The sequence below is a fragment of the Bombina bombina genome, chromosome 2 (assembly GCF_027579735.1).
Source record: "Bombina bombina isolate aBomBom1 chromosome 2, aBomBom1.pri, whole genome shotgun sequence".
In the NCBI taxonomy this organism is placed as follows: domain Eukaryota; kingdom Metazoa; phylum Chordata; class Amphibia; order Anura; family Bombinatoridae; genus Bombina; species Bombina bombina.
This window is the reverse complement of record NC_069500.1, coordinates 1419290724-1419434902: the sequence shown is the minus strand read 5'-3', so window position 1 is coordinate 1419434902 and position 144179 is coordinate 1419290724. Positions and strand designations below refer to the sequence as shown.

At 39.5% G+C, this 144179-nt stretch overlaps 2 protein-coding genes across 2 annotated transcripts; both read left to right on the top strand.

Moving 5' to 3' along the window:
* Window positions 1–21584: 21584 nt before the first annotated feature.
* Window positions 21585–22253, top strand: LOC128648334 (N-acetyltransferase 8-like). The gene has a single exon (XM_053700939.1). The coding sequence runs from the start codon at window positions 21585–21587 to the stop codon at window positions 22251–22253; it is 669 nt and encodes a 222-aa protein (XP_053556914.1).
* Window positions 22254–64122: 41869 nt separating this feature from the next.
* On the top strand, window positions 64123–126189 carry LOC128648333 (probable N-acetyltransferase CML1). Its single transcript, XM_053700938.1, has 2 exons — window positions 64123–64238; window positions 124692–126189. The coding sequence occupies exon 2, from the start codon at window positions 124696–124698 to the stop codon at window positions 125365–125367; it is 672 nt and encodes a 223-aa protein (XP_053556913.1). The 5' UTR covers window positions 64123–64238; window positions 124692–124695; the 3' UTR covers window positions 125368–126189.
* Window positions 126190–144179: the final 17990 nt, after the last annotated feature.

The following is a 144179-nucleotide window of genomic DNA, read 5'->3' as shown; positions in this document are numbered from 1 at the left end:
TTAACTGATATCAAAATGTAACATCTAAGTATAAATACCACCTAGTGGTCAGTATATAAAATTACACACAATATAATTTTCCTAAACAAGTCTAACAGGGCTACATATATGCAATGAAGTGCATAAAAACACTTTTTTAACAAGAATTTTTCACATTTCACAGAATAGTTACAAATCTAGAGGACTGGGTTTCTTCTTCACAATGTTCATAATGAGGGGGAAAGTAGAATCTAGAAAAAATTAAAAGACAATTTAGAGAAAAACATTAAGATCTATTTCACGGTTCATACCCTTTGGAAAAATACAATCTAACCTATAGATCCACATAGATTCTCTTCTCTTTAAAATTAACTCTCTATTCCCTCCTCTCCGTGGGACAGGAACATGATCTATGATTTGAAATTTCAATTGTGCTATTGAGTGTCCTTTGGATACAAAATGATTAGAGACTGGGGCATTTAGATCTTTGCATCTTATATTGGATTTGTTTTGGATAATTCTATCCCTTACCCTCTGGGTAGTCTCACCAATGTAGATCCACCCACATGGGCACTTAATGAGGTAAATAACATATCAGGTGTTACATGTGAAAAAAACATTAATTTTATGAACTTTGCCCGTGTGTGGATGTACAAAGGTAGAACCCTTTATCATGTTATTGCAATTCACACAACCCAGGCAAGGGTAGCAACCCAGATTCTTCCCAGTAATAAAACTCTGTTTCAGTTTTTTACTGCCAATGTCAGCCCTCACCAATCTATCTTTAATACTGGAGCCTTTCCTATAAGCAGACATAGGGCCATTAGAAAATGATTGTACACCTGGATGGCATTCTTTCAACATAAACCAATACTTGTAGAAGGGGGAGTGCTGCTGCAGTGTGCTTCCGCCGGGTAGAAGGAAGAGGAGTAGAGCAGACCAACTCGTTAGAGAAGGGGTAGTGTGGAGCCAACCAAACAAAAGCGGTGGACTACCGCAAAAGCAAGTGAGAGAAAAACAGATGGCTACTGAGCAACAGTGAAAAGGTATATTTATTCCAATAAAAAAATACACATGTTAGTGAACAAAGTCACAACAAACAAAGGAAGGGAACAGCGATCTTACATGTTTCGCTTAATCATAGATGCTGAGGACAAGTATGGACAGCTGCTATATTTAAAGGGGCAACGCACCAATAGAAAATTTCAATCAGTTTGAATCATGCAATCAATGGGTGTCACATAGACATCCAATTAATAAAGTGTGTGTCCACAATAAATACAGCAGATCAGATAAAAAGAAAAACATATTCAATATACTTGTGAAGGAGAAACAATATCTGCCACATATTGAAAAAAATAACAATGCATATGTAATCATTTTTAAACACTGATACACAAAGAATATTTAGTAGAAAAAACACACAAAAAACAGAAAACAAAGTGTCAGGAAAATTTTGAAAATTTGAAAATTGCTGCAAATGCTTAAAAAACAGACAAAAGTGTCACAAAATGCAATCTTTGTATCCTAAACATCAACACAGATATTACACATCATTTGGCATAATGGATCTGAAAGAAAATAAATCAGATGCAGTGTCTACAATCAACATGAAACCACAGAAAGTGGTAAATGAATTATTCTTTTCCATGAAATCATACATAAGTATATATCCTAGATATAAAATTAATATAGAATTAATAAAAACCAATACACACATATTAGTATTTCTAACAATAAAGGCATACAGAAATTAGGGTTGAAAACCCAGTTAATTCAAACCATATTCATTGCTGTAAATGCCAAAAATTGGTAGATAATAGTATCAGTAAATAAATGGATAAATAGGAAGATGCTTATGAACTGCACATTGGTCCCAATAACAAAATGGTGTGAGATTAGATGTAAAATTTAGTATAGTTTGTATTGTATATCCAGATGTGTAAAGAAATATCTATAAATATAAATACATAGAAATATCATAATGAAATTATCAAGATATTCTTAAAACACAGATGGATAAATATGCTTAAAAAGCTATGAGGGGAAATTTCGATAATTGGACTAAAAAATATATACTAACATGAAGATATATGTATAACTTTCCATATAATAAATGAAATTTAATTAGCCAACAAAATATCTCATGTCCCACTCTAAGTTCATACCCAAGGGGACCTAGTTTTCAATTTATAAATCCAAAAAAGTTCTTTCCTATCCAGGACCTTGGATATATCTCCCCCTCTATATGGAGTTCTAGCTAGGTCAATGACCTTAATATTGATACTTGGTACATTGGTGAGGTGAAAAAGATTAAAATGTTTTGCTACAGCCGAGTCTTTATTAAAATTCTTAATATCTCTGAGATGCTCTCTAGCTCGATCCCTGAGGGTTCTAGTCGACTGTCCCACATATTGGGCTCCACAAAGTTTGCAATCTAATAAATACACTATATAGTTAGTGAGGCATGTGGCATAAAAATCCATCTCAAAAAATTCACCTGTAATCTTGCTACTAAACCTATTGGTATAATCCATGGTCTCACAGGTTAGGCAATTCGAAAGGTGTGCCCTAAAGTTTCCTATGCCCCTAAGCCAGTTATCATTGGATCTAGTCTTGGATTTAACTAAACTTGGAGAGAGCGTAGAAGCCAAAGTAGGTGGCTTTTTTGCAACAAATTTGCACTCTTTAACGTAAGGCTGCAGAGCCTCATCACCCTTCAGTATGTGTAAATGATTTCTGATAATACTACATATAGAGTTATATTGGGGAGAAAACTGAGTTGAAAAGACAATGCTTCGTTCATCTAGATAACTTTTATGACTAACCCTGTTGGTATTGGCATTATTAATTCCTATGCTAGCTTCAACTGGACCACTAATATTGTCTATAGTAGATGATTGTACCCTACATTGGGGTTTCCAATTCTTTATTTCCTTGAAGGTCTTATATAACTCTCTGTCATTATATCCTCTGGCTTTTAGTCTTGCAATAAGGTCATTGCCACCTTTAATATAGTTTTCTAAAGTGCTGGCATTGCGTCTTAGCCTAATGAATTGGCTTCTGGGGATGGATTTAATTAGATGCTGTGGATGGCATGATGTGGCATGAAGTATGGTGTTGTCTGCCATTTCCTTTCTGTATGTAGTGGAAATGATCTTATGTGTAAAGACGTCACCATGTAAGTGAAGATCTAAAAAGTTTACATCTTCGTGATGTACCTCTCCAGTAAATTTAAGATTGACATCATTGTTATTTAATAGTGTCAAAAAATCATCAAAGGAAAAGTCCTCTTTCACAATGAAAATAAGATCATCTATATACCTCATGTACAACAGGATGCCGGATCTGAAAGGTTCTTGTATATCATAAATATGTTGGAGCTCCCACCTACCCACAAATAAATTAGCATATGAGGGGGCAAATTTTTCCCCCATGGCTGTTCCTTGGCTCTGTAGATAAAAAACAGAATCAAACTGTCATGACTGCCTAAGTTCTTTGCTTTATCCTTTGTATAGCTGTGTCTTTTCACACTTACATAACTCCTCCCCATCAAGCAGTTTAAATTTCCCTCCTACTCATACCTAATTGCTTGATTGTTGAATCCAGCTTCTCACCCTCAACTTCCTTGCAACTTTTGAGACACACGCTGCTCAGCTCTCTACCACACACAGGACCGGAACCGGCAAGCGGTGACGTCACACGCCATCGCACACGCTGCAAATCTTCAGAGCCTGCAGGGGAACTACTCTGTATCCGGGACACCGCTCACCCATTACTTCTATAGAGAGCTCAAATAGCGCTTCCTTCATATCTATACCGCAGTAAGTTACCTTAATTCAGTATTTACTCCAGACATGTCTCAAACCTTAGTTTGGATGCCTTCGTATTCAAATGCTCAAATAATCACCTAATTTCGTTAGTTGTCAGTCACAATACCTTTACACTGCTCAAATTCCATTAGCTATATATTTGCCTAGTTTTTGTACTGTCATTCTGTGCTGCCAATTATTAACAGAAACTATAGTGCAATTGCATCTTTGTTATGTCGTGGGAACCAGTTTGTCAATACTGAGTGGGGCTATTCGCTCTGTGGTCTCAGCCATTGTCACACCTATCCTTATAATAAAAGTGAACTGTATCTCATGATTCTGATCTTTGCTGCCTCCATTCACCTTTACAGAATCATTGATACTTTCACAACACTCCTGAAACTGCAGTTGTGGTCCTAAAATTCCCTCTCTCCTTTACAGGGGTGAGATTACCTTCCACAGGCTGACAATAACAATCAAGCCTTATTATGGACCCAGCAGCCCTATTAACTCATGTAGAGAAATTAACACAAACTGTAGATAACCTCACAACAGGGTTAAGTACACTACAGTTAGAAAACTCTGCTCTAAAACAATACATAAATGATAAAATTGATACACTCACTACACGTATTGGTTCTAGTGAACCCCAACCTAATCCTCCACAAACATTTAGTGGTATTCATTCAGAATTTAGGGAATTCAAAAACTCATGTTCCTTATACTTCCAACTTAAACCTAAAACATATTTCAATGATCATTTGAAGGTTCTCACCACAATCTCCTATCTGCGTGGCGAACCACGTATATGGGCAAATTTGTTTTTTGAGACCAATGACCCATTGCTGTACTCATTTGATCAGTTTTTTAAAGCAATGGGACAGCTCTATGATGATCCCTACAAACAGCTGTCTGCTGAGACAGCAATGAGGTCTCTGAGACAACATAAAAGGCCTGTGGAGGACTACATTGCAGAGTTTAAGAAATGGTCCCCAGATACACAGTGGAATGACCTCTCTTTGCGCAATCAATTCCGCCTAGGCCTCTCTGATACTCTCAAGGATGAGCTAGCCAGACAACCCCTCCCAGATACTTTAGAACTCCTAATAGATGCAAGCATCACTTTAGATAGACGCATCAGAGAGAGACGCTCAGAAAGGTCACACTTAGAAACATCCACTAAACATACAACTACTACCTTACCCCCACCTAAAACACCTACAAAGGCTTCTGAAATTCCTATGGAACTCGGTTTCATCAGAGGTCCATTAACTCAACAGGAGAAACTAAGAAGAAAAGCTTTAGATCTCTGTATGTATTGTGGAGGGATTGATCACACTGTAAAGGACTGCTCTCAATTACAGCGTAGGAAGGGTAAGATGAACACCACAAATATATGTTTATCTGCTAAACAAACACAGTCTAATCACTGCTCCCTTCCTATCTTATTACAGTGGGATCAGCAAAGACTCAACTCGCAAGCAATCCTTGACTCTGGTGCGAGCCACAATTATATAGATCACCAATTCAATACTGTAAATAAAATTCCACTCGTTAAGAAATTGGTGCCTAGTGTACTTCGTTTTATTGATGGTAATGAAATAACTTCAGGACCCATCTTATACCATACCATACCATTAAGGCTCACCACACATGACCAACACACAGAGTATCTTACTTTTGATGTTATACCCTCTCCTCTATATCCCATTATACTTGGTATCACTTGGTTTAAACAACACGATCCCACTATACAATGGTCAACTTCACAAGTTCTCTTTAATTCTCCATATTGTAAAAATTTGTGTCTCCATCAGGAACAAATTTTACTAGATGTTCCATTACAAATCCCCAAGGAATACATTACATTTGCTGATGTCTTTGATAAAAAAGAATCAGAGAATCTACCCCCTCATAGGGTTTATGACTGCCCTATTGACCTCCTGCCAGGTGTTGATATACCTTACGGCCATGTATTTCCCCTCTCAGAACCTGAGTTACAACACCTTAAAACTTATTTGGCTGATAACTTAAAGAAAGGCTTTATACGTCCTTCCACCTCCCCAGCTGGGGCTGGTATATTTTTTGTTAAAAATAAAGATCAGTCCCTAAGACCCATTATTGATTACAGAGAACTAAACAAGCGTACAATAAAAAACCGCTATCCTTTGCCTTTAATTCCCCAACTCCTTGATAGATTACAAGATGCTACTATATACACTAAATTGGATCTCAGAGGGGCTTACAACTTAGTACGAATCAAGGAGGGTCATGAATGGCTTACAGCATTCCGTACACGTTACGGCTTATTCGAATATACTGTGATGCCATTTGGCCTCTGTAATGCCCCGGCTACTTTTCAATACTTCATAAATGACATTTTTAAGGATTTTTTGGATTTATTTATGGTAATATATTTGGATGATATACTCATATTCTCTACCTCACTTACAGAACACATCAAACATGTTACCCTAGTATTAACACGGTTGAGAGAGAATTCTCTATATGTCAAACTAGAAAAATGCTTATTTCACTCCAAAGAAATAAAATTTCTAGGTTATATTGTATCACCCCAAGGAATCCAGATGGATAATGATAAGATATCGGTAATCCAAAATTGGCCTTCCCCAAAAAGTATAAAGGATATACAAAGGTTCATGGGTTTCGCCAATTTCTACAGGAAGTTTATTAAAAATTTCGCTGAGTTGACAAGACCATTAACTAACTTGACCAAATCTGATACACACTTTCGATGGAACGATGACTTAGAACAAATTTTCAACTTCTTAAAAAAGGCTTTCACTACGGCTCCTATCCTGCAATTCCCCAATTCTAAGTTACAGTATATCCTGGAAGTGGATGCATCTAATTATGCTTTAGGAGCAATCCTCTCACAGAGGCTGACTCCTAAGGACCCTCTACACCCTGTCGCCTTCTATTCACGAATTCTTAATTCAGCTGAAATCAACTACCCAATTGGGGATAAAGAACTGTTAGCAATCAAGACTTCATTAGAACAATGGAGACACCTACTGGAAGGGACCATTCTTCCAATCTTGATCTACACTGACCACAAAAATCTAGAATACCTACAATCAAATAGGACTCTTAGTGCACGGCAGGTCCGATGGAACCTATTCTTGGCTAGGTTTAATTATCTTATCACCTACCGCCCTGCAAACAAGAACAAGAAGGCTGATGCCCTCTCAAGACACTTGGTGGACCAAGTGCCGCATCCAAACCTTTCACCCTTAATTCCTCTTGACAGGTTCTTAGCTTTAACTATAGAACAAAACAATCAGTTCAAATCGGCACAACAGGCTGACTCAAAAAAAACATTACAGGTCTTGGATTTACACACGGATGGGTTGTATTATCACCAACAACAAATTTATGTACCCAACAGTCTCAGACCAACAGTCTTAAAAACTTTACATGACTCCCCATCTGCTGGACATATGGGCATAAAGAAAACTCAAGAATTAGTCTCCAGATACTTTTGGTGGCCAACTTACCTCTCCGATATCGCGGATTACGTTAAGACCTGTATGATCTGCGAAACTACTAAAAAAGGGAGGACTCCCCCGTACGGAAAATTGATCCCTTTACCGACTCCTGACCGTCCTTGGAGGGACATAGCTATCGACTACATAGTCGACCTGCCTATCTCAGAAAGGAATAACACCATATTAGTAGTCGTGGACCTATTTAGTAAAATGGCACATTTTGTGCCCTACCATAAGCTTCCAACTTCTTCTGAAACCATTTCCTTAATGATCCACCATGTGTTCAAGTATCACGGACTCCCGAATAGTATCACCTCAGATAGGGGTACTCAATTCACCAGCCACTTCTGGAAACAACTTTGTCACTCACTGGGTATTTCTAGACGTCTCAGTACCTCTTTCCATCCCCAAACTAATGGCCGGACTGAAAGAACAAACCAGTGCATTGAACAATACTTAAGATGTTTCATCTCAGCTAAACAAGAGAACTGGACCCAACTTCTGCCATACGCAGAATTCGCCTTCAACAATTCCATTCATTCCTCTACTAACTCCACACCGTTCTTCATTAATTATGGTTTCCATCCCTCTTTTGAATGGGATTCTATGGTCAGCAACACTTGTCCTGTTGTGAATGACCTCATCAACACTATTAGTGAATCCTTTTCATTAACTGCTGAAAATATTCGCATCGCCAAGGATCGGTATAAATTTCATTTTGACAAGAAAAGGATTCCCTCGCCTAAATATGCTGTAGGTGACTACGTTTGGTTATCGACACGTAATCTACATTTACCCCTTCCTTCCAGGAAACTGTCTTCCAGCTTTATTGGACCATTCCCCATCCAAAAGATTGTGAATATGAATGCTGTTACCCTCGCTTTACCAGCAAATCTGAAATCCCATCCTACCTTTCATGTGTCTCTTCTCAAGCCTTATAGACAGCTTCGTCACCATGATCCTTCTATTCCTATACTTCCTCATCTGCAGGATGCCACCCTGGAGTATGAGGTGCAAGACGTGTTGGACTCCCGACGCTTTCGAGGGCAGCTTCAGTATCTGGTTCATTGGAAGGGCTATCCTGATTCTGAGGACTCCTGGGAACCGGCTTCTAATCTATCTGCCCCCCGGTTGGTGGCCAGGTTCCATGAACGTTGTCCTGATCGCCCTGGACTCGATCCCTGGAGTTGATCTTTGGGGGGGGGGGGTCCTGTCATGACTGCCTAAGTTCTTTGCTTTATCCTTTGTATAGCTGTGTCTTTTCACACTTACATAACTCCTCCCCATCAAGCAGTTTAAATTTCCCTCCTACTCATACCTAATTGCTTGATTGTTGAATCCAGCTTCTCACCCTCAACTTCCTTGCAACTTTTGAGACACACGCTGCTTAGCTCTCTACCACACACAGGACCGGAACCGGCAAGCGGTGACGTCACACGCCATCGCACACGCTGCAAATCTTCAGAGCCTGCAGGGGAACTACTCTGTATCCGGGACACCGCTCACCCATTACTTCTATAGAGAGCTCAAATAGCGCTTCCTTCATATCTATACCGCAGTAAGTTACCTTAATTCAGTATTTACTCCAGACATGTCCCAAACCTTAGTTTGGATGCCTTCGTATTCAAATGCTCAAATAATCACCTAATTTCGTTAGTTGTCAGTCACAATACCTTTACACTGCTCAAATTCCATTAGCTATATCTTTGCCTAGTTTTTGTACTGTCATTCTGTGCTGCCAATTATTAACAGAAACTATAGTGCAATTGCATCTTTGTTATGTCGTGGGAACCAGTTTGTCAATACTGAGTGGGGCTATTCGCTCTGTGGTCTCAGCCATTGTCACACCTATCCTTATAATAAAAGTGAACTGTATCTCATGATTCTGATCTTTGCTGCCTCCATTCACCTTTACAGAATCATTGATACTTTCACAACACTCCTGAAACTGCAGTTGTGGTCCTAAAATTCCCTCTCTCCTTTACAGGGGTGAGATTACCTTCCACAGGCTGACACAAACATAAAATAATTGTGGGTAAGTAGGAACTCCACAACCTCAACAATGAATTGTTTTATCTCAGATTGATAAGATGTATTTTTTTCCAAGAAAAATTCCAAAGCCCGGCATCCGTGTACATTAGGTATAGAAGAATATAAGGATGTGGCATCAACTATAACCCACTTGTAACCTGCCTGCCAAACAAAATTACTCAGTATATCCAATAAGTGTCCCGAATCCCTGGTATAACTATAAAGATTAGTGACCAGGGGTTGTATTATGCTGTCAATCCATTCAGACATAGGCTCCAAAAGGGAGCCTATGCCTGAAATGATTGGTCTACCAGGGGGGGACAAAAGGCTCTTGTGAGTTTTAGGGAGGTAATGGAAAATTGGTGTGATAGGATGCGTTGGTAAAAGACATTTTGATTGGTCTGCCGTAAAAATACCCAAGGCAACAGCTTCTTCAAGGAGTTTGTTTAATTGTTTAGAGAAAATATAAGTTGGATCAGACTCTAGTTTTCTGTAGGTAATCCTATCAGAAAGTTGCCTGTTTGCCTCTGACATATAGTCTGACTTATTGAGAACAACAACATTGCCACCCTTGTCTGAATTACGAATGACAATGTTGCTGTTCTCTGTGAGGTTTCTTATGGCAGATCGTTCTTGGGCAGTTAAATTTTGACTAGACCTGAAATTGGAAGAATAACACTTTTCCTCCAGTTTCAGCACATCCTCCTCCACCCGCTTGTGAAAGATATTAAGAAAGTTACCTCTAAAATGCCTTGGTTAAAAATTAGGCTTTTTTGGAATGGGTAAAATCTCTGATTTAGTGTTGATGATGTTGGTATCAAAATCATCAATGGTTTCAATTAAACAGATATCTGAGAAGGAAAACATTTTATTCCAATCTACTTTTTCATCAATGCTGTGAACCATAGGATTATAAACATCATAAGTGACTTTGTGTTCTGAGTCATGAAAGAATCTTTTAAGGGCCAACTTTCTAACAAATTTTTTGACATCAATGAGTGTCCTGAAGGCAGAAAATGTATGCGTGGGAGCGAATCCCAGGGCTTTTTTCAAGACTCTCTCATGGTCCAGAGTGAGTTGTGTGTCAGATAAGTTAATGACACTTAAAGTAATTTCTTTTTCTGTGACTTGTGTTGTTTCCCTGAGGTATTTTCCCTTCTTCCTTCTAGATCTTCTGGTCCGTTTCCTAAAGGGATGCTTGGTTGGTTACGGGTCTTTGGGTGAACCGCCATCTCATTCTTGCTTTTATCTTTCTTGGACGGAACCTGTATAGACAAGGGAAGAGAAGAGGGATGGGGAGACACAGGAACTGCTACATCTTCACTGGATCCTGAGGAGTCTGAGTCACGATCAGTGGACTCTGGTTCGGTGGATGAGAAAACCACTCTGCGTTCTTTATCCTTCTTAAGAATTGATTTGAGGGATTTGTTGTTTTCATCATCTGTTGTACGCTTTTTTGAGCGTTTTCTATGACGTTTACGGAACCTAAACCAGTCATATACTCTATTATTGTCATAGTCATCACAGTCACGCAGGAATTTGTTTTTCTTCCTTGCAGCAATCTCTGTATCTGCTTTCTTAATTTTTTCTTTCATTTGTGACTTTAATATTGCGTATTGTTCATCTGTTTTACGTTTCTTCAAATCTGCTTTAGTACTTAGAATTTTTTCTTTCAAACTGTTTCTTTTCTGTTCCTTACTTCTAATCAGAATCCCTAGTAATTTTAGAGAGCATACATTTAGGGCTGTATTCCATTCGTCCTGGAGTGCACTGTCCTCCAAATCGTAATTAGGGTATTTTTTCAATCTGAGACCCCTAGGTACCCGTTGAACGTCAATATAATGAGTTAGGGTCACAACATCCCACATAGAACGTAAATCTGATAGAAGTAACCTTTCCAAGGTATTAAACAGTTGTTTCAAATCCCCCTCAGAAACGGTATTTGCAGAGGTTGAAAAAACAGTGTCAAAAAATTGTTTCCTTTTTTCAATGTCAAAAAATGTGGCCAAATTGCCTCCTTCACCTTCCATGTTTGTGTGTATTATGTAAAAAATTGGAAATATAAGTTACTGTTGCTACTCACACCTTTAATAAAACCCCTAATTAACAATCAAATAATAAGAGTAGGTCTGCATCTACACTTGTTGAAAACCAACTGATATATGTCCCATATAATGGGTTAACTTCGTAGCCTGACGATAAATAAACCAGTACAAGATACCCCTGAAGAACGATATCAGGGAGAAAGCTTAATCACTCAAACGGCACAGGTAAAAAATTAGTATTCACCGGTGTTCACAAAGAGACAGAGCATGTACAATGGACGTGTATCGTAATTCATTTGCATAAGCGGTATAATCAGACAGATTGTTCAGTGGAGAGCAAGTGAATCAGATAGCGGTGAGCGGGGAGTAAACAAAATGAGGTTTTACACCAGTATGCTTTTAAAATGTACTCACTTTAGTAAACCGCAAAGAACCGCAAATCTGTGAATAAGTTCCTTTATGCTGATTCATTGAAATTAAATCATACCTGTCCGACGCCTTGACTGATCTCAATGTGACAAGCGAAGATTCTCCAGGTTTAGACCCCAGCGTCTGTAAACGAGCAAGCACCAAAGGTTTGTCCGGAAATCAATGTAGAAGGGGGAGTGCTGCTGCAGTGTGCTTCCGCCGGGTAGAAGGAAGAGGAGTAGAACAGACCAACTCGTTAGAGAAGGGGTAGTGTGGAGCCAACCAAACAAAAGCGGCGGACTACCGCAAAAGCAAGGAAATGGCAGGCAACACCATACTTCATGCCACATCATGCCATCTGTGATGATAGCAGGATGTGATGTCACTAGCATGTGGGCGGGGCTTAGGTCCGGTGTCTGTGTCGCAGTTAGTTTAGTACAATCAACCTGTCTGGATGTGTATTGCTATGCTCTGTAATAAAATAGAGTTGTACCATCATTGCTGTGTCCTGCATATGTCCTGCATCTCATGACATGGTGTCAGAAGTTCTGGACTACGCTTCTGTTTCTGATGATGACGATGTCAAAGTTTACCCCACCTGAGCCTTTTGACTTTTCTCAGCCTGCAGCTTGGCCCACATGGCGTCAGCGGTTTCAGCGCTTCAGGATTGCTTCCAAACTGAACAAGGAGAGTGGTGAAGTACAAGTTAATTCTCTTTTATACTCTATGGGGAAAGATGTAGAGCCAGTGTTCAATGCTTTTACTTTCCAAGAAGGGGAAGAAGTTAACTTTGATATAGTTATGGATAAACTCAGTGCCCACTTTGTGCCCAAAAGAAATGTGATTCATGAGAGAGCTTGTTTTCACAAACGTAATCAGCGTGTGGGAGAATCTGTGGAGTCATTTGTGCGCAGCCTGTATGAATTAGCTGAATTCTGTGAGTTTGGTGTTGCTAAAGAAGAGCAAATCAGAGACAGAATAGTTATTGGAATTGCAGATGCTGAAGTCTCCCTGAAGCTGCAGTTAGAGCCTGATTTAACATTAGACGGGGCTATTAGGATGGCCCGCCAGAGTGAACTGGTGAAAAAGCAAAGTGCTGATCTGAGGTTTGAGAGTATTGTGGATGAAGTGCAACAGTCTAGGAAAATTACTAGTGAAAGGCACAGTGTGAGCGGTAGATCTAAAGTACTGGAAAGGCCTAGAAGTGGATGGGCGCAACATGGCCGATGCACACGGTGCTACCGGGCTCATGATCAGAGTGCTATATGCCCGGCCAGAGATAAAAGATGCAGAAAATGTAACAGAATAGGCCATTTTGAAGTGGTGTGTAAAACTGAATACATTAAGGAGATGCAGGTGGACAGTGACCAGGAGGGTCAGGAAGTGTCTTTTGTGGGGTCTGTTGTGGAACGGACAAGCTCAGAGGAAGATTGGAAAGTTACCTTTACTGTAATGGGAGCCAATGTTGATTTTAAGATTGACACAGGAGCTGATATCACTGTAATGTCTTTTGCTGAATTTATGAAACTGCCTCGACAGCCCCAGCTGGCGAAGGTTACTACAAATGTTCATAGTCCTGGTGGCCGCATTGATTGTGTGGGGAAATTTCTGGCCAGCTGTGAGTACAAACAAAGGAAGTTCACCATGTGGGTGCATGTGATCCGAGGTCAGTGTGTTAACAGTTTATTGAGCAGAAAAGCAGCCTGTGACTTGGGCCTCGTGGCCAGAGTGAATGAGATCTCTGAAGATATGTTTGGCGAGTTGGGCCTACTGAGCTGCAAACCTGTCCGTATAGCACTTAAAAGTGACGCAGTCCCGTACAGTATTTCTACTCCTCGTAGAATTCCGTTCCCGCTCATGCCTCAAGTGGAGAAAGAGCTCATGCGCATGAAGTCTATGGGGGTTATTGAAGAGGTTGTTGAAGCAACTGATTGGTGTGCCCCCATTGTTTCAGTTGCAAAGAAAAACGGAAAGGTGCGCATCTGTGTGGACCTGAAAAGGTTGAATGAGGCAGTAAAGAGGGAGAGATTTGTGCTGCCGACACTGGAAGATATAGCCCCGAAGTTGGCTGGGGCGAAGTTCTTTTCCACATTAGACGCTTCTAGCGGCTTTTGGCAGATCCCCCTGGATCCAAAGTGCCGCAAACTGACTACCTTTATCACTCCGGTAGGTCGGTTCTGTTTCTGCAGACTTCCCTTTGGGATATCCTCCGCTCCTGAGATCTTTCAGAGGGAAATGAGTTCTCTCCTGAGTGGCCACGTGGGCACAGCAGTCGTCATGGACGACATTCTAGTGTATGGGTCTACAGTGGAGGAGCATGATCAGCGTTTGAGTTGTGTGCTGCAGGCTATCAAAGAGTCTGGGCTGAAGCTGAATAAAGAAAAATGTCATTTTAGGAAAACTGAATTATGCTACTTTGGGCATATCATCAACGGGGATGGCATCAAGCCGGACCCCGAGAAAATTCGGGCTATCGAACAGATGAAAAGCCCTTCTGATGTACATGAGCTGAGACAGATATTGGGCCTTGTAAATTACGTGGGCAAGTTTCTTCCAGATTTATCTACAGTTTTGCACCCTATCACAGAGTTGCTTAAGAAAGATGTTGCCTGGGTCTGGGGACCCTCACAAGAAAAAGCGTTCCTGCATGCTAAGTCCCTGCTGGGGTCTGCCCCAGTGCTGGGGTTCTACGACCCTTCAAAAAAGACTGTGGTTAGTGCTGATGCAAGCAGTTATGGGTTGGGGGCTGCACTCCTGCAACTGAATGACAACAAACTACAGCCCATCGCCTACTGTTCCCGCACACTGACGGCTGCGGAGTCAAAATACGCTCAAATTGAGAAAGAGTGCCTGGCTGCAGTTTGGGCCTGTGAGCGCTTTCAGCGCTATCTAGTGGGTTTGGAGAAATTTAGTCTGGAAACTGACCACAAACCGCTAGTCCCTCTTATCAATTCTTATGACATCGACAAAACACCCTTGAGATGCCAGAGACTTTTAATGAGACTACTCAGGTTCAATGTTCAGGCAGTGCATGTGCCGGGAAGCAGCTGGTTGTGGCAGATACACTGTCCAGGCTCCCGCTGGCTGCTGCTGAAGAATCCTCCACAGAGTCGGATGTAAAAGTGTATGTTGATTCAGTTCTGGCCTCTAAGTCCATTTCTTCAAGGAAACTGGAAGAGATAAAGAAAGAGACATATTTGGACACAGATCTGCAAGAAGTTATAAAGTACATAAGAGATGGCTGGCCCGAGAGCCGGGCAGCCTGGATGTCTTTAAATGCTTACCAGCCAGAGAGGTCACAGCTCACGGAGCTGGAGGGGTTGGTGCTGTTCCAAGACCGTATTGTAATTCCTGTCAGCATGAGGAAGGAGATGTTAAACAGGATTCATGATGGCCACTTAGGCATTACAAAGTGCAGAGAAAGAGCAGCTACAGCTGTGTGGTGGCCTGGGATCAGCTCCGACATTGCAAATCATGTGTCTAAATGTGCCTTTTGCCGGGAACGCCGGCCTACTCAGAGAAGGGAGCCCTTAATGTCTACTCCGCTGCCTGCGGGGCCGTGGCAGAAAATAGCTGCTGATTTGTGCGAACTGCACGGGAAAAAGTTTCTTGTTGTTATCGACTACTATTCCAGGTATTTGGAAATAGCACCCCTGAATGATATCACAAGTCAGGCCGTTATCATTCGCCTGAAGAGCTTGTTCGCCCGCTGGGGCATTCCAATGGAGCTGGTGAGTGATAATGGCATGCAGTTCGCTTCTACAGAGTTCAGTGCTTTCAGCAGGGAATATGATTTTGTACATTCCACGTCAAGTCCACATTATCCGCAGGCCAACGGAATGGCTGAAAGGGCAGTTCAAACAACAAAATTCATCCTAAAGCAATCTGAACCGTACCTAGCCCTCTTGTCATACAGGGCGACGCCCATTCAAGCCACCGGGTTTAGCCCGGCACAGCTGATGCTAGGACGCCAGATTCGCACCACTTTACCCTCAGTGGGTGTCTTCAAGCCGCCTGGCCCTGTTCCTCGGGACGAAGTCCTTAGGAGGGATGAAGAGGCCAAAAAGGGTTATCGTTTCTTCTACGACAGGAGACATTCTGTCAGGCCTTTACAGGAACTGAAAGCGGGCCAAAGTGTCAGAATTAAACTGGATGATGAGAAGAAATGGAAGACGCCTGCTACGGTAGTGGGCCGCTCTCCAGAACCAAGGTCTTACACAGTCCTTACAGAGGGAGGGACGGTTACACGCCGTAACCGAAGACATCTTCAGCCTGTACCTGAGAGTCTGGAACCGGATACCTCAGTACCACCGCCGGTGGGATCTCCTGTTCTAAGAGAGGTGCCTTCCCCTCAGCAAGATCATAGCGGGGATATATCTTTGCCTCCAGCAGACTCTTGTTCACCATCTTCTGTATCAGAGGACAGTTCATGCAAAGTTACATCAAGCGGAAGAGTGGTGAGGCTTCCGGCCCGATACAGGGACTGACTTTAGCTAGAACAGTGACCGGAAGTATGGGCAGAATAATCCCATGGTCACTGTGGACTAGGGTAGTCTACCCCGATGTCCAAGTCAGGATGTAATTTATTTGTTCATGTTTTCTAATCTATCTGTTTTTATAATGTTCTAAAACAAAATGTTGTTGTATACCCTGTTGGTGTACCTTGTTATTTAATATATGCAAATGTATGCTTTGCCTTTGAAAAAGGGGAATATGTGATGATAGCAGGATGTGATGTCACTAGCATGTGGGCGGGGCTTAGGTCCGGTGTCTGTGTCGCAGTTAGTTTAGTACAATCAACCTGTCTGGATGTGTATTGCTATGCTCTGTAATAAAATAGAGTTGTACCATCATTGCTGTGTCCTGCATATGTCCTGCATCTCATGACACCATCCACAGCATCTTTTTTGTCTACCGATAGGGTATGTCTGAAGCTCATTCTCAGGCCCCTAGGAATTCTTCTTACCCTATGGTACTCCGCAAGTGTTGTTGCATGTAGTTCAAAGCTCATCTGCTTTTTGGCCAATTTCTCATAATAACGTAGCCTCAGAGACTGGTGTTTTTAAAAACTCTCTGGATCCACAGACCAAGGTAGTTATTCTTGCAGCTTCAATGTCACTATATGTAAACACTTGTGCCTCCATATGAGGTACAGTTTCCTCCATTGTTTCCATTGATATACACACCGTGCACGGAGATTTAGCAGTATAGATAGGTACAAAACAAAGGTAAAGGGCTTTCTTTCTGCCCAAGCAGTGACTGTGATTTCTTTAATTTGCAACAGGACTTAAACAGACTGTTTAGGAACATTAAGCTTAAATCTTTTTTTGCCAATAACGAGTTTTGTGTAAGTACTAAAAAGAGTACTGAGTTAAATATCCGCAATTTTGGGCTAAAAAATAAGAGCAGCTTTGTCCTTAATAGTTATAACCACTGTATTGACACGTACATTGATTTAGTGCATAATGATATCAATAGGCTAAGAGATGGTATGTCTGGTGGTAAAAGTACTGTTGGTAATAAAGGTAACAGGACTGCTAATGTCAATAATCTTGGTAAGGCTGAAAGAGATTAAATTGTTGAAAAATAAGAAGAATGTGATTTACAAGCAGGCAGATAAGGGCGGTGCTTTGGTGGTACTAGACAAGGGGTACTATGTTGATGAAATAAAAATGCAATTGAGTGATACAAGTGTATATCGATTACTACATTTTAACCCTACATTGGTCATTCAAAAAGAAATAGCATTCTGTTAAGATAAGGCTTTTCAAAATGGTTTAATTGATGATGAGACTAAAAAATTTCTGTACAATGAGAATTGTGGCTAGCACAGATTCTATTTTTTCATATATATCAATCTATTTAGATAAAATCTTAAGGGGTTATGTAGAACAGTCAACCTCGTATGTAAAAGACACTGGAGATTTCCTTGATAAGATTAAGACCATGGAGACACCAGACAGATGTATTCTTTATAGTCTTGATGTGGTCAGTCTATACACCTCAATTGAGCACGAAAGTGGGATTGGTGCTATAATGAATATATTGACTACAAGTGGTGTATATACTGACTTTCAGCAAGACTTTTTGTTGAATTTATTGACTATAATTCTGTATTGTAATTACTTCTTGTTCGAGGATAATTATTACATGCAGGTGAAGGGTACGGCGATGGGGTCCAATGTCGCCCCTACCTATGCAAACTTATTTATGTCTGCATTTGAGGAAAAATTAGTTTACCAAAATGAGATGTTTCATCTATATGGCGCCACCTGGTGGCGCTATATAGATGACATCTTTGGTGTATGGTGGGGCGGCATTGGATCCCTTCTAAAATTTGTAGATGATTTAAACAGCGCTACTAGATACATTAAATTCACCCTTACCTGGGATGAACAATCCTTACATTTTCTTGACACTATGGTTTATAAGGAAGGTGGTATGTTAAAGACAGATATTTATAGAAAAAGCACTGATAAAAATAGTCTATTGCACTTTACAAGTGCTCATCCACCAGCTCTAATTAGATCTCTACCTAGGAGCCAATTGACAAGGGTTAAGAGGATTGTGTCTGATAAAAAACTTGTTAACAAAAGGCTTGAAGAAATGGGCAAGAAATTCAGTGCTAGGGGTTACCCAGCTGATCTTTTACAGAATGAAGTTGGAAGGGCTAGTGATGAGACATGAACCAATGCTATTAAAATAAAGGACAAGAAAGAGAGAATTATTTTTGTTTCTGAATATAACAACCAAAGTTCAAAGATAAAAAAGATTATTAATAAGTATTGGTTTATGTTGAAAGAATGCTATCCAGGTGTACAATCATTTTCTAATGGCCCTATGTCTGCTTATAGGAAAGGCTCCAGTATTAAAAATAGATTGGTTAGGGCTGACATCGGCAGTAAAAAACTGAAACAGAGTTTTATTACTGGGAAAAATCTGGGTTGCTACCCTTGCCTGGGTTGTGTGAATTGCAATAACATGATAAAGGGTTCTACCTTTCTACATCCACACACGGGTAAAGTTTATAAAATTAATGTTTTTTTCACATGTAACACCGGATATGTTATTTACCTCATTAAGTGCCTATGTGGGTGGATCTACATTGGTGAGACTACCCAGAGGGTAAGGGATAGAATTATCCAACACAAATCCAATATAAGATGCAAAGATCTAAATGCCCCAATCTCTAATCATTTTTTATCCAAAGGACACTCAATAGCACAATTGAAATATTAAATCATAGACCATGTTCCTGTCCCACGGAGAGGAGGGAATAGAGAGTTAATTTTAAAATGAAGAGAATCTATGTGGATCTATAGGTTAGATTGTATTTTTCCAAAGGGTATGAACCGTGAAATAGATCTTAATGTTTTTCTCTAAATTGTCTTTTAATTTTTTCTAGATTCTACTTTCCCCCATCATTATGAACATTGTGAAGAAGAAACCCAGTCCTCTAGATTTGTAACTATTCTGTGAAATGTGAAAAATTCTTGTAAAAAAAGGTGTTTTTAATTATGCACTTCATTGCATATATGTAGCACTGTTAGACTTGTTTAGGAAAATTATATTGTGTGTAATTTTATATACTGACCACTAGGTGGTATTTATACTTAGATGTTACATTTTGATATCAGTTAAGGATGTAATTAGTAACACCTGTGGTATAGGGTATTTAGGAGAGGTGTGTAGTATGGTAAAGTCATATGATTAAGGGCATTTGAGCCCGAAACGTCATGGATTTTTGTGTCTTGGTACAATAATAACGGATATTTGTGTATAAGTGGAGGTGCTGCTTGAATTTTTTGTATACAGTGATTGATCTGGAGCTTTGGCAGTAGCTCCCCAGGCTTGCACTCCCATCACCAGTGCTGGAGGACATTACCTTTGTTTTGTATATAGATTTTAACATCCTTATAAGACTTCATGAATTTACCTGACTTATAGATAATTCTATTTTAACTTTACTCACGCACATTTCAATAGCATTACTTAATAGTAATTTAAAATAACTGTTTCCCTATCTAGCACTAAATAGTATTTTTAAATGAGATGAGCAACTGTTCTGAATGTGAACGTCAGTGTACTATTTGTAATGTATTTTAAAAATGTTTAACCCATTACTAACTAAATTCTGACTTATATATATATTCTAATACTATCTTACCCTTTAATAATTATATTTTATAACTCCACATTTCATATTTTATAATTCTATATTCCATATTTTATAACTCTACAGGATCTAGAAGTTTTTCTGTAAAATAGTGCTGGATCCAGAAGTGTCTTGATGTGTTTCAGAGAAAAACACTTACATTTATATGTCTTTGTATAAATTAGACATGGATCCGACTGGATCAGTCATGTCAGTTCTGGTAGGGTCCACTCCTAATGTTTTTGTTTAAAATAACATTGGATCCTTTAACCTCTGGATGTGTTTGTGTGGAAAACGTTGTGTTTATGTGTTGAAATTATACATAGATCCGGCAGGATGCGGCTGTTTTTACGTAAAAAAAAAAGGTCAGTTCTTATGTGTGTGGATTTGTTTGTCTCTTTCTAAATTAGACATGGATCCATCAGAGACGATTCTGGAAGTATACGGATGTTTTGGAAAAAAATAGTATCAGATTCAGAAGTATCTGGATGTGTCTGTGTGGAAAATACTTATATTTCTGTGTATCTGTCTAAATTAGACGTGGATCTGGCAGGATACGGCTGTTTTTCTATAAAAAAAAGTGCTGGTTCTGGAAGGACTCAGACGATTTTTTGTAAAATATTGTTGGATCCAGAAGTGTCTGGTTGTGTTTGTGTGGAAAACACTTCAATCTGTGTGTGTCTGTCTAAATTAGACATGGATCCAGCAGGATTCAGCTTCTACCAACTTCTCTGAATTTGTGCAACTTGCATCTGTTCAGGGAAATCAAGGGAAGGTGCCAGTATTCATTAAAAAATGTAATGTAATTCAGTATTTATTTTATTTTATACATTTTTACTGCCGGATATAAAATTAAATTGTCTTTAAAATATTCAGCAATACATGGAAAAAAAAACAATATCTTAGCAATGTGTTTATTTATTTAGCCACCTTTACCTGTAATCGATCAGAGAGATTGGAAAGCATCCTGTAAGATCCAGAGGCTGACCCTGCAACATGTTATCATGGTTGCTTGACCCGTAAAGGAGTTTATTTACATCTTTCTCTAATTGACCACAGCAAAGAAGATAAGATAAACAACACAATCATTTCACTATTAGAACAACAGTTGTAAATGTTTTTTTTGCATTCAGACCTTTTGTAATAAAAGAAAATCCAGTTCCTCGCACACTTTGGACAGTCTACGTATCAATCAGGACGCCAGATTCATTGCCAAAAAAGGCTTTTATTAAATGTTCATGTTGATAAAATTAAGACACCAAAACGTTCTAAAAACCTTTTGTAAAGTAGTGATTATTGTCTGATTTGAATAAATCATTGTCTTTTCATACTTGCAGACGTGTGTCCATTTACACCAGTAAGGCTTGAGTTGTTGACCGTATCAGTAAGGACTATTAGGAAGTAGAAAACAACACTGCTCTTTTAGTTTCAATATAAACAGTTTAAGATCAACACTTTAGACAAAAACATATTTTTTACATGTGTGGTTCTTTCCTATGCATGATAGAAATATGTCAAGTCCAGTGACATAATAGCTTCCATATATGCAACTGCTTGAAACCATCATCGTACTGGTCCTTATAGATCAATGTACTATAATATAAAAGTACTATAATCTACTTTATTCTCTTTTACAGGAGGCACCATGTCTGATTACTGCATACGACTGTATAAGGATTCAGATTATCATGTTGTCATGGCCCTGTTTAGTCGAGGAATTAAGGAGCACACCCCAGGAGCTTTCTATCATCTGTTTCACCTTATACACTTCTGGATTACTGCCATACTTGTTTTCCTGCTAACTTTTCTCACCATGGGATCTATCACAGTCTCATTGTTGGCTGTTACCTTGTTAATAGTCATTCTCTATATATGTGTCAGACATATCTATCATTCCTATTTGAAAAACTGCCTTTCTGATGACATGTTGGACATCAGCAAATACTACCTGCAGAGGGATGGGTACTGCTTCTGGGTGGCTGAGTGTGCTGGGCAGGTAGTAGGTACTGTGGCAGTTGTCCCACCAGCCGACCCCAGAGAGAAGAAACATGTGGAGCTCAAGAGGTTGTCTGTGGCCCTGAGCCACAGAGGCAAAGGGATCGCTAAAGCCTTGTGTAGGGCAGTCATAGACTTTGCCAGGGACAGGGGCTGTGAAGCTGTGGTCCTACAAACATCCCTGGCTCAGTCAGATGCCCAGAGGCTCTATGAGAAGATGGGATTCAGGCTGATGCGTATATATCTTACAAATATGTTTACTAAGTTCATAGACTTCAGGATCCTGTTGTATCAATATAATTTGCCAAGGTCCAAATGAGTTTTGTATCCATCTGTATGAAAGGCTGTGTGCAACAACCTACAATAATGAAATAAACTATGACAAATGTTAACTGTGTTTGCTTTTATGTATTTATATTATATATAAAGAACTAAATACTACATCGCAAGAGATCTGCATACAAAATAAATGTTTTTTTAACCCCTTAACGGTGGTCTTCTGTTTCTTCAGGACTGCATGAGCGCAAGTCTCGCTGCCAGCAGTGAGACGGCACTGTTTCTGCCTTACTCAGGCAGCGGAGCATGGATAAATAGAGCAGTCTCACTGCTATCAGTGAGACCTGTGCTTTTACAGCCCTGGAAGTCCCTTGTGACAGGTGACAAACGGTATATACCTGTCATTAAGGGGTTAAAGCATTATAAAAATGTATTTTGCTAGAAAAATATATACTGTTTGCAATTCAGCAACATACACCTTGAAAATGCCTTTGTTGTGGCTAATTAGGGACAGGTATAAAAGAGTTCCTGCACTGATAAAGCTACTCATTTCTAAAATGTTGCAGGGTCACCATCCCAGAGCCTGCAGGTCACACTCCAGTCTCACTAAGTGCAATACAATTGATAGCAACTAAAGGATTAGATTACGAGTGAATAGATATCGGGTTTTTATCAACTTTTTGTGAGCGACGGAAATAGCACGTTTTATGAGTTGAAAGTGAACATCTTCTCTCGAGCGCAATTGCGATTTACGCTCATCGTGTTAGCATGATGAGAGCTCACGTAAAGGGTAGTGGAAGAAAAAAATGTTAGGTACAGTTACACTCATATAAACACTGATAAAAAAAAAAGTTATAAGGGGTTTAAAGATATTTGGTATAAGATGTTTGACACAAACAAAAAAACACGACAGAAATATTCAGCATAAAAGCATTCTGAGGCTGTAATGGAACAGCAGATGTAATGCCGGTGGTTTGCCACAAGATGGTGCAATCAAACTGGTTGGAGTCTTTAAAAGAAGTAGTAAATTAAACCTTAAAGTGAAGGTAAACTTTGGTGAATGAAAGTCTGTTTTTTTAAAAGTACTATTAAAAACAGGGGCACTTTCATTCATCAAAGTTTACAAAGCAGCCGTTTTGATTAAAAACTTACCTTTTCACAGCCAGGGCAGCTTCCCCCTCCTGGATTTCCTCTCTTCACACATCAGCAGTGACTAATCTGACTTCCTCCAATCACGGCTTTCCCCCCAGGGTAGTCATTGCCTGAGGCCATGCTGGGATTGGAGGAAGCTGGATTAGTCATTGATGATGTGTGAACAGAGGATTTCCAGGTGGGGGAAGCTGCTCTAGCTGTGCAAAGAAGAGAGGTAAGTTTTTTATCAAAACGGCTGCTTTGTAAACTTTGATGAATGAAAGTGCCCCTGTTTTTAATAGTATTTTAAAAAAACGGGCTTTCATTCATCAAAGTTTACCTTCACTTTAAGAAATCTCTCTAAGGAAAGCTAACCCAAATGCGTTTGTCCTAAATCATAAAACCTATTGCTGGTTACGCATATTTTACATTCCTATGTTCTTCACATAGAAACTAATGTACTTCTCAATATTGTTAATGTAAAAAACATATCTATACTAGGGATGGGCGAATGTGTAAATTTTCGAATTTCGAATGTAGAACGAATGTTATTACCGAAATTTGAATTCTAAATCCGAATGTGAATAAGAACGAATATTCTTAAAAATTGGAAAATCAAATGTTATTTACAGTTTTCGAATGTCACTTTCGAATTCGAATGTTTATAATTATATCGAATGTCCACATTCGAAATTTCGAATTTAACATTATATTTAACAAATACTATTCAGAAGTTCAATAGTTCATGTGGTAGGGAGGGAATCTAGTAAATTGATACATAAATAGATACAAATATATAATTTCGAATGTTTCCATATAGAATATTGCATAATTCGAATATTACATTTAAAGAAAGCATTAGAAATACTATTACAAAAATATAAATTCGAATTTTTCGAATTTGAATATTGCATAATTCAAATATTACATTTAAAGAAAAAGCATTAGAAATACTATTACAATCTAAATTCAAATATTTTGAATTCGAATACACGTATTGCATAATTCGAATATTACATTTAAAGAAAAAGCATTAGAAATACTATTACAATCTAAATTCAAATTTTTCGAATTCGAATATTGCATAATTTGAATATTACATTTGAAGAAAAAGCATTAGAAATACTAATACAATCTAAATTCGAATTTTTCGACAATAATATTTTCGAATGTAATAGTAAAATTCAAAACCGAACATTCGAAAATCGAATGTTAGAATGTTATGTAAACATTCGAAATTTGATTCGAATGAACGAATGTGTTAAAATTCGTGCCGTTTTTCGAATGTTGCGAAACATTCGCCCATCCCTAATCTATACCTAAATATCTATAGGAATAGATATACAGGTATAGGTTTATATAGATATGTATAGAAATATGTATTTACAATAAAAAGTACATTATTCTGTATGTGAAGAAAATTGTAATGTGACATGTTCATAACTCCTGTCGGCTTAGTGCGTGAGTATAGCTGTTTTTTTCAGTTTGCTTTCTCCATAGACTTTTATGAACAGAATATGTTAACAAGGTCACAATATTTAGTTAGCATGCATCAGGTTTTGCTGGTGTGCAAACTTTTTAATTTCAACTCATTACGTGTGTTACCAGGCGCGTTTAAAAAGCCTCCATCTATCGATGTTTACACTGGAGCGGGAGCGCTAAATATTGCTCCACTCGTAATCTGGCCCATATTGTTAAATACATGTGCAAGTTTTATATATATATATATATATATATATATATATATATATATATATATATATATATACACACACACACACACTCACCGGCCACTTTATTAGGTACACCTTGCTATTACCAGGTTGGACCCCCTTTTGCCTTCAGAACTGCCTTAATTGTTCGTGGCATAGATTCAACAAGGTGTTGGAAACATTCCTCAGAGACTTTGGTCCATATAGACATGATAGCATCATGCAGTTGCTGCAGATTAGTCGGCTGCACATCCATGACATGAATCTCCCCATTCCACCACATCCCAAAGGAGCTCTATTGGCTTGAGATCTGGGGACTGTGAAGGCCATTGGAGTACAGTTAACTCATTTTCATGTTCAAGAAACCAGTTTGAGATGATTTGAGCTTTGTGACATGGTGCATTATCTTGCTGGAAGTAGCAATCAGAAGATGGGTACACTGTAGTCATAAAGAAATGGACATGTCAGCAACAATACTTAGGTATGCCGTGGCATTTAAATGATGCTCAATTAGTACTAAGGGGCCAACAGTGTGCCAAGAAAATATCCCCCACACCATTACACCACCACCACTAGCCTGAACCGTTGATACAATGCAGGATGAATCCATGCTTTCATGCTTCGATTGTCTAATTTTGGTGAGCCTGTGTCTCACAAATATCTCAGGATTCAGCTGCTAAGGAGTTAACTTTGTGTAGCTTGCACTCAAAACAGTTATTTGTTTTCAAGAAGAATTGTGTTTGTATTTTCTTTGAAGTGCCAGAACCCCCTAAATAGCCACCAAATGTTAGTGTGTATGCATTGAGTCATAAAGTCACAGAGATACACAGGATAAAGTTTATGGCTCAAGCTGTCAATAGAATGCCTGATGCAAAACAGGCCCGTCATTACAAAAACTGACCAGGTCACTGACAGGACATTGGTATATTATGTACATATGTGGGTTAAAAGTGTTATAACCTTAACGGCAAGTAAATATGACAACCTATGGCATATTTGATATCAAAACGATTCTCCCAATAAAACTAAAAAGGTTCTAAATATGTAAATATAGAAATTTCTTACCTAGCAGGAATGATAATGGATTGTATAAATTCAGGCAAGAAATTAGTCTATTGAAGGTTGTAAAGACAGGGGGGTTTCTTAGCCCGCCCAGGAGGGTGTGGTTAAGCAACCTGATCTCTGAAAAGTAGGGTTTAAGAATCTTATTTTTTAACAATAAGATTGTCATTCTTACAAGGGGAGCTGCTGTACAGAGTAAGGGGCCATCTTTTCCATGCCAGCCCCTGGCGCATATCTTGAAGACTAGGAAAGTATTCAATTCTGTTTTTCTCCTTTTTATTTTAAAATACTGTTTGCGTGTGTAATTTTATTTGTAACAACTTTTTATTAATAATGCATTGTGCATAATATTTTTGGCATAATAAATAATTCCTTTATTAAGTTTGGCCTTTGTCTAATAATTGAACCACGTTACTGAAAGAGACTGGAATATTAGAACTGTATAATTTTAGGTTATTTTCTGCTAAATTGTATTTCTAGAGTTAATGTGTAAAGACTGGGGTTTTCCTTAAGATTTTCCCTTTAATAAATTTTAAGTGGTGGCAGCATTTGAGCTATAGGATTTATAGTTTATTGTGGGTGGCATTGGAAAGGGAGTGTTGGTCATTTCTCTTACGTCTAGTACAGATTAAGGGAGTGCGAATTAACTCTTGCACCCACTAAACTGAATCACAAGCTTGCCTGGTGTGGCTAGATTGTGACCTATAGGTGACAGAAAAGGGGGCTGAAAACCCTTTCTGTGCCAAATAAGTGACTGGCGCAGGGTTGGATAACCTTGGTTCGTCACACTGTGCGAATTGTAGCCTCAGTTTCCTGTTCTTAGCTGACAGGAGTGGCACCTGGTGTGGTCTTCTGCTGCTGTAGCCCATCTGCATCAAGGTTTAATTTGTTGTGTGTTCAGAGATGGAATTCTACATACCTTGGTTGTAACGTGTAGGTATTTGAGTTACTGTTGCCTTTCTATTATTATCATGAGCCAGTCTGCCCATTCTCCTCTGACCTCTGACATCAACAAAGCATTTACGTCCACACAACTGCTGCTCACTGGATACTTTCTCTTTTTCGGGCCATTCTCTGTAAACCCTAGAGATGGTTGTTTGTGAAAATCCCAGTAGATCAACAGTTTTTGAAATACACAGACTAGCTAGTCTGGCACCAACAACCATGTCACGTTCAAAGTCACTTAAATCCCCTTTCTTCCCCATTCTGATGCTCGGTTTGAACTTCAGCAAGTCGTCTTCTTCACCACATTTAGATGCCTAAATGCATTAAGTTGCTGCCATGTGATTGGCAGATTAGCAATTTGTGTTACAAAGCAATTGAACAGGTGTACCTAATAAAGTGGCCGGTGAGTGTATATATTTTATTTTAGCATGCTCAGTTCATCTCTAGTGTGCACCCTTGTATGAATAAGTGTTTTTCCAAGACAATCAGGATTACTTAAGAGACCATAATCATTAAACTACTTTTAGAGGTCATTTGCACATCATCAGGCTTGTAAAGTCATCAGCTAAGGTAACACATTCTGGGTAATGACTTCAGAATGATTAGCAGATTACTTACTGATTACGTCACAAACATAAAAACAGCCAGTGAATGCCTCTAGAGTCGTCTCATTTAAATATTTTGGCCTGTGGGCATACTTCAGGGTGGCTTCTATTGACTAGTCTGGATTCATCGATTTCTTCAGAATGACTCCAAGAAGATCATCCTTTTTGACTAGGGTTGTGTCTATAAACGTCATTTGATTTGCATTTTCATTAAAAGTGATTTATCATAGAAGTATTTGAATCCCTATTATTAATAGTACTAGTCAGTAAGCCTGCACAGAGGGCAGTCTAATTATTTTTTAAACTACAGATGTAGAAAAACGTATTTTGTACTACTGTCTTATTATATAGAAAATATTTTTGATATATTTAAACTACAGATATAGCAACACTCTAATTAGACAAACTACTGTCCTAAATAAATAAAAAGTTTCTTCTCTTTAAATTATATCTACTTTAAGTATATTTCTTTCTATACATAACCAAACCGCAAAACACCTATATTGCAATAAACCTATTTACCCTATTAACCCCTAAACCGCAAAACCCCTACATCGCAATAACCTATTTAACTTATTAACCCTTTAAACCGCAAAACCCCTACATCGCAATAAACCTATTTAACTTATTAACCCTTTAAACTGCCAAAACCCACAACTCAAATAACTATTTAAATAACTAAGTACAGTACACTAACCTAACACCCCCTAACCTAGCACCCACTAACCTAACAACCCACTAACCTAATAACCCCTAACCTAACACCCCCTAACCTAACACCCCCATTAAATAAACCCATATTACCTAAACTAATACATTCTAAAGTTACAAAAAAAAAATAAGTTTACAAAAAATAAAAAAATCTAATATTACAGAAAATAAAAAAAAAATCAAATTACCAAATTTATCAAAATGAAACCTAATCCCTATGAAAATAAAAAAGACCCCCCAAAATAAAAACATCCCCTACTCTAAGAATAAACTACCAAAAGCCCTTAAAAGGGCTTTTTGAAAGGGCATTGCCACAAGATAAACAGCTCTTTTTCAAGAAAATACACAAAGCCCCCCCTAACAGTAAAACACTCCCACCCACCAAACCACCCCAAATAAAATAACCTAACACTAAAAAAACCTAAACTACCCATTGCCCTGAAAAGGGCATTTGTTTGGGCATTGCCCTTAAAAGGGCATTTAGATCTTTTTCTGCCCATCCCTAATCTAAATAAAACAAATCAACCCAAAAAAGCCCTTAAAAAATCCTAAGTCTAACCCCCAGGTTGGTACTCACGGTTCCTGAAGTTCGGCGGAGAAGGTCCTGTTCCAGGCAGTGAAGTCTTCTTCCAAGCGCAACCTCTTCTTCTTCCAGGAACATCCTGCGCGGAGCAGAGCTGAAGACTGAAGACCGCGGAGCTGAAGACCGGCGACCCTGGAACTGAAGACCGGCGACCGCGGAGCCATGGAGCGTGGAGGATCCTCGTCATATGATCTCCGCTGTACACTGAATTCAAGGTACGCGATTTAAAGATGGCGTCCCTTGAATTCCTATTGCCTGATTTGATTCTTCCAATTCAAATCAGCCAATAGGATGAAAGCTACTCAAATCCTATTGGCCATTTAAATTAGCCAATAGCATGAAAGCAAGTGAAATTCTATTGGCTGATTTGAAAAGCCAATAAAATTTCACTTGCTCTCATCCTATTGGCTAATTTAAACAGCCAATAGGATTTGAGTAGCTTTCATCCTATTAGCTGATTTGAATTGGAAGAATCAAATCAGCCAATAGGAATTCAAGGGACGCCATCTTTAATCGCGTACCTTGAATTCACTATTCATTGTTCGGCGGAGATCGTACGAAGAGGATCATCCACGCTCCATGGCTCCGCGGTTGCCGGTCTTCAGTTCCAGAGTCGCCGGTCTTCAGCTCCACTCCGCGCAGGATGTTCCTGGAAGAAGAAGTTGCGCTTGGAAGAAGACTTCACCACCTGGAACAGGACCTTTTCTGCCGGACTTTAGGAATCGTGAGTACCAACCTGGGGGTTAGACTTTAAGGGTTTTTTGGGGGGATTTGTTTTAATTAGATTAGGGATGGGCAGAAAAAAGAGCTAAATGCCCTTTTAAGGGCAATGCCCAAAGAAATGCCCTTTTCAGAGCAATGGGTAGTTTAGGTTTCTTAGTGTTAGGTTATTTTTTTGGGGGGGTTTGGTGGGTGGGTGTGGTCTACTGTTTGGGGGGCTTTGTGTATTTTCTTGAAATAGAGCTGATTATCTTGGGGCAATGCCCTACAAAAAGCCCGTTTAAGGGCTACTGGTAGTTTATTCTTAGAGTAGGGGGTGTTTTTATTTGGTGGGGTCTTTTTTATTTTCATAGGCCTAGATTTAGAGTTTGGCGGTAGCCGTCAAAACCAGCGTTAGAGGCTCCTAACGCTGGTCTTAGGCTACCGCCGGTATTTGGAGTCAGTCAGGAAAGGGTCTAACGCTCACTTTGCAGCCGCGACTTTTCCATACAGCAGATTTCCTTATTTCAATTGCGTATCCTATCTTTTCAATGGGATCTTTCTAACTCCGGTATTTAGAGTCGTGGCTGAAGTGAGCGTTAGAAATCTAACGACAAAACTCCAGCCGCAGAAAAAAGTCAGTAGTTAAGAGCTTTCTGGGCTAACGCCGGTTTATAAAGCTCTTAACTACTGTGCTCTAAAGTACACTAACACCAATAAACTACCTATGTACCCCTAAACCGAGGCCCCCCCACATCGCCGCCACTCGAGTAAATTTTTTTAACCCCTAATCTGCCGACCGCCACCTATGTTATACTTATGTACCCCTAATCTGCTGACCCTAACACCGCCGACCCCTATATTATATTTATTAACCCCTAACCTGCCCCCCACAACGTCGCCGCCAGCTACCTACAATAATTAACCCCTAATCTGCCGACCGCAAAGCGCCGCCACCTACATTATAGCTATGTACCCCTAATCTGCTGCCCCTAACACCGCCGACCCCTATATTATATTTATTAACCCCTAATCTGCCCCCCTCAACGTCGCCTCCACCTGCCTACACTTATTAACCCCTAATCTGCCGAGCGGATCTCACTGCTACTATAATAAAGTTATTAACCCCTATTCCGCCTCACTCCCGTCTCAATAACCCTATAATAAATAGTATTAACCACTAATCTGCCCACCCTAAAATCGCCGACACCTAATTTCAATTATTAACCCCTAATCTGCCGACCGAATCTTGCCGCTACTGTAATAAATGGATTAACCCCTAAAGCTAAGTCTAACCCTAACACTAACACCCCCCTAAGTTAAATATAATTTAAATCTAACGAAATAAATTAACTCTTATTAAATAAATTATTCCTATTTAAAGCTAAATACTTACCTGTAAAATAAACCCTAATATAGCTACAATATAAATTATAATTATATTATAGCTATTTTAGGATTAATATTTATTTTACAGGCAACTTTGTAATTATTTTAACCAGGTACAATAGCTATTAAATAGTTAATAACTATTTAATAGTTACCTAGTTAAAATAATTACAAAATTACCTGTAAAATAAATCCTAACCTAAGTTACAATTAAACCTAACTCTACACTATCAATAAATAAATTAAATAAAATACCTACAATTACACCTAACACTACACTATCAATAAATTAATTAAATAAAATACCTATAATTACCTACAATTAAAACTAACACTACACTATCAATAAATTAATTAAATACAATTCCTACAAATAAATACAATGAAATAAACTAACTAAAGTACAAAAATAAAAAAGAACTAAGTTACAAAAAATAAAATAATATTTACAAACATTAGAAAAATATTACAACAATTTTAAACTAATTACACCTACTCTAACCCCCTAATAAAATAACAAAGCCCCCCAAAATAAAAAAATGCCCTACCCTATTCTAAATTAAAAAAGTTCAAAGCTCTTTTACCTTACCAGCCCTGAACAGGGCCCTTTGCGGGGCATGCCCCAAAGAATTCAGCTCTTTTGCTTGTAAAAAAACACATACAATACCCCCCCAACATTACAACCAACCACCCACATACCCCTAATCTAACCCAAACCCCCCTTAAATAAACCTAACACTAAGCCCCTGAAGATCTTCCTACCTTATTTTCACCATACCAGGTTCACTGATTGGTCCTCGGAAGTCTTGATCCAAGCCTCGGAAGTGTTGATCCAAGCCCAAGCGGGGGGCTGAAGAGTGACGTCCATCCTCGGGCTGAAGTCTGGATCCAAGCGGCGACTGAAGAACTCCATCATCGGGCTGAAGTCGGAAGTCCATCATCGGGATGAAGTCTTCTATCAAGCCGCATCTTCAATCTTCTTTCTTCCGGAGCCATCATCTTCCAGCCGACGCGGAACATCCTCTTCTCCCGACGCCTACTCGCCGAATGACGGTTCCTTTAAATGACGTCATCCAAGATGGCGTCCGTCGAATTCCGATTGGCTGATAGGATTCTATCAGCCAATCGGAATTAAGGTAGGAAAATTCTGATTGGCTGATGGAATCAGCTAATCAGATTGAAGTTCAATCTGATTGGCTGATTCCATCAGCCAATCAGAATTTTCCTACCTTAATTCCGATTGGCTGATAGAATCCTATCAGCCAATCGGAATTCGACGGACGCCATCTTGGATGACGTCATTTAAAGGAACCGTCATTCGGCGAGTAGGCGTCAGGAGAAGTGGATGTTCCGCGTCGGCTGGAAGATGATGGCTCCGGAAGAAAGAAGATTGAAGATGCTGCTTGATAGAAGACTTCATCCCGATGATGGACTTCCGACTTCAGCCCGATGATGGAGTTCTTCAGTCGCCACTTGGATCCAGACTTCAGCCCGAGGATGGATGTCACTCTTCAGCCCCCCGCTTGGGCTTGGATGAACACTTCCGAGGCTTGGATCAAGACTTCCGAGGACTGATCGGTGAACCTGGTATGGTGAAGATAAGGTAGGAAGATCTTCAGGGGCTTAGTGTTACGTTTATTTAAGGGGGGTTTGGGTTAGATTAGGGGTATGTGGGTGGTGGGTTGTAATGTTGGGGGGGGTATTGTATGTGTTTTTTTTACAGGCAAAAGAGCTGAATTCTTTGGGGCATGCCCCGCAAAGGGCCCTGTTCAGGGCTGGTAAGGTAAAAGAGCTTTGAACTTTTTTAATTTAGAATAGGGTAGGGCATTTTTTATTTTGGGGGGCTTTGTTATTTTATTAGGGGGCTTAGAATAGGTGTAATTAGTTTAAAATTGTTGTAATATTTTTCTGATGTTTGTAAATATTTTTTTATTTTTTGTAGCTTAGTTTTTTTTTATTTTTTGTACTTTAGTTAGTTTATTTCATTGTATTTATTTGTAGGAATTGTATTTAAATAATTTATTGATAGTGTAGTGCTAGGTTTAATTGTAGGTAATTATAGGTATTTTATTTAATTAATTTATTGATAGTGTAGTGTTGGGTTTAATTGTAACTTAGGTTAGGATTTATTTTACAGGTAATTTTGTAATTATTTTAAACTATTTTAGCTATTAAATAGTTCTTAACTATTTAATAGCTATTGTACCTGGTTAAAATAAATACAAAGTTGCCTGTAAAATAAATATTAATCCTAAAATAGCTATAATATAATTATAATTTATATTGTAGCTATATTAGGATTTATTTTACAGGTAAGTATTTAGCTTTAAATAGGAATAATTTATTTAATAAGAGTTAATTAATTTCGTTAGATTTAAATTATATTTAACTTAGGGGGGTGTTAGTGTTAGACTTAGCTTTAGGGGTTAATACATTTATTAGAATAGCGGTGAGCTCCAGTCGGCAGATTAGGGGTTAATGTTTGAAGTTAGGTGTCGGCGATGTTAGGGAGGGCAGATTAGGGGTTAATACTATTTATTATAGGGTTAGTGAGGGCGGATTAGGGGTTAATAACGTTATTATAATAGCGGTGCGGTCCGCTCGGCAGATTAGGGGTTAATAAGTGTAGGCAGGTGGAGGCGACGTTGTGGGGGGCAGATTAGGTGTTAATAAATATAATATAGGGGTCGGCGGTGTTAGGGGCAGCAGATTAGGGGTACATAGGGATAATGTAAGTAGCGGCGGTTTACGGAGCGGCAGATTAGGGGTTAATAATAATATGCAGGGGTCAGCGATAGCGGGGGCGGCAGAATAGGGGTTAATAAGTGTAAGGTTAGGGGTGTTTAGACTCGGGGTACATGTTAGAGTGTTAGGTGCAGACGTAGGAAGTGTTTCACCATAGCAAACAATGGGGCTGTGTTAGGAGCTGAACGCAGCTTTTTTGCAGGTGTTAGGTTTTTTTTCAGCTCAAACAGCCCCATTGTTTTCTATGGGGGAATCGTGCACGAGCACGTTTTTGAAGCTGGCCGCGTCCGTAAGCACTGTTGGTATCGAGAGTTGAAGTTGCGTTAAATATGCTCTACGCTCCTTTTTTGGAGCCTAACGCAGCCATTCTGTGAACTCTCAATACCAGAGTTATTTAAAAGGTGCGGCCAGAAAAAAAGCACGCGTAGCTAACGCACCCCTTTGGCCGCAGAACTCTAAATCTAGGCGTTTGGGATTAGGTTTAATTTTGTTAAATTTGGTAATTTGATTTTTTATTTTCTGTAATGTTAGCCTTATTTTTTTTATTTTTTGTAACTTTAGAATATATTAGTTTAGGTAATTTGGGTTTATTTAATGGGGTATTAGGTTAGTGTACTGTACTTAGGTATTTAAACAGTTATTTGCATTGTTGGTTTTGGCGGTTTAAAGGGTTAATAAGTTAAATAGGTTTATTGCAATGTGGGGGTTTTGCGGTTTAGGGGTTAATACTTTGTGTAGGATTTTTTTGTTATATTCCGTGCGGGCGGTGTTTTTTTTTTTTTAAAACTTGATGCGGGCGGTTAGTTTTTTAAAAAAAATACTTTAATGTGGGCGATTAGGTGTTGCTTTTGTAATGCTCCGTTTGCCTTCGCTGCATCCTGGTGGATTCCGAAAATGGCAGGGTGGTGAAAGAATTTGGTGAATTCTTTTGTCCTCGCACTGCCAACATTCCATTGAGGATGCGTGCGCAACTGCCGACGGCGACAGACATTACAAACACAATTATAGTATAGGTTATCATGTTTATTATTAGTCCACCAGCAGATTCTGCAGGTCTATGCAGAGAGCACAATACAGACGAGGGAAAGGATTACAAGACCCTCCCTAAAGAAGTCACTCTACAACTATTTTTCGGAGCCAGGCATTTGCGACATTACTTGTACGTATAAGTTTATAATAAAACATTTGCAAAGCAATAATCGCAGAGCTGTATTATATGTTATGCCACACTACACACAGCAAATCTGCTGCCACCAACCCCAACTATTATAGCTCAAATTTGACTCATATATTTCTGAAGACCAAATTATGGGTTTATGCACCCCCATAAATAATCTTATGTTATAATATAATTTATTAAGTTTTTGATATATCAATATACAAAATGTGCAAAAAATAGAAGTAACATACAAATTATTTTGACCATATGTAAATTCCTGTTCTTTGGAAATCAAATATTGTTTCTGATGTACGCTCAAAAGCATTAAAATAAAACACTTTGCAATAGCTGTACTGATAATACTAGTAGGGCAGATTACAAGTGGAACAATATCGTTAGCGCTAGGAGTGTAAGCGCAATCCTAAGATTGCAGTGTTCTTTACTCTCAAATCCATATTACAAGTGGTGCTCTGTTAAAATGTGTTTGCGCGAACATGCAAATCAGCCAATCGGAAAGCAAGGGTACCCCTATTTAAAAGGGGTACCTTACATTCAGAATTCAGTGTGCAGCTGGTGACCACGTGAAGAGGACCGCCATGTTCAAATCGCAAGATGAATACCACTGCCGTCACCACTGCAACCACCGAGATGAAGATAAGAAGGACGGCCCCCGGGATGAAGAAGGAACTCTTCCGGGATAAAGATGGAGCGCCGCCGGGATGAAGAGTGTCGCTGCCATAATTTTCCGTGAGTATCATTTTGGGGTTTAGTGGTAGTTTTTTTTAAATTTGTTTTGGCCCTTTAACGGCTAATCCCAACCAAATGCCCTTTTCAGAGCACTTTTTAGATTAGATTTTTAATTTTAAAAGTAATGGTAGTTTTTTTTAAAGGTAGTTTTTTTGGGTAAAATTTAGTATATATTGTGTTAGCTTAGGGGGTGTTAGGTTAGGGGGTTTAGATGTAAGTGGGTTATTCTGCAGTGGGGGGCTGGCAGTTAAGGGGTTTATAGGGTAGTGCTTTACTTTGCAGTGGGGGGCTGGTGGTTTGAAGGTTAATAGTGTAGTGGGGACTTCGCGGTGGACTATGTGGCAATTTAGGGGTTAATAGAGTAGGGGTCTTATGGCGATTCGGGTTAGCATGCGAGTAGGGTTGCACTTTTTTGCTCCATTGACTTCAATAGGGCAGTAGGTTATCGCGCAAGAGATATTGTAATTTTTTTTGCGAGTCCAGTTAGTGCTGGAGCGATACATTTTTACATTCAACTGTTTATACCAGCGCAACCTGTCTCACGTAAAAGGTTTACCACTATCCACTAGCCCAAGAAGATAAAAGCCATAAAGTGAATTGACCCTTCGTGCAGGAAAAATTAGTAGAGAAGAAAGTGAAAAAAAAGGGGAAGATGCCGCTACACCGGACAACTAGACCTGTATGTCAAGAGGTTCTGATTGTCCCAACATTAATGAAATGGTCTACCTCTTTCCAAGATTGTACAGAAACTTTTACGTAGAAGTAAGGAAGTTACGGGTGAATATTACCTTTCTAAAGGGCCATGTTTTTTATTTTGTATATAGACAATAACTATCTTGCATAATACAATAAAGCCAAACATTTTGAAAGTTCTCTGTATTGTTTTGAAGCCCTGCCACATGTCAAGACATATTGTAAAGAAAAGTCATTTTACTCAATATCTCATTTCACGTGGGAGCTCGCTCCTTCCAGTATCTCGCTATGTAGGGTCTTGTAGCAGTGCAAGCTATTTTAATAAACTAGTTAAAACAAATGTTAAACTTGTGAATGTGGTCATGTAGTAGAGCTTGCTGGGCTGTTAAGGTCAGAGCTTCAGTAAATATTCCACTTAGGAAAGTAGCTTAGTCCAGATAGCAGCTATCTCAGAATAGTCCCACCATATGTGTTTATAAGTACTCTCCAACCCACAACCTCTGTAACATCATTTGGAGCTGGCAATAAGTTAGCATAGAGCAAAATTAAGCTCCATACCGCACTCCAATACCAGCGCTGCTGTGAGCTGGTTTTACGTGCTTGTGCACGATTTCCCCATAGATATCAATGGGAAGAGCCGGCTAAAAAAAAGCCTAACGCCTGAAATGATGGAGCGTAAAGCTCCGTAACGCAGCCCCATTGTTTCCTATGGGGAAACAAAAGTTATATTTACACCTAACACCCTAACATAAACCCTGAGTCTAAACACCCCTAATCTGCCGCCCCCGACATCGCCGACACCTACATTACACTTATTAACCCTTAATCTGCCACCCCCGACATCGCCGCCACCTACCTACACTTATTAACCCCTAATCTGCCGCCCCCAACGTCGCCGCCACTATACTAAAGTTATAAACCCCTAAGTCTAACCCTAACCTTAACACCCACTAACTTTAACATAATTAAGATAAATCTAAATAAAAATTACTATCATTAACTAAATAATTTCTTTTTAAAACTAAATACTTACCTGTAAAATAAACCCTAAGCTAGCTACAATATAACTAAAAGTTACATTGTAGCCATCTTAGGTTTTATTTTTATTTCACAGGCAAGTTTGTATTTAATTTAACTAGGTAGAATAGTTACTAAATAGTTATTAACTATTTACTAACTACCTAGTTAAAATAATTCCAAATTTACCTGTAAAATTAAACCTAACCTGAGTTACATTAACACCTAACCTTACACTGCAATTAAATAAATTACATTAAAGGGGCAGTTCACCCAAAAATGTTCTCCCCTTTAAATTATTCCCAATGATCCTTTTAACCTGCTAGAGTGTATTAAATTGGTTACAAGTAGCGCCTTTACTCCTATTTCAGCATTCGAAATAGCTGATTTAGCCTGTGGTATCGCCACCTATACTGAACAAATTAATACTGGAGTATAGGCTATTGAATAGCCTAAGTATACACAGCCAGCAGAAGAGATTACACTCTCAATGGGATGCAGGATAGTTAAGTAATAAAATTATAATTTTCCATTGTTCTCTCTATGTATTAAGCTTTGGTGTTCCAGCGAAATAAAAGATAAGGAAGCAAGTCTGTTTTCACAAAGTTATAACATAATGAGATCTGATATCACCTTTAAGTTCAACCCATTGTAACAGGCTGTGGTTTCAAAGCACAAAATCAGCTACTTCATATATACAAATAAGCATGAAAATGCAATTTCTCAAATATTTTATACTCTGCAGTTGGTATAACAAGTCATTTAAAAAACATTAATGGAAAAACAATTTTACAGTGTACTGCCCCTTTAATAAAATACAATTAAAGGGACACTAAACCCAATTTTTTTTATTTCATGATTCAGGTAGAAAATACATTTTTAAGCAACATTCCAATTAACTTCTACTATCTAATTTGCTTAATTCTTTAGATATCCTTTGATGAAGACATAGCAATGCACATTTGTGAGCCAATCACACAAGGCATCTATGTGCCACAACTAATCAGCAATTACTGGGCCTAAGCTTTTCAGCAAAGGATATTGAGAGAATGAAGCAAATTAGATAATAGGAGTCAATTAGAAAGTTGTTTAAAATGACATGCTCTTTCTTAATCATGAAATAAAAAAAATGGGTTTCATGTCCCTTTAACTAAATTATAAAAAAAACCAACACTAAATTACTCAAAATAAAAAATAAATTATCAAATATTTAAACTAATTAAATCTAATAGCCCTATCAAAATAAAAAGTCCCCCCAAAATAAAAAAAACCCTAGCCTAAACTAAACTGCCAATAGCCCTTAAAAGGGCCTTTTGCTGGGCATTGCCCCAAAGAAATCAGCTATTTTACCTGTAAAAAAATACAAACAACCCCCCAACAGTAAAACCCACCACCCACACAACCAAACCCCCCAAATAAAATCCTATCTAAAAACCTAAGCTCCCCATTGCCCTGAAAAGGGCATTTAGATGGGCATTGTCCTTAAAAGGGCATTTAGCTCTTTTTCAGCCCAACCCTTAAGCTAACAATAAAACCCACCCAATAAACTCTTAAAAAAACCTAACACTAACCCCCGACGAGCCACTTACAGTCCTCATCGAAGTCAGCAGAAGTCTTCATCCAAGCGGGCCGAAGTCTTTATCCAAGCTTGCAGAAGTCTTCATCCAGACGGCGCGGAGCATCCTGTTCAATCGACGGCTCTTCCAGAATGGAGGTTCCTTTAAGGGACGTAATCCAAGATGGCGGCCCTTGAATTCTGATTGGCTGATAGAATTCTATCAGCCAATCGAAATTAAAGGGTAATAAATGCCCTTTTCAGGGCAATGGGGAGCTTAGGTTTTTTTAGTTAGGATTTTATTTGGGGGTTTGGTTGTGTGGGTGTCGGGTTTTACTGTTGGGGGTTGTTTGTATTATTGTTTTAAAGGTAAAAGAGCTGATTTCTTTGGGGCAATGCCCCGCAAAAGGCCCTTTTAAGGGCCATTGGTAGTTTATTGTAGGCTAGGGGTTTTTTTATTTTTTTTCGGGGGGGGGGGGGGCTTTTTATTTTGATAGGGCTATTAGATTAGGTGTAATTAGTTTAAATATTTGATCATTCCTTTTTTTATTTTGTGTAATTTAGTGGGGTTTTTTTTCTAATTTAGTTAATTGTATTTAATTAATGTAATTTATTTAATTGTAGTGTAAGGTTAGGTGTTAGTGTAACTCAGGTTAGGTTTTATTTTACAGGTACATTTTTATTTTTTTTAACTAGTTAAAATAAATACAAATAAATGTAAAATTAAAATAAAACCTAAGATAGATACAATGTAACTATTAGTTATATTGTAGCTAACTTACGGCTAGATTTAGAGTTCTGCGGCCAAAGGGGTGCGTTAGCTACGCATGCTTTTTTTCCCCCGCATCTTTTAAATACCGCTGGTATTTAGAGTTCACAGAATGGCTGCGTTAGGCTCCAAAAAAGGGAGCGTAGAGCATATTTACCGCCACCGCAACTCTAAATACCAGCGTTGCTTATGGACGCGGCCAGCTTCAAAAACGTGCTCGTGCACGACTCCCCCATAGAAAACAATGGGGCTGTTTGAGCTGAAAAAAAACCCAACACCTGCAAAAAAGCAGCGTTAAGCTCCTAACGCAGCCCCATAGTTTCCTATGGGGAAACACTTCCTAAGTCTGCACCTAACACCCTAACATGTACCCCGAGTCTAAACACCCCTAACCTTACACTTATTAACCCCTAATCTGCCGCCCCCGCTATCGCTGACCCCTGCATATTATTATTAACCCATAATCTGCCGCTCCGTACACCGCCGCAACCTACGTTATCCCTATGTACCCCTAAACTGCTGCCCCTTACACCGCTGACCCCTATGTTATATTTATTAACCCCTAATCTGCCGCCCCTGCTATCGCTGACTCCTGCATATTATTATTAACCCCTAATCTGCCGCTCCGTACACCGCCACAACCTACGGTATCCCTATGTACCCCTAATCTGCTGCCCCTAACACCGCCGACCCCTATATTATATTTATTAACCCCTAATCTGCCGCCCCCAACGTCGCCTCCACCTACCTACAATAATTAACCCCTAATCTGCCGACCGGATCTCACCTCTACTCTAATAAATGTATTAACCCCTAAAGCTAAGTCTAACCCTAACACTAACAACCCCCTAAATTAAATATAATTTAAATCTAACGAAATAAATTAACTCTTATTAAATAACTTATTCCTATTTAAAGCTAAATACTTATCTGTAAAATAAACCCCAATATAGCTACAATATAAATTATAATTATATTGTAGCTATTTTAGGATTAATATTTATTTTACAGGCAACTTTCTATTTATTTTAACCAGGTACAATAGCTATTAAATAGTTAATAACTATTTAATAGTTACCTAGTTAAAATAATTACAAAATTACCTGTAAAATAAATCCTAACCTAAGTTACAATTAAACCTAACACTACACTATCAATAAATAAATTAAATAAAATACCTACAATTATCTACAATTAAACCTAACACTACACTATCAATAAATTAATTAAATACAATACCTACAAATAAATACAATGGAATAAACTAACTAAAGTACAAAAAAATAAAAAAGGACTAAGTTACAAAAAATAAAAAAATATTTACAAACATTAGAAAAATATTACAACAATGTTAAACTAATTACACCTACTCTAAGCCCCCTAATAAAATAAGAAAGACCCCCAAAATAAAAAAATGCCCTACCCTATTCTAAAATGAAAATAGAAAAGCTCTTTTACCTTACCAGCCCTGAAAAGGGCCCTTTGCGGGGCATGCCCCAAAGAATTCAGCTCTTTTGCCTGTAAAAAAAACATACAATACCCCCCTCAACATTACAACCCACCACCCACATACCCCTAATCTAACCCAAACCCCCCTTAAATAAACCTAACACTAAGCCCCTGAAGATCTTCCTACCTTATCTTCACCACGCCGGGTTCACCGATCGATCCAGAAGAGCCTCCGATGTCTTGATCCAAGCCCAAGCGGGGGCTGAAGATGTCCATGATCCGGCTGAAGTCTTCATCCAAGCGGGAGCTGAAGAGGTCCATGATCCGGCTGAAGTCTTCTATCAAGCGGCATCTTCAATCTTCTTTCTTCCGGATCCATGTTCATCCCGCCGACGCGGAACATCCATCTTCACCGACGACTTCCCGACGAATGACGGTTCCTTTAAGGGACGTCATCCAAGATGGCGTCCCTCGAATTCCGATTGGCTGATAGGATTTTATCAGCCAATCGGAATTAAGGTAGGAAAATTCTGATTGGCTGATGGAATTAGCCAATCAGAATCAAGTTCAATCCGATTGGCTGATCCGATCAGCCAATCAGATTGAGCTCGCATTCTATTGGCTGTTCCGACCATGCCGCTTGATAGAAGACTTCAGCCCGATCATGGATCTCTTCAGCTCCCGCTTGGATGAAGACTTCAGCCCGATCATAGACCTCTTCAGCTCCCGCTTGGATGAAGACTTCAGTCGGATCATGGACATCTTCAGCCCCCGCTTGGGCTTGGATCAAGACATCGGAGGAGCTCTTCTGGATCGATCGGTGAACCCGGCGTGGTGAAGACAAGGAAGGGAGATCTTCAGGGGCTTAGTGTTACGTTTATTTAAGGGGGGTTTGGGTTAGATTAGGGGTATGTGGGTGGTGGGTTGTAATGTTGGGGGGGGTATTGTATTTTTTTTTTTACAGGCAAAAGAGCTGAATTCTTTGGGCATGCCCCGCAAAGGGCCCTTTTCAGGGCTGGTAAGGTAAAAGAGCTTTTCAATTTTAATTTTAGAATAGGGTAGGTCATTTTTTTTATTTTGGGGGTCTTTGTTATTTTATTAGTGGGCTTAGAGTAGGTGTAATTAGTTTAAAATTGTTGTAATATTTTTCTAATGTTTGTAAATATTTTTTTATTTTTTGTAACTTAGTTCTTTTTTATTTTTGTACTTTAGTTAGTTTATTTAATTGTATTTATTTGTAGGTATTGTATTTAAGTAATTTATTGATAGTGTAGTGTTAGGTTTAATTGTAACTTAGGTTAGGATTTATTTTACAATAATTTTGTAATTATTTTAACTAGGTAGCTATTAAATAGTTCTTAACTATTTAATAGCTATTGTACCTGGTTAAATAAATACAAAGTTGCCTGTAAAATAAATATTAATCCTAAAATAGCTACAATATAATTATAATTTATATTGTAGATATATTAGGGTTTATTTTACAGGAAAGTATTTAGCTTTAAATAGGAATAATTTATTTAATAAGAGTTAATTTATTTTGTTAGACAAAAATTATATTTAACTTAGGGGGGTGTTAGGGTTAGAATTAGCTTTAGGGGTTAAAAAATTTATTAGAGTAGCGGTGAGCTCCGGTCGGCAGATTAGGGGTTAATGCTTGAAGTTAGGTGTCGGCGATGTTAGGGAGGGCAGATTAGGGGTTAATACTATTTATTATAGGGTTATTGAGGCGGGAGTGAGGCGGATTAGGGGTTAATACATTTATTATAGTAGCGGTGCGGTCCGGTCGGCAGATTAGGGGTTAATAAGTGTAGGTAGGTGGCGGCGACGTTGGGGGCGGCAGATTAGGGGTTAATAAATATTATGTAGGTGTCGACGGTATTAGGGGCAGCAGATTAGGGGTACATAGGGATAACGTAGGTGGCGGCGGTGTACGGAGCGGCAGATTAGGGGTTAAAATATTTTAATAGAGTGGCGGCGATGTGGGGGGCCTCGGTTTAGGGGTACATAGGTAGTTTATGGGTGTTAGTGTACTTTAGAGCACAGTAGTTAAGAGCTTTATAAACCAGCGTTAGCCCTGAAAGCTCTTAACTACTGACTTTTTTCTGCGGCTGGAGTTTTGTCGTTAGATTTCTAACGCTCACTTCAGCCACGACTCTAAATACCGGCGTTAGAAAGATCCCATTGAAAAGATAGGATACGCAATTGACGTAAGGGGATCTGCGGTATGGAAAAGTCGTGACTGGAAAGTGAGCGTTAGACCTTTCCTGACTGACTCTAAATACCAGCGGTAGCCCAAAACCAGCGTTAGTAGCCTCTAACGCTGGTTTTCACGGCTACCGCCAAACTCTAAATCTAGGCCTTAGGGTTTATTTTATAGGTAAGTATTTAGTTTTAAATAGGAATTATTTAGGTATTAATTGTAATTTTTATTTAGATTTATTTTAATTATATTAAAGTTAGGGGATTTAGGGTTAGACTTAGGGTTAGGTTTAGGGGTTAATAACTTTAGTATAGTGGCGGCGATGTTAGGGACAGCAGATTAGGGGTTAATAACAGTAATGTAGGTTGAAGCAATGTTAGGTACAGCAGGTTAGGGGTTAATAATATTTAACTAGTGTTTACGATGCGGGAGTGCAGCGGTTTAGGGGTTAGTCTGTTTATTCTAGTGGTGGCGATGTCCGGAGCAGCAGATTAGGGGTTAATAATTTTATTTTAGTGTTTGCGATGCAGGAGGGCCTCAATTTAGGGGTTAATAGGTAGTTTATGGGTGTTTGTGTACTTTTTAGCACTTTAGTTATTATTTTTATGTGAAGGCGTTGTAGCATAAAACCCATAACTACTGACTTTCAGTTTACGGTATGGATCTTGACGGTATTGGCTGTACCGCTCACTTTTTGGCCTCCCAGGCAAACTCGTAATACCAGCGCAAAGGAAGTCCCATTGAAAAAGAACTTTTTGAAAGCTGTGGTAGTTACGCTGCGTTACGGCCAAAAAAAGTGTGTGGTGCGGTGCAGCTAAACCTGCAAGACTCGTAATACCAGTGGTAGTGAAAAAAGAGCCATAACGATGCTTTTTCACTCATACCGCAAAACTCGTAATCTAGCCGTAAGTTATTTAAGTTTATTTTAAGTTATTGTTTTAAATAAATACAACCCTTGTCCCCTGCTGGGGAAAGGGTTTTTTTCTCCGATAACTGGTGACTGTGCGTTATTATGTTGTTAAGGGTATTATTATTACATACAAAGAGAGAAGCGCTCTACCAGGAACGAACAACAGCTCAGTGGCTTGTTCTATGGCGATTTACCACCCGGAAGCAGCCTCTTTTAGACCAGTGTGCTTTTCACAGAAGAAAACTTTCCTGAAGTATCAGTCTGATCCTGCCAAGTAAGGTCAGTCCAGCTCCGAAATACCTGGCAATTCTCCTCTGAACAAGGAACATGACAACCCCAGACGATCGTTTCGGCCTCCTATGGGCCTCGTCAGTGAGGTGCAGCCACATTCCTCTAAGCACACTGGGCAAGGAGTCCACGTCTGGTTTCCCCCATCACCCATAGGGAGACTTCCCCAGGGTCATAATAATTTGCATACAAAGAGAGAAGCGCTCTACCAGGAACGAACAACAGCTCAGTGGCTTGTTCTATGGCGATTTACCACCCGGAAGCAGCCTCTTTTAGACCAGTGTGCTTTTCACAGAAGAAAACTTTCCTGAAGTATATCAGTCTGATCCTGCCAAGTAAGGTCAGTCCAGCCCCGAAATACCAGGCAATTCTCCTCTGAACAAGGAACATGACAACCCCAGACGATCGTTTCGGCCTCCTATGGGCCTCGTCAGTGAGGTGCAGCCACATTCCTCTAAGCACACTGGGCAAGGAGTCCACGTCTGGTTTCCCCCATCACCCATAGGGAGACTTCCCCAGGGTCATAATAATAATTTTACAGAAGAAAAAAAGTTTTCTTCTGTAAAAAGCACACTGGTCTAAAAGAGGCTGCCTCCGGGTGGTAAATCGCCATAGAACAAGCCACTGAGCTGTTGTTCGTTCCTGGTAGAGCGCTTCTCTCTTTGTATGCATATTTTTATTACATAGTAGGTAAGGTATAGAAAGTTTTACCCTTAGGAAAGTGGAGGACTGACTAAGCACGCAGCAACTTAAGGGTTAACTTATGTCTGAACTTCTAGATGTTTCTGTTTAAGTGTATTAGCTTATGTTGCAGCTATAGGGAGATGTTGCAGAGCCTATATTAGTGTCTGCAGGCAGGAAGTAGGGTCACTAACCTGTTTCTTGTCTTCCCTCCCAAGTAACAGGTGTTCCGGTTTCCAGTTATGGATGCAGGGTTGGATCATTCCAGTCAACAGTGGACTGCAGAGACGCCAGCAATAGTTTCACTTTGGCTGGGGACTGAATATTCATTCGGACCTTGGTAAGACCAAAGTGCTGTAGTTGTGCTCTTAGGGACCCTCCTTCGGAACTAACAGTCTTTTGGTTTTTAAGTTATTGTTTTAAATAAATACAACCCTTGTCCCTTGATGGGGAGAGGGTTCTTTCTCCCATAACTGGTGTCTGTGTGTTATTTGGGTTATTATGTTGTTAAGGGTATTGTTATCACATAGTAGGTAAGGTATAGAAAGTTTTACCCTTAAGGAGTGTGGGATAGAAGGTTGGTAGGTATACACACATACACACTAACACTCTACACTACACACATGCACTCACAGACACACACATATACACTAACACTCTACACAAAACACATGTACTCACAAACACACACACTAACACTCTACACAACACATGCACTCACAGACACACACACTAACACTCTACATAACACACATGCACTCACAGACAAACACTATCACTCTACACAACAAACATGCACTCACAAACACACACACTCTAACTCTCTAGACAACACACATGCACTCACAGACACACACAGATGCACTCATGAACACACACACACACACACACACACACTAACACTCTACACTTGCACTCACAGACACACACATATACACTAACACTCTACACAAAACAGATGCACTCACAGACACACACACTAACACTCTACAAAACACATGCACTCACAGACACACACACACTAACACTCTACACAACACACATGTACTCACAGACAAACACGCACACTAACACTCTACACAACACACATGCACTCATAGACACACATATACACTAACACTCTACACAACACCCATGCACTCACAGACACACACACACTAACACTCTACACAACACACATGCACTAACAGACACACACACACACACTAACACTCTACACAACACACATGCACTCACAGACAAACACACACACACTAACACTACACACTTGCACTCACAGACACACACATATACACTAACACTCTACACAACACAGATGCACTCACAGACACACACACACTAACACTCTACACAACACACATGCACTCACAGACAAACACACACACTAACACTCTACACAACACACATGTACTCACAGACAAACACGCACACACTAACACTCTACACAACACACATGCACTCACAGACACACTAACACTCTATACAACACACATGCACTCATAGACACACATATACACTAACACAACACACATGCACTCACAGACCCACCCACACACTAACACGCTACACAACACACATGAACTCAAAGACACACACACACTAACACACTACACAACACACATGCACTTACAGACACACACACACACTAATACTATACACAAGCACTCACAGACACACACACACTGATATTCTACACGACACACATGCACTCACACACACACACTAACACTCTACACAACACACACACACTAACACTCAATACAACACACCTGCACTCACAGACACACATACACACTAACTTTAGTGTTTCTACAATCATACCTTGGTCTCCTTAACTATTACCACCGTTTTCTTCCCCAGCTAGCCCATACGTTATACCCACTATGTCAGCTTCTTGAGACAAAACGACCCTGGTTGTGGAGCAGTGAATGCAATCAAGCCTTCCAGGAATCCAAGAACCTACTCCTATGTTCCCGCATGTTAATGCACTATGATCTTCAGAAACCACTCGTCATAGCATGTGATGCTTCGCCTTATGGTTTAGGGGCTGTCTTGTCACACACAATGCCAGATGGGACAGACCGACCAGTAGCCTTTGCTTCTCACTCTCTAACAACGGCAGAGAAGAACTATTCCCAATTAGACAAGGAAGCATTGGCCATTGTATGGGCTGTTAAGAAGTTCCATAACTATATTTATGGTAGACAATTTACTCTTTTAACAAGCCATAAGCCACTGCTGACCATCTTTAATCCAAGGAATTTACTCTTTTAACTGACCATAAGCCACTGCTGACCATCTTTAATCCAAGGAAAGGAATTTCAACCACTACAGCGGCTAGATTGCAAAGGTATGCTCTAACTTTGGTAGCATATCATTACTCCATCAAATACTGGGCCCATGATTCCCATGGCAATGCTGATGCCATGTCCAGGCTTCCACTAATGAATTACTCACCAGTTGTTCAAGAAAGCCTTCCAAGTGTGTGTTTTATGGGTATAGTACATGCCAAACAAATTGCAAAGGAGACAGCTTGTGATACTGAATTACAACTTCTGGCAAAGTATTTGAGAGATGGCTGGCCAAGAACTGGCTGTGATGTGCAGCGAGCATACATACTACGAGCAAAATAACTCACACTCAGAAATAGATGTATTTTATGGGGTGAGAGAGTTCTGGTTCCTAACGGGCTATGGCAAGCTACATTAAAACTCCTTCATGAAGGACACCCAGACATTGTCAGAATGAAACAGAAGGCTAGGGGTCATGTTTGGTGGCCGGCCATTGATAAGGACATTGAGAACTATGTTATGGCATGCAAAGGGTGTGTTCAAGCTCAAGGACAACTTCCATGAGGAGCTGTACAACCATGGGACTGGCCTACTACGCCTAGGGAGAGACTACATTTGGACTTTGCCGGTCCTATTGAAGGAATCTCAAACTTAATCATAATTGATGCACACTCTAAGTGACCATAAGTAATTCCAATGACAAGGACTTCAACTACTGAAGTCATATCAGCATTAGAAAGACTGTTTTCAGTATTTAGGTTGCCAAGAAAACTGGTCACAGACAATGGCTCCCAGTTTGTGTCACAAGACTTCCAGAATTTTTTACATACGAATGGCACCATATCACCCAGCCACTAACTGGCAAGCAGAGAGATTTGTCCAAACCTTTAAAAGGGCACTGAAAGTTCTAAAAGCAGAGAAGCTGGTTAATAGTAAAAACATTTTACAATTTTGCAACAATATAGGGTTACTCAACACCCCACCACGGGAGTTGCCCAAGCTCAACTATTGTTTGGCAGGAAGATCTGTACAAAGCTGGATTTAATCACACCCGATGTAGCAGAAACAGTCCGCATCATGCAAGAAAAAATGAGAGTGGGAAAACCTTCACGAACCTACACAGAAGGAGACTTTGTTTGGTATAGGGTGTACCATACAGACGAAAAATGGGCATCAGGTGTTGTTGCCCAGGTTGAGGGCCCAAAGATGTATGTGATAACCACTCAATCAGGTGTGTGTCGCCGCCATGTGAACCAACTATGACCACGGCTAGAAAGGAGAGAACAGGCTGGTGAGGACCATCACATACAAATGCAATCAGACAATGACTTTGATATCTGGGGTGGTGTTTCGCATGATCCAAACACAGGCTCTGACGCAACTACAGAAGATGACTCAGAAATACCAGCCTCAACAGAAGAACATTGTAATGATGAGTCAGGAAATTCTATCCAGGACCACAATAGTCATGCTCGTACTCCCAGGCAACGAACACCTGTTGTTTGTTTGTCTCCCGAAGTGAATCTCAGAGACACTCACCGGAGACAACATGCAGGAGAAACTTTCGTCAATGGAAGAAACAAGAAGCAGCTTTCACGTCACCAATACAAGAGGATGTTGGAGAAGACTGATTTATCTTTCGGTTGTTGTTGTGCAGTTAAGTTTATAAAAAAAATAAAAAAAGATAAGTAGGAAAGGAGATGTAGTGTTGTGCTTACTTCCTGGTTTGGTTAGATGGCACATTGAGGCTTCCATACAAAGATGATGCCATCAAGTGGGCTGTGTTTAGAATCAGAACAGTTCAGAGAAGCCATCTTGTGATGCAGTTATAAAGTACAAGTAACAAGGACTGAACCTCAAGATCTGACAAGTGCTAATAATAATAATAATAATAAGTGTAATGTCAGCTACAGATCACTGCAGAGGATACAGCATCAGCCAGTCAGGAAGAGTCAGAACTGACAGTTATAAGTTATATTGCAGTTATACAGTTAACAGTTATACAGTTTTAAGTTACCCTGGATTACTGCAGTGCTACATACACAGTGTACAGGACTGCTAATATAAGAAGTGCAGCAGCCATTCATTATAAAGGACTATATATGTGTATCTATCCATATTACTGTGTGCAAATCTACAGGAGCCACCTTGTTACATTTAGAAGTTGCAAGTGCAGCATTCATAAAGAGTTAATTTTTTCTATGTAAGGACATTACACTAACACTCTACACAACACACATGCACTCACATACACATACACACACACTAACACTCTACACAACACACATGCCCTCACAGACACACACACCCACACACACAAAACTCTACACAACACACATGCACTCACAGACACACATACAGACTAAAGCCTCTATTTATCAAGCCATCAACTGCAAATACGCTGGAATTCCGCAGCGTATTTGTGGAGAGGCTGATTCGCCATAGTTATCAAGCCCTACAGACCGACAAAAGTAGAATATAGTGACGTAACATACGATCCGCCAGACTCAGTCCGACACAGATCGATGCTTATGTCACTACAGATGTTCCGAATGCAAGTTCGGCACAATCTGACTACTTTTGCTAGTTATCAAAGAACAACCAGGTACTCTGGCCACTATTCCGGCCCAGCGTACTTGGTTTTCAATCCGCCGCCCTGGAGTCAGCGGATCCTATAGGAATCAATGGGAGTCTGAAGCAGCGAAAGCTTATGTTCGCTGCTGCCCGATATCCCATTGATTCCTATGGGAAGTGTCTGCACCTAACACCCTAACATGTACCCCAAGTCTAAACACCCCTTATCTGCCCCCCTACACCGCCGCCACCTACTTTATACTTATTAACCCCTAAACCGCCGCCCTGACACCGTCGCCACCTACATTATACGTATTAACCCCTAAACCGCCATTTACATTATACGTATTAACCCCTAAACTGCCGCCCTGACACCACCGCCACCTACATTATACGTATTAACCCCTAAACCGCCACCCCCGGACCCCGCCACAACTAAATAAAATGTTTAACCCCTAAACCGCCGTTCTCAGCCCCCGCCGCAACTAAATAAAATGTTTAACCCCTAAACCGCCGCTCCCGGAGCCCACCGCCCCCTACATTAAACTTATTACCCCTATCCTGCCCCCCTACACCGGGACAGTCTAGGCCAAAAAAAAACTTTAATGATTCAGATAGAGCATGTAATTTTAAACAATATTCCAATTTATTTTTATCACCATTTTTATCTTTGTTCTCTTGGTATTCTTAGTTGAAAGCTTAACCTAGGATGTTCATATGCTTATTTCTTAGACCTTGAAGGCCACCTCTTTTCAGAATGCATTTTAACAGTTTTTCACCACTAGAGGGTGTTAGTTCATGTATTTCATATAGATAATACTGTGCTCGTGCACGTGAAGTTATCTGGGAGCAGGCACTGATTGGCTAAACTGCAAGTCTGTCGAAAGAACTGAAATAAGGGGGCAGTTTGCAGAGGTTTAGATACAAGGTAATCACAGAGGTTAAAAGTATATTAATATAACTGTGTTGGTTATGCAAAACTGGGGAATGGGTAATAAAGGGATTATCTATCTTTTAAAACAATAAAAGTTCTGGTGTAGACTGTCCCTTAAAGTTATTAACCCCTAAACCTAAGTCTAACCCTAACCCTAACACCCCCCTAACTTAAATATTATTTAAATTAATCTAAATAAAACTACTATTATTAACTAAATTATTCCTATTTAAAACTAAATAGCTATAAAATAAACCCTAAGATAGCTACAATATAACTAATAATTACATTGTAGCTATTTTAGGGTTTATTTTTATTTTACAGACAACTTTGTATTTATTTTAACTAGGTACAATAGTTATTAAATAGTTATTAACTATTTAATAACTACCTAGCTAAAATAAATACACATTTACCTTTAAAATATATCCTAACCTAAGTTACAATTAACCTAAGTTACAATTACAACACTATACTACAATTAAATAAATTAAATTAATTAAATACAATTACCTACAATTAAATAAAATTAACTAAAATTAACTAAAGTACAAAAACCCCCCACTAAATTACATAAAATAAAAAAATTACAAGAATTTTAAACTAATTACACCTACTCTAAGCCCCCTGATAAAACTTAAAAAAAAAAACTAAAACTAACCTCCTGAAGATCACCCTACCTTGAGCTGTCTTCACCCAGCCGGGCCTAAGTCCTCAACGAATCCGGGCGAAGTGGTCCTCCAGATGGGCAGAAGTCTTCATCCGATCAGAAGAGGTCCTCCAGATGGGCAGAAGTCTTCATCCAGACGGCATCTTCTATCTTCTTGAATCCGACGAGGAGCGGCTCCATCTTGAAGACATCCGACGTGGAGCATCCCGACGACTAAACGATGAATGACGGTTCCTTTAAATGACGTCATCCAAGATGGCATCCCTTGAATTCCGATTGGCTCATAGAATTCTATCAGCCAATCGAAATTAAGGTAGGAAAAATCAGATTGGCTGATGCGAGATCAATCCTATTGGCTTATTGGATCAGCCAATCGGATTTTTCCTACCTTAATTTTGATTGGCTGATAGTATTCTATCAGCCAATCGGAATTCAAGGGACATCATCTTGGATGACGTCATTTAAAGGAACCGCCATTTGTCATTTAGTCATCGGGATCGATGGATGATCTGCATCGGATGTCTTCAAGATGGAGCCGCTCCTCGTCAGATGGAAGAAGATAGAAGATGCCGCCTGGATGCCCATCTGGAGGACCTCTTCTGGCCGGATTGGATGAAGACTTCTTCCCATCTGGAGGACCACTTCCCCCGGATTCGTTGAGGACTTAGGCCCGGCTGGGTGAAGACGGCTCAAGGTAGGGTGATCTTCAGGGGGTTAGTGTTAGGTTTTTTTAAGGGGGTTTTGGGTGGGTTTTAGAGTAGGGTTGGGTGTGTGGGTGGTGGGTTTTAATGTTGGGGGGGTGTATTTCTTTTTTTACAGGTAAACGAGCTGATTACTTTGGGGCAATGCCCCGCAAAAAGCCCTTTTAAGGGCTACTTATAATTTAGTAATTTAGTATAGGGTAGGGAATTTTATTATTTGGGGGGGATTTTTTATTTTATTAGGGGGCTTAGATTAGGTGTAATTAGTTTAAAATTCTTGTAATTTTTTATTTTCTGTAATTTAGTGAGGTTTTTTTTGTACTTTAGTTAATTTTATTTAATTGTAGGTAATAGTATATAATTAATTTAATTTATTTAATTGTAGTATAGTGTTAGGTGTAATTGTAACTTAGGTTAGGATTTATTTTACAGGTAAATTTGTCTTTATTTTAGCTAGGTAGTAATTAAATAGTTTATAACTATTTAATAACTAGTGTATCTAGTTAAAATAATACAAAGTTGCCTGTAAAAAAAAAAATAAACCCTAAAATAGCTACAATATAATTATTAGTTATATTGTAGCTATCTTAGGGTTTATTTTATAGGTAAGTATTTAGTTTTAAATAGGAATAATTGATTTAATTATATGAATATTTATTTAGATTAATTTAAATAATATTTAAGTTAGGGGGGGTGTTAGGGTTAAGGTTAGACTTAGGTTTAGGGGTTAATAGATATAATGTAGGTGGCGGTGGTGTAGGGGGGGGCAGATTAGGGGTTAATAAATGTAATGTAGGTGGCGGTGGGCTCCGGGGGTGGCAGTTTAGGGGTTAAACATTTTATTTAGTTGCGGCGGGGTCCGAGATCAGCAGGATAGGGGTTAATAACTTTATGTTGGTGGCTGCGGTGTAGGGGGGGGCAGAATAGGGGTTAATATGTATAATGTAGGTGGTGGCGGGGTCCAGGAGTTTAGGGGTTAATAACTTTATTAGAGTTGCGGCGGGTTCCGGGAGCGGCGGTTTTGGGGTTAACATATTTATTATAGTTGTGGGGGGCTCCGGGAGCGGTGGTATAGGGGGTAAACAGTATAGTATAGTGTGGGTGCTTAATGACAGGGTAGCAAGAAAGCTGTAAAAAAGCCAAAGAGCAGCGAGATCGATGACTGCACACATGCTGACATTCTACACAACACACATGCACTCACAGACACACACACGTTGACATTCTACATAACACACATGCACTCACAGACACGCTGACACTTTACACAACACACATGCACTCACAGACACACACAGTGACACACACAAACACACTGACACTCTATACAACACACATCACTCACAGACACACACACACACCCTGCCACTCTACTGAACACACATGCACTCACAGACACACACACCCTGCTACTCTACTCAACACACATGCACTCACACACACACTGACACTGACACTCTACACAACACACATGCACTCACAGACACCCACACTGACATTCTACATAACACACATGCACTCGCAAACATGCTGACAATTTACACAACACACATGCACTCACAGACACACACACACATACAAACACACTGACACTCTACACAACGCACATGCACTCACAGACACAAACACACTGACACTGTCCAGTACATGCACTCAGACACACACATGCTGACACTGTCCATCACATGCACTCACAGACACACATATGCTGACATTCTACACAATACACATGCACTTACAGACACACACATGCTGACACTGTCCAGTACATGCACTCACAGACACAAACACGATGACATTGTCCAGTACATGCACTCACAGACACACACATGCTGACACTGTCCAGTACATGCACTCACAGACACACACATGCTGACACTGTCCATCACATGCACTCACAGACACACATATGCTGACATTCTACACAATAAACATGCACTCACAGACACACACATGCTGACACTGTCCAGTACATGCACTCAGACACAAACACGCTGACACTGTCCAGTACATGCACTCACAGACACACACATGCCAACACTGTCCAGTACATGCACTCACAGACACACACATGCTGACACTGTCCATCACATGCACTAACACACACACATATGCTGACACTGTCCAGTACATGCACTCACAGACACAAACACGCTGACACTGTCCAGTACATGCACTCACAGACACACACATGCTGACACTGTCCAGTACATGCACTCACAGACACACACATGCTGACACTGTCCAGTACATGCACTCACAGACACACACATGCTGACACTGTCCAGTACATGCACTCACAGACACACACATGCTGACATTCTACACAATAAACATGCACTCACAGACACACACATGCTGACACTGTCCAGTACATGCACTCAGACACAAACACGCTGACACTGTCCAGTACATGCACTCACAGACACACACATGCCAACACTGTCCAGTACATGCACTCACAGACACACACATGCTTACACTGTCCAGTACATGCACTCACAGACAGACATATGCTGGCACTCTACACAACACATATGCACTCACAGACACACACATGCTGACACTGTCCAGTACATGCACTCACAGACAAAAACACGCTGACACTGTCCATCACATGCACTCACAGACACACACATGCTGACACTGTCCAGTACATGCACTCACAGACAAAAACACGCTGACACTGTCCATCACATGCACTCACAGACACACACATGCTGACACTCTATGCAACAGCAACACACATGCACTCACAGACACACACATGCTGACACCCCACGCAACACACATGCACTTTCAGGTGCAACCATGCTGACAATATTCACGACACATGCACTCACAGACACAAACACGCTGACACTGTCCAGCACATGCAGTCACAGACACACACATGCTGACACTCTACGCAACACACATGCACTCACAGATACACACATGCTGACACCCCACGCAACACACATGCACTCACAGATACACACACAAACACGATCATCTGAAACAATTTGTAGGAACGGAACAGATATTTCCTACATTTCCAACAAGGTCCCTGTGATGATAGCAGGATGTGATGTCACTAGCATGGGGGCGGGGCTTAGGTCCGGTGTCTGTGTCGCAGTTAGTTTAGTACAATCAACCTGTCTGGATGTGTATTGCTATGCTCTGTAATAAAATAGAGTTGTACCATCATTGCTGTGTCCTGCATATGTCCTGCATCTCATGACATGGTGTCAGAAGTTCTGGACTACGCTTCTGTTTCTGATGATAACGATGTCAAAGTTTACCCCACCTGAGCCTTTTGACTTTTCTCAGCCTGCAGCTTGGCCCACATGGCGTCAGCGGTTTCAGCGCTTCAGGATTGCATCCAAACTGAACAAGGAGAGTGGTGAAGTACAAGTTAATTCTCTTTTATACTCTATGGGGAAAGATGTAGAGCCAGTGTTCAATGCTTTTACTTTCCAAGAAGGGGAAGAAGTTAACTTTGATATAGTTATGGATAAACTCAGTGCCCACTTTGTGCCCAAAAGAAATGTGATTCATGAGAGAGCTTGTTTTCACAAACGTAATCAGCGTGTGGGAGAATCTGTGGAGTCATTTGTGCGCAGCCTGTATGAATTAGCTGAATTCTGTGAGTTTGGTGTTGCTAAAGAAGAGCAAATCAGAGACAGAATAGTTATTGGAATTGCAGATGCTGAAGTCTCCCTGAAGCTGCAGTTAGAGCCTGATTTAACATTAGACGGGGCTATTAGGATGGCCCGCCAGAGTGAACTGGTGAAAAAGCAAAGTGCTGATCTGAGGTCTGAGAGTATTGTGGATGAAGTGCAACAGTCTAGGAAAATTACTAGTGAAAGGCACAGTGTGAGCGGTAGATCTAAAGTACTGGAAAGGCCTAGAAGTGGATGGGGGCAACATGGCCGATGCACACGGTGTTACCGGGCTCATGATCAGAGTGCTATATGCCCGGCCAGAGATAAAAGATGCAGAAAATGTAACAGAATAGGCCATTTTGAAGTGGTGTGTAAAACTGAATACATTAAGGAGATGCAGGTGGACAGTGACCAGGAGGGTCAGGAAGTGTCTTTTGTGGGGTCTGTTGTGGAACGGACAAGCTCAGAGGAAGATTGGAAAGTTACCTTTACTGTAATGGGAGCCAATGTTGATTTTAAGATTGACACAGGAGCTGATATCACTGTAATGTCTTTTGCTGAATTTATGAAACTGCCTCGACAGCCCCAGCTGGCGAAGGTTACTACAAATGTTCATAGTCCTGGTGGCCGCATTGATTGTGTGGGGAAATTTCTTGCCAGCTGTGAGTACAAACAAAGGAAGTTCACCATGTGGGTGCATGTGATCCGAGGTCAGTGTGTTAACAGTTTATTGAGCAGAAAAGCAGCCTGTGACTTGGGCCTCGTGGCCAGAGTGAATGAGATCTCTGAAGATATGTTTGGCGAGTTGGGCCTACTGAGCTGCAAACCTGTCCGTATAGCACTTAAAAGTGACGCAGTCCCGTATAGTATTTCTACTCCTCGTAGAATTCCGTTCCCGCTCATGCCTCAAGTGGAGAAAGAGCTCATGCGCATGAAGTCTATGGGGGTTATTGAAGAGGTTGTTGAAGCAACTGATTGGTGTGCCCCCATTGTTCCAGTTGCAAAGAAAAACGGAAAGGTGCGCATCTGTGTGGACCTGAAAAGGTTGAATGAGGCAGTGAAGAGGGAGAGATTTGTGCTGCCGACATTGGAAGATATAGCCCCGAAGTTGGCTGGGGCGAAGTTCTTTTCCACATTAGACGCTTCTAGCGGCTTTTGGCAGATCCCCCTGGATCCAAAGTGCCGCAAACTGACTACCTTTATCACTCCGGTAGGTCGGTTCTGTTTCTGCAGACTTCCCTTTGGGATATCCTCCGCTCCTGAGATCTTTCAGAGGGAAATGAGTTCTCTCCTGAGTGGCCACGTGGGCACAGCAGTCGTCATGGACGACATTCTAGTGTATGGGTCTACAGTGGAGGAGCATGATCAGCGTTTGAGTTGTGTGCTGCAGGCTATCAAAGAGTCTGGGCTGAAGCTGAATAAAGAAAAATGTCATTTTAGGAAAACTGAATTATGCTACTTTGGGCATATCATCAACGGGGATGGCATCAAGCCGGACCCCGAGAAAATTCGGGCTATCGAACAGATGAAAAGCCCTTCTGATGTACATGAGCTGAGACAGATATTGGGCCTTGTAAATTACGTGGGCAAGTTTCTTCCGGATTTATCTACAGTTTTGCACCCTATCACAGAGTTGCTTAAGAAAGATGTTGCCTGGGTCTGGGGACCCTCACAAGAAAAAGCGTTCCTGCATGCTAAGTCCCTGCTGGGGTCTGCCCCAGTGCTGGGGTTCTACGACCCTTCAAAAAAGACTGTGGTTAGTGCCGATGCAAGCAGTTATGGGTTGGGGGCTGCACTCCTGCAGCTGAATGACAACAAACTACAGCCCATCGCCTACTGTTCCCGCACACTGACGGCTGCGGAGTCAAAATACGCTCAAATTGAGAAAGAGTGCCTGGCTGCAGTTTGGGCCTGTGAGCGCTTTCAGCGTTATCTAGTGGGTTTGGAGAATTTTAGTCTGGAAACTGACCACAAACCGCTAGTCCCTCTTATCAATTCTTATGACATCGACAAAACACCCTTGAGATGCCAGAGACTTTTAATGAGACTGCTCAGGTTCAATGTTCAGGCAGTGCATGTGCCGGGGAAGCAGCTGGTTGTGGCAGATACACTGTCCAGGCTCCCGCTGGCTGCTGCTGAAGAATCCTCCACAGAGTCGGATGTAAAAGTGTATGTTGATTCAGTTCTGGCCTCTAAGTCCATTTCTTCAAGGAAACTGGAAGAGATAAAGAAAGAGACATATTTGGACACAGATCTGCAAGAAGTTATAAGGTACATAAGAGATGGCTGGCCCGAGAGCCGGGCAGCCTGGATGTCTTTAAATGCTTACCAGCCAGAGAGGTCACAGCTCACGGAGCTGGAGGGGTTGGTGCTGTTCCAAGACCGTATTGTAATTCCTGTCAGCATGAGGAAGGAGATGTTGAACAGGATTCACGATGGCCACTTAGGCATTACAAAGTGCAGAGAAAGAGCAGCTACAGCTGTGTGGTGGCCTGGGATCAGCTCCGACATTGCAAATCACGTGTCTAAATGTGCCTTTTGCCGGGAACGCCGGCCTACTCAGAGAAGGGAGCCCTTAATGTCTACTCCGCTGCCTGCGGGGCCGTGGCAGAAAATAGCTGCTGATTTGTGCGAACTGCACGGGAAAAAGTTTCTTGTTGTTATCGACTACTATTCCAGGTATTTGGAAATAGCACCCCTGAATGATATCACAAGTCAGGCCGTTATCATTCGCCTGAAGAGCTTGTTCGCCCGCTGGGGCATTCCAATGGAGCTGGTGAGTGATAATGGCATGCAGTTCGCTTCTACAGAGTTCAGTGCTTTCAGCAGGGAATATGATTTTGTACATTCCACGTCAAGTCCACATTATCCGCAGGCCAACGGAATGGCTGAAAGGGCAGTTCAAACAACAAAATTCATCCTAAAGCAATCTGAACCGTACCTAGCCCTCTTGTCATACAGGGCGACGCCCATTCAAGCCACCGGGTTTAGCCCGGCACAGCTGATGCTAGGACGCCAGATTCGCACCACTTTACCCTCAGTGGGTGTCTTCAAGCCGCCTGGCCCTGTTCCTCGGGACGAAGTCCTTAGGAGGGATGAAGAGGCCAAAAAGGGTTATCGTTTCTTCTACGACAGGAGACATTCTGTCAGGCCTTTACAGGAACTGAAAGCGGGCCAAAGTGTCAGAATTAAACTGGATGATGAGAAGAAATGGAAGACGCCTGCTACGGTAGTGGGCCGCTCTCCAGAACCAAGGTCTTACACAGTCCTTACTGAGGGAGGGACGGTTACACGCCGTAACCGAAGACATCTTCAGCCTGTACCTGAGAGTCTGGAACCGGATACCTCAGTACCACCGCCGGTGGGATCTCCTGTTCTAAGAGAGGTGCCTTCCCCTCAGCAAGATCATAGCGGGGATATATCTTTGCCTCCAGCAGACTCTTGTTCACCATCTTCTGTATCAGAGGACAGTTCATGCAAAGTTACATCAAGCGGAAGAGTGGTGAGGCTTCCGGCCCGATACAGGGACTGACTTTAGCTAGAACAGTGACCGGAAGTATGGGCAGAATAATCCCATGGTCACTGTGGACTAGGGTAGTCTACCCCGATGTCCAAGTCAGGATGTAATTTATTTGTTCATGTTTTCTAATCTATCTGTTTTTATAATGTCTAAAACAAAATGTTGTTGTATACCCTGTTGGTGTACCTTGTTATTTAATATATGCAAATGTATGCTTTGCCTTTGAAAAAGGGGAAGATGTGATGATAGCAGGATGTGATGTCACTAGCATGGGGGCGGGGCTTAGGTCCGGTGTCTGTGTCGCAGTTAGTTTAGTACAATCAACCTGTCTGGATGTGTATTGCTATGCTCTGTAATAAAATAGAGTTGTACCATCATTGCTGTGTCCTGCATCTCATGACAGTCCCAAAACATAATAGCCTCCGATTGTGATGCCACACTTACTAGTGGGACTTGGCAAGAGGATCAATATGGCATGCCGCCTCAACAGAAGACTCTTCTTGGTTACAAATGGAATATATCTCTGATCTACTACCGATACAAAAATTCACCCCTCCAGAGTATACTGCTGCCTGCATGGCAGGGTCTGTGGATCTTGGCAATCGCACTTACATCACTCTTCCTGCACCACTTGTGGAGTGGCCTGGGAGATACGGATCTAGCGATGACACAAAAGATCATGGATGAAACTTTAGAAAAGTCATTCCTGGTTACAGCAACAGACTGTCCTGCATGGCTCTTAAAGGAAGTGCAGCTGAGTTTTCTTAAACCCTCAATTTGGTACACACATACTAAGGGACCCTCAGACGTACCAGCCCAAATGGCAGCCTTTCAGCAACCCCGCTGGGTTAAAAATGCAGGACACACTTCATCTCTTCATAGACAGGATAATAGCAACTCACAAAAGCCCACTAATATCTGTTGTAAGACAGTTTAAAGTAGAATTTATATACAATCTAGATCATAGTTAACGCATGATATTTGTATACATCCACGTAGACAAATGTTTCGCAGAGCGTGTTGGAGTTATAGTTTTAGTAGATGTTGGAGTTAACTCTCATTTAAATGCTTGTCTATGTTACAATTGTACCTTTAATCTGTGTTACACCTATGTGCACTCACTAATTCAATCTCAAAGTGGGGGAAACAAAAAAAAACAACTCACTATTCCCCTGAATTTCATATTATTTACACTAATGATGGAGGCTTGTGAGCTTAAGTTATACTTTGCTGCCCACCCTGGGACCAGCGGCCGAGGCTACGGGGTGAGATAGAACATCAGAATATCATACAGTTAGAACTATTTTTTGTTTAAGACTCCATTAGGAAAAGTGAACATAAAAAAATATATTAATTTATTAGTACCCTGTCTGACCACTAGATGGCAATTTTATAATGTCAGCAGTTTTTGCTACCTCTGCATATAGCAAAATGTACGAAACTTGTTCCTCTCCCAAATGTAAATTTCTTTATACCGTTGAGTTTAATGTTACTCTTTTCATACTGTTACCCCTCCTAATATAAAATGGATTCACTTACAATAACTAGGGTGACCATATTGCCGGTTTAAAAAGGGACACATATGAAAAATACATAGGTCAGGGCTGTTTAAAGAAATGTTTTGTATAAGAACCCTGACATATGTATTTTTCATATGTGTCCCTTCTTAAAGTGGCAATATAGTCAGCCTAACAGTAACCCACCTCTCATCCAGTATAAAGCATACTTTCCAGTAATTTATTTGGACAACATATGGAGTTACTACATTTTTGGTCATCTTTGCCACATAATCCATAAGTCTCCACTCCCTATATCACAGCACCGAATTGTACTGTGTATATCTCATTTCCATGCCTTCTTTAATCTTAAAACATTACCTTTCCAAATATGGGAAGGATTTATAATCATTTACCATCCATAATTTAATTGTATGAATAATGAGTTCTGTTACTGCCCTTGATATATTATTCTTTTTATTTTTCTGTCTATACCATCCCATCATTTTTATATTTTTATGTATATAAAGTATTAACAATGTTTTACTATCATTATAATTTCCCTGTACTAATTTCTATTTTGTTCATATTGAGGATCCAAAAGTGGTCCGACTTGGAGTTAATAGGGATAAAAATGAGGACAACTATGTTGTATGTAGGATTTCTGTTGTAAGATTTTGTTGTTACTACACAAGGATGGTATTTATTTCTCTAGATGTCCTCAATAAAAATTAATTAAAAGAAAAAAAGTTAAATACTGGAGAGTCGGTAAATATAATTATTTATTTGTAAATTGCACAGAAAGTTAATTACGTTTGCCTGCAGTAGATGCATTAAAATGCTTGTTACAGAGATCTCCTAAAATACATTTTCTGTAAGCAGCAATTAGTAGAGAGTCTACTGATCTCGTTAATGGTGACACTATAGAAACCTTCAAATATAGGAAGGGACTTAATAAAGTGAAAGCATTTTCCATAAAAACAGAAACACCAAAAGAAGGGGTCGCAATGTGAAAGGGATATTCCAGACAAACAAGGAATTCACATGGAAGCTTTTCAGTTTTAAATAGAAACATTTTTGTAATATAAATGTGTTAGCAAAAGTGCTTCTAATAAAAGCTGTAGCAAAAGTGTATTTAAGTATGCACCGTGCACCAGCATTCTAAACACAGCACTTTCTTAGAGAGCCTAAGGTGCTTGTACCATCTGGTAATAACTCAGTTTGTTAATTGCTGACATGATACAAGCCCCACTAATGCTCTGTGCAGCTGCAGTATTTAAAATAATGGTGCACAGAGAATATCTAGCAATGCTTCATATGCACATGCAGAGAAAAATGTTAACACTAAAACAGTGATAGCTTTTACTAGAAGCATTTTTACCAATACATGTATATTGCAATTTGTTTCCATTCAAAGATCCATCTATGGACATTTAAATTTTGTCCAGAATGTCCCTTTACGTTAGAGAGTAGCAGATTCAGGAGAAATGTGAGGATCAGAAGTATAAAGATTGTGACCAGAAGTATAAATATTATGATCAGAAGCATAAAGACTGTGACCCGAAGCATAAAGACTGTGACCCGAAGCATAAAGATTGTGACCAGAAGCATAAAGATTGTGACCATAAGTATAAATATTGTGACCAGAAGATTGTGACCCGAAGCATAAAGATTGTGATCAGAAGTATAAAGAGTTTGACCAGAAGCATAAAGATTGTGACCAGAAGTATAAAGATTGTGACCAGAAGTTTAAAGATTGTGATCAGAAGATTGTGACCCGAAGCATAAAGATTGTGACCAGAAGTATAAAGAGTTTGACCAGAAGCATAAAGAGTGTGACCAGAAGCATAAAGATTGTGACCAGAAGCATAAAGATTGTGACCAGAAGCTTAAAGATTGTGATCAGAAGATTGTGATCACAAGCATAAAGATTGTGACCAGAAGTATAAAGATTGTGACCAGAAGTATAAAGATTGTGACCAGAAGCATAAAGATTGTGACCAGAAGCATAAAGATTGTGACCAGAAGTATAAAGATTGTGACCCGAAGCATAAAGATTGTGACCAGAAGCATAAAGATTGTGACCAGAAGCATAAAGATTGTGACCAGAAGCATAAAGATTGTGACCAGAAGCATAAAGATTGTGACCCGAAGCATAAAGATTGTGACCCGAAGCATAAAGATTGTGACCAGAAGCATAAAGATTTTGACCAGAAGCATAAAGATTTTGACCAGAAGCATAAAGATTTTGACCAGAAGCATAAAGATTTTGACCAAAAGTATAAAGATTGTGACCAAAAGTATAAAGATTGTGACCAAAAGTATAAAGATTGTGACCAGAAGCATAAAGATTGTGACCAGAAGTATAAAGATTGTGACTAGACGTATAAAGATTGTGACCAGAAGCATAAAGATTGTGACCAGAAGCATAAAGATTGTGATCAGAAGCATAAAGATTGTGACCCGAAGCATAAAGATTGTGATTAAAATTTTAAACTATATAAATCTAACAAAATAGTTGTCTGGTAAGGCTGGAATATATCTCCATGGTTCCAAATCCCCGGTCTGTGATAATGTCTCACTATTTTTGTTAAATGATAGGAAAGTCGAAATTAAACTTGCATGATTCATATAGAGCCAGTTATTTTAAGACACTTTTAAATTTACTTCTATTTTCAAATGTGCTTTGTTCTCTTAGTATCCCTTGTAGAAAAAGAATATGCACACTAGTGGGAGCTAGCTGCTAATTGGTGCCTGCACACATTTGTCTTGTGTGATTGGCTAACTAGATGTGTTCAGCTAGCTGCCAGTAGTGCAATCCTTCAGCAATGGATAACAAGAGAATGAAGCAAATTTTATAATAGAAGTAAATTGGAAAGTTGGTTGCAATTATATTTTCTATCCAAATCATAAAAAAACGTTTTTGGTTTTTTTGTACCTTTAAGAAGCCCGTTTACTTTTTGGCAGACAGTTGGAGTGTATATTAGGCAGTTTACGGTACCTTTTCTTCCAGCAAGCAGCTCTCATTGTAAAAATCAGCCATAGCTCAGCCGCTGTGCACAAATATAAACTGGTGATTCTACACAAGCTAAAGACCAGCGCTCGTGGCCCCTTGTACAAACAACCTCTGTCACCTGCAAAGGTAAAGAAGTGTGTCATTGTAAGTAAACGTCACATAGAGAAGGGACCATGGCAATATGTTATACCGGACTGCACGGACACTAGGCCATCTATTTATAAGTAAATGAGTAATGAGTTTAACCCCAAACCTATTCATACATTTTAGCATATTAGAGTAAAAACAGTTTCTGTTTTTTATGATATTTTTATACAGTTCCTCTCACATTCTCCCTACTTTATATGTTACTATTATTTGGCTCTTATCTGTAGAACACTACTGTAGCGTTGCTGTCCTTACATAACTTGTATAGGTGAACTTAGGACACAGAAAGGATTGCTTGTTGGAGCACCAGCACATAAACTAATATGGGGCTGATACAGAGTGTGGGATAATATTTATGTTACATAGATTTTCTTCTTTCAGTATGTGACAGTGTAATCTATCAATAGAAAAACATTTATTTATTGAAACTCAGTTAAAAACATAAGAAAAATAGATAAAAGGGAACATATAGTGCCAGATTATGAGCGGAGCATTAAGTAAGTGGATTGCGCTCATATTATGAGTTGAAAGTAAATTGTTTTTGCTCTTGTAGTAACCCAACAAGCGCACAAATCCAAAATGAAATTATTGCGTGCGGGTTCACATATTCCCCTATAGAAGTCAAAGGAGACAAAAAGTAGGGGATAATATATATATATATATATATATATATATATATATATATATATATATATATATATATATATATATATAAATAAATAAATATGTACATACACACGATTATATATATTATAGAAGAAATGAGCGAGTAGTATATACACCACTTATAAACCTCACGGTGCCTCCCTCTTAACAAATTATATCATACTAAAAAAAGAGAGAGAAATATTAGAGAATACAATAATCCTCTAAAAAAGAAAGGGAATAAAAACAGCACACATATGAGGTGAATTCAACAATTTATTAAACTCATATAACATTTACAAAAGAAGTTTACCCAAACATGCCCTGCCATCTCAAAAACGCAAAACGCAAAAACATGCAACCACACCACTGTATACAAATTAAACCAGAACTACATCTCATAACAATATAATACAAGCCTGTATAATTAAATCACACAATTAGTACCATTTCCTGTATCGGATAGCTATAAAATCCAAAACAGGTAGAGCTCTAATATATCACCTATACATGCAGAGGTAAAGTAACACCACAGCGCTGCATAAATATGTATCTATATATGTATATTCTATATCAGTCACATATAGCAGAGTGCAGGTAATAAAACATCAAATGAATTGTATCTAGAATCACAGGCATACATAGCCTTGCTTAAACAAACGGCAGGATATAATACAGATGAAAATATCCTCCTATAAATCCAATTTATAATAACCTGTGATCACAGAGTAAATGTATACAGTTAGAAACAAGACAGAGAAACATACACACGAGCAAGCAAGCAAATATAAAGTTCATGCAATGCTAACAAAAGTTCATTCACCTCCTCCCTATAGTGAATGTAGAAGTGGGAGGGTTCAGCCTCCAAAAATCACCTGATTGGACAGGCCGTGCTGTTAGCAAGACAAAGCAATCTTCATACTGAATACAATGTATCCGTTTGAACAAAAAGATATACTTTAAGCAAATGATTGCAACATTAGGCGTATGTGGGATACATATCTGATCTTACCATAGATGTACCAAGCAGGCCATTCTGCTGCACCATGTGTTCACACAGATAATAAACAACGCCTCACACTGGGTATTTTGTTTGCAAATGTAAACATCTTCATAAAGGATATTATATACCCGTTCTTACCAAAAGATGTACCTTAGGCAGCAAATTGCATAATGAGCAAATACAGAGTATACAGGTGATCTTACCACAGATGTACCAAACTTTATATAGAAAGCTATCAGTTCCACTCCACTTTATATTCACACAGGTAGTGAGCTACGCCTCACACTTAGTACTTTGTATGCTTTCTTACCAAGATGTACGTACCAATAACGTGCTATACAAACAATAATCCACATCAAGGATTGTATTATCGTGCATGCATAGGGTATAGCATAGGTCTTACCATAGATGTACCATTCATTCTATGTCATGCAGTCCATTCTGTTCCAAAATTGCCATACAGAAGGAAAGTTACAGCATTCAACACGCTGAGCTCAGTGCATCTGGTCTCTCCACAGGTGCATCCAATCAGCAGGATAACACCTCTAGACCTACAAATCACAAAACTGTGCAATCTTACCACAGATGTACCATTTAGAGCACAGCAGTGCATACGCTTTGTTAACTTCATGCAGAGTTGCTCACACTGTTACAAACCAATGAGAGTTTGTAGTAGTAAAAAAAAAAGAGAGTAGTTCACACATAGAATATTATGAAGTATAGTCAACTCTTCTCCATGATAAAACACACACAAGTGCCAACGCACATTTCACCTCCACAGTAACATTTTTCATGGGCTCATCAGGGCATACCTTTCAATCATAGGACCTCCTCCTTATAAAGCACCTGATGGTAACCAATTGGCCAGCCAATATCTGCTATTTCTTATTTTCTTAAAGGGGCAGGTCAATCAACCTGATTAATACAAACATATTTTATTGCCCTTTCTCCAAAACAAACTTAAATGTATATACAGATATCACTTATTGGAGTACTACAACATAGCCATTCACATATAATTCCTTAAGGAACAGCCACAATGTACTCCAATGATTTAGGTTTTACATTTCCACTCACTCACCATAACGTTCACCAAACCGGACAACCTGCTAAACTTATCTATAGCTTAATATGCTTAAACTCTATTTAGCACTTCACAATTTACTTATATTTTTTACTTATTTTTGCATTTTTCTTTTTTGCTCTTTATCCTTCAACAAACGACACATAAGTTTCAATACATATCTTTCTAATCATGCGCTAAAGACATATTTATCTATAGCCTAATATGTCTAAACGCTCCTACAATCTCACAACTCCTTTTCAAGACCCTAGTTGTTGTCCTTCAACAAAGGACAACAAGTATCAATATACTAATAACTGTACAAAAGAACTTCAATTTATCATTTAGGCCTACAGGGAAAATGCTTAAACTCTATTTAGCATCTCACATTTTTTATATATATATTTCTCTTGTAAGGTGTATCCAGTCCACGGGTTCATCCATTACTTGTGGGATATTCTCCTTCCCAACAGGAAGTTGCAAGAGGACACCCACAGCAGAGCTGTCTATATAGCTTCTCCCCTAACTGCCACCCCCAGTCATTCTCTTGCAACTCTCAACAAGAAAGGAAGTATCAAGAGATATGTGGTGGCTTAGTGTAGTTTTACCTTCAATCAAGAGTTTGTTATTTTTAGACGGTAACGGCGTTGTACTGTTTTTCTCTCAGGCAGAAATTAGAAGAAGAATTCTGCCTGGAGGTCCATTGCTGTTCTCACACATAACTGATGAATATGGGAAAACTTCAGTTGGGGGAACGGTCTGCAGATTACCTGCTTTGAGGTATGTTCAGTATTTTTATTTCTAGAGAGATGAATAAGTTCTAGAAAATGCTGACAGAGCCTTGTGTATTTGAGGTAAGCCTGATGCAGTGATTTAACAGCGACTGGGATCATGCTTACATAACAGGGTAATATTCATGTTAATATTAATATTGCTTAGTGACAAAACGTTTACATGATTTCATAAAATAGGACGTTTTTTCTCTGAGGGAGATAATTCTTTATTTGGGGCCTAGTTTCCACATGGCTAATCAGATACTCCTAGGAGTACTTTCTTAAGGCCCCTCTGGCATCCAGTACATGGTGGGAGGGGCCTATTTTAGCGCTCTAACTGCGCAGTTTTAATACAGAATGAGACATCCAGCTTCCCTAGAAGAGTCCTCTGGCATCTGAGAACAATTTCAAAGGGGTTTATTTCTGCACAAAATCGTATTTAAGGGCAGGTAGGAGCCTCAGCAGAGTTGTGGCAGGGTGCTCAATTGATTTTTAACGTTTTTTAACGTTTTTCAATCCGGTTTGGGGCCTAAGGGGTTAATCATCCATTTGCAAGGGGGTGCAATGCTGCTTTAGTCCCTTATTCACACTGTAAAAATTTCAAAGATTTTACTGTATTTTTTCACTGTTTTGCAGTTTAAGTGCTAGTTTTTTTTCTCTTAAAGGCACAGTAACGTTTTTGTTTAATTGCTGTTTCACCTTTATTAAAGTGTTTTCCAAGCTTGCTTGTCTCATTACTAGTCTGTTAAACATGTCTGACATAAAGGAAACTCCTTGTTCAATATGTTTGGAAGCCATTGTGGAACCCCCTCTTAGAATGTGTACCAAATGTACTGAAATTTCTATAAACTATAAAGACCATATTATGGCGCTTAAAGATTTATCTCCAGGGGATTCTCTGACTGAAAAGAGGGAGATTATGCCATCTAACTCTCCCCATGTGTCAGAACCTATAACTCCCGCTCAAGTGATGCCAAGTACATCTAGTGCGTCTAATTCTTTTACCTTACAGGACATGGCGGCGGTTATGAATGCTACCCTCACAGAGGTATTCTCCAAACTGCCAGGGCTACAAGGAAAGCGAGACAGCTCTGGGGCTAGAATTAATACAGAGCTTTCTGACGCTTTATTGCCTGTGTCCGATATACCCTCACAATGCTCAGAAGCCGAGGCAGGTGAGCTTCTATCTGTGGGTGACTTTTCAGACTCAGGGAAGGCGTTGCTTCAGTCTGATTCTGAGATGACAGCGTTTAAATTTAAGCTTGAGCACCTCCACTTATTGCTTAAGGAGGTTTTAGCGACTCTGGATGACTGTGACCCCATTGTGGTTCCAGAGAAATTGTGTAAAATGGACAAATACTTTGCAGTACCTGTTTACACCGATGTTTTTCCAGTCCCTAAGAGGTTTTTGGAAATTATTACTAAGGAATGGGATAGACCAGGTGTGCCGTTCTTTCCCCCTCCTGCTTTTAAAAAGATGTTTCCCATAGATGCCACCATACGGGACTCGTGGCAGACGGTTCCTAGGGTGGAGGGAGCAGTCTCCACCCTAGCTAAGCATACAACTATCCCCGTCGAGGACAGTTGTGCTTTTTCCTTAAGAAAATTTTTATGCATCAAGGTTTTATTCTCCAGCCTCTTGCATGCATTGCCCCAGTTACTGCTGCAGCGGCTTTTTGGTTTGAGTCTCTTGAGGAGGCTCTACAGGTGGAGACCCCATTAGACGATATTCTAGACAGTATTAAAGCTCTTAAGTTAGCTAACTCCTTTATTTCTGACGCCATTTTTCATTTAGCCAAGCTAACGGCTAAGAATTCAGGTTTTGCCATTTTGGCGCGTAGGGCGCTATGGCTTAAGTCCTGGTCAGCAGACGTTACTTCAAAGTCTAAGCTTCTTAACATCCCCTTCAAGGGACAGACCCTATTTGGGCCCGGTCTGAAGGAGATCATTTCTGATATTACTGGAGGAAAAGGTCACGCCCTTCCTCAGGATAGGTCCAATAAGTTAAGGACCAAACAGAATAATTTTCGTTCCTTTCGAAACTTCAAGAGTGGCACAGCTTCAGTTTCCTCTAATGGAAAACAAGAGGGAAATTTCTCCCAGCCCAAACCAGTCTGGAGACCTAACCAGGCTTGGAACAAGGGGAAGCAGGCCAAGAAACCTGCGGCTGCCTCTAAGACAGCATGAAGGAGTAGCCCCCGATCCGGGACCGGATCTAGTGGGGGGCAGACTCTCTCTCTTTGCTCAGGCTTGGGCAAGAGATGTCCAGGATCCCTGGGCATTAGAGATTGTTTCCCAGGGATATCTTCTGGACTTCAAAGCTTCATCTCCAAAGGGGAGATTTCATCTCTCACAATTATCTGTAAACCAGATAAAGAGTGAGGCATTCTTACATTGTGTTCAAGACCTGCTGGTTATGGGAGTGATCCACCCAGTTCCAAGGGAGGAACAGGGGCAGGGCTTCTATTCAAATCTCTTTCTAGTTCCCAAAAAAGAGGGAACTTTCAGACCAATCTTGGATCTCAAGATCCTAAATTTCTCAGGGTCCCATCCTTCAAGATGGAGACTATCCGAACCATCCTCCCTATGATCCAGGAGGGTCAATATATGACTACCGTGGACTTAAAGGATGCTTATCTCCACATTCCGATTCACAGAGATCATCATCAGTTCCTCAGGTTCGCCTTATTAGACAGGCATTACCAGTTTGTGGCTCTTCCCTTCGGGTTAGCCACGGCACCAAGAATCTTTACGAAGGTTCTAGGGTCCCTACTGGCGGTTCTAAGGCCACGGGGCATAGCGGTGGCTCCTTACCTAGACAACATTCTGATTCAGGCGTCGACTTTTCAAATCGCCAAGTCCCATACGGACATTGTTCTGGCCTTTCTGAGGTCTCACGGGTGGAAGGTGAACGAGGAAAAGAGTTCTCTCTCCCCTCTCACAAGAGTTTCCTTCCTAGGAACACTGATAGATTCAGTAGAAATGAACATTTTTCTGACAGAGGTCAGGTTATCAAAGATTCTAACTTCCTGCCGTGCTCTTTATTCCACTTCTCGGCCATCAGTGGCTCAGTGTATGGAAGTAATTGGCCTAATAGTAGCGGCAATGGACATAGTTCCGTTTGCCCGCCTACATCTCAGACCACTGCAACTTTGCATGCTCAATCAGTGGAATGGGGATTACACAGATTTGTCCCCTCTGCTAAATCTGGATCAAGAGACCAGGGATTCTCTTCTCTGGTGGTTCTCTCAGGTTCATCTGTCCAGGGGAATGAGTTTCCGCATGCCAGAGTGGACTATAGTCACGACAGATGCCAGCCTTCTGGGCTGGGGCGCAGTCTGGAACTCCCTGAAGGCTCAGTGTTCGTGGACTCAGGAGGAAGCCCTCCTTCCGATAAACATTCTGGAACTGAGAGCGATATTCAATGCTCTTCAGGCTTGGCCTCAGCTAGCTGCAGTCAGGTTCATCAGATTTCAGTCGGACAATATCACAACTGTACTTTGGATCTTCCAACACCGCTTGACCCGACAAATACAGCAGGATACCAGCAGCATTCTTACAAAGAACTAACGGCTCTATGCATATTGGACTATGAACAATAAAAGTAAGAATTTTTTTACTATTTAAATTGTTTTTGCAAAAGTCTATATTTCAAATGTTCTAAGAGGACTTTTTACATTGGGTATAATGTTTTAAGGCCGTTGTGTGTGTGTATATATATATATATATATATATATATATATATATATATATATATATAATACTGCTGATAGGGATATTTAAATACAGGTGGCCCTCGTTTTACAATGGTTCAATTTACACCGTTTCAGAATAACAACCTTTTTTTCCAGTCATGTGACTGCTATTGGAAAGCATTGAGAAGCAGTGCATTTATTAAAATAGCCAGTAGGTGGAGCTGTCCGCATGTGTTGCCGCAAAGCCAAGCAAGCTGAAATTAATCAGTTTAACCAGACCTGAGCTATCGAGAAGATTTCAAAGGAACAAGATCTTCCTGTCTATAAATCAGTCCAGATTGGAATGCATAGAAAGAACTGTTTGCATAAAAATGCAAGTGAAGTCTGTGTTGTGTGATTATTGTATTAGGTTTATAATGCTGTGTAGCAAATGTTTTTGTTCATTTAACTTAGTTTAATTATATATTCTGTGTTGTGTGATTATTTTATTAGGTTTATAATGCTGTTTAGCATTTAAAGTCTTCATTTCAAAGCTTTAAAAATAATGTATTAATGTTACTTATGACAATTTTGATAGGGGCCTGGAACCTATCTCCTCACTTCCCATTGAATTACATTATAAACTGGGTTTCAATTTACAACGGTTTCGATTTACAACCATTCCTTCTGGAACCTAACCCCGGCGTAAACTGAGGGCTACCTGTACCCGCCAGATATTTAAAAGTTATTCTATAACCTGACACCTGTAAATCCTAACCGCTCACATAGCAGACATGGCAGGTGTAAACACTGAAGCTAGTAATCAAGCACAGATTGACCTTCCTAATGATGAAATAGAAAATGATGAAACAGAGCAAACTTCATGGAATATTCGATATCAGCATGCAGTTTTTGATATAAAAACATGACAGTTATTTTTTGATAAAATCTTTGCTAAAGAGTTGGAGATGGAACAAAAAGATCAGCAGGACATTAAAAAATCTTTTAAAAATTTGGAACATATGTTATGCACAGATTTAAGACTCATGTGGGATTTCATAGCTTTTCAGAAATACAGGGATTGTAAACGTATTCCTAGAGGCCTACGAATAAAAAAGTACCCCTCATTTGAATTTGATGACCAACAGGATCTAGAGGATTGGAATATGGCACTCACTGAGTGCTCCCTAAAGCTAATAGACATCCTTATAAGGGTTAAAGAAAAGAAACGTATGAAACCGGCTGACACTTTAAAATCAGCTAAAGAGGGTCTGAAAAATTATGAAAAAAATACAAAATTTATCACATACAAAAACAAAATGGATGAGTCCCTAGATAAATTTGATGAAGAGCAGGCTGCAAGAAAAGGCAAAAAGTTCCTGCGTGATAAAGAGGACTATGAACAAGATCATGTATATAACTGGGCAGCCGTACGCAGACAAAATTTACACAGAAGATATACAAATGCCAATCAAAAGGGCAATAAAAATTCTGGAAATAAAAATCAGAATGTGATACAACAGGATGGGGGACAACCGAAATCCATATTAAAAAAGAAAGAGAATAAGAAAGTGGTGTTCAGTACCGATGAGGGAGAATCCACAGACTCAGAAGCAAGTGACAGGAGTACCAGTGTTTCTACCAGCTCCTTCTGTCTCCCCATCCCTCTCTTCCTCTTTTTTACAGGAATCTTTAATGGAGGATGCAGACGAGGAACCGCAGATGACCAAACCATAGACAAGAAGAAATCCTCAAAGATATAAAAAAAACAAAGAAGAAGGAGACGGTGGAAAAACAAAAGGAGAAGAAAAGAGCAAGAAAAAGAAGGGACATTGATTCCAGATTATAGTCCTAATGAGGTTCTATCTACTGATAGCTATGACACACAAGGACTTAATATTGTTAACATATCAGATTATATTCTTAGTGACAATGAAAGAAATGTTCTTTTAAGAGGTTTGGGATTTGCACCAACTAGAAATTTCTCAGGGTTTTCCACACTACTGGATATTAATAAATTCGTGCGCAAGTTAACCTTGAAAAGGTATTTTGCACTTAATAAACAAAGTGAAGCTATGACTCCAAGTAGTGTGGCACACCCTCAGAGATTTAATAAAAAAAGCACATTGATTTTGAAGAAGCATGCACACTTACCACTTTGGTTAACTTGTATAGTGATGATAATCAACAATATCAATCATCCATTTTTCCTAAACCAAAAAAACATCATTCTAACTTTTATCCTACTAACTACAGGGGACCATTCATTAATGCATTTCAAAAGGCTGTGCAAATGGATATTCTTGTTTTAGAGGATGGTATTGTAGCTAATGCTGCCTCCCGTAATCTGACTGCTAATGAGCATAGAGCTATTAAATCCTTGCAGGATAATAATAATATTGTCATAAGCAATTCAGATAAGGGAGGCAGCATAGTTATTATGAATAAGCAAAATTATTTTGATGAAGCTTATAGACAACTTCTGAATGATAGGACATATCAAAAACTAGATAGGAATCCAACACTAATCTTTAAGAAAGAATTAGAAAAACTAGTTAAAGATGGTATATTGTTGGGTATCTTTGATGAAGGAGATGTCACTGTATTAGTACCAGATAACCCTATTTGTCCCATATTCCATCACGTACCTAAGATCCACAAAGATGCGAGGTGTCCTCCAGGTAGACCAATTGTGGCAGGAATCGGCTCATTATTTGAGCCTTTATCAGAATGGCTGGATTCCATTTTACAACCAATTGCAATGTCACAGTTGAGCTACCTGCAGGACACCTCGCACCTCCTATTAACATTGGAGGATATACAATGGCATTCAAATATTTCATGGGGTGTTATAGATATAGCTTCCCTTTACACCTCCATTCCTCAGGGTCAGGGTATCAAAGCTGTAAAGTATTTCATGCAGAGAGACTCACTCTATACTCCTGCAGAAATAGATTATATCTGTGAGGTGTTAAAGTTCTTATTGTCACACAACTATTTTTTGTTCGATAATAAATATTTTATTCAAACTTGTGGTACGGCGATGGGGGCAAAATTTGCCCCCTCGTTTGCCAATATCTACGTAGCATGGTGGGAACAATTATATCTATATACACCTAGCAATGTTTGGAGTGACAAAATAGCACTTTATGTACGCTATATAGATGATCTGCTTTTCATATTCAATATTCCTTTTAATGAAAATATCTTTAGTGAATTTCTATCATACTGTGACAATAATGAAATGAACCTTAAGTTTACAGGAGAATATAATTTGGAACAAGTGAACTATTTAGCAGTGGCGTCACTAGGGTTGGTGTCACCCGGTGCGGTAAGTTATGGTGTCACCCCCCCCCCAGAAAGCAGACACACACAAAAACACAGGCACACACACATACAAACACTCAGACACACTTAAAAACATACTCAGATGCACACACAAACACTCGGAAACACACTCAGACACACACACAAAAAAACACACACAAAAACACTGAGACACACACACACAAATACTCTGACACACACACACACACACTCAGACACACATACACACACACACACACAAAAACTCAGACACACACATACAAAATATGTAAACTGCACTGCATTAATTATAAAGCGCATGCCTAGAGCTGCTCCCTGGCTCAGCAGAGCATCAAATGAAAGATAAACAGAGCACTCTAAAAATAAATCACTGAAGAAAAGGTTTAGGCGCAAACTATGAAAATTCTGCTCTCTGACTCTGTTCCAAGCCTGTCAGTGCACAGCCCCGGGCCGCGTGTCTACCGCTTCTTATGGCCAATCACCTCTGCACTCTGCCCACCCACAGACACCCGCCCGCCCTCCTACCTGTTCAGTGTGCACTTAGTGTACCGTAACCGTAATGGTCTGGTGGGCATCATACGTGGCTCCTTCACTTTAAAGACAGTGTCAAACAGTCATGCGGTCAGGTGCCAGGCATCCCCTCATGATTTGCCAGTTCCCGTTTAGAGAGACAGCACAGCAGTGAGTGACTCCACTGCTCCACATGTCACTGAGCAGTGAGCACAGATAGGCAGGCAGGTTTAGGCTAGCAGCGCAACTTTGCAAGCCCCATGGCATGCCCACAACATTCATAGCGAAATTGGGAAGGGGAGAAGCAAAGTACAAACAAGCAAAAGCAGCCGGGAAAACTATTTGTTGAAATTGCAGCACTGGCTCAAGGGGCAAAAAAATTGTGTGTCTACAACTTCCCCAGTCCCACCAATGTTCACAAATGCCAGCCCCTCTAATAAAAAAAAAATCTATGCATCTCAACATTGTGGCCTAGATTTAGAGTTTGGCGGTAGCCGTGAAAACCAGCGTTAGAGGCTCCTACCGCTGGTTTTAGGCTACAGCCGGTATTTGGAGTCAGTCAGGAAAGGGTCTAACGCTCACTTTCCAGCCGCGACTTTTCCATACCGCAGATCCCCTTACATCAATTGCGTATCCTATCTTTTCAATGGGATCTTTCTAACTCCGGTATTTAGAGTCGTGTCTGAAGTGAGCGTTAGAAATCTAACGACAAAACTCCAGACGCAGAAAAAAGTCAGTAGTTAAGAGAATTCTGGGCTAACGCCCGTTTATAAAGCTCTTAACTACTGTGCTCTAAAGTACACTAACACCCATAAACTACCTATGTACCCCTAAACCGAGGTCCCCTCACATCGCCGCCACTCGATTAAATTTTTTAACCCCTAATCTGCCGACCGCCACCTACGTTATACTTATGTACCCTAATCTGCTGCCCCTAACACCGCCGACCCCTATATTATATTTATTAACCCCTAACCTGCCCCCCACAACGTCGCCGCCAGCTACCTACACTTATTAACCCCTAACCTGCCGAGCAGATCTCACCGCTACTATAATAAAGTTATTAACCCCTAATCCGCCTCACTCCCGCCTCAATAACCCTATAATAAATAGTATTAACCCCTAATCTGCCCTCCCTAACATCGCCGACACCTAACTTCAATTATTAACCCCTAATCTGCCGACTGAATCTCGCCGCTATTCTAATAAATGGATTAACCCCTAAAGCTATGTCTAACCCTAACACTAACACCCCCCTAAGTTAAATATAATTTAAATCTAACAAAATAAATTAACTCTTATTAAATAAATTATTCCTATTTAAAGCTAAATACTTACCTGTAAAATAAATCCTAATATAGCTACAATATAAATTATAATTATATTATAGCTATTTTAGGATTTATATTTATTTTACAGGTAACTTTGTATTTATTTTAACCAGGTACAATAGCTATTAAATAGTTAAGAACTATTTAATAGCTAAAATAGTTAAAATAATTACAAAATTACCTGTAAAATAAATCCTAACCTAAGTTACAATTAAACCTAACACTACACTATCAATAAATTAATTAAATACAATACCTACAAATAAATACAATTATATAAACTAACTAAAGTAGAAAAAATAAAAAAGAACTAAGTTACAAAAAATAAAAAAATATTTACAAACATTAGAAAAATATTACAACAATTTTAAACTAATTACACCTACTCTAAGCCCCCTAATAAAATAACAAAGACCCCCAAAATAAAAAAATGCCCTACCCTATTCTAAATTACAAAAGTTCAAAGCTCTTTTACCTTACCAGCCCTGAACAGGGCCCTTTGCGGGGCATGCTCCAAAGAATTCAGCTCTTTTCCCTGTAAAAAAAACACATACAATACCCCCCCCAACATTACAACCCACCACCCACATACCCCTAATCTAACCCAAAAGCCCCTTAAATAAACCTAACACTAAGCCCCTGAAGATCTTCCTACCTTATGTTCACCATACCAGGTTCACCGATCGATCCAGAAGAGCTCCTCCAATGTCTTGATCCAAGCCCAAGCGGGGGCTGAAGAGGTCCATGATCCGGCTGAAGTCTTCATCCAAGCGGGAGCTGAAGAGGTCCATGATCCGGCTGAAGTCTTCATCCAAGCGGGAGCTGAAGAGGTCCATGATCCGGCTGAAGTCTTCTATCAACGGCATCTTCAATCTTCTTTCTTCAGGATCGGTGTTCATCCCGCCGACGCGGAACATCCATCTTCACCGACGACTTCCCGACGAATGACGGTTCCTTTAAGGGACGTCATCAGAGATGGCGTCCCTCAAATTCCGATTGGCTGATAGGATTCTATCCAGCCAATCGGAATTAAGGTAGGAATATTCTGATTGGCTGATGGAATCAGCCAATCAGAATCAAGTTCAATCCAATTGGCTGATCCGATCAGCCAATCAGATTGAGCTCGCATTCTATTGGCTGATCGGAACAGCCAATAGAATGCGAGCTCAATCTGATTGGCTGATCGGATCGGCCAATCGGATTGAACTTGATTCTGATTGGCTGATTCCATCAGCCAATCAGAATATTCCTACCTTAATTCCGATTGGCTGATAGAATCCTATCAGCCAATTGGAATTCGAGGGATGCCATCTTGGATGACGTCCCTTAAAGGAACCGTCATTCGTCAGGAAGTCGTCGGTGAAGATGGATGTTCCGCGTCAGCGGGATGAACACGGATCCTGAAGAAAGAAGATTGAAGATGCCGTTGATAGAAGACTTCAGCCGGATCATGGACCTCTTCAGCTCCCGCTTGGATGAAGACTTCAGCCGGATCAAGGACCTCTTCAGCCCCCCGCTTGGGCTTGGATCAGGACATCGGAGGAGCTCTTCTGGATCGATCGGTGAACCTGGTATGGTGAAGATAAGGTAGAAAGATCTTCAGGGGCTTAGTGTTAGGTTTATTTAAGGGGGGTTTGGGTTAGATTAGGGGTATGTGGGTGGTGGGTTGTATTGTTGGGGGGGTATTGTATGTGTTTTTCTACAGGCAAAAGAGCTGAATATCTTTGGGGCATGCCCCGCAAAGGGCCCTGTTCAGGGCTGGTAAGGTAAAAGAGCTTTGAACTTTTAAAATTTAGAATAGGGTAGGGCATTTTTTTATTTTGGGGGTCTTTGTTATTTTATTAGGGGGCTTAGAGTAGGTGTAATTAGTTTAAAATTGTTGTAATTTTTTTCTAATGTTTGTAAATATTTTTTTATTTTTTGTAACTTAGTTCTTTTTTATTTTTTGTACTTTAGTTAGTTTATTTAATTGTATTTATTTGTAGGAGTTGTATTTAATTAATTTATTGATAGTGTAGTGTTAGGTTTAATTGTAGGTAATTGTACAGGGAGTGCAGAATTATTAGGCAAATTAGTATTTTGACCACATCATCCTCTTTATGCATGTTGTCTTACTCCAAGCTGTATAGGCTTGAAAGCCTACTACCAATTAAGCATATTAGGTGATGTGCATCTCTGTAATGAGAAGGGGTGTGGTCTAATGACATCAACACCCTATATCAGGTGTGCATAATTATTAGGCAACTTCCTTTCCTTTGGCAAAATGGGTCAAAAGAAGGACTTGACAGGCTCAGAAAACTCAAAAATAGTGAGATATCTTGCAGAGGGATGCAGCACTCTTAAAATTGCAAAGCTTCTGAAGCGTGATCATCGAACAATCAAGCGTTTCATTCAAAATAGTCAACAGGGTCGCAAGAAGCGTGTGGAAAAACCAAGGCGCAAAATAACTGCCCATGAACTGAGAAAAGTCAAGCGTGCAGCTGCCAAGATGCCACTTTCCACCAGTTTGGCCATATTTCAGAGCTGCAACATCACTGGAGTGCCCAAAAGCACAAGGTGTGCAATACTCAGAGACATGGCCAAGGTAAGAAAGGCTGAAAGACGACCACCACTGAACAAGACACAAAAGCTGAAACATCAAGACTGGGCCAAGAAATATCTCAAGACTGATTTTTCTAAGGTTTTATGGACTGATGAAATGAGAGTGAGTCTTGATGGGCCAGATGGATGGGCCCGTGGCTGGATTGGTAAAGGGCAGAGAGCTCCAGTCCGACTCAGACGCCAGCAAGGTGGAGGTGGAGTACTGGTTTGGGCTGGTATCATCAAAGATGAGCTTGTGGGGCCTTTTCGGGTTGAGGATGGAGTCAAGCTCAACTCCCAGTCCTACTGCCAGTTTCTGGAAGACACCTTCTTCAAGCAGTGGTACAGGAAGAAGTCTGCATCCTTCAAGAAAAACATTATTTTCACGCAGGACAATGCTCCATCACACGCGTCCAAGTACTCCACAGCGTGGCTGGCAAGAAAGGGTATAAAAGAAGAAAATCTAATGACATGGCCTCCTTGTTCACCTGATCTGAACCCCATTGAGAACCTGTGGTCCATCATCAAATGTGAGATTTACAAGGAGGGAAAACAGTACACCTCTCTGAACAGTGTCTGGGAGGCTGTGGTTGCTGCTGCATGCAATGTTGATGGTGAACAGATCAAAACACTGACAGAATCCATGGATGGCAGGCTTTTGAGTGTCCTTGCAAAGAAAGGTGGCTATATTGGTCACTGATTTGTTTTTGTTTTGTTTTTGAATGTCAGAAATGTATATTTGTGAATTTTGAGATGTTATATTGGTTTCACTGGTAAAAATAAATAATTGAAATGGGTATATATTTGTTTTTTGTTAAGTTGCCTAATAATTATGCACAGTAATAGTCACCTGCACACACAGATATCCCCCTAAAATAGCTATAACTAAAAACAAACTAAAAACTACTTCCAAAACTATTCAGCTTTGATATTAATGAGTTTTTTGGGTTAATTGAGAACATGGTTGTTGTTCAATAATAAAATTAATCCTCAAAAATACAACTTGCCTAATAATTCTGCACTCCCTGTAGGTATTTAATTTAATTTATTTATTGATAGTGTAGTGTTAGGTTTAATTGTAACTTAGGTTAGGATTTTTTTTGCAGGTAATTTTGTAATTATTTTAACTATTTTAGCTATTAAATAGTTCTTAACTATTTAATAGCTATTGTACCTGGTTAAAATAAATACAAAGTTACCTGTAAAATAAATATTAATCCTAAAATAGCTATAATATAATTATAATTTATATTGTAGCTATATTAGGGTTTATTTTACAGGTAAGTATTTAGCTTTAAATAGGAATAATTTATTTAATAATAGTTAATTTATTTCGTTAGATTTAAATTATATTTAACTTAGGGGGTGTTAGTGTTAGGGTTAGACTTAGCTTTAGGGGTTAATACATTTATTAGAATAGCGGTGAGCTCCAGTCAGCAGATTAGGGGTTAATGTTTGAAGTTAGGTGTCGGCGATGTTAGGGAGGGCAGATTAGGGGTTAATACTATTAATTATAGGGTTATTGAGAGGGGAGTGAGGCGGATTAGGGGTTAATACATTTATTATAGTAGCGCTCAGGTCCGGTCGGTAGATTAGGGGTTAATAAATGTAGTTAGGTGGAGGCGACGTTGGGGGCGGCAGATTATGGGGTTAATAAATATAATATAGGGGTCGGCGATGTTAGGGCAGCAGATTAGGGGTACATTGGGATAATGTAGGTGGCGGGGGTGTACGGAGCGGCAGATTAGGGGTTAATAATAATATGCAGGGGTCAGCGATAGCGGGGGCGGCAGAATAGGGGTTAATAAGTGTAAGGTTAGGGGTGTTTAGACTCGGGGTTCATGTTAGGGTGTTAGGTGCAGACGTAGGAAGTGTTTCCCCATAGCAAACAATGGGGCTGCGTTAGGAGCTGAACGCGGCTCTTTTGCAGGTGTTAGGTTTTTTTTCAGCTCAAACAGCCCCATTGTTTTCTATGGGGGAATCGTGCACGAGCACGTTTTTGAAGCTGGCCGCGTCCGTAAGCAACTCTGGTTCGAGAGTTGCAGTGGCGGTAAATATGCCTGTACGCTCCCTTTTTGGAGCCTAACACAGCTATTCTGTGAACTCTCAATACCAGAGGTATTTAAAAGGTGCGGCCAGAAAAAAGCCAGCGTTAGCTATGTGGGTCGTTACCTACAAAACTCTAAATCTAGCTGTGTATTTCTTTGAATTTCAAAAATATTTAAAAAAAAAAAAAATTTTTTTTTGGTGTCACCCCCTGGAGGGTGTCACCCGGGTGTGCCCCCCCCCTAGTGAGGCCACTGCTATTTAGATCTGACACTTCTAATAAGAAATAATTCTATCATTACTAGAACATATAGAAAGCCTACTGCAGGCAATACCATTTTGTATGCAAAGTCACAGCATCCACAGCATTTAATCGACTCAATCCCCAAATCCCAATTTTTGAGGATTAGACGTAATACTAGGTCTGATGTAGTTTATGAGGAACAATCCATTGAATTAAGAAAAAGATTGGTTAAAAAAAAAAGGTTATAAACCTAAAAAAATGGAGAATGTGAGAAATACAGTCAAACATTTAGGCACTAATAATAATGTTAAACCACAGCATTTAGATACTGATTTTGATGAGGCTATTGTGTTTTCCACACCCTTTAGCCAACAATATAATCAAGTGGTGAAAATAATAAAAAAACATCTTAACCTATTAAAGCCAGATGAAACATTACAGCCATTTATCAAAAAAAATCTAAAACTTTGGCACAAACTTTGTCACCAAGTTTGGTAAAATCTGACACTACACTTCAACCAATTACATGGTTAAATATAAAAGGCAGTTTCAAATGTGGAGCAAGAAGTTGCTTAGCATGTCCTAATATCCTCCAGCAGGATTATTTTTTGTGTCAAGTTAATAAGAAGATTTATTCTATTGATTTCTATGCCAACTGTGGTGCAAAATGTGTCATATATCTACTTACTTGCAATCTTTGCTCTTTACAGTACGTAGGTAAAACGACCCGTACTGTGAGAACACGTTATAATGAACATGTAAGAGATGTAAAAAATTACAGCAAAGATTCTACAGTAGCAGATCATTTTAATAATATTCATTTAACAAACAAAGCTAGTCTGTCATTCCAAATTATAGACATTGCCAAAGTGCCACCTAGGGGTGGTAATAGGGATAAAATCCTAGAGAAAAAAGAACTCTATTGGATCTTAAAATTGTGCACACGTCTACCACATGGTATGAACCGAGAATGTGACATAAACTTTTTTATTGATACATAGTATTAATGTTATTGTTATGTCTCAATCATTATGTAAAGAATACTATATGTACTATATCATATAAAAGAGACACAATGTCTGGTTCTGTTTAGTCCTGGTAAATGTGCTTAGGCATTTTATGTCCTGCTAACAACAGTTTTGTAGTGTTGTAATGCAATTTAGATAATAATGCCTGATCACATTTTCGGGATCATATACTATGTCTGCTCTTGAGAAAAATGTGTTTTTTCAATCATGATTTATTTCATAAAATGTTGTTTTGCTCTGTAAATTTATATAAGTACTATGTTACGTCTTAGGAAGCTAAGGTCTATTCATATTTATACTCAATTTATCTAACAGCTAATATTATACAGTGTCACACTAGGATATTATTTTTACTGTTTTTCTCTGCTTAGACTAGAGGGGGTTAATATTTGTTACCTCCTAGGCCTATAAAGAGTTAGAGTATAGACATAGACGTCTATAGAAGTCTATGAGTAAGCGCACCTGGAGCCTGTCTGCATGTGTTGCTGTTTTTACTTGGAACTTTAATAAAGCATTGCATATGTTTTTACATTCAACGGTCTGGAGCAGTGCCTGCCTACTTTTTCTTTTTGTGCAATCCTTTGTGGTCTCATCCGCCGCTACCGGCTACGGCACTCCAGGAGGTCAGGTGAACTAGCCCTCTCAATTCATTCAGGGCTTCCGGCTCAAGCACAGTTTGTCAAGGTTGCGGTTCACTTCACGCTGTGGGGACAAGAAGCCCCTTGGCAATGTTGGAGGTTTCAAAGTTAATTCTATGGGCAGAGGTTCACTCTTGCCATCTCTCAGCTATCCATATCCTAGGAGTAGAGAACTGGGAGGTGGATTTTCTAAGTCGGCAGACTTTTCATCCGAGGTAGTGGGAGCTCCATACAGAGGTATTTGCCCAGCTGATTCAACTATGGGGCAAACCAGAAGTGGATCTGACAGCATCTCGTCAGAACGCCAAGCTTCCCTGTTACGGGTACAGGTCAAGGGATCCCCAGGCAGCGCTGATAGATGCTCTAGCAGTGCCCTGGTCCTTCAGCCTGGCTTATGTGTTTCCACCGTTTCCTCTGCTCCCTCGTCTGATTGCCAAGATCAAGCAGGAGAGAGCTTCAGTGATTTTAATAGCACCTGCGTGGCCACGCAGGACTTGGTATGCAGATCTGGTGGACATGTCATCCCTTCCACCATGGACTCTGCTGCTGAGGCAGGACCTTCTACTCCAAGGTCCATTCAAACATCCAAATCTAAATTCTCTGCGGCTGACTGCTTGGAGATTGAACGCTTGATTTTATCAAAACGTGGTTTCTCCGAGTCGGTCATTGATACCTTAATTCAGGCTCGAAAGCCTGTCACCAGGAAAATCTATCATAAGATATGGTGTAAATATCTTCATTGGTGTGAATCCAAGGGTTACTCATGGAGTAAAGTCAGGATTCCTAGAAGGATTGGAGAAGGGATTGTCAGCTAGTTCCTTAAAGGGACAGGTTTCTGCTCTGTCTATTCTTCTGCACAAGCGTCTGGCAGATGTTCCAAACGTTCAGGCGTTTTGTCAGGCTTTAATTAGAATCAAGCCTGTGATTAAACCTGTTGCTCCGCCATGGAGTTTAAATTTAGGTCTTAAAGTTCTTCAAGGGGTTCCGTTTGAACCTCTTTATTCCATAGATATCAAGCTTTTATCTTGGAAAGTTCTGTTTTTGGTAGCTATCTCTTCGGCTCGAAGAGTTTCAGAGTTATCTGCCTTACAGTGTGATTTCCCCTTATCTGATATTCCATACAGATAAGGTAGTGTTGCGTTCCAAACCTGGATTTCTTCCTAAGGTGGTATCTAATAAGAATATCAATCAGGAGATTGTAGTTCCGTCACTGTGTCCTAATCCTTCTTCAAAGAAGGAATGTCTATTACACAATCTTGAAGTGGTTCGTGCTTTAAAGTTTTATTTACAAGCTACTGAGGATTTTCGTCAAACATCTGCATTGTTTGTTGTCTACTCTGGACAGGAGGCAAAAGGCTTCGGCATCTTCTCTTTCTTTTTGGCTGAGAAGCATAATCTTTTTAGCTTATGAGACTGCTGGCCAGCAGCCTCCTGAAAGAATTACAGCTCATTCCACTAGAGCGGTAGCTTCCACATGGGCTTTTAAAAATGAGGCCTCTGTTGAACAGATTTGTAAGGCGGCGACTTGGTCTTCGCTTCATACTTTTTCTAAATTCTACAAATTTGATACTTTTGCTTCCTCGGAGGCTATTTTTGGGAGAAAGGTCTTGCAGGCAGTGGTGCCTTCCGTTTAAGTTCCTGCCTTGTCCCTCCCTTCATCCGTGTCCTAAAGCTTTGGTATTGGTATCCCACAAGTAATGGATAAACCCGTGGACTGGATTCACCTTACAAGAGAAAACAAAATTTATGCTTACCTGATAAATTTCTTTCTCTTGTGGTGTATCCAGTCCACGGCCCACCCTGTCACTTTAAGGCAGGTGTTTTTTATTTTTAAACTTCAGTCACCACTGCACCCTATAGTTTTTCCTTTTTCTTGCATGTCTTCGGTCGAATGACTGGGGGTGGCAGTTAGGGGAGGAGCTATATAGACAGCTCTGCTGTGGGTGTCCTCTTGCAACTTCCTGTTGGGAAGGAGAATATCCCACAAGTAATGGATGAACCCGTGGACTGGATACACCACAAGAGAAAGAAATTTATCAGGTAAGCATAAATTTTGTTTTTTTTTCACTCTTTCATTTCCCAAAAACCTTTGCTTATTATCCTTCAACAAAGGAAAGAATAAGTATCAAAACATATCTTTCTAATCATGCGCTAAGATATATTTATCTGTTGCCTATTATGTCTAAATGTTTCCTAACATCTCACAATTTATTTTCAGGACCCTACTTATTGTCCTTCAACAAAGGATAAATAGGTATCAGTATATTTAGAATTTTACAAAAAACTTGCAAACTCCAATTTATCATTTAGGGCTACAGGGATTCTAGTACCTAATCTATATATCCACTTAGCCTCTTTTTGGAGAAGAATTCTATCATTATCGCCTCCACGTCCATTAGTAATCCCTTTATCAATCACAATAAATTTGAGAGACTCCACTTCACCGTTGTGCACAGAATTGAAATGTTTAGATACGTTAGTATCTCTAACATACAAAATATCATCACAGTGTTCCTGAACCCGGTCCTTTATTACCCTCTTCGTTTTACCTACATAAAAGACCGGGCAGGAACATCGTAGAAGATAGATAACCCCTTCAGTTTTACAATTAAAGAAATATATCAAAAACATTTTGAGAAACAACTGAAAACTGCTTTGTACTGTCCATATGGACACAGTACACACAGTGTCCACAAGGGAAACTGCCTTTTATCCCTCTGTTTTTCCTCAGCCAATCTGAATTTGAGGGTCCCCTCACAAACTGACTCCTGACAAGTCTATCCTTCAGATTAGGAGCCTTCCCAGCAACCATTTGTGGATACTCTCCTACCACCTTTTTAATTCTGTCATCCAGACACAGAATCTGACAGTTCCTCTTCATTATATTTTTAATTTCTTCCCATTGGTCATTATATTTCGTAATAAACCTGATTTGATTACTTTCACTTTTTCTCTTTTGATCATACAAAAGTCTATCTCTTGGTACATTTCTGGCCTTCCATAATGCTTTCTTTATGCATTTATTAGAATAGCCCCTTTTAAGGAACCTTTCTTTCATAAGAGAAGCATGGTAATCAAACTTTGTTAAACGGAGGAATTGGCCATATGGGATTCCCCTCTTCAGATGTTCTGGATGGTTGCTACTGGCATGCAATATGTTGTTAGTAGCATTTCTCTTTCTAAAATTCTCTCTCACAATCACATTACCCTCTTTTTTTAAGGGTTACTACTCTCTCATTTCTTCTATAATAATATTTTGACTTTTGTGGATTTGTGTGCTAGAGGATTCTGATGTCCTATTCTTGAGATTTGAGTAGACCACTTGGAGGAAAGTTAGACCTTTCCTTCTTTTGCATTTGACATTTTTTGATTGTTTTGCCCATCTATGCCCAGCTATCTCTGTCACCATGGCATTCACTTTAATTGATGATTTCTGGGAGGCAGAACTCAAAGACTCATTGGCAAATGACAGTACGATTGGTAACACTGATGACAATGAGGAGTTGACTATTTTTATTGCCTTTAGGAGGTATAGGTACTATTTAAATAGGCAACTCAAGATTAAAGCTGAAAATGCGAGTTTGGCCAATTACATTGAGAAGAAGATTATACCCAGAGGGTTACGCTTAGTACTAGAGCCAGGAGCAAATACAAGGGAGGATGAGGAGGGGGATTCTTTTGTAGAGGAGTGGAACAATAAACTTACCTCAACGTCCATTGATCTAATGAATATGATGATTTTGAGAAATAATAAAAGACTTGAAAAAGTTAAAAGTGAGACAGAAAAAGCTTTAAGTAAAGTTAACAGCTTTGAGAGTGACATAAATTTTGAAAAACTGATTGGGGAAACAAGTAACAATATTTCAAAACTGAAGATAGAGATTAAAAATAGGAAATGTAGGAAATTGAGGCGGGATCAGGATGACTATAAAAATGGGAGAGTGTATGTCTATAAGTCCCAGAATGGGTCTTATGACTCTGGTACAGATATGTCTGATTCAGAGTCAGGTTTTTCTCAAAAAAACTCCTCTGGAATGGGAATAAAAGGAGGAGGAGAAGGAGGAGAAAGGGTAAAAGGAAAAGAGCAGTCTGGATCACAAATGAGAGAGAAACAATATCAAACCAGACAAGTGAGGGGGAGGGGAGATCAATATGCCCAGAACAGGGGGAGACCACGAGGTAGAAGGAACTACAGGGGTTATTAACTAATCCAAACGATGAGGAATTGCAAATTGTAAATTTATCAACATTCCCTTTAAATCTGGCACATATTGAAGAAAGGTTTATCCTTTTGCCCCTCAGTGCAAGTTGATAAATTTGAGATTTTAAAAGATCTCAATCTCTTTGTGAGAAAAATTGTTCTCTCTGTGATTATGAGATCAAATGTGGATACTCCACTTGCTCTTAATCCTGATGATGTACCAACTTTAGATGTACTTGAATCCCTTTTAGCTGAAAATGAACAAGAAGTCACACAAGATTCTGAGGTGACAATAGATGCACACACACACACAAACCAGTGTTTAGACCTAAATCTAAATATATGCCGTCTTTATCCTTGATTCCCTCGGTTAATCTCTTTGTGAAAAGAATTGAAAAAGAGATTGAGGGTCTTGTACCAAGAATTATGGATGATAATCTAAATCCAAGGGAAAGAAAGGCTCTAAAAGAGCTAAGTACAGCTAGTGGCTTGATTTTAAAGCCTGCGGATAAAGGCGGAAACCTGGTTATAATAGATGAGAGTTTATATGTTAATGAAATAAAACGTCAATTAGCTGACAAAAATCAATACGAAAGACTTGACTCAAATCCCTTAGGCAAGATTCAAGTGTCTCTATTCAAACTTTTGAATAAAGCTAAATGTATGGGAGTAATTACACAGAAGGAATTTCAATTTTTATATCCGGAACATCCTATAATGCCTGTATTCTATGTGCTTCCAAAGTTACATAAAAATATGAAATGTCCCCCGGGTCGACCGATCGTCTCGGGGATTGGAAGCATATCTGAGAATATTGGCAATTATGTGGATCAGTATCTTCGCCCTTTTCTGTTGACGTTACCATCCTATGTAAAGGACACAGCTGATCTTTTAAGGAAAATTGATGGGATCTCGGTAAAAGAAACTACATTGTTAGCATCACTTGATGTGGAAAGTTTATATTCCTCAATCCCACATGAAGTGGGTTTGTTAGCAATAAGAACATACAGACTTTGTCATTTCCCTATTAGAATTTATCTTGAAAAACAATATATTCTCCTTTGAAAATTTACTGTAAGATAAGGGGAACAGCGATGGGGGCGGTTTGCGCCCCCACATATGGGTGTCTCCATTTGGGGGCTTGGGAAATATTTGATATATTAGAGACCCTCAGTGGCACCTTTGATGAAAGGGTGTCACTGTGGGTCAGATATGTGGACGATGTACTTGTCCTATGGGATGATACCAAATCTGAGTTTGAAGACTTTTTGGTAATTCTAAATAATAATGATAAAAACATTTTCCTTACCTCAGAGATAAGCGAAAGAGAGTTAACTTTTCTAGACTTAACCCTTAAAAAAGAGGGTAATGTGATTGTGACAGAGAATTTTAGAAAGAGAAATGCTACTAACAACATATTGCATGCCAGTAGCAACCATCCAGAACATCTGAAGAGGGGAATCCCATATGGCCAATTCCTCCGTTTAACAAAGTTTGATTACCATGCTTCTCTTATGAAAGAAAGGTTCCTTAAAAGGGGCTATTGTAATAAATGCATAAAGAAAGCATTATGGAAGGCCAGACATGTACCAAGAGATAGACTTTTGTATGATTAAAAGAGAAAAAGTGAAAGTAATCAAATCAGGTTTATTACGAAATATAATGACCAGTGGGAAGAAATTAAAAATATAATGAAGAGGAACTGGCAGATTCTGTGTCTGGATGACAGAATTAAAAAGGTGGTAGGAGAGTATCCACAAATGGTTGCTGGGAAGGCTCCTAATCTGAAGGATAGACTTGTCAGGAGTCAGTTTGTGAGGGGACCCTCAAATTCAGATTGGCTGAGGAAAAACAGAGGGATAAAAGGCAGTTTCCCTTGTGGACACTGTGTGTACTGTGTCCATATGGACAGTACAAAGCAGTTTTCAGTGGTTTCTCAAAAAGTTTTTGATATACAATATTTCTTTAATTGTAAATCTGAAGGGGTTATCTATCTTCTACAGTGTTCCTGCCCGGTCTTTTATGTAGTTAAAATGAAGAGGGTAATAAAGGACCGGGTTCAGGAACACCGTGATGATATTTTGTATGTTAGAGATACTAACGTATCGAAACATTTCAATTCTGTGCACAACGGTGAAGTGGAGTCTCTCAAATTTATTGTGATTGATAAAGGGATTACTAATGGACGTGGAGGCGATAATGATAGAATTCTTCTCCAAAAAGAGGCTAAGTGGATAGATTAGGTTCTAGAATCCCTGTAGGCCTAAATGATAAATTGGAGTTTGCAAGTTTTTTGTAAAATTCTAAATATACTGATACCTATTTATCCTTTGTTGAAGGACAATAAGTAGGGTCCTGAAAATAAATTGTGAGATGTTAGGAAACATTTAGACATAATAGGCAACAGATAAATATATCTTAGCGCATGATTCGAAAGATATGTCTTGATACTTTTTCTTTATTTTGTTGAAGGATAATAAGCAAAGGTTTTTCGAAAATGAAAGAGTGAAAAAAATATATATAAAAAAATGTGAGATGCTAAATAGAGTTTAAGCATTTTCCCTGTAGGCCTAAATGATAAATTGAAGTTCTTTTGTACAGTTCTTAGTATATTGATACTTGTTGTCCTTTGTTGAAGGACAACAACTAGGGTCTTGAAAATGAGTTGTGAGATGGTAGGAGCGTTTAGACATATTAGGCTATAGATAAATATGTCTTTAGCGCATGATTAGAAAGATATGTATTGAAACTTATGTGTTGTTTGTTGAAGGATAAAGAGCAAAAAAGAAAAATGCAAAAATAAGTAAAAAATATAAGTAAATTGTGAAGTGCTAAATAGAGTTTAAGCATATTAAGCTATAGATAAGTTTAGCAGGTTGTCCGGTTTTGTGAACGTTATAGTGAGTGAGTGGAAATGTAAAACCTAAATCATTGGAGTACATTGTGGCTGTTCCTTAAGGAATTATATGTGAATGGCTATGTTGCAGTACTCCAATAAGTGATATCTGTATATACATTTAAGTTTGTTTTGGAGAAAGGGCAATAAAATATGTTTGTATTAATCAGGTTGATTGACCTGCCCCTTTAAGAAAATAAGAAATAGCACATATTGGCTGGCCAATTGGTTACCATCAGGTGCTTTATAAGGAGGAGGTCCTATGATTGAAAGGTATGCCCTGATGAGCCCATGAAAAACGTTAATGTGGAGGTGAAATGTGCGTTGGCACTTGTGTGTGTTTTATCATGGAGAAGAGTCGACTATACTTCATAATATTCTATGTGTGAACTACTCTCATTTTTTTTTACTACTACAAACTCTCATTGGTTTGTAACAGTGTGAGCAACTCTGCATGAAGTTAACAAAGCGTATGCACTGCTGTGCTCTAAATGGTACATCTGTGGTAAGATTGCACAGTTTTGTGATTTGTAGGTCTAGAGGTGTTATCCTGCTGATTGGATGCACCTGTGGAGAGACCAGATGCACTGAGCTCAGCGTGGTGAATGCTGTAACTTTCCTTCTGTATGGCAATTTTGGAACAGAATGGACTGCATGACATAGAATGAATGGTACATCTATGGTAAGACCTATGCTATACCCTATGCATGCACGATAATACAATCCTTGATGTGGATTATTGTTTGTATAGCACGTTATTGGTAAATCTTGGTAAGAAAGCATACAAAGTACTAAGTGTGAGGCGTAGCTCACTACCTGTGTGAATATAAAGTGGAGTGGAACTGATAGCTTTCTATATAAAGTTTGGTACATCTGTGGTAAGATCACCTGTATACTCTGTATTTGCTCATTATGCAATTTGCTGCCTAAGGTACATCTTTTGGTAAGAACGGGTATATAATATCCTTTATGAAGATGTTTACATTTGCAAACAAAATACCCAGTGTGAGGCGTTGTTTATTATCTGTGTGAACACATGGTGCAGCAGAATGGCCTGCTTGGTACATCTATGGTAAGATCAGATATGTATCCCACATACGCCTAATGTTGCAATCATTTGCTTAAAGTATATCTTTTTGTTCAAACGGATACATTGTATTCAGTATGAAGATTGCTTTGTCTTGCTAACAGCACTGCCTGTCCAATCAGGTGATTTTTGGAGGCTGAACCCTCCCACTTCTACATTCACTATAGGGAGGAGGCGAATGAACTTTTGTTAGCATTGCATGAACTTTATATTTGCTTGCTTGCTCGTGTATATGTGTATGTTTCTCTGTCTTGTTTCTAACTGTATACATTTACTCTGTGGTCACAGGTTATTATAAATTGGATTCATAAGAGGATTATTTTATCTGTATTGTATCCTGCCGTTTGTTTAAGCAAGGCTATGTATGCCTGTGATTCTAGATACAATTCATTTGATGTTTTATTACCTGCGCTCAGCTATATATATATATATATATATATATATACATACACACACACAATTATATATAGGTATAGATACATACACACGGTTATATATAGGTATAGATACATACACATGATCATATATAGGTATAGATATATACACATGATTATATATAGGTATAGATATATACACATGATTATATATAGGTATAGGTACATACACATGATTATATATAGGTATAGATACATACACATGATTATATATAGGTATAGATATATATACCTGATTATATATAGGTATAGATACATACACATGATTATATATAGGTATAGATACATACACATGATTATATATAAGTATAGATACATACACATGATTATATATAGGTATACATACACACACACAATTATATATAGGTATAGATACATACACACGGTTATATATAGGTATAGATACATACACATGATTATATATAGGTATAGATATATACACATGATTATATATAGGTATAGATATATACACATGATTATATATAGGTATAGATACATACACATGATTATATATAGGTATAGATACATACACATGATTATATATAGGTATAGATATATATATACCTGATTATATAAAGGTATAGATACATACACATGATTATATATAGGTATAGATACATACACATGATTATATATAGGTATAGATACATACACATGATTATATATAGGTATAGATACATACACATGATTATATATAGGTATAGATACATACACATGATTATATATAGGTATAGATATACAGATATATATATAGAACATTTTCTGCTATGTACAGAAAATAGGGATGTAAAATATTTACACTAAATATATAGTAAAAAGCCTTTATTAAAAATTAATATTGCATAAATATGCTTTGACGTGTTTTCATCTCTTTATCAGCAAGGTGTCTCAATGCCCTTCGTCTGCATTTTTTTCTCTAACACATTTTGTGTGAATTTTTTTTTAAATCATTTTGAATAGATTGTGTTATTATGAGTGGAATTCATTTGTTCGTTGACACTTTTATGTTAACCAGAGCTCTAAAGTCGCGGTAATCTTTCTAGCATAAATCGCAACTGCACTGATGCAATGACGTTTACTTTCAACTCGTAATACCAGCCTTAAGCCAGATGAGTGCAAACCCTCGCGATATCCCCCTCAAACGTTTGTGCTCCACTCGTAATCTGGCCCATAAGGCTCTGTGGGAAGGGTATATTCACTTCCTCCCCATCTACTTGATTAATCTCACATTAAAAGCTTAAAGGGACATAAAACCCACTTTTATTGTTTCATGAATACAATTTTAAAAAGTTCAAATTTAATACCATTATGAAATTTGCTTCATTCTCATGGTATTCTTTGTTAAAGAGATAGCAAGCTAGGTAGCACTTTCATGTCTGGAGCACTACACGACAGGAAATAGTGCTGCCATCTAGTGTGTTTGCTAATGTATAACATTGTTATAAAACTGCTGCCATCTAGTGCTTTTGCTAATGTATAATATTGTTATAAAACTGCTTCCATCTAGTGTTTTTGCTAATGTATAACATTGTTATAAAACTGCTGCCATCTAGTGCTCTTGCTAATGTATTAAATTGTACAACTGCTGCCATCTAGTGCTCTTGCTAATGTATAACATTGTTATAAAACTGCTGCCATCTAGTGTTCTTGCTAATGTATAACATTGTTATAAATCTGCTGCCATCTAGTGCTCTTGCTAATGTATAATATTATTATAAAACTGCTGTCATCTAGTGCTCCTGCTAATGTATAACATTTTTATAAACTGCTGCCATCTAGTGCTCTTGCTAATGTATAACATTATTATAAAACTGCTGCCATCTAGTGCTCCTGCTAATGTATAACATTGTTATAAAACTGCTGCCATCTAGTGCTCTTGCTAATGTATAACATTATTATAAAACTTCTGCCATCTAGTGCTTTTGCTGATGTATAACATTGTTATAAAACTGCTGCCATCTAGTGCTCTTGCTAATGTATAACATTATTATAAAACTTCTGCCATCTAGTGCTTTTGCTAATGTATAACATTGTTATAAAACTGCTGCCATCTAGAGCTCTTGCTAATGTATAACATTGTTATAAAACTGCTGCCATCTAGTGCTTTTGCTAATGTATAACATAGTTATAAAACTGCTGCCATCTAGTGCTCTTGCTAATGTATAACATTGTTATAAAACTGCTGCCATCTAGTGCTCTTGCTAATGTATAACATTATTATAAAACTGCTGCCATCTAGTGCTCTTGCTAATGTATACCATTGTTATAAAACTGCTGCCATCTAGTGCTCTTGCTAATGTATAACATTATTATAAAACTGCTGCCATCTAGTGCTCTTGCTAATGTATAACGTTTTTATAAAACTGCTGCCATCTAGTGCTCTTGCTAATGTATAACATTATTATAAAACTGCGGCCATCTAGTGCTCTTGCTAATGTATAACATTATTATAAAACTGCTGCCATCTAGTGCTCTTGCTAATGTATAACATTGTTATAAAACTGCTGTCATATAGTGCTCTTGCTAATGTATAACATTGTTATAAAACTGCTGCCATCTAGTGCTCTTGCTAATGTATAACATTATTATAAAACTGCTGCCATCTAGTGCTCTTGCTAATGTATAACATTGTTATAAAACTGCTGCCATCTAGTGCTCTTGCTAATGTATAACATTATTATAAAACTGCTGCCATCTAGTGCTCTTGCTAATGTATAACATTATTATAAAACTGCTGCCATCTAGTGCTCTTGCTAATGTATAACATTGTTATAAAACTGCTGCCATCTAGTGCTCTTGCTAATGTATAACATTGTTATAAAACTGCTGCCATCTAATGCTCTTGTTAATGTATAACATTATTATAAAACTGCTGCCATCTAGTGCTCTTGCTAATGTATAACATTGTTATAAAACTTCTGCCATCTAGTGATCTTGCTAATGTATAACATTGTTATAAAACTGCTGCCATCTAGTGCTCTTGCTAATGTATAACATTGTTATAAAACTGCTGCCATCTAATGCTCTTGCTAATGTAAAACATTGTTATAAAACTACTGCCATCTAGTGTTCTTGCTAATGGATAACATTATTATAAAACTGCTGCCATCTAGTGCTCTTGCTAATGTATACCATTGTTATAAAACTGCTGCCATCTAGTGCTCTTGCTAATGTATAACATTATTATAAAACTGCTGCCATCTAGTGCTCTTGCTAATGTATAACGTTTTTATAAAACTGCTGCCATCTAGTGCTCTTGCTAATGTATAACATTATTATAAAACTGCGGCCATCTAGTGCTCTTGCTAATGTATAACATTATTATAAAACTGCTGCCATCTAGTGCTCTTGCTAATGTATAACATTGTTATAAAACTGCTGTCATATAGTGCTCTTGCTAATGTATAACATTGTTATAAAACTGCTGCCATCTAGTGCTCTTGCTAATGTATAACATTATTATAAAACTGCTGCCATCTAGTGCTCTTGCTAATGTATAACATTGTTATAAAACTGCTGCCATCTAGTGCTCTTGCTAATGTATAACATTATTATAAAACTGCTGCCATCTAGTGCTCTTGCTAATGTATAACATTATTATAAAACTGCTGCCATCTAGTGCTCTTGCTAATGTATAACATTGTTATAAAACTGCTGCCATCTAGTGCTCTTGCTAATGTATAACATTGTTATAAAACTGCTGCCATCTAATGCTCTTGTTAATGTATAACATTATTATAAAACTGCTGCCATCTAGTGCTCTTGCTAATGTATAACATTGTTATAAAACTTCTGCCATCTAGTGATCTTGCTAATGTATAACATTGTTATAAAACTGCTGCCATCTAGTGCTCTTGCTAATGTATAACATTGTTATAAAACTGCTGCCATCTAATGCTCTTGCTAATGTAAAACATTGTTATAAAACTACTGCCATCTAGTGTTCTTGCTAATGGATAACATTATTATAAAACTGCTGCCATCTAGTGCTCTTGCTAATGTATAACATTATTATAAAACTGCTGCCATCTAGTGCTCTTGCTAATGTATAACATTGTTATAAAACTGCTGCCCTCTAGTGCTCCTGCTAATGGATAACATTGTTATAAAACTGCTGCCATCTAGTGCTCTTGCTAATGTATAACATTATTATAAAACTGCTGCCATCTAGTGCTCTTGCTAATGTATAACATTGTAATAAAACTGCTGCCATCTAGTGCTCTTGCTAATGTATAACATTATAAAACTGCTGCCCTCTAGTGATCTTGCTAATGTGTAACATTGTAATAAAACTGCTGCCATCTAGTGCTCTTGCTAATGTATAACATTATAAAACTGCTGCCCTCTAGTGTTCTTGCTAATGTATAACATTGTTATAAAACTGCTGCCATCTAGAGCTCTTGCTAATGTATAACATTGTTATAAAACTGCTGCCATCTAGTGCTTTTGCTAATGTATAACATAGTTATAAAACTGCTGCCATCTAGTGCTCTTGCTAATGTATAACATTGTTATAAAACTGCTGCCATCTAGTGCTCTTGCTAATGTATAACATTATTATAAAACTGCTGCCATCTAGTGCTCTTGCTAATGTATACCATTGTTATAAAACTGCTGCCATCTAGTGCTCTTGCTAATGTATAACATTATTATAAAACTGCTGCCATCTAGTGCTCTTGCTAATGTATAACGTTTTTATAAAACTGCTGCCATCTAGTGCTCTTGCTAATGTATAACATTATTATAAAACTGCGGCCATCTAGTGCTCTTGCTAATGTATAACATTATTATAAAACTGCTGCCATCTAGTGCTCTTGCTAATGTATAACATTGTTATAAAACTGCTGTCATATAGTGCTCTTGCTAATGTATAACATTGTTATAAAACTGCTGCCATCTAGTGCTCTTGCTAATGTATAACATTATTATAAAACTGCTGCCATCTAGTGCTCTTGCTAATGTATAACATTGTTATAAAACTGCTGCCATCTAGTGCTCTTGCTAATGTATAACATTATTATAAAACTGCTGCCATCTAGTGCTCTTGCTAATGTATAACATTATTATAAAACTGCTGCCATCTAGTGCTCTTGCTAATGTATAACATTGTTATAAAACTGCTGCCATCTAGTGCTCTTGCTAATGTATAACATTGTTATAAAACTGCTGCCATCTAATGCTCTTGTTAATGTATAACATTATTATAAAACTGCTGCCATCTAGTGCTCTTGCTAATGTATAACATTGTTATAAAACTTCTGCCATCTAGTGATCTTGCTAATGTATAACATTGTTATAAAACTGCTGCCATCTAGTGCTCTTGCTAATGTATAACATTGTTATAAAACTGCTGCCATCTAATGCTCTTGCTAATGTAAAACATTGTTATAAAACTACTGCCATCTAGTGTTCTTGCTAATGGATAACATTATTATAAAACTGCTGCCATCTAGTGCTCTTGCTAATGTATAACATTATTATAAAACTGCTGCCATCTAGTGCTCTTGCTAATGTATAACATTGTTATAAAACTGCTGCCCTCTAGTGCTCCTGCTAATGGATAACATTGTTATAAAACTGCTGCCATCTAGTGCTCTTGCTAATGTATAACATTATTATAAAACTGCTGCCATCTAGTGCTCTTGCTAATGTATAACATTGTAATAAAACTGCTGCCATCTAGTGCTCTTGCTAATGTATAACATTATAAAACTGCTGCCCTCTAGTGATCTTGCTAATGTGTAACATTGTAATAAAACTGCTGCCATCTAGTGCTCTTGCTAATGTATAACATTATAAAACTGCTGCCCTCTAGTGTTCTTGCTAATGGATAACATTATTATAAAACTGCTGCCATCTAGTGCTCTTGCTAATGTATAACATTATTATAAAACTGCTGCCATCTAGTGCTCTTGCTAATGTATAACATTGTAATAAAACTGCTGCCATCTAGTGCTCTTGCTAATGTATAACATTATAAAACTGCTGCCCTCTAGTGATCTTGCTAATGTGTAACATTATTATAAAACTGCTGCCATCTAGTGCTCTTGCTAATGTATAACATTGTTGCAAAACTGTCCTCAGATAGTTCTATAGACACGTGCACTCTCCTGAGCTTACCTTACTGCTTTACAACATTCATAACACAAATTTTATATTAGAAGTATATTGGAAAGCCGGTTAAAATGGTATGCTCTGATTCACAAAAGAAAAATTGGGGGATTTATATCCCTTTAAAAACAAAAGAGTACCTGTTGAATAAACACTTGTGAGCAAACATTCCCTCATTCGCACCGGTGACAAAACGCACACGGTGGGCGGAGCCTAGGCACCACGTTGAGCGTTGATCAAGAATCTAGTTCATGAGCGTGTTTTGGTTACTTTGTAATATTGAATGAAAGTATGGATTAGAATACAGAGAACACAGCTCATATAAATGACTTGTGAGCAAATGTTACTTTTAGGCCACTTTAGCCAATCATATTAGAGAATACATAGATCTATGCAACCTTATGTTTAGGAAAAGAGTCAGAGATATCAATGTAAAGAACTAGATATAGGACATGTTTAAATAAAAGTATTATTAGTTAATTAGATATTTCTGTCTGAACTTTTTGGGACAGAGGGATTTGGAAGTCACAATATTTAAATATTACATTTTTGGAGTTGGAACTGTGTTGGATTAATTTTATTGTGATTTGTAAAATCCAGGAACCTCTATAGAAATGTTTCATTATTGGGTATACAGCTTGTCTTACTTTAATATCTTTTGCAGTTCTTTGCAGCACTACAAAGTAATGAACAGAAGTTATTGTCACAGAGTTTAAATAAATTACTGCTTTATCCATCTATAGCTCAGAATCCATTGCACATTATAAGTGTAAGTTTACAAAAATAGGAAAACTGGCCCTTAAAATGATTTTATTAACCAATTATTAAAAATAAAATAAAAGCGACAAACACAGCTGGGAGGTTTAGGGAAGAAACTTAAAGTCTCTACTTCTCATATAATCAATAACAATCCAAGCTCTGAACACAGTACCAGCGTTTCTGGCATTGCTCATGAACATCACCACGAGGGATAACATATGAATATAGACAAACAGAACACAGTACAGCGTTTCTGGCATTGCTCATGAACATCACCACGAGGGATAACATATGAATATAGACAAACAGAACACAGTACCAGCGTTTCTGGCATTCCTCATGAACATCACCGAGAGGGATAACATATGAATATAGACAAACAGAACACAGTACGAGCGTTTATGGCATTGCTCATGAACATCACCACGCTGGATAACATATGAATATAGACAAACAGAACACAGTACAGCGTTTATGGCATTGCTCATGAACATCACCACGAGGGATAACATATGAATATAGACAAACAGAACACAGTACCAGCGTTTATAGCATTGCTCATGAACATCACCACGCTGGATAACATATGAATATAGACAAACAGAACACAGTACCAGCGTTTATGGCATTGCTCATGAACATCACCACGCTGGATAACATATGAATATAGACAAACAGAACACAGTACAGCGTTTATGGCATTGCTCATGAACATCACCACGCTGGATAACATATGAATATAGACAAACAGAACACAGTACCAGCGTTTATGGCATTGCTCATGAACATCACCACGAGGGATAACATATGAATATAGACAAACAGAACACAGTACCAGCGTTTATGGCATTGCTCATGAACATCACCACGCTGGATAACATATGAATATAGAAAAACAGAACACAGTACCAGCGTTTATGGCATTGCTCATGAACATCATCACGCTGGATAACATATGAATATAGACAAACAGAACACAGTACAGCGTTTCTGGCATTGCTCATGAACATCACCACGAGGGATAACATATCAATATAGACAAACAGAACACAGTACCAGCGTTTATGGCATTGCTCATGAACATCACCACGAGGGATAACATATGAATATAGACAAACAGAACACAGTACCAGCGTTTATGGCATTGCTCATGAACATCACCACGAGGGATAACATATGAATATAGACAAACAGAACACAGTACCAGCGTTTATGGCATTGCTCATGAACATCACCACGCTGGATAACATATAAATATAGACAAACAGAACACAGTACAGCGTTTATGGCATTGCTCATGAACATCACCACGAGGGATAACATATGAATATAGACAAACAGAACACAGTACCAGCGTTTATGGCATTGCTCATGAACATCACCACGAGGGATAACATATGAATATAGACAAACAGAACACAGTACAGCGTTTATGGCATTGCTCATGAACATCACCACGAGGGATAACATATGAATATAGACAAACAGAACACAGTACCAGCGTTTATGGCATTGCTCATGAACATCACCACGCTGGATAACATATGAATATAGACAAACAGAACACAGTACAGCGTTTATGGCATTGCTCATGAACATCACCACGAGGGATAACATATGAATATAAACAAACAGAACACAGTACCAGTGTTTATGGCATTGCTCATGAACATCACCATGCTGGATAACATATGAATATAGACAAACAGAACACAGTATAGCGTTTATGGCATTGCTCATGAACATCACCACACTGGATAACATATGAATATAGACAAACAGAACACAGTACCAGCGTTTATGGCATTGCTCATGAACATCATCACGCTGGATAACATATGAATATAGACAAACAGAACACAGTACAGCGTTTATGGCATTGCTCATGAACATCACCACGCTGGATAACATATAAATATAGACAAACAGAACACAGTACCAGCGTTTATGGCATTGCTCATGAACATCACCACGAGGGATAACATATGAATATAGACAAACAGAACACAGTACAGCGTTTATGGCATTGCTCATGAACATCACCACGCTGGATAACATATAAATATAGACAAACAGAACACAGTACCAGCGTTTATGGCATTGCTCATGAACATCACCACGAGGGATAACATATGAATATAGACAAACAGAACACAGTACCAGCGTTTATGGCATTGCTCATGAACATCACCACGAGGGATAACATATGAATATAGACAAACAGAACACAGTACAGCGTTTATGGCATTGCTCATGAACATCACCACGCTGGATAACATATGAATATAGACAAACAGAACACAGTACAGCGTTTATGGCATTGCTCATGAACATCACCACGAGGGATAACATATGAATATAGACAAACAGAACACAGTACCAGCGTTTATGGCATTGCTCATGAACATCACCACGCTGGATAACATATGAATATAGACAAACAGAACACAGTACCAGCGTTTATGGCATTGCTCATGAACATCACCACGCTGGATAACATATGAATATAGACAAACAGAACACAGTACCAGCGTTTATGGCATTGCTCATGAACATCACCACGAGGGATAACATATGAATATAGACAAACAGAACACAGTACAGCGTTTATGGCATTGCTCATGAACATCACCACGAGGGATAACATATGAATATAGACAAACAGAACACAGTACCAGCGTTTATGGCATTGCTCATGAACATCACCACGCTGGATAACATATGAATATAGACAAACAGAACACAGTACAGCGTTTATGGCATTGCTCATGAACATCACCACGAGGGATAACATATGAATATAGACAAACAGAACACAGTACCAGCGTTTATGGCATTGCTCATGAACATCACCACGCTGGATAACATATGAATATAGACAAACAGAACACAGTACAGCGTTTATGGTATTGCTCATGAACATCACCACGAGGGATAACATATGAATATAGACAAACAGAACACAGTACCAGCGTTTATGGCATTGCTCATGAACATCACCACGCTGGATAACATATGAATATAGACAAACAGAACACAGTACAGCGTTTATGGCATTGCTCATGAACATCACCACGAGGGATAACATATGAATATAGACAAACAGAACACAGTACCAGCGTTTATGGCATTGCTCATGAACATCACCACACTGGATAACATATGAATATAGACAAACAGAACACAGTACCAGCGTTTATGGCATTGCTCATGAACATCACCACGCTGGATAACATATGAATATAGATAAACAGAACACAGTACCAGCGTTTATGGCATTGCTCATGAACATCACCACGCTGGATAACATATGAATATAGACAAACAGAACACAGTACCAGCGTTTATGGCATTGCTCATGAACATCACCACGCTGGATAACATATGAATATAGACAAACAGAACACAGTATCAGCGTTTCTGGCATTGCTCATGAACATCACCACGCTGGATAACATATGAATATAGACAAACAGAACACAGTACAGCGTTTATGGCATTGCTCATGAACATCACCACGCTGGATAACATATGAATATAGACAAACAGAACACAGTATCAGCGTTTCTGGCATTGCTCATGAACATCACCACGCTGGATAACATATGAATATAGACAAACAGAACACAGTACAGAGTTTATGGCATTGCTCATGAACATCACCACGCTGGATAACATATGAATATAGACAAACAGAACACAGTACCAGCGTTTATGGCATTGCTCATGAACATCACCACGCTGGATAACATATGAATATAGACAAACAGAACACAGTACAGCGTTTATTGCATTGCTCATGAACATCACCACGCTGGATAACATATAAATATAGACAAACAGAACACAGTACCAGCGTTTATGGCATTGCTCATGAACATCACCACGAGGGATAACATATGAATATAGACAAACAGAACACACTACCAGCGTTTATGGCATTGCTCATGAACATCACCACGAGGGATAACATATGAATATAGACAAACAGAACACAGTACAGCGTTTATGGCATTGCTCATGAACATCACCACGAGGGATAACATATGAATATAGACAAACAGAACACACTACCAGCGTTTATGGCATTGCTCATGAACATCACCACGAGGGATAACATATGAATATTGACAAACAGAACACAGTACAGCGTTTATGGCATTGCTCATGAACATCACCACGAGGGATAACATATAAATATAGACAAACAGAACACAGTACCAGCGTTTATGGCATTGCTCATGAACATCACCACGAGGGATAACATATGAATATAGACAAACAGGACACAGTACCAGCGTTTATGGCATTGCTCATGAACATCACCACGAGGGATAACATATGAATATAGACAAACAGAACACAGTACAGCGTTTATGGCATTGCTCATGAACATCACCACGAGGGATAACATATGAATATAGACAAACAGAACACAGTACAGCGTTTATGGCATTGCTCATGAACATCACCACGAGGGATAACATATGAATATAGACAAACAGAACACAGTACCAGCGTTTATGGCATTGCTCATGAATATCACCACGCTGGATAACATAAATATAGACAAACAGAACACAGTACCAGCGTTTATGGCATTGCTCATGAACATCACCACGAGGGATAACATATGAATATAGACAAACAGAACACAGTACAGCGTTTATGGCATTGCTCATGAACATCACCACGAGGGATAACATATAAATATAGACAAACAGAACACAGTACCAGCGTTTATGGCATTGCTCATGAACATCACCACGAGGGATAACATATGAATATAGACAAACAGGACACAGTACCAGCGTTTATGGCATTGCTCATGAACATCACCACGAGGGATAACATATGAATATAGACAAACAGAACACAGTACCAGCGTTTCTGGCATTCCTCATGAACATCACCGAGAGGGATAACATATGAATATAGACAAACAGAACACAGTACGAGCGTTTATGGCATTGCTCATGAACATCACCACGCTGGATAACATATGAATATAGACAAACAGAACACAGTACAGCGTTTATGGCATTGCTCATGAACATCACCACGAGGGATAACATATGAATATAGACAAACAGAACACAGTACCAGCGTTTATAGCATTGCTCATGAACATCACCACGCTGGATAACATATGAATATAGACAAACAGAACACAGTACCAGCGTTTATGGCATTGCTCATGAACATCACCACGCTGGATAACATATGAATATAGACAAACAGAACACAGTACAGCGTTTATGGCATTGCTCATGAACATCACCACGCTGGATAACATATGAATATAGACAAACAGAACACAGTACCAGCGTTTATGGCATTGCTCATGAACATCACCACGAGGGATAACATATGAATATAGACAAACAGAACACAGTACCAGCGTTTATGGCATTGCTCATGAACATCACCACGCTGGATAACATATGAATATAGAAAAACAGAACACAGTACCAGCGTTTATGGCATTGCTCATGAACATCATCACGCTGGATAACATATGAATATAGACAAACAGAACACAGTACAGCGTTTCTGGCATTGCTCATGAACATCACCACGAGGGATAACATATCAATATAGACAAACAGAACACAGTACCAGCGTTTATGGCATTGCTCATGAACATCACCACGAGGGATAACATATGAATATAGACAAACAGAACACAGTACCAGCGTTTATGGCATTGCTCATGAACATCACCACGAGGGATAACATATGAATATAGACAAACAGAACACAGTACCAGCGTTTATGGCATTGCTCATGAACATCACCACGCTGGATAACATATAAATATAGACAAACAGAACACAGTACAGCGTTTATGGCATTGCTCATGAACATCACCACGAGGGATAACATATGAATATAGACAAACAGAACACAGTACCAGCGTTTATGGCATTGCTCATGAACATCACCACGAGGGATAACATATGAATATAGACAAACAGAACACAGTACAGCGTTTATGGCATTGCTCATGAACATCACCACGAGGGATAACATATGAATATAGACAAACAGAACACAGTACCAGCGTTTATGGCATTGCTCATGAACATCACCACGCTGGATAACATATGAATATAGACAAACAGAACACAGTACAGCGTTTATGGCATTGCTCATGAACATCACCACGAGGGATAACATATGAATATAAACAAACAGAACACAGTACCAGTGTTTATGGCATTGCTCATGAACATCACCATGCTGGATAACATATGAATATAGACAAACAGAACACAGTATAGCGTTTATGGCATTGCTCATGAACATCACCACACTGGATAACATATGAATATAGACAAACAGAACACAGTACCAGCGTTTATGGCATTGCTCATGAACATCATCACGCTGGATAACATATGAATATAGACAAACAGAACACAGTACAGCGTTTATGGCATTGCTCATGAACATCACCACGCTGGATAACATATAAATATAGACAAACAGAACACAGTACCAGCGTTTATGGCATTGCTCATGAACATCACCACGAGGGATAACATATGAATATAGACAAACAGAACACAGTACAGCGTTTATGGCATTGCTCATGAACATCACCACGCTGGATAACATATAAATATAGACAAACAGAACACAGTACCAGCGTTTATGGCATTGCTCATGAACATCACCACGAGGGATAACATATGAATATAGACAAACAGAACACAGTACCAGCGTTTATGGCATTGCTCATGAACATCACCACGAGGGATAACATATGAATATAGACAAACAGAACACAGTACAGCGTTTATGGCATTGCTCATGAACATCACCACGCTGGATAACATATGAATATAGACAAACAGAACACAGTACAGCGTTTATGGCATTGCTCATGAACATCACCACGAGGGATAACATATGAATATAGACAAACAGAACACAGTACCAGCGTTTATGGCATTGCTCATGAACATCACCACGCTGGATAACATATGAATATAGACAAACAGAACACAGTACCAGCGTTTATGGCATTGCTCATGAACATCACCACGCTGGATAACATATGAATATAGACAAACAGAACACAGTACCAGCGTTTATGGCATTGCTCATGAACATCACCACGAGGGATAACATATGAATATAGACAAACAGAACACAGTACAGCGTTTATGGCATTGCTCATGAACATCACCACGAGGGATAACATATGAATATAGACAAACAGAACACAGTACCAGCGTTTATGGCATTGCTCATGAACATCACCACGCTGGATAACATATGAATATAGACAAACAGAACACAGTACAGCGTTTATGGCATTGCTCATGAACATCACCACGAGGGATAACATATGAATATAGACAAACAGAACACAGTACCAGCGTTTATGGCATTGCTCATGAACATCACCACGCTGGATAACATATGAATATAGACAAACAGAACACAGTACAGCGTTTATGGTATTGCTCATGAACATCACCACGAGGGATAACATATGAATATAGACAAACAGAACACAGTACCAGCGTTTATGGCATTGCTCATGAACATCACCACGCTGGATAACATATGAATATAGACAAACAGAACACAGTACAGCGTTTATGGCATTGCTCATGAACATCACCACGAGGGATAACATATGAATATAGACAAACAGAACACAGTACCAGCGTTTATGGCATTGCTCATGAACATCACCACGACTGGATAACATATGAATATAGACAAACAGAACACAGTACCAGCGTTTATGGCATTGCTCATGAACATCACCACGCTGGATAACATATGAATATAGATAAACAGAACACAGTACCAGCGTTTATGGCATTGCTCATGAACATCACCACGCTGGATAACATATGAATATAGACAAACAGAACACAGTACCAGCGTTTATGGCATTGCTCATGAACATCACCACGCTGGATAACATATGAATATAGACAAACAGAACACAGTATCAGCGTTTCTGGCATTGCTCATGAACATCACCACGCTGGATAACATATGAATATAGACAAACAGAACACAGTACAGCGTTTATGGCATTGCTCATGAACATCACCACGCTGGATAACATATGAATATAGACAAACAGAACACAGTATCAGCGTTTCTGGCATTGCTCATGAACATCACCACGCTGGATAACATATGAATATAGACAAACAGAACACAGTACAGAGTTTATGGCATTGCTCATGAACATCACCACGCTGGATAACATATGAATATAGACAAACAGAACACAGTACCAGCGTTTATGGCATTGCTCATGAACATCACCACGCTGGATAACATATGAATATAGACAAACAGAACACAGTACAGCGTTTATGGCATTGCTCATGAACATCACCACGCTGGATAACATATAAATATAGACAAACAGAACACAGTACCAGCGTTTATGGCATTGCTCATGAACATCACCACGAGGGATAACATATGAATATAGACAAACAGAACACAGTACCAGCGTTTATGGCATTGCTCATGAACATCACCACGAGGGATAACATATGAATATAGACAAACAGAACACAGTACAGCGTTTATGGCATTGCTCATGAACATCACCACGAGGGATAACATATGAATATAGACAAACAGAACACAGTACCAGCGTTTATGGCATTGCTCATGAACATCACCACGAGGGATAACATATGAATATAGACAAACAGAACACAGTACAGCGTTTATGGCATTGCTCATGAACATCACCACGAGGGATAACATATAAATATAGACAAACAGAACACAGTACCAGCGTTTATGGCATTGCTCATGAACATCACCACGAGGGATAACATATGAATATAGACAAACAGAACACAGTACCAGCGTTTATGGCATTGCTCATGAACATCACCACGAGGGATAACATATGAATATAGACAAACAGAACACAGTACAGCGTTTATGGCATTGCTCATGAACATCACCACGAGGGATAACATATGAATATAGACAAACAGAACACAGTACCAGCGTTTATGGCATTGCTCATGAACATCACCACGAGGGATAACATATGAATATAGACAAACAGAACACAGTACCAGCGTTTATGGCATTGCTCATGAACATCACCACGCTGGATAACATATAATATAGACAAACAGAACACAGTACCAGCGTTTATGGCATTGCTCATGAACATCACCACGAGGGATAACATATGAATATAGACAAACAGAACACAGTACAGCGTTTATGGCATTGCTCATGAACATCACCACGAGGGATAACATATGAATATAGACAAACAGAACACAGTACCAGCGTTTATGGCATTGCTCATGAACATCACCACGAGGGATAACATATGAATATAGACAAACAGAACACAGTACCAGCGTTTATGGCATTGCTCATGAACATCACCACGAGGGATAACATATGAATATAGACAAACAGAACACAGTACCAGCGTTTATGGCATTGCTCATGAACATCACCACGAGGGATAACATATGAATATAGACAAACAGAACACAGTACCAGCGTTTATGGCATTGCTCATGAACATCACCACGAGGGATAACATATGAATATAGACAAACAGAACACAGTACCAGCGTTTATGGCATTGCTCATGAACATCACCACGCTGGATAACATATGAATATAGACAAACAGAACACAGTACCAGCGTTTATGGCATTGCTCATGAACATCACCACGAGGGATAACATATGAATATAGACAAACAGAACACAGTACCAGCGTTTATGGCATTGCTCATGAACATCACCACGAGGGATAACATATGAATATAGACAAACAGAACACAGTACAGCGTTTATGGCATTGCTCATGAACATCACCACGAGGGATAACATATGAATATAGACAAACAGAACACACTACCAGCGTTTATGGCATTGCTCATGAACATCACCACGAGGGATAACATATGAATATAGACAAACAGAACACAGTACAGCGTTTATGGCATTGCTCATGAACATCACCACGAGGGATAACATATAAATATAGACAAACAGAACACAGTACCAGCGTTTATGGCATTGCTCATGAACATCACCACGAGGGATAACATATGAATATAGACAAACAGGACACAGTACCAGCGTTTATGGCATTGCTCATGAACATCACCACGAGGGATAACATATGAATATAGACAAACAGAACACAGTACAGCGTTTATGGCATTGCTCATGAACATCACCACGAGGGATAACATATGAATATAGACAAACAGAACACAGTACCAGCGTTTATGGCATTGCTCATGAACATCACCACGAGGGATAACATATGAATATAGACAAACAGAACACAGTACCAGCGTTTATGGCATTGCTCATGAATATCACCACGCTGGATAACATAAATATAGACAAACAGAACACAGTACCAGCGTTTATGGCATTGCTCATGAACATCACCACGAGGGATAACATATGAATATAGACAAACAGAACACAGTACAGCGTTTATGGCATTGCTCATGAACATCACCACGAGGGATAACATATAAATATAGACAAACAGAACACAGTACCAGCGTTTATGGCATTGCTCATGAACATCACCACGAGGGATAACATATGAATATAGACAAACAGGACACAGTACCAGCGTTTATGGCATTGCTCATGAACATCACCACGAGGGATAACATATGAATATAGACAAACAGAACACAGTACCAGCGTTTATGGCATTGCTCATGAACATCACCACGAGGGATAACATATGAATATAGACAAACAGAACACAGTACCAGCGTTTATGGCATTGCTCATGAACATCACCACGAGGGATAACATATGAATATAGACAAACAGAACACAGTACAGCGTTTATGGCATTGCTCATGAACATCACCACGCTGGATAACATATGAATATAGACAAACAGAACACAGTACAGCGTTTATGGCATTGCTCATGAACATCACCACGAGGGATAACATATGAATATAGACAAACAGAACACAGTATCAGCGTTTCTGGCATTGCTCATGAACATCACCACGCTGGATAACATATGAATATAGACAAACAGAACACAGTACCAGCGTTTATGGCATTGCTCATGAACATCACCACAAGGGATAACATATGAATATAGACAAACAGAACACAGTACCAGCGTTTATGGCATTGCTCATGAACATCACCACGAGGGATAACATATGAATATAGACAAACAGAACACAGTACAGCGTTTATGGCATTGCTCATGAACATCACCACGCTGGATAACATATGAATATAGACTAACAGAACACAGTACCAGCGTTTATGGCATTGCTCATGAACATCACCACGAGGGATAACATATGAATATAGACAAACAGAACACAGTACCAGCGTTTATGGCATTGCTCATGAACATCACCACGCTGGATAACATATGAATATAGACAAACAGAACACAGTACAGCGTTTATGGCATTGCTCATGAACATCACCACGCTGGATAACATATAAATATAGACAAACAGAACACAGTACAGCGTTTATGGCATTGCTCATGAACATCACCACGAGGGATAACATATAAATATAGACAAACAGAACACAGTACCAGCGTTTATGGCATTGCTCATGAACATCACCACGAGGGATAACATATGAATATAGACAAACAGGACACAGTACCAGCGTTTATGGCATTGCTCATGAACATCACCACGAGGGATAACATATGAATATAGACAAACAGAACACAGTACCAGCGTTTATGGCATTGCTCATGAACATCACCACGAGGGATAACATATGAATATAGACAAACAGAACACAGTACCAGCGTTTATGGCATTGCTCATGAACATCACCACGAGGGATAACATATGAATATAGACAAACAGAACACAGTACCAGCGTTTATGGCATTGCTCATGAACATCACCACGCTGGATAACATATGAATATAGACAAACAGAACACAGTACCAGCGTTTATGGCATTGCTCATGAACATCACCACGCTGGATAACATATGAATATAGACAAACAGAACACAGTACAGCGTTTATGGCATTGCTCATGAACATCACCACGCTGGATAACATATGAATATAGACAAACAGAACACAGTACAGCGTTTATGGCATTGCTCATGAACATCACCACGAGGGATAACATATGAATATAGACAAACAGAACACAGTACAGCGTTTATGGCATTGCTCATGAACATCACCACGAGGGATAACATATGAATATAGACAAACAGAACACAGTACCATCGTTTATGGCATTGCTCATGAACATCACCACGCTGGATAACATATGAATATAGACAAACAGAACACAGTACCAGCGTTTATGGCATTGCTCATGAACATCACCACGAGGGATAACATATGAATATAGACAAACAGAACACAGTACCAGCGTTTATGGCATTGCTCATGAACATCACCACGAGGGATAACATATGAATATAGACAAACAGAACACAGTACCAGCGTTTATGGCATTGCTCATGAACATCACCACGCTGGATAACATATGAATATAGACAAACAGAACACAGTACAGCGTTTATGGCATTGCTCATGAACATCACCACGAGGGATAACATATGAATATAGACAAACAGAACACAGTACCAGCGTTTATGGCATTGCTCATGAACATCACCACGAGGGATAACATATGAATATAGACAAACAGAACACAGTACCAGCGTTTATGGCATTGCTCATGAACATCACCACGCTGGATAACATATGAATATAGACAAACAGAACACAGTACAGCGTTTATGGCATTGCTCATGAACATCACCACGCTGGATAACATATAAATATAGACAAACAGAACACAGTACAGCGTTTATGGCATTGCTCATGAACATCACCACGAGGGATAACATATGAATATAGACAAACAGAACACAGTACAGCGTTTATGGCATTGCTCATGAACATCACCACGCTGGATAACATATAAATATAGACAAACAGAACACAGTACAGCGTTTATGGCATTGCTCATGAACATCACCACGAGGGATAACATATGAATATAGACAAACAGAACACATTCAGGGATATGGAATTCCTCATATAGCCATAACACAGGCACAGCTACCTATACACTCAAAGGTATCATCCTGCCTGCAAGTGTCCTGGGTCTGCAGATTTCTAGCTATCAGTCATTTAACCATAAAGCATCCAAAGCTATCCAGACAGTGCACGTTATTATCGTTATGACCTATCCAATTATATATTGGGGCCCATTTATCAAGCTCCGGATAGAGCTCGAGGGCCCATGCTTCTGGCGAGCCAGAAACACCAGTTATGAAACAGTGGTCATAAAGATCGCTGCTCCATAACCTGTCCAGCTGCTCTGAGCAGGCGGACAGACATCGCTGCAATTCAACCCAATCGAGTACGATCGGGTTGATTGACACCCCCCTGCTGGCAGCCGATTGGCCACAAATCTGCAGGGGGTGGCGTTGCACCAGCAGTTCACAAGAGCTGCTGCTGCAATGCTGAATATGGAGAGTGTATTGCTCTCCGCATTCAGCGAGGTCTGTCGGACCTAATATGCACCGTCGGATCAGGTCCGACAGACCTTTGTTAAATAGGCCCCAAAGTCTCAATAGATTATAACCAACACATGATTTATCTTAAAAGGACACTAAACCCAATTTATTTTAATGATTCAGGTAGAGCAGCAACTTTCTGGTTTACTCCTATTATCAAAAAATTTTTCGTTCTCTTGCTATCTTTATTCAAAAGCAGGAATTCAAAACCTTGGTTATGTTTACTTATTGGTTGGCTGAATGTAGTCACGAATAAGCAAGCGCTTTCCAGGTTGCTGAACCTAAAATGGGCTATCTCCTAAGCTTTACTTCCGTGCTTTTTAAATAAAGATAGCAAGAAAAATGATAATAGGATGAAATTAGATAGTTGCTTAAAATTGCTGCTCTGTCTGAATCATGTGGGTTTAGTGTCCCTTTAAATCCATAGGTTTCAATCAATCAGGCATGGAGGTTGACACAGGTTTCAACAGTTAATTTAGCCTGACAACCTCTGCTGTGGACACATTCATGAACAAATAAGAATCTCTTATGAACCCTGTCAGGAATAAATTATATTGATCAAGATTGGCCCAGTTGTGAAAGAACAAGTTTGGCCATCTATAGTGTCTCTCGCCATCAACAAATAAGATTAGCTGCCTCTGCTGTGATTTATGAATGAATGAGACTGCCCATGTCTTGCAGCCTCAGTCATAAATCCAGTTATAATCAAAATGATTCAACCCCGTTGCAAATCAGGTTTATTGTCTTAATTTACAGACTTTCAGCTGTTTGCAATGAACAAATCAAACAAAAGCCATTGAAATAGCTCAACACAACGACTGCTTCAAGTGGTTTCCCCAAAATCAACTGAAAATGCAACTTGTAATGAATTCTGCAATCTCAAAATTATTCAATCCCTTTATGGCAAACATCTTTAGTACTTAGTAGCGCACCCTTTGGCTGTTATGACTGATGCAACGAGATGCATAGCCAGACACCAGATTCTGGCAGTGTTCCTGAGGTTTCTTAGCCCATTCCTTATGAGCAATGGCCTCCAGTTCAGTAATATGCTTTGGTTTGTGTGCTGCAGCCACATTTTCAAATCCCACCACGGATTTACTAAGGAGTTCAAGTCAGGTGATTGTGATGGCCACTGTAGAAACTTCCAGGATGTCTTTTGCAACCAAGCCTGTTGGAAGGTCCAATGTAGCCCAAGCTTCAACTCCCTCAAAGACGACATGACGTTTTCTCCTAGGATTTCCTGATACTTCAATAAAATCCGTCTTGTCTGCAGTCTCTAACTAAGCAGTGAGCGGCTGAGATTTTTGTATGCTGCTTTGGGGGGAGTATTTGTAATGCTTCACATACACAGACCGCACAGGCTATCTGGTATGAAAAACAGATAGAACACCGGCTTTATCAAGCTGGAAATAGCCTTTGCTGTCTGTGTATGTGAAGTATTACAAACACTCCCCCCAAAGTAGCATAAAAATGTGGAATCGCAGCCACTTACTGCATAATTAGAGACTGCAGACATCGGACTTGTTAGAAAGTGTAAAAGGTAAAAATGAGTTATATCCCTACTGTCTAACCTAAAGCCTTTTACACTCTAACAGTCATGCTATCCCCTGCATCGCGACTGATAAATAAACCTATTAACCCCTAAACCGTCATCCGCTCGCATCGCAACTAATAAATAAACCTATTAACCCCTAAACCTAACACCCCCTAACTTTAACAAAATTAAAAAAAAAAAAGATTAAAGTTACAAAATACAAACTAACTTAAAATAAATAAAAACTTACCTGTGAAAAACAATTAAAACCTAAGCTTAAACTAAACTAAAATAAAAAATCTACATTACCAAAAAAAAAACAACTAATATTACTAAAAATAATAAATCCTAACATTACCAAATAAAAAAGTAAAAACTACCGGAGGCGGAGCCTAGCTGCCCAAGATGATGGCCACACACTGAAACGGCTCTGAAGCCTTCAATGTTGCCGCAATAGCTAAAGCGGTTTTCAGCAACCCCAATCCTGCTCACATGATGGGAAACAACACATAACAAGACACAGACACAATATCAACATCGGCCATACGGAGGCTCAAAGATTACCCAGCACTTTAAACATGCCACTCGAAACAAAAGGCCTCTCACACGCAACGCGCACATTACAAAACTGTGCCACAAACACGAGTAGCATTCTCACAACAACCTGGTGGTCTCCAACTCATCTACCGCAGCAGCTCAGAGGAAAAGAACAGAAGTCAGCCGGAACGGCCACACTTGTAAAGAACATCTCAGAAGAACTGCCGGGCACAAGTCAACACTGCAGGTACTGCTTAAGACCTTAAGAAGCCATACCCGCCCCACTCTACACATACCCTCAGGTCACAACTAACGGGCCAAACATAACACAAGGCCTAGGGCACATAGCGTTTAAAAAATAATAAAAACGCAATACAAAGAGGCCAGCTAATCCCAGTACAGGAAACTAAAAATCATAGATCAGAGCCAGAAATACACATGAGAGGAGGGTGCCATAATACAGACTTCCACACCCAAGCTCACTGCACTGTATGCACCATCAAGTGGCTACAGGCCCTTAATGCTAACTATCAGCCAACATCTTCATAAGGCTACTTTCTTCCACAAAGACTGTATAAGAGTTCAGGAAAGACACAGTGTCCTGAAAGCTACATTATAAAATCCCAAAAATAAACCTCATTTGTACAGCAACCTCAGCAAGAGGTACTTCTCATTAATTTACTAAATCTGCTGTAAAGTAGGAAAACATTGTAGCACGGGTTATGGCCTGTAAAAAGATGCAGAACGCAGAAAAGCAAGTTAAAACAGCTACTATAAATCAAAATATAACAGCACAAATACATAAAGCTGACAGCGCACCAGAACCTCCGGCTCAACAGCTAAGCATACAGGAACCAAAGCATAACTACACCAACCCTAATTTAATTACCAAAGAAGATCATAAATCACTCTCTTCCAAGGGAAATGCTGACAGATGTACGCGGTCTATTTACCAAGGTTAAAAACTGATATGACTCTGATTACTAACAGAGTAAACAAGATGGAGGAATCGCATTCATCGCTCCACGCTGCAAGACAACAAAACACACAGCAGATAAACAAGCAAAATGACACTATGGGGCTGAATTATCAATGTCTGTCTGTAGTGTATCATGTCCGACAGACATCACTGAATGCCGATAGCATACGCGGTTGGCATTTAACAATGCACAAGTAGTTCTGGTGAACTGCTTGAGCAATGCTGCCCCCTGCAGATTGTCCACTAGCAGGGGCTGTCAATCAACCCAATCGTATAGGATCGGGTTGATTGCTGTTTGCCGCTCAGAGCAGGAAGACCAGCTAAGGAGCAGCGGTCTTAAGACTGCTGCTTCATAACTGCTGTTTCTGGCGAGCCTTCAGGCTCTTGATAAATCGGCCCCTATATCCTTCCTAACAGAAAAAATTAAAGATTTAGATAATCGCAACAGGAGGAACAACCTCAGAATACGAGGTGTCTCCGAATCTATCAATCCCTCGTCACTACACAGTTATCTTCAATACCTCTTTAGAACGATAAAAGGAGAACCAACAGCGCAATAAATCCTGTTGGAAAGAGCCCACAGGGTGCTACGCCCAAAACCACCCAACAAGGCTCCACCAAATGATGTGATAGTGCGCTTCCTCAGCTTCGTAGACAAAGAACAAATCTCAAAATGCGCAAGAACCAAAGCGGGTCTCCTGATGCTTCAAATATTCTCTGATTTATTACCCACTATGACACTCCAGAAACGCAGATAACTCAAACACATTACAGAAACCTTACGTCTGCACAACATCAACTACTGCTGGGGATTCCCATTAAACATCATTGTCAACAATAACAGCAAAATCACAGTGCTCAAAACAGAAGAAGACAACCTGCCTTTCTACACTGAGCTGGAAATTAACATGAATTCCAGACAGACACCCAGTAACCAAGTCAGCATTCAACAACCAAATTAAGACATTTCACAGAAACAGCACTGACTAGAATGAAGAACTGCTGCTAACCATGTGATGAAGAACTGCTGCTAACCATGTGATGAAGAACTGCTGCTAACCATGTGATGAAGAACTGCTGCTAACCATGTGATGAAGGACTCTGCTCAAACTGGGGACATTGACAAAAAAAAACTATACAGACAGAGGAGTATACTACAGTTTTCCACTCTCCCACTTTTAATGCCATGAATATAACATATTTTCTGTACAACTTGTACAGTGAAGAGGTTTATTATGTTCCAGTTTGTTAAATTATGATGTTTAACCTTGTTTCCCAGCACTTATTGTTTTAAATGTACAACATGTAAGATATGTAACAAGTGTATCACAGCAAATACTAAACAACACATGCAGACATATCTTTAAGTACACCAGACCCCACAATTATCTAATTATTTCCAAAAGGCGAGGCAAAAAAAAAATTCAGTTCCCCTGCCATTTCCCCATAACACTAACTCAACTCTCCACGATAACTTATAACAGCCGCAATCACACATAGACTTGAAACACCACAGATCAATTTTGATACCTTAGAATACAGACCCATCACATCACAAACTATATCCAAAACAGCTGAAAACACGCAAAATTATAACACCCAGTTAAAGGGACAGTCTACACCAGAATTTTTATTGTTTTAAAAGATAGATAATCCCTTTATTACACATTCCCCAGTTTTGCATAACCAACACAGTTATAATAATATACTTTTAACCTCTGTGATTATTTTGTATCTAAGCCTCTGCAAACTGCCTCTTTTTTCAGTTATTTTGACAGACTTGCAGTCTAGCCAATCAGTGCCTGCTTCCAGATAACTTCACGTGCACAAGCACAGTGTTATCTATATGAAATACGTGAACTAACACCCTCTAGTGGTGAAAAACTGTTAAAATGCAATCTGAAAAGAGGTGGGCTTCAAGGTATAAGAAATTAGCATATGAACCTCCTAGGTTAAGCTTTCAACTAAGAATACCAAGAGAATAAAGCAAAATTGGTGATAAAAGTAAATTGTTTAAAATTACATGCTCTATCTGAATCATGAAAGTTTATTTTGGTCTAGACTGTCCCTTTAAAGTCTTCTCTGTCCCATAGGCAACATGAGATCTCTCCTCTCACCAACAACTGTTCTCAGACACAGAGGTCCACAATGTTTTGTTCTTTTATATTTTACTTTTCTCTTTTTTCTCTCCTTGTGTCAGGGTTTTTCCCTGTTGTGTTTGCCATGTGCTGCTGGCAGCCATTTTACTCACCTCTCTTCCTGACTTGGTGCATTGTGGGGGATGCTGCTCACTTCCTGCACTTCCTTTTATGGCCAGGCTGTTGTGCATCATCCATGTGAGGCAGGATGCAGTCTCAGAATTGTGATGTAATCATTTATTATTTAAAGGGCCTCTGTTCAGTATGCTTTGCTTTTGCGTTGTCTGAGACCTGTTTCTGAGAGTTCCTGTGTATTACCTGGCTGCCTGACGTCCTTCCTGGTTCCTGATCCCTGGCTTGTTCCTGAATCTGCTGTTTTCCTTGTTCCTGATTCCGGCTCGTATGACTATTTGCTTTGGCTCCGAACCCGGCTCGTCTGACTACCAGCTCTGGTTTTGACTCCTGGCTTGTTATTTGACTTGTGGACATTTTATAATTTTTCCTATTAATAAAGGTGTGATTATTTTTGCACTTCTCGTCTGATTCCTGGCACCCTGACATTACGCAAAGGCCATGAATCCTGATGCTGCTAATTATCCACCTTTACCTGCCATCATTTCCAGGATAGATGTACAGGATCACCGCTTGGATCAATTTGAATTAGCCCTGCAAACCCTGCAAACTCACACTACACATTTGGACCAAAATGTTCCGCATGTTATGGCTGCTCCTGTTTCCACTGCTGCACCTTTGCCTACCAGGAGCATGTCCGGTTCTGCACCTCTACCTCAGCGATATGGAGGTGATCCTATTCAGTGCAGAGGGTTTTTGAACCAGGTGGGCATTTACTTTGAGATGTTACCTCAGGTGTATCCCTCTGACAGAGCTAAGGTGGGATTTCTCATCTCGTTACTCTCTAACACAGCTCTTGCCTGGGCTAATCCCTTGTGGGAGACTAATAAACATGTGATTTCAAATTACCCTGAATTTGTGGCCTCCTTTCGAAGGGTATTTGATGTTCGGGCTCACTCCTCCTCTGCTGCTAAATGACTCATGTCCATTCAGCAAGGTACAAGATCTGTTGCTCAGTATGCTATTGAGTTCCATACGCTTGCCACAGAGGTAGGTTGGAACAATGAAGCCCTTGTTGCCGCCTTCTTTCATGGGCTCTCTGATGCGATTAAAGACAAAGTTTTGACATCAGACTCAGAGAGAGGCCCTCTTTCAAGGAGCGCTTGCAGAAGCCTCCTGTTCCGTTGTCTCCTACGTGTTCGTTCCCACCCATGCCTCCCTCTCCTCCCATGCCTCCTGGTCCCGAGTCACCAGGTACTGCTGAGCCGATGCAGTTGGGATTCACATGTCTCTCCGTGGAGGAGAGGGCCTTTAGGAGGAGGGAGGGGCTTTGCCTCTATTGTGGGTTACAGGGCCACCTTTTGAAGTCTTGTCCTACACGGCCGGGAAATGCTCACACCTAAGGTCCTGTCGGGGGCAGACCTTGGGTGGTTTATCCTTGTTCCCGGAATCGCTGAAGGAGAAACTTTTGGTCACGGTTGTCCTTTCCTGGGTGGACTCCTCCATAGTCACTCAGGCTCTTGTTGACTCCGGTGCTGCTGGCTATTTCATTGACAGTGCTTTTGTATCAAAGCACTCCATTCCTATTTTGCCTCGGTCCGTTCTGCTTGCTATTGAGGCCATTAATGGCAGGCCCCTTCCGCCCGCACTCGTTACTCACGAAACTGCTCCGTTGTCCATGGCTGTTGGGGCTCTCCATTTTTAAACCCTCCAGTTCCAGGTGATAAACTCTCCGCATTTTCCAGTTGTTCTGGGTTATCCCTGGCTCCAAAAGCACAATCCCAGTCTCGACTGGCGCAGGTCCGAAATTTTGTTGTGGTCCCTGCAATGTATTTCCACTTGTCTTCGGAAACCAGTTAAAGTCTTGTGCACTTCTTCGGTATCTCAATTGCCAGAGGAGTATCGAGAGTTCCGAGACGTGTTTGACAAGGTGCGTGCCAGTACGTTGCCTCCTCACCGGTCTTACAATTGTGCCATAGACCTGCAACCCGGAGCCATTCCTCCTCGGGGGCCGGGTGTACCCTCTGTCGCAGAGAATTGTGCTATGGAGGAGTATGTTGCTGATGCTCTGTCACGGGGGATCATCCGCAAATCCTGCTCTCCTGCAGGGGCTGGCTTCTTCTTTGTTAAGAAAAAGGGTGGTGAGTTAAGACCATGTATCGATTATAGGGGTCTTAATCGTCTTACCATTAAGAATGCTTACCCTATTCTGCTCATTACGGAACTCTTTGACCGCCTCAAGGGAGCTACAGTCTTTTCTAAACTTGATTTGAGAGGAGCGCACAATCTCGTTAGGATTAAGGAGGGTCACGAATGGAAAACAGCATTTAACAGCAGGAGCGGGCATTATGAGTATCTTGTAATGCCCTTTGGCCTATGTAATGCTCCTACTGTTTTTCAGGAATTTATTAATGATGTCCTACGAGATATGTTGCAACAGTGTGTTGTGGTGTACTTAGTCGACATCCTCATACACTCACCCACACTTGAGGCTCATTGTTCTGATGTTACACGGGTTCTTCAGAGACTACGTGAGAATGGCCTGTTTTGTAAACTTTAGAAATGTGAGTTCCATCAGACTCAAGTAACCTTCCTAGGTTATGTTATCTTCGTTGCAGGGTTCTCCATGGATCCTGACAAGTTATCTGCAGTTCTGCAGTGGCCTCGCCCAGTTGGTCTTCGGTCTATTCAACGTTTTTTGGGGTTCGCCAATTACTATAGAAAGTTTATTAAAAACTTTTCTTCCTTGGTCAAACCTATCACAGACATGACCCGTAAAGAGAATGATCCACTCCATTGGTCACCTACTAGAATTGAGGCATTTGATAGTCTTAAGACTGCCTTTGCTGCCACTCCAGTTCTATATCATCCTAACCCTGTCCTGCCTTTCGTTTTTGAGGTCGATGAGTCTGAGACTGGAGTAGGTGCCCTCGTCTCAACGTCCTATGCCTGACGGTTCCTTGCATCCATGTGGTTTCTTATCTAAGAAATTGTCTCCAGCAGAGTGCAATTATGAAATTGGCGACAGGGAATTACTGGCCATAATTTTGGCACTCAAGGAATGGAGGCATCTTCTCGAGGGTACTAGCGTGCCAGTCCTCATTCTTACTGACCACAAGAATTTAACTTATCTATCTGAAGCAAAATGTTTGTTGCCCCAACAGGCCAGATGGGTGCTATTTTTGTCTCAATTTAATGATATGGTCTCCTACCTGCCTGGTAGTAAGAATGTTAGGGCTGATGCCCTCTCCCGACAATTTTTGCCTCTGTCCAAGGAGGAGTCTGTACCTACTCCTGTTATACCTCCTGACCATATTTTGGCTACCATACGTACTAATTTGACTTCTCCCTTGGGGGAGGAGATCCTGGCTGCACAAACCAATGCACCACCAGAGAAACCTAGTGGTAAGTGTTTTGTTCCTGAGAATCTTAGAACTAAACTTTTGCACACTTACCACTATCCTAAAGCCGCAGGTCACCCAGGCAAGAACCAAATGATTTGGTCTGTCACTCGATAATTCTGGTGGCCAGGTCTTCATTCTGATGTTGCTGCGTATGTTGCCTCCTGCTCAGTTTGTGCACAGAATAAGACTCCTCGACGTCTTTCTGTGGGTCTTCTTCAACCTATTGCTAATGGTGAGCATCCTTGGACACATCTCTTCATGGACTTCATTGTCAAGCTCCTTGTTTACAATGGCAATACTTTTATCCTTATGGTGGTTGACCGTTTTTCTAAATGTCCCATTGCATTCCCTTGATGAAGCTGCCTACCGCTCAGGAGCTTGCTTCAATTTTTGCAGGGAGGTCTTCTGTTTACATGGGTTACACAAGGAGATAGTGTCGGACTGGGGTAGCCAGTTTGTCTCCAGATTTTGGCGTTCCTTTTGTGCTCAAATGAGAATCAAGCTTTCCTTCTCCTCAGCATATCATCCTCAATCCAATGGGGCTGCGGAACGGTATAATCAAGCTCTGGAACAGTTCCTCCATTGCTATGTCTCAGATCACCACAATAATTGGTCTGAACTGTTACCATGGGCAGAGTTTGCTCGTAATAGTGCTATTAATGCTTCCTCCAAGTTATCCCCGTTCATGGCAAATTATGGGTTCCAACCATCCTTGTTGCCCGATTCATTCATGTCTCAGGGTATTCTGGCTTAGGAGGAGCATTTCCAGGAACTTCGTTCCACGTGGGTGCAGATTCAGGATTGCCTTCATCGTTCTATGCAGCTCCAAAAGTTCCAGGCTGATCGTAGGCGTCTGCCCGCACCTTCCTACCAGGTTGGTGAGAGAGTTTGGCTGTCCTCCAGCAACTTGAACCTTCATGTGTCTTCCAATAAATTGGCTCCCCGTTATGTTGGTCCTTTTCGAATACTCTGACGGGTTAATCCTGTGGCCTACGCTCTTGACCTTCCTCCTACTATGCGCATCTCCAATGCTTTTCATGTCTCTCTCTTGAAACCATTGGTTTGTAATCGGTTTACCACTGTGTTGCATCGTCCCCGTCCTATCTTTGTTTACAATGACAACCATGAGGAGTATGAGGTCAGCAGCATTATTGACTCTCGTATGTCCAGGGGCCGTGTACAGTATTTGGTTCACTGGAGGGGCATTCTTGGGTTCCCTCCTCTGATATTCATGCTCCCGCCCTCCTCCGTGCCTTCCATGCCCGTTTCCCCAATAAGCCTTTTGTCCTACCGCGGGGGAGGGGTCGTTGAGGGGTGGGTACTGTCAGGGTTTTTCCCTGTTGTGTTTGCCATGTGCTGCTGGCAGCCATTTTACTCACCTCTCTTCCTGACTTGGTGCATTGTGGGGGATGCTGCTCACTTCCTGCACTTCCTTTTATGGCCAGGCTGTTGTGCATCATCCATGTGAGACAGGATGCAGTCTCAGAATTGTGATGTCATCATTTATTATTTAAAGGGCTTCTGTTCAGTATGCTTTGCCCTTGCGTTGTCTCAGACCTGTTTGTGAGAGCTCCTGTGTATTACCTGGCTGTCTGACGTCCCTCCTGGTTCCTGATCCCTGGCTTGTTCCTGACTCTGCTGTTTTCCTTGTTCCTGATTCCGGCTCGTCTGACTATTTGCTTTGGCTCCTGACTCAGCTCGTCTGACTACCAGTTCTGGTTTTGACTCCTGGCTTGTTATTTGACTTGTGGATATTTTATAATTTTTTGCTATTAATAAAGGTGTGATTATTTTTGCACTTTTCGTCTCAGTCTGATTCCTGGCACCCTGACACCTTGTTTACCAGTGGTCTAATAATAGGATAAATTCCCCCTTAGGAAGCACAACAACATACCTAACTAACTCAAGCACCATCACCTTTTACCCAACCCCTTACCCCTACCTTTGCATCCTAGCCAGACTCAATTTGAACGTCGCCTCTCCATCAACCTGTCAAACCCATTGTTCTCCCCACAGAAAACATCTTACAACCCCAACATGCAAAGGACACCCCTTTCACATGCCATTAACCTTATCACAGTTAATGTAAAAGGGTTTAACACCCCACAAAAACGATCTATTGTACTCAATGACCTATACAAATAAAAAGGAGTGATTATTCTGATAAAGGAAACACATTTTAAAAAGGCAAAGAATCTAAATGGGCTCACCACAAATACACAACCGCTTACTTCAAATCGGGCCCCACCAGAAAGAACGGGGTAGGCATAATAATTAGGCACAACACTCCCTTTTAATTATTACAATTAGAAAAACACACTGAGGGAAGATCCCTCAACTTAATAGGCTTGTTACATGGACACCCTATCACCATAGTCAACACATATTTCCCAAACAAACAAGTGACATTTATGCGCAAATTAGCTAACAAAATCCTAGAATGTTCTAAAGGCACCTTATTAGTCGGAGGGGACATTAACATACCACTCAACCCTAAAATAGACACTTTCAGGGGGGCACCATCTGCATCCCCAACAACTTAGATCATTAGCCCTTCATGATACATGTAATACTCTTCACCCCACATCTAAGGACTTTACATTTTAATCACTTCAGCATAGAGTATACTCCTGTATTGACTATGTATTGACAGACTCCATAGGACTGGCACTAACCAAAAAGGTCTCAATTCTAACAAAGACATGATATGACCATGCTCCAGTATCTTGCCTAATTGAGTGGCCAGATATTCCCATAATTTCCTTCATGGGGCAAGTGGATGATAGCCTACTCGACCACCCCCTAATTAAGTCAGATATAGAAAAAACCCTGACAGAGTACTTTCAGCTAAATATCATCCCAGACACCCCACTGGTCAAGCACACAATGTGTCATAAGAGGGGAACTACTTAAACAAAAAGCTAATTTTGTAAAACAAAAGAGAATCAAGTGGTGATGAATGTGTGTCTTTAGTTGTTTGCGCTGTTGAACTCTGGCTAAAATCTTGCCAGCTTTATTCCCTTGATCGTTATATCGTTGTTGTAGTATTAATGTGCATTTTTGTTGCTCTTGTTGTAAAATTTCATTTAGCTAATTTTTGGTTTGTGTAAGATGTGTTAGGAGGTTGGTATCATCTTTATGTGTTTTTTCTAAGTGTCGTAGTTAAGTTAGTGGGGCTTTGTACTTGATTCAAAAACTAAATACACCACTAAATATCCTTAAACAATGATATAAAAAGATGAATGTTTAAACAGATTCCTTTCCCTTTAGCTTAAATATCTTTCCAGACCTGGGGGTAGGTGAAACAGAGTGCTTAAAGGGATTATAAACAGTGGACATTTAGTAAAAACAAATATGCTAAATCAAAGAAAATATAAAAAAGAGATATATTGTGTAAAAACTGCAAACAACATAGTTGTTTTCATGCAAAATTAGCACTTTGAAGTTCTCATTGTGGTCCCTGCCCTCAGGGAGACAATAGAGCTGACATGTAAAGTTCTGCCTCTTCTGAGTATGGGCATTCTAATATTCACTGAATAGTAAACCATCTCAAGTTACTCTAGAAAATGTATGACATCAATCTATATATGCCTTCCTGTAGATACCCCAGTCCCCTTGTAGAGTTGTGACAGGAAGTAAGGGACACTGCACAAATTAAGTTAAAAAAGGAATAAAATGTACAATTATTTTAAAATGATTGATAACACGTTTTGCAATGATTTCTATTAAGTATAACCCACTGATTAATGTTTTCTTTATTACAACAAAGAAGCAGGCTGTTTTATATCCAGTGGCAAAACTTAATTGTATAATATTCTGTCATTTATTTAAATGCTAAACAATATTCTGTGTTTTGCTGCAGGAACATGTCTGATTATATCATCCGGCTGTACAAAGACTCAGACTATGAGGCTGTGAGTGAACTTTTTGATTATGCCGTCAAGGACTTTGCCAGTGTAGCGTTCCACCAGACTCTCAGGCTCCTGCACATATGGATTTTCCTGCTGGTTGTGTTCTTTGCTCCCCTTGTTGTCTTTGGATCCATCCTCCTGGCATTCTTGTCCTTGGCCTTTGCATTACTTGTCCTCAGGATGGGCACCAGAGAGTTTTACCATTCCCATGTCAGTAGTGGTTTCTCAAATGACATGAAGGACATCAACAAATACTATCTGCAGAGAGATGGTTACAACTTCTGGGTGGCTGAGTCTGCAGGGCATGTTGTGGGAATGGTAGCAGCTATCCCTTCTTCATACACCTGCCGAGATAAACATCTGGAACTCAAGAGATTAGCTGTGGATAAAAGCCACAGAGGCAAAGGGATTGCTAAAGCCTTGTCCAGGACACTCATTGACTTTGCTAGAGAGAAGGGATATGAAGCTGTAGTGCTGGCCACAACAACAGCTCACACTGAGGCTCAGCACATGTATGAGAAGATGGGTTTCAGATATGTACGCCATATTAATTTGTCACAATGGAGAATGAGATTCATTGGCATAATGTTGGTGTTTTTCCAGTATGACCTCCCAAAGGGCAATTAAAAGCCTAGATATATACTCTATCTGGGTAATATCAAGCAGGATACTGTTCTTCCTTTCCTAATGACATGGGGGGGAATCAAATGCGTAACCATTTTATAACATTAGACTGATATGGGATTTAAAGTGTAATTCTGCACATTTTTCAGAATTAAGCAATGAGAAAGCAGAAAAACTTATAATGGAAAAAAGAATTCACAATGATGGTAACAAACCTCCATACATGGCTCTGTAAACCAATCTGCCTAAACATGCTTTATCCTTAGCACAAACGTCATGAAATCTGCAATATGGACCCTTCCCCATATCACTGGGACAGACCAACCTCATGTTGCGTAATACATACAAGGCAATGATTTCTTTAACCCCAGAACAGTGATTATTTCTCAAACTTGATTCCAGTAACATAGATAAAGAATAATGTTTAATGTTTGAGTGCCAGTAATATACACATCTGTGCTTTAACACCCCTTTCCCTTATAGATGTCAGTAACACACAAGCTTAAGTGATTGTAATTTCCTTGAATTCCACTAACATTGACATGGCAGTGATTTCCTTACCCACTTAAATACAAATATCAAACACAGATGAGTAATTATTACTTTCTTCGGCCAATAAGAAATGTCTGTAGATATTGGGCTGCTTATCTCCTAAGTTCTCTATTCTGTGTGTCCATGTTCTACATTTATCTCTGTGTTGGTCTTTTTAAGATTGGCACCACCAGCAAAATATGACATAATACTGTACATTGCATATGCCATGCTTTTTTATTCAGGTGGTAGAAATCTGTCATCTTTTTAAAAATAAAAACCTTCTTTACTTGCTCCAAGAGACATTCAAGGTTCTACTGCCCCAGGTCTGGTACATTAGAGCCAGGAATCCACCTTGTGATGCGCATGGTGGAACGGATATACAGATATATACACAAACACACACACACACACATACACACTCATACACAAACATTTTATGTATGCCTTGCAATCCCCTATACATTTCTGGTAAGACTGTATCTAAATATGATGGGGTATAATTAGACACAAATTGGGTGTACTCAAGCATTGGCTAAATCCTATGCAAACCACCATCACTAATGACACTTTTACAGTAGCAGCTCACAGGCTATTGCAAGTTGATGATGGTGTATGAAGCAGCAGGGTAGAAACAACTTGCAAGGTAGTTATGGCTATGGGAGCCACAAGAGCAATAGTAACTATATTCTATGGCTCCTTAATAGCTGTAGCTCCAGTACAACCATATCCAGTTTTGTAAAACTGTTTACATGTAAAATATACTTCACAAACCAAGAAATAAATACAAATCAGTTTTTATGCAAAACAAGGACAAATATGTAAGAAATTATACATTATATATCATTTTACACAGGTGCAAGAAAAGGTTGTGAACCCTATGGAATTACCTGGATTTCTGTATTGATTAATAATAAAATGTGTGACCCCCTAATTAGGCAATATCTTCCACTTCTCAAATTAATAAATAAAAGACAACCACACAAATAACTTGGATTATAAAGGCTGCAGCTATTTTATTAGCTACAACATAATAATTAACAACGGTATCAATATAAACACTAAACATCTTTTTAAAACCCCATCGTGCTTGCCCAGTAACACTGCCTTAAGTGCTACCCCAAACATCCACTTAAGCCTCTCCTGACCCACCAGGAAGTACCCACTTCAAGAACTACCCTTGAACACAGGCAGGCACTCCACCAACCCCAACGGCCTTTAAAACCCCTTCTTTTAAATTAAAGTTAAATAAATGAAGGCCAACCTTATTCAAATGGACCCCATCCTGCCTAAAACAAACAGTGGCCAGATTCATCTTCAAATTCTACATGCCGTATTGCAACCCCTCAATGATGCTTCACAAATTTACTCATCACTCTATTGATCTTTTTTCGGGCACCATCCAACTTCCTACTATTCTTCCTTAACAGCAGCCACTTTTCTTGCCCAATAAATAAAGGAATGCCCAACAAACCACCGGATCTACAAAACAATAAACACAAAAGAGAACAAATTACAACACTAAATGCTTGCGAACATAAGACCTAAACTGACATGATGACCACCTCCCAATCCCTTTAATGCTTTCATCACACATGCCCAACATTCTCGCTTCAGTGCCCCCCCCCCAAAAAAAAGGAATGAATAAGAAATAAAATCTACGGCCGGTAGACCCAGGACTTCCAATGCCTTGCGGAACACTACCACAAACTAAAATTTGGACAACAATTCCCATTTGATATGTACCAACAAAGGCCCCCCAACAGTAGGCCGCAACATTAAAAATTGCTCAATCGCCCTCACCGGGCAACAATCTCCCGCAATGGCCCGAAGGCGAATCAGCTGACCCTTGCCTTGCTGGTTCGTCTTCAACTTTTGCAACCAAATGAAAACCTGAGTACCCTACACCACTACATCCGATCTCTGTATCTCACCCAAATCCCGTCTATTTCTAGCCACTATTTCTGATATGCGGAAGGCCACAAAAATGGAAAGAATAAAAGCTGTACGAAACAAAGACACCTCGTATTCCCCCAAACAAATCGGTCCGAGCCATCCTTCCCAATGCAACCTCCTTCAACAGTTTATCCCATACAATTTCCATATGTTCCCTGGCTGAGTTCAAAATTCCCTGAAACTTGCGATCCCGCCATCTCCACGAACGGGATATGGAAGCCCGAACTAAACCGGGCAATAACAACTCTGCATCCCGCGCTTTACCCCCCACCTTAGCGTACCGTCTTAGCCAATGCACCAACTTTTTTATGCTCACCGGTGTCTTGCCCCAAAAGAGCCACTTCTCCTGCTCTAAACCCTGATCTACCCCTCTTAAAACACTTGGAGAAGGAGTGTAACCCCCCTGCAACCTGAACATTGATGCTTATATTTACTGAAGGTCCCGAATCAACATTGGTAATAAGATAAAAATAAAAAACCTAGGCGCCTGTCCTGACGGAGGCAAAGGTACTGCTAACAACAATAAACTAGTATGAGAAGGTTAAAATATAAATTTATTCAATACATAAATATCATGGATCCATGCTATACTTACAGACAATAAATAAAAACATAAAATACAATAAAAACAATATACAATGGTAGCAATTAAGCAGTCAATGAAAAAGGTTAGCAATTACAGTAATCAATATAAAATGGTAACAGTAGATGAAACTGATGGTATAGGTTAACCGTGACACCCAGGTGTTACCCTTGGTGATGGCAAGGTGGTAGAAATTTGTGACTTCTATGTCCAAGGTGATCCAAATGAATAATGTTAATTTTTGAGTTAATGATAATTATGGGTGGTAAGTCTTATGTCCAGTGGTGATCCAAATAAAGTAATGATGAGGTGCAAAGTCTTCGTGTAGATGTGGTAATAAAACTCCAATAATATCCAAATAAAAAATAAAAATTGTTTGGAAAAATTAAAAAGTGAAAAAATGCTAAAAGTGAAAATAAAAATAAAAATAAGAATAAAAATAAAAATATAAAAATATAAATATAATGTGGGGCAAAAAATATGAAAATGAATATATAAAATGAGTGTATAAAAAGTGGTCAAAATGGTGCAAAAAGACAGCAGTTCCGGCACCTGAGCCCCCACCAGTGGTGCCCCCCAATTCGAAAGGACTGACCCGACCTCAAAGGTGTCATGATTTAGAACCAAATCCCCATGTCCCTATAATCCCAGCGCATACTTGGCCTCACTCCGCCATACGTACGGTAAGCTGACAAAATTTCAACTAAATAACAAAACAGAGCAGACCCTTGCTCTGGGAATTTTTCAGTAATCACACTGGCCAAAATGCAAAATGCTCTTGACCAGTTTCCAAAGTTTTCCTTCCTATACCTTTTCTTTCTGTCCTTCTCCTCCTTTTTAGCTGCTTCCCCTTTCGAGCCCTCCTTAACCTCTATAAACCAATCAACTGGTAGTAAGGAGAAAATTTCTAGGAACTCCGGCTTCCATATCTTTTCCTTCACCTCCATTGCTAAATGCAGCCCCAAATATCCAATTGAATATAAGCATGGGCGCCGGAAGGCTTCCTCCGACACTTTCAATGCCCCACCCAATAAAGGAGCACCCGTACTGGTCTCCATGCTAGTGCTCTTTGCAGAAGCAGCCTGTACCACTACTTGCCCCTCAACCGTGGCAGTCCCTGTCTCTGGCTGCAACACCCCAGTAGTCGCCCCAATACCCCTTCCACTATGCGCACCACCAACATCCTTACAAACCCATGCACCTGCCACCATGACCACCTGACATGCCTCTCTCAAATTAAACATTTAAATCTTTTAAGGCCCCCGGAACCCACATTCACTGTAGCATTGCACCCATCTACCGGGAACCACCTCACCTGTCGTCCGAGGTGCCGTCTTTGCTCTTGCAGTCCTCCCACTCCATGCATAGAGGTCGATACTCCGTCTCAAGCCTCCTGGCCGTCCCTCCATGTTAGCGGAGACCGTTGCCTCCTTGGTGGCGAGTGCACCCTGGCAGACAGTAGCCACCGCTCCCTGCTCCTGCCTATCCCAAGTAGGGGACGTTTGATCTGCATGCCTTTCCCTCCTGGACAAAGGAGAACGTGATCTCCCCTGTCGTGTTCCAGCTCCGGATCTGGCCACTACCCTGCCCGTACTACGGGAAGTATTTGGTTCCTGAAAAGACAAACAGCAGACCCCATAGCATCTAATTCCCTACTCATAACTCTGCATCTGCCCCTTAACTCAGCCCATTCTGAACCCAGCAGCCTAGCATTGCCCACCTGATGTCCCCTCTGCACCTGAGATTGTGGCGTCAGACATTTCAATAACTGCACCAAGGCGTCAAGTTCCCCCACCTGACCAGTTATAGCAGATCCCGAAGACACGGCAGCCTCTGGTTCTCCTTCATCAAAGTCGCTGCAGATATCCTCCAGCACAATGTAGTCCCCATCATGCGTCATCATGTCCACTGTTTTGTCGCGCTGTTCGCAGCTTCACTATCCCTGCCCGTAGTAACCAGTTGTTCCACTACTAAAAAAGAAAATATGTAAGTCAAGACTACAGTCCCTTTCTACCCTCCTGCCCGGTCAAATGCAACCATCCCACTCTCATAGCAGCAACCCCCCATGAGTACCCCTCTATCTTCCCCCAGACACCCTTCCCCACATTCCTATAAGACCCCCAAACCCTTACTATTGAAAACAGGCAAATAAAACCAAACAGACCTCCACCCATATTCCACACCATGGAGATAAATGCATAATCCAGGTTCCGAACCTGCCTGGCCCCTCCCCCTTCATTTTTTTTATGTTTAGGTAAGAGCCCACACTCAGGCCATGAACATGGGGAAAAAGGAGAGGGAGGAGGGGTTGGGGTGTTTGACACACCAGCACCTGCACTCCAATTGCCCCCACCCACAAAGAAACCCCCCTACAGAACCTGTGCTTCAGTAGAAGCAGGGGGAGAATGGAAGGAGGATAGAGGAGGTTTGCACACAAGCACCTGCCCCTGATTGCCCTCACCTACATAGGGCCCCCCCTCACAACAGTACCTGTGATTCAGTAGGAACAGTGGAGAAGAGTGAGGAGGTGAGAGAGGGGGGAGGGAAGGGAGGGGGAGAAAGGGGAGGATGAAGGAGGAGGTAGAGAAAGGGGAGGAAGGGTAAGAGTGCCACAAGCATAAGATTTCTGATTTGCCAGGTTATGTCTGCCACACAAACATGTTTACCCTAATCCTCCCCTTTTCATTGCCACAATCACATCCCCAACAGCCCATACTTGATCACCACGTGATCGCCAGCCAGATGCTTCTGGGCTCAGCCTCTCCGGCAGCTTAGACCACCGCTGAGGCTTTGAAGACTTTGCTGGCGTGGCGCCCACCACCGCAGCTCCTGGAACAGCTCCAGCTCCCTGCACTGTTCAAGCAACCAAGCTGCCCCTCGCTCCCTGGAGAGTTCTCTTGGTTTCATTTGTTAGAGTAATCCTATGCAAGCTCAGGAGAGTGCATGTGTCTTTAGCCTTCTTATAGCAGTGTTCTCAACAATGTTTATATCAGTGCTAGATAAATTTGTTCAAAATCTAGGAGCCAGGTATTTATTGGGTGTATGTGTGTGTATATGCGTGTATATATAAATAAATAAATATATATATATGTTTGTGTGTATATGTACATATGTATATGTGTGTGTATTTATATATATATATATATATATATATATATATATATGTTTGTGTGTATATGTACATATGTATATGTGTGTATATATATATATATATACACACACAAATACACACACATAAAAAAGGCCTCTAGTAAAAGTGCAAATATATATAGCATAATTATAAACCCCACATAATTGGCATACATTTCCCAATGATGCATTTTAAACCTGATGGCATATAACTCCATAATGTTGCTTGTTGATAATGGCTGCTTTTGGCTGATAAAACATCCACCTATACTGATATTTTAAATACTGCAGTATTAGCTATAGAAATACTATGCAACAACAAGCAGCAGCTAGTTCTGGCTAATTTAAATAAATCACTTCTCACACATATTTGAGTACAGAAACTGCAGGCTCGCCAGAAACACGGGGCATCAAGCTCCATTCGGAGCTTGATATATATGCCCCTTTGTCTAAACTGTTCTAAAAAACATAATTTATGCTTACCTGATAAATTAATTTCTTTCATATAGGTGGTAAGAGTCCACGATCCTTTACTCCTAGGCATTACCCCTCCCAACCACTAGGAGGAGGCAAAGATTCCCAAACCCCAAGAGCTCTATAGAAACCCATCCCAGCTCACTGGTATCTCAAACTAATGTATAGCCAAGCAAAGTGAGGTGATTATAAGTGAGTTTTTAGGATCGTATTTTGCATACATCTGACTGCCAAATGGTTTCTTAAAATATACTAAAATGGGCCTAAGTCAATACTTTTGGTGGTCTACACATACACAGTTTTGGTTGTCAATTTTGAGAATTCTGGCAGTTCTCCTATACCGAATGAGAGTTACCGCAATGGGGGGTAGTTATCAAGCCGTCAACCTCAAATACGCTGGAATTCCGCAGTGTATTTGTGGCGAGGCTGATTCGCCTTAGTTATCAAAGGCTAGAGACCGGCAAAAGTAGAATTTTGTGACGGAAGCTTCGATCCGCCGGACTCAGTCCGACACAGATCGATTCTTACGTCACTCCAGATGTTACGCACACTCCAGATGTTCCCTGGAGGCGGCGGATCCCATAGGAATCAATGGGAGTCTGACCATAGCGAAAGTACAAGTTCGCTGATGCCAGACATCCCATTGATTTCTATGGGAGATGTCTGCACCTAACACCCTAACATGTATCCCGAGTCTAAACACCCCTAATTGGTCCCCCCCTACACGGCAGCAACTAAATAAATGTATTACCCCCTAAACTGCCGCTCCCGGAGCCCACCGCAAGCTACTCTACACATATTAACCCCTAAACCGCAGCTCCCTAACCCCGCCGCAACTATAATATATGTATTAACCCCTAAACCGCCGCTCCCAGACCCCGCCGCCATCTACATGATACCTATTAACCCCTATCCTGCCCCCCATATCGCCGCCCTCTATAATAAAGTTATTAACCCCTATCCTGCTGATCCCGCACCTCGCCGCAACTAAATAAATAGTTTAACCCCTAAACCGCCGCACAAGGACCCTGCCGCAACCTATATTAAAATTATTAACCCCTAATCTGCCCCCCTACACCTATAATACATTTATTAACCCCTATCCTGCCCCCCCTACACCGCCGCCACTGTAATAAAATTATTAACCCCTAAACCTAAGTCTAACACTAACCCTAAAACCCCCCTAACTTAAATATTAATTAAATAAATCTAAATAATATTTCTCTTATTAACAGAGGCCTAGATTTAGAGTTTTGTCGGTAACGACCCGCGTAGCTAACGCTGGCTTTTTTCTGGCCGCACCTTTTAAATACCTCTGGTATTGAGAGTTCACAGAATGGCTGCGTTAGGCTCCAAAAAGGGAGCGTACAGGCATATTTAACGCCACTGCAACTCTCGATACCAGAGTTGCTTACGGATGCGGCCAGCTTCAAAAACGTGCTCGTGCACGATTCCCCCATAGAAAACAATGGGGCTGTTTGAGCTGAAAAAAAACCTAACACCTGCAAAAAAGCCGTGTTCAGCTCCTAACGCAGCCCCATTGTTTCCTATGGGGAAACACTTCCTACGTCTGCACCTAACACTCTAACATGTACCCCGAGTCTAAACACCCCTAACCTTACACTTATTAACCCCTATTCTGCTGCCCCGCTATCGCTGACCCCTGCATATTATTATTAACCCCTAATCTGCCGCTCCGTAAACCGCCGCTACTTACATTATCCCTATGTACCCCTAATCTGCTGCCCCTAACACCGCCGACCCCTATATTATATTTATTAACCCCTAATCTGCCCCCCACAACGTCGCCTCCACCTGCCTACACTTATTAACCCCTAATCTGCCGAGCGGACCGCACCGCTATTATAATAAAGTTATTAACCCCTAATCCGCCTCACTAACCCTATAATAAATAGTATTAACCCCTAATCTGCCCTCCCTAACATCGCCGACACCTAACTTCAAACATTAATCCCTAATCTGCCGACTGGAGCTCACCGCTATTCTAATAAATGTATTAACCCCTAAAGCTAAGTCTAACCCTAACACTAACACCCCCCTAAATTAAATATAATTTAAATCTAACGAAATTAATTAACTCTAATTAAATAAATTATTCCTATTTAAAGCTAAATACTTACCTGTAAAATAAATCCTAATATAGCTACAATATAAATTATATTTATATTATAGCTATTTTAGGATTTATATTTATTTTACAGGTAACTTTGTATTTATTTTAACCAGGTACAATAGCTAATAAATAGTTAAGAACTATTTAATAGCTAAAATAGTTAAAATAATTACAAAATTACCTGTAAAATAAATCCTAACCTAAGTTACAATTAAACCTAACACTACACTATCAATAAATTAATTAAATAAAATACCTACAATTACCTACAATTAAACCTAACACTACACTATCAATAAATTAATTAAATACAATATCTACAAATAAATACAATGAAATAAACTAACTAAAGTACAAAAAATAAAAAAGAACTAAGTTACAAAAAATAAAAAAATATTTACAAACATCAGAAAAATATTAAACGATAAAAGGGAAAGAGCGCAGACTCAAGTGCAGTATTTAAAGTTTTTATTCAAGCAACAAACGAATAACAAATTGAACACTCACAAGATGGTGCATAAGTCTATGCATATAATAGCCGATTGCTAAGTCCCAAAAGCCGATCCCTTATGGCAGTACTTCCAGGGATATATGACAGGTCAGTTCACTTTGCCGGCTTTACAAACGAACACACCCGCTCTGCAGTCGCGGGGTTGATGACGTTTCCTGTAGCCGTCTGAAGGAGTGCTGGATCACTGACAACTCCTGGACTACGGATCCCGCCGGGGATCAAAAGAGCTAAGCAAATTCTACGCGTTTCGTCTCGTATCGTCGAGACTTTGTCAAGAATGCTTAGCTACACTTCTTTGCGCATTATATACCCATGGTGGGATAAAAATAATTGATCCCAACTAATTAATATATATTGTATATAAGGGTATATAAAGAGCACAGAATATCGGACAGTTAATACAATTATAAATACATAGTAATTGATTAAAACGTTTTCTAAAAAAATAGCATTAAATATAGCAGCAAAAATATCTAGTTCTATATTGATAATACAACATTTCCAATTAATACATCTACACTAAATTTAAAATATATGCAAAAGCCTAAAAAACATGAACACAAATTAATAATACTCCAAAATGAATAAATATATATATGTAATTATTAAAATACATAGAACCACCACAACGATTAAATATGATAAAAAGAATTGTTGATTTCATAAAAAAGCCTGGATATCTAATTCTATATTTAACCCAAAAAACTACAGAGGGATTTGGAAGACTTTAAAAATGATCAGGTATATTCATATAAAAAGAATGCCCCACAAAGAAACTATAATGTCATTAATCCTGTAATTAATGAGGAGGTGTCTTTCAATCTTGATTATGAAGATAATCATGTTCAAAATATATCCCCTGCCATTCATAATACTAACAATCACAATAGTAAAAGGTTTTTTGAACATAATAATAGGAATATCCATGACAACAAAACTCCTAGGGGCAATTGGAGTAAGGATAATCACTATATGATAAATAAGCCCATAATTCACGGTAATAAAACGAATAAAGACACATATCATGAACAAGGGATACATTACAAAAATAGGGACCATAGTTCTTGGTACGAGGTACCCACTCATAATAGATTCACGGAATTGAACAAACAACCACAATCTCCTAGATGGCAACAGGAAGGAGCTAGACCCAAAAATAACCACACCCATACCCCTAGAACAAATAATCAATTCAATTATAAACCTAATTATCAAAAACAAGGTAACAAACATTTTTTAGGGGTACCCCCTTGGAGACAACAGGGGGGAGGACAGAATCAGGGATTTCAGTATCACAAACAACATATACCCCCACAACACCACTCAGAAGGACCAAATGTAGGGAGGGAACTTTTCCTGTCAAAACCCCTGAGTCAAAGGAACCCAAAAAGAACCTTAGAGGAAACAGATCGAGAGGGATCAGGGGAGGACTCAAATCAAGGAAGAAGAAACAAAGAGAGGTTGAGCTAGAGGAAAATACAAAACTAATATTCAATTTATCAGACAAGAAATTTACAACTAGCGAACTAAGACTACTCAGTAAGGGCCTTAACTATGCGCCTAATTGTGCCCCTAATTTTTTTAATTTATATATTGATGTCCAGAAATTTATTCGCAAGGTTACTCTCAAGAGGTACTTTTCTAAAAATATTGTAAACCATTCTATGGAAGGTATTGATATTATTAGTGAGGAAGACATCCATATATTAGAGAATTTAGGGGGAAACTTAGAAAAAGACACTATGGCATTAGACTTAAATTTATCTAATATGTCCACATATGATGATGGTGACGATTTTTGCGTTCAGCATTGTTCATTGAAACGCAAATCCACTTTTTATCCCATTCATAGTCAGACAGAATATATTAAGATCTTTAACAGGTTAGTATGTCAGGATTTGGAAGCACTATAGAAAAACATACCACACAAAATAAAATGGGATAGAGACAACTTATCTAGAGATGAAAGGAATGCATTACAACTTCTTAGTGAAGATAATGACATTATATTTAGAGCCGCCGATAAAGGCATAGGAATAGTGGTACAGAACAAAAAGGATTATCTTATAGAAGCATTACGCTTACTAGGTGACAAAACGACATATTTGCCCCTCACTTTTAATCCTACTAACAAATTTAAAAATGAATTATGTAGTCTTTTAAAAGAGGCTCAATCAATAAGTGTTCTTAATATGGAGGAGTTCAAATTTTTATATGAAGTAGCCCCCAAGATAGCATGTTTTTACCATTTACCAAAGGTCCACAAGGACCCACTTAATCCCCCAGGAAGGCCTATTGTCTCTGGGATAGGCTCTTTATGTGATAATTTATCCAAATATGTTGATTCATTTTTACAACCTGTTGTTGTATCTAGTAGAGCCTATCTCAGAGACACAATAGATGTTATAGATAAGATGGAAGGAATAGAATGGAATGAAAACTATACATGGATAACCTGCGATGCAGCTGCTCTTTATACCTGCATTCCTCATTCCAAAGGGATAGCAGCCATTAGAGAATCTTTAATGAACACTCATTTACCTACATTACAAAGGAAATTTATTGAAGATGCTATTTTATTTGTTCTTACACACAATTATTTTTTATTTGAAGGCATTTTTTATCAACAAGTACAGGGTACTGCGATGGGGACTACATTTGCCCCATCATATGCAAATATATACATGTCTATATTTGAAAATAATTTTATTTGGAACAATAATCCGTTTTATAACAATATTTTAAAGTATTTTAGATACATAGACGATATTTTAATTATTTGGCAGGGTCCAAAAGATCAAATTAAAGATTTTATAGCCCATATTAATTCTAATATTTACAATTTGAAATTTACATATGAGAGTTCCCCTGAATCAATTCCTTTCTTAGATCTGGTATTATATCATGATGCACAAACTAATAAAGTGTGTGTAAAGAACTTTCACAAACCCACTGATAGAAACAGTTTACTTAACGCAAAAAGTGGGCATTATAAACAGTGGAAGAATAATGTACCACTGGGTCAGTACCAAAGAATTCGACGCAACTGTACTTACTTAGAAGATTTCAATAAGGAAGCTGAATATTTGACAAAATTTTTTTGGGAAAAAGGATATGATAAACAATTACTAGACAATGCGAAAGCAAAGGTCCTACAAATGGACAGGACACAACTTATAAAAGGACAAAATAAGAATAAGAGCAAAGCTAGGAATAACTACGAGGAAGGGAATGTTACATTTATTACTAGATATAATAATCAACATCAACAAATCAAAAGAATCTTGGGCAAACACTGGGAAGTATTAAAATTAGATCCTGTGCTTCATAATGTTTTAGGGGATAAACCAGAGGTTATTTTCAAAAAAAGCAAGGATATTAAAAATTATCTAGCTCCCACTAAACTTAGACAAAAAGCAAACAATGGAACATTGACAAATTGGTGTGGGGGACAAGTAGGGCTGTATCCTTGTAAAGCTATAGAGTGTGTCATGTGTCCTCTCATAGATACACAACATACTAGTTTCTCAAATTCAGATGGTAATCACACTTACAAATGCAAATATAGATGTACTTGCCACTCTACGTATGTAGTATACCTACTCACTTGCAAATGTGGCAAAATCTATGTAGGAAGAACAAAAAGAAAAATAAAGTATAGATTGAGAGAACATATTAGGAACATAGAGTCAGGTTTTGATAATCATAGTGTATCTTATCATTTTAAAGTATGTCACAATCAGAACCCTAATGAACTTAGTATTACAATTATTGAATGGGTTGCACCAGATAAATGGGATACTAACAGATTGCTGAAGTTAAGGCAAAGGGAAACCTTTTGGATAAAAACACTAGACTGTCTGGAACCCAAAGGGTTAAATATAGAATTAGATATCCAGGCTTTTTTATGAAATCAACAATTCTTTTTATCATATTTAATCGTTGTGGTGGTTCTATGTATTTTAATAATTACATATATATATTTATTCATTTTGGAGTATTATTAATTTGTGTTCATGTTTTTTAGGCTTTTGCATATATTTTAAATTTAGTGTAGATGTATTAATTGGAAATGTTGTATTATCAATATAGAACTAGATATTTTTGCTGCTATATTTAATGCTATTTTTTTAGAAAACGTTTTAATCAATTACTATGTATTTATAATTGTATTAACTGTCCGATATTCTGTGCTCTTTATATACCCTTATATACAATATATATTAATTAGTTGGGATCAATTATTTTTATCCCACCATGGGTATATAATGCGCAAAGAAGTGTAGCTAAGCATTCTTGACAAAGTCTCGACGATACGAGACGAAACGCGTAGAATTTGCTTAGCTCTTTTGATCCCCGGCAGGATCCGTAGTCCAGGAGTTGTCAGTGATCCAGCACTCCTTCAGACGGCTACAGGAAACATCATAAACCCCTCGACTGCAGAGCGGGTGTGTTCGTTTGTAAAGCCGGCAAAGTGAACTGACCTGTCATATATCCCTGGAAGTACTGCCATAAGGGATCGGCTTTTGGGACTTAGCAATCGGCTATTATATGCATAGACTTATGCACCATCTTGTGAGTGTTCAATTTGTTATTCGTTTGTTGCTTATATAAAAACTTTAAATACTGCACTTGAGTCTGCGCTCTTTCCCTTTTATCGTTTACAGTTTATCTTGTTGGGGACCCTGGAGTCTACCCCTACTTTGGAGGAGCAGCGACCATTCACCTTATTTGATAATATATTATTTAATACTCCTGATATGCAAAGACTGTAAGTAATTCATCAAAACGGACTATATATATATATGATCCTTTCTACATAGGATGGACTGAAGTTTTTATTTAAAACACTCATTGAATTATTTATACAATTGTAATTTTTTTATGTACTAGGGTATGCATATTGTGTCATTTAGTACTATTTGATATTCAGGCTTGATTTTTATCCTTATTTTATTTTAAGTTAGCGCCCGGTTGTGTGTCACTCTGTTGCACACATATCCTATCAGAAAAATATTACAACAATTTTAAACTAATTACACCTACTCTAAGCCCCCTAATAAAATAACAAAGCCCCCCAAAATAAAAAAATGCCCTACCCTATTCTAAATTACTAAAGTTCAAAGCTCTTTTACCTTACCAGCCCTGAACAGGGCCCTTTGCGGGGCATGCCCCAAAGAATTCAGCTCTTTTGCCTGTAAAAAAAACACATACAAACCCCCCCCCAACATTACCACCCACCACCCACATACCCCTAATCTAACCCAAATCCCCCTTAAATAAAACTAACACTAAGCCCCTGAAGATCTTCCTACCTTATCTTCACCATACCAGGTTCACCGATCGATCCAGAAGAGCTCCTCTGATGTCTTGATCCAAGCCCAAGCAGGGGGCTGAAGATGTCCATGATCCGGCTGAAGTCTTCATCCAAGCGGGAGCTGAAGAGGTCCATGATCCGGCTGAAGTCTTCTATCAACGGCATCTTCAATCTTCTTTCTTCCGGATCCATGTTTATCTTGCAGACCTCCGACGCGGAACATCCTGCTGGCCCGACGGACTACCGATGAATGAAGGCTCCTTTATGGGACGTCATCCAAGATGGCATCCCTCAAATTCTGATTGGCTGATAGGATTCTATCAGCCAATCGGAATTAAGGTAGGAAAATTCTGATTGGCTGATGGAATCAGCCAATCAGAATCAAGTTCAATCCGATTGGCCGATCCGATCAGCCAATCAGATTGAGCTCGCATTCTATTGGCTGATCGGAACAGCCAATAGAATGCAAGCTCAATCTGATTGGCTGATTGGATCAGCCAATCGGATTGAACTTGATTCTGATTGGCTGATTCCATCAGCCAATCAGAATATTCCTACCTTAATTCCGATTGGCTGATAGAATCCTATCAGCCAATCGGAATTCGAGGGACGCCATCTTGGATGACGTCATTTAAAGGAACCGTCATTCGTCGTCTAGTCTTCGGTTGAAGAGGATGTTCCGCGTCGGCTTGGAAGAAGATGGTTCCGCTCCGCTCCAGAAGAAAGAAGATTGAAGATGCGGCTTGATAGAAGACTTCATCCCGATGATGGACTTCCGACTTCAGCCCGATGATGGATTTCTTCAGCCGCCGCTTGGATCCAGACTTCAGCCCGAGGATGGACGTCACTCTTCAGCCCCCCGCTTGGGCTTGGATCAACACTTCCGAGGACCGATCAGTGAACCTGGTATGGTGAAGATAAGGTAGGAAGATCTTCAGGGGCTTAGTGTTAGGTTTATTTAAGGGGGGTTTGGGTTAGATTAGGGGTATGTGGGAGGTGGGTTGTAATGTTGGGGGGGTATTGTATGTGTTTTTTTTACAGGCAAAAGAGCTGAATTTCTTGGGGCATGCCCCGCAAAGGGCCCTGTTCAGGGCTGGTAAGGTAAAAGAGCTTTGAACTTTTTTTAATTTAGAATAGGGTAGGGCATTTTTATTTTGGGGGGCTTTGTTATTTTATTAGGGGGCTTAGAGTAGGTGTAATTAGTTTAAAATTGTTGTAATATTTTTCTAATGTTTGTAAATATTTTTTTATTTTTTGTAACTTAGTTCTTTTTTATTTTTTGCACTTTAGTTAGTTTATTTCATTGTGGTTATTTGTAGATATTTTATTTAATTAATTTATTGATAGTGTAGTGTTAGGTTTAATTGTAGGTAATTGTAGGTATTTTATTTAATTAATTTATTGATAGTGTAGTGTTAGGTTTAATTGTAGATAATTGTAGGTATTGTATTTAATTAATTTATTGATAGTGTAGTGTTAGGTTTAATTGTAGATAATTGTAGGTAGTTTATTTAATTAATTTATTTGATAGTGTAGTGTTAGGTTTAATTGTAACTTAGGTTAGGATTTATTTTACAGGTAATTTTGTAATTATTTTAACTATTTTGGCTATTAAATAGTTCTTAACTATTTAATAGCTATTGTACCTGGTTAAAATAAATACAAAGTTGTCTGTAAAATAAATATTAATCCTAAAATAGCTATAATATAATTATAATTTATGTTGTAGCTATATTAGGGTTTATTTTACAGGTAAGTATTTAGCTTTAAATAGGAATAATTTATTTAATAAGAGTTCTTTTTGTTTCGTTAGAATAAAATTATATTTAACTTAGGGGGGTGTTAGGGTTAGGGTTAAAATTAGCTTTAGGGGTTAAAAAATTTATTAGAGTAGCGGTGAGCTCCGATCGGCAGATTAGGGGTTAATACTTGAAGTTAGGTGTCGGCGATGTTAGGGAGGGCAGATTAGGGGTTAATACTATTTATTATAGGGTTATTGAGGCGGGAGTGAGGCAGATTAGGGGTTAATAACTTTATTATAGTAGCGGTGAGATCCGCTCGGCAGATTAGGGGTTAATAAGTGTAGGCAGGTGGAGGCGACGTTGAGGGGGGCAGGTTAGGGGTTAATAAATATAATATAGGGGTCGACGATGTTAGGGGCAGCAGATTAGGGGTACATAAGGATAACGTAAGTAGCGGCGCTTTGCGGTCGGCAGATTAGGGGTTAATTATTGTAGGTAGCTGGCGGCGACATTGTGGGGGGCAGGTTAGGGGTTAATAAATATAATATAGGGGTCGGCGGTGTTAGGGGCAGCAGATTAGGGGTACATAAGTATAACGTAGGTGGCAGTCAGCAGATTAGGGGTTAAAAAAATTTAATCGAGTGGCGGCGATGTGGGGGGACCTCGGTTTAGGGGTACATAGGTAGTTTATGGGTGTTAGTGTACTTTAGAGTACAGTAGTTAGGAGCTTTATAAACCGGCGTTAGCCCAGAAAGCTCTTAACTACTGACTTTTTTATGCGGCTGGGGTTTTGTCGTTAGATTTCTAACGCTCACTTCAGCCACGACTCTAAATACCGGAGTTAGAAAGATCCCATTGAAAAGATAGGATACGCAATTGACGTAAGGGGATCTGCGGTATGGAAAAGTCGCGGCTGAAAAGTGAGCGTTAGAACCTTTCCTGACCGACTCCAAATACCAGCGGTAGCCTAAAATCAGCGTTAGGAGCCTCTAACGCTGATTTTCACGGCTACCGCCAAACTCTAAATCTAGGCCTAAATTAATCCTATTTAAAACTAAATACTTACCTTTAAAATAAACCCTAATATACCTACAATATAAATAATAATTATATTGTAGCTATCTTAGGATTTATTTTTATTTTACAGGTAACTTTCAATTTATTTTAACTAGGTACAATAGCTATTAAATAGTTATTAACTATTTAATAGCTACCTAGCTAAAATAAAGAGAAATTTACATGTAAAATAAAAACTAACCGAAGTTACAATTACACCTAACACTACACTATACTTAAATAAATTATTCCTATTTAAAACTAAATACTTACCTGTAAAATAAACCCTAACGGCTAGATTTAGAGTTTTGTCGGTAACGACCCGCGTAGCTAACGCTGACTTTTTTCTGGCCGCACCTTTAAAATAACTCTGGTATTGAGAGTCCACAGAATGTCTGCGTTAGGCTCCAAAAAAGGAGCGTAGAGCATATTTAACGCAACTGCAACTCTCGATACCAGAGTTGCTTACGGACGCGGCCAGCCTCAAAAACATGCTCGTGCACGATTCCCCCTTAGGAAACAATGGGGCTGTTTGAGCTGAAAAAAAACCTAACACCTGCAAAAAAGCCGCGTTCAGCTCCTAACGTAGCCCCATTGTTTGCTATGGGGAAACACTTCCTACGTCTGCACCTATCACTCTAACATGTACCCTGAGTCTAAACACCCCTAACCATACACTTATTAACCCCTAATCTGCCGCCCCCGCTATCGCTGACCCCTGCATATTATTATTAACCCCTAATCTGCCGCTCCGTAAACCGCCGCTACTTACATTATCCCTATGTACCCCTAATCTGCTGCCCCTAACACCGCCGACCCCTATATTATATTTATTAACCCCTAATCTGCCCCCCACAACGTCGCCTCCACCTGCCTACACTTATTAACCCCTAATCTGCCGAACGGACCGCACCGCTATTATAATAAAGTTATTAACCCCTAATCCGCCTCACTAACCCTATAATAAATAGTATTAACCCCTAATCTGCCCTCCCTAACATCGCCGACACCTAACTTCAAACATTAACCCCTAATCTGCCGACTGGAGCTCACCGCTATTCTAATAAATGTACTAACACCTAAAGCTAAGTCTAACCCTAACACTAACACCCCCCTAATTTAAATATAATTTAAATCTAACGAAATTAATTAACTCTTATTAAATAAATTATTCCTATTTAAAGCTAAATACTTACCTGTAAAATAAATCCTAATATAGCTACAATATAAATAATAATTATATTGTAGCTATTTTAGGATTTATATTTATTTTACAGGTAACTTTGTATTTATTTTAACCAGGTACAATAGCTATTAAATAGTTAAGAACTATTTAATAGTTACCTAGTGAAAATAAGTACAAAATTACCTGTAAAATAAAT

Excerpts from the sequence above, each read along its gene's own strand:
- LOC128648334 (XM_053700939.1), top strand. The coding sequence starts at position 21,585 with ATGTCTGATTACTGCATACGACTGTATAAGGATTCAGATTATCATGTT.
- LOC128648333 (XM_053700938.1), top strand. The coding sequence starts at position 124,696 with ATGTCTGATTATATCATCCGGCTGTACAAAGACTCAGACTATGAGGCT.